The 125,463-nt window shown below is 37.3% G+C and overlaps 3 protein-coding genes across 4 annotated transcripts; 1 reads left to right on the top strand and 2 right to left on the bottom strand.

Annotated features, from left to right (window-relative positions):
- Window positions 1-22,346: 22,346 nt before the first annotated feature.
- Window positions 22,347-33,512, bottom strand: NGB (neuroglobin). Its single transcript, XM_051973483.1, has 4 exons — window positions 32,742-33,512; window positions 26,912-27,023; window positions 25,182-25,301; window positions 22,347-22,650 (listed from the first exon to the last, which is right to left on the bottom strand). The coding sequence occupies exons 1-4, from the start codon at window positions 32,843-32,845 to the stop codon at window positions 22,516-22,518; spliced, it is 471 nt and encodes a 156-aa protein (XP_051829443.1). The 5' UTR covers window positions 32,846-33,512; the 3' UTR covers window positions 22,347-22,515.
- A 17,447-nt stretch (window positions 33,513-50,959) lies between these two features.
- POMT2 (protein O-mannosyltransferase 2) lies at window positions 50,960-94,921 on the bottom strand. The gene is made up of 21 exons (XM_051977518.1): window positions 94,426-94,921; window positions 93,176-93,260; window positions 86,699-86,803; window positions 84,935-85,043; window positions 82,132-82,240; window positions 80,983-81,142; window positions 80,672-80,778; window positions 80,158-80,240; window positions 78,662-78,771; window positions 67,110-67,176; window positions 64,438-64,507; window positions 63,620-63,698; window positions 62,280-62,431; window positions 61,754-61,845; window positions 59,334-59,410; window positions 56,488-56,559; window positions 56,134-56,193; window positions 55,938-56,043; window positions 55,129-55,269; window positions 54,715-54,829; window positions 50,960-54,332 (listed from the first exon to the last, which is right to left on the bottom strand). The coding sequence occupies exons 1-21, from the start codon at window positions 94,683-94,685 to the stop codon at window positions 54,227-54,229; spliced, it is 2,265 nt and encodes a 754-aa protein (XP_051833478.1). The 5' UTR covers window positions 94,686-94,921; the 3' UTR covers window positions 50,960-54,226.
- A 102-nt stretch (window positions 94,922-95,023) lies between these two features.
- On the top strand, window positions 95,024-116,327 carry GSTZ1 (glutathione S-transferase zeta 1). 2 transcript variants are annotated; one of them, XM_051977520.1, is made up of 9 exons: window positions 95,024-95,130; window positions 99,700-99,751; window positions 104,361-104,428; window positions 105,996-106,076; window positions 106,505-106,633; window positions 113,092-113,170; window positions 113,808-113,860; window positions 114,392-114,441; window positions 115,953-116,327. In XM_051977520.1, exons 1-9 carry the CDS (start codon window positions 95,116-95,118, stop codon window positions 116,077-116,079), a joined length of 654 nt encoding a protein of 217 aa, XP_051833480.1. In that variant the 5' UTR covers window positions 95,024-95,115; the 3' UTR covers window positions 116,080-116,327. The 2 variants fall into 2 exon arrangements, with proteins under 2 accessions (XP_051833480.1, XP_051833479.1); XM_051977519.1 differs by lacking the exon at window positions 95,024-95,130 and adding an exon at window positions 98,474-98,516.
- The last annotated feature ends 9,136 nt before the right edge of the window (window positions 116,328-125,463 follow it).

Below are 125,463 nucleotides of genomic sequence, written 5' to 3'. Positions count from 1 at the left end.
TGGTACTTGTCCAGAGAAGGAAATTATCTCTAAGAATCAGTCCCACCAGCAGCGAGAGCCCTTTCCTCTAGCAGAGAAAATTTTACCTTCTCTAGACATCAGAGGTAACTTGTAACTCCTATTCCTAGGGAACTGGAAAGCATACAAATCCATTAGATTAACTTCAGCTCGGGTCTCTGCAGTTCTCTGCCTAAGAAAATAAAAATGATAATAACAATTCATATTTACATAGTTATTCTGTAGTTTGCAAAGACTTTTTCTCAACTCTGTGAGGAACAACAAGCTTATGAGGTAGCTGATGCAAATACTATTATTCCTTTTTTGAGAGATAGGAAACAAAAACTCAAAGGAATAAATGATTTACAGTTAGAGAACCCCCATTTTCTGAGGCTGAGAACAAGTTTCTTGTCACTACAACAGCTATATCCTGTAATCACATATTGCCTAAAGTTATTTATGAATATTTTGCAAACATTTATTATATATTTGTATGTTATATGTTTTTATGAATACAATTGATGACTTAGACAAGGAGTATATGGAAGTGTATAAGCAAAGGGGTCTGCTAATTTCTAAAGAGAAATGAGAAGGGGAAAGACTCCTTCCTTAGCTATCTTCAAGTCTGTAATCTTGAGGTCACAGGGACTTGGAATGAATCATGATTCAGAATCCAAAACTAGAATGAATGAAATTTGTTAGCCTGTCACTTGTCCAGCAGGGGCTAGGCCATTTGGCAAGGGCATACCTGCTCCCCCAGAGTGCCCTGTGATCCAGGGCTGGGTGGGTCCTGCTAAGTGACCCCTCCTACCCCAGCAGGGTGTTTAACTGTCAGCGTCTGCTCCCTCCCGTCGCCACTAATGCCTCTGAAGAGCTCAGCCACTGACATGATGTCTGACATCCAGCTGGCCTCCGGTTCACACACTTAGCTTTGGGTGTCAGTTCTTTGCTGGTGCCTTTGCAACATCTTGCAAATCAGAGAATGTCAAATGATCTCATCCTAGCTGCTGTCTGAAGGAGAGTGACCAAGTGAAGGAGAATGACCAAAACAGTAAACAGGACAATATTTCCTGAGGTGCCCGAAAGAGAGACAGCTCCAAAAACCTGAATTCAGTTCCATCCACCCACCTTCTCCAGGGCCTGACAACTCCCAACTACACATTTCAAATGAACAATTACTTATTAATTAAAAATTAAATAATTATTATTAAATTAAAATTAACTACTTATTAAAAATACCTCACAGAGTTGTTGTCAGAATCAAATGAGATAATATTTATAAAGCGCTTAGTGTAGTGCTGAGCACATGGTAGGCACTATATAAATGCTTATGTCCCTATTCCCTCCCTAGAATTAGGCGGGTACTTAGCACAGTGGAGAGAGTGCTGGACTCAAAGACCTGAGCCCAAATCTGGCTTCAAATACTGAGTGACTCATTTAACTTCTGCCTGCCTTAGTCTCCTTAAATGAAAAATGAGGATAATAATAGCATCTACCTCCTAGGGTTATTGTGATGATTAAATCAATTAGTATTTGTAAAATTCTTAACACACTGCCTAGCATATAGTAAGTGCTTAATAAATGCTTATCCCCTTCTCTGTTGTGTATTTAATCCTAGGCTAAAGCAGTCCCTGCTTTCATAGAGCTTGCAATATTAACAAGGGGAGACAAAAACATGCACATAATTTTAAAACATGAAATAGAACATGACAAATGCATGTAAGTGAGAACAAAATGTTTGTCAAAGTCCAAAGAAAGGAAGATGTTGAACACCCCTAAGGATGTTTGTTCTATGGTCCAGTAGGTTACTTGTGAGTGCTGACCCGGAATCAGGTGTTTAGGTCCTTATCCCAGCTTTGCTGCTTATTTGCTAAAGGAAGACTCATCTTCCTGAATTCAGATTCCACTTCAGACACTTAGTAGCTGTGGGATCCTGGACAAGTCACTTCATCCTGTTTGCCTCAGTTTCCTAATCTGTGAAATGAGCTGGAAAAGGAAATCATTCCAGTATCTCTGCTAAGAAAACCCCAAGCAACTGAACAACCAGCCCAATTTGCTTTGTAAAATGGAAATTGTGCCTGTCCTGTAAACTTCACAGGGTTGTTGCACAAGTGAGATAATTCAGACTAAAGAGCTTTGATAAGTATAAAGCCTTGTGTAAATTAACAGACTATTATTATTAATTATTTCTCAGGGAGTGAGTTCACAGAATGGGTGATGGTGCTCAAGCTCTTCCTAGAAACTCTGCCTCATGGCTTGACTCCCCCCTCCCCTGAATTGTGAAAAGAAAGTCAAATTTGAAATTAGGAAAACCTCAGTTATAGTACCAGTTTTTCCACTAACTCATTATGTAAAGGGCAAGAGTCCTCTGGCCCTTTATTCCATTATGTTTTAAATAATGGAATCAGATAAAATAATTTCTAAGACCCCTTCCAGTTTTAAGATTCTATCTCTCTGTACCTTTTCCTATTTCACCTTAGGAACATGGATCAACCTCCAGATCTCAGACACTGAAGCCCCTAAAAAAGCCATTGAAATGTAGACCCTATCTTTATTTTCCAGCCAAATTGTCCTCATCTTCTCCTCTCCCACTTCAGCTTTTTGTTAACTATTCCTTATACTTGAAATGTACTCTTTCTGAATTTTCCAATCTCCATCAGTTGAAATCCTTCTTTTCCTTCAAGACTCAATTCAGAGTTATTAATAACGAATAACATGAAACTTATTCAATATTCTCCCTTCTCCCAGATGAAAATGAGCTCTTCCTCCTCAAATATCTAGTAGCACTTTATCCAGACTTTTCCTTTGCACTTATCATAAACTGCTTTATATTATTATTTCTGTCCATGTCTTTCCCTCCAGCCCATTAGATTAAGGACATCTATCATCTATCTATCTTATATATCTGTAAATCTATTGCCTGACAAAATGCCTAGATGTTTAATAAATGCTTGCTTACATTTACCTTGTTCATTGAAAGAAGCAGTAAATGTGACAGCATTGATATCCTCTCAAATTCAGAACCAGAATATTGGTAAAAAGGAGTCAAAGAGAGACACCAACCTTGAATAGTACTAAAATAATTTCTTTTTTTTTTGAAGAACAATGATATTTATTTAAATAGTATTTTAATTTTTCAAATACATGTAAAGATAGTTTTTTTATTTAAAGCTTTTTCTTTTCAAAATATATGCATAGTTTTCAATATTCATCCTTGCAAAACCTTGCATTGCAACTTTTTTCTCCCTTCCTTCCCCCCACTCTCTACCCCAGACAACAAGTAATTCAATGTGTGTTAAACATGTGCAATAGAAAAACTCTTCACATGAAGATAAGAAAAAATAACCAATCGGTCCTCTTCCCTCCTGGGGTCCCATTTCTCATAAATGCTTCCTTGAGTATCCCATGCAGTGAAGGGAATGAACCTGGAACCCAGCCTGTGTAAAACAGGCAGGCTAGAATTTGAAAGAAAAGTTGAAATATGTGGGATTAAATATGGTGGGACTAAAGTTGTGGCAGTACTAAAATGTTGAGAAGGGGGTTACTTCTTCCTTTGGCTGCTGTTCCTGGCCTTCATTCTCCATTTCAACAAGAATGATGCAAGATGAGAAGATCAGCCAGTTCACTCAGAGGGCAAAGGGGGACAGACAGATGGAGACAGAGTGGCAGATGAATATCTATGAGAGTGGCCCCTAACTGCTAGAAATTCTACAAGTTCTTATGTTTAGCCTTATCTGAACCACACAATATTTTAAAAATGATTTTGTTTTCACATCACTTGAATGTCTCAATATATCTTTCCACCCCTACCCATTAAGTCTCTCTTGTAGCAAAGAAAAAAACAAAAAATCGAAAAGTGCTGCAAAAACCAAGATATAAAACAACTCTGACAGAATATGCAATATTACGTATCCAAAGGCTCCATCTCTGCAGAGAAGATAGCTACATTTTCTCACCTCTTCTCTGAGGCTGATCTTGCTAACCTACTTAAAAGTGGTGCTTTTGTAAGACATTATTTTCTTTATCTAATTTAGTATTAAAGGACAAAGCCTGTAGGATTTGTGGTAATTAGGCTACATCTGATTAGTCATCCTTCTGAAGACAATTATGTTTTATATATACATACACATTATATATATATATGAATATATATATATATATAAACATGCACATCTATATACATATACCCTCTGCATGTGTGTATATTGTATAGATAAAGATGGTGGCCAGAAATAATCACATTTCATAGTATCTTCCTGAATAAGCTATTTCCAATGGTGCATATGTTATTTAATAAACCTTGTAATTTAAAGTAAATATGACTGTGTTTGTTGCTTCACATCCTGAATTTAACATAGGAATACACTAAAATTCAGCTGAACTGGGGCTTGGGGTGCCCTCTGCTCCTTGATGCCCATTGAGAAGGGGTTTGACTTTGCCATGACTGACTGAACTTTCAACCAGCAGAGCTGGGAATAGAGTATGGAGAACAACACTCATTGTTGGTGAAATTTTTGCTATTATTATTTTATGTGTGATGTTATAAAATTCAGTTTCAACAAACATTTATTATTAAATGGATACTCTGGATCAAAAGATATATAAACCTATAAGATGGGTAGCTAGTTGGTGCAGTGGATAGAACATCAGGTTTGGAGTCAAGAAGACCCAAGTACAAATCCAGCCTCAGACACTGTGATCCTGGACAAGTCACTTAACTCTCTTTGCCTTAGTCTCTTCATCTGTAAGATGCTCTAGAGAAGAAAATGGCAAATCACTCCAGTATCTCTACCCAAAAAAATAAAATTCAAATGGGATCATGACATGAGTCAGATACAACTGAAAACAACTCAACTGCAAAAATCTGTAAGAAACTTTCCTAACAGGTGAAGGGGTGACATTAGCAGGACAAGCCAATTAGATCCTTGATTCAATGTTTGTTACAAAGGAAGGTTTTTATTTGGAAGGGGGGAGATTTGGTGGGGGGAGGAGTGAAGGAGTAAGGAGATAGTAATAGCAACTGCAAAAAAAGAAGAAAGAATCAATGAATTATTTTATTTTTAATAGTAGTTTTTTTTCAAAATATATGTAAAGATAGTTATCAAGATTCACTCTTGCAAAACCTTGTGTTCCAAATTTTTCTCCTTCCCTTCCTCCTACTCTCTCCCCCAGATAGCAAGTAATCCAACATATATTAAACATGTACAATTCTACTTTACATGTTTCTACATTTATCATGTTGCATAAGAAAAATCAGATCAAAAAGGGAAAAAATGAAAAGGAAAACAAAAAGCAAGCAAACAACAACAAAAAAAAAAAAAAGATGAAAATAACCATGTTGTAACCCACAATCAGTCCCAACAGTTTTCTCTCTGGATGCAGATGGCTCTCTCCATCACAAGACCATTGGAATTGCCCTGAATCACCTCAGTTAATGAATTATTTTAAAAACAGGAAGGAGAGGAAGCGATAATTTTTTTTAATTTACAAGTTATGTGTATGGGTAATTTTACAGCATTGACAATTGCCAAACCTTTGGTTCCAATTTTTCCCCTCCTTCCCCCTACCCCCTCCCCTAGATGGCAGGATGACCAGTAGATGTTAAATATATTAAAGTATAAATTAGATACACAATAAGTATACATGACCAAATCATTATTTTGCTGTACAAAAAGAATCAGAGGAAGTGATAATTTTTATGGGGGGCAGGAATAAAAGGGATGGTAGGGCAATATTGATACTGTGACATTAAATAGTTTAATGTATATTAAAAGAAACAAGTTGTATGCAACGACTTTGTAGTTTCAGGTACAACTTCTATTTTCTGACTTTTTTAGTGTAAAGGAAATGTGTATGTTCACTGATGATTTTCTAATTCATAGTTGTTGTTTTTAATGATTTGAAGCCCCTGAGATGTTCAGGTTACCCAGAACCAATTGAACTAGATGGCAACTATTCCCATGACTTCATTTCTCTGAACCAGGACAGAGCTGAACCCAGGCAGTAAAGTGGGACAAACATGTCTTGTGCCTTTCTTAGATGTGTATATCCACCAAATCAATTTTTATATGATTAGTAAATCCCATAGTTAGTTCAGTATTCTGATGTTTTTTACTTAAAACTCGAGTTCAAATCCAGCCTCATTAGTTGTCTGAACCTGCATAAGTTACTTAATTTCATTTTGCCTCATTTTCCTTGTCAGATGAGGATAATAAAAGGACCCACTTGCTAGGTCAATGTAAGGATAAGATAAGATATTTTTAAAGCACTTTTCAAATCTTAAAGTCCCATATTTGTATTTAAAACAAATAAATTATTTATTTATTATTTTATTAGCTATATATTATTATTATTACTATTATTATTTCCCATACCACATAGACAAATCTTACTCTGTTGACTTGGGGTCTGAAAATCATTTAATAATAACAATATCTTACATCAGCAGAAAACTTTGTTCCTTTCAAAGTGGTCTTTCAATTGAGATTTCAAAGCATCTTCAACACTAGTCTGGGAGGAAGATTGGGCAGGAATAACTTCCAATCAGAGTAGCTTAGAATAGCTAAGTGAGCTGTCACATAGCGAACAAGTAACAGTCTTTCTCAATCTATGATATGATGGGGCACACAAATTACCAGACTTGGAGGGAGTTGTATCTGAATCTCAGTTAATTCTATGATTCTGGGCAAGCCACTGAACCTCACTCTTACTACTTATAAAATGGGGATTACAATACTTGCCCAATTCACAGCATTGTTATGAGAAAATTTTATAAACTCTAAGCCACTATATAGGGAGTCTCAAAAATCTTAGTGTAGCTTTAAGCCTTGATAATTATAAGCTTTTTGAATTTTTTTTGCTTTTTAAATAAATTTTTAAAGTGATCATTTAAAACTACACAAAGACTTTTAAGACTGTTCAAATATGAACTACCATCATTCCATTATATTATACTTCTATGTAATAATCAGAAAATGCTGAAGGAGATAGACATAAAATAGGCTGAAGTAGTCTCCTTTGGGAATCAGATGGGAGGGCTGGTTAAAAAAAAAAAAGAAAGAAAGAAAAAGAAAAAACCTTCCTCATTGAATGCAATGAGCATGGGAAGTGGGAGGTGGGAAGAACACAGGTATTACATATTTTCAAACTTTCTGAAATGTAACAGTTATGCTGATTTTTTTCCCCTCTACAAACAAAACTACGGTTTGTCATATAGAATGGCTCTCAGGGAAGGGGAATACTTAGAAAGTGATGGGATGTTATAGAGATGTAAGAAATAGAAAACAACAATAAAAATTATTTGTATAAAAATAACTTATTATGCACAAGGAAGACACTGTACAGTGCTGGGCTCTGGGAATAAAAAAGATAGACATGAGGTTATAAACTCTTTGACAATAGGGTCTTTCTAAAGGGGGAAACAACTTGTACATAAATAATTACTACACAAGAAATAAGGACATCAGTGCACAGGAAGGGTCTAAACAAATGCTATGAGAAATTTAAAAAAAATTAGAGAAAATACAAAATTTTTGATAATTACATTTAATCATTTAAAATATCAAATGATTGTAATCTTGGTTTTTTAAAGTTGCAGTTTTTTCAAATGCATTATTCTACTTTATTTACTGAAATGAATGACATTGAAAAATTTAATAAGCATATTTTTAACTTTCATGTAAAGATTGTATTAAAATTGAGTTTATGTGCTTCATGTTTAAATTTAGGAAGTATTATCCTGACTCAGCTCATGTGTATCTACTGAGTCTACTCTGATTGATAATTGATGGCAGATTATTCCCAGGTTGAGATTTGATATGCGCCAATTTAAATTTGATCTCATTTGCATGTACCATATCAAATAATTATTGCAATATGTTCATTGATGAAATTTGATGCTATGTTAGTTTCACTTTTGTTGACTTGAATTTGAACTTTCTTTTCATTGGAAAAATAGTGAATATACTTAAATTGTAGTTTTGCTTTTTAAAAATCCAATAATTTTTGCCACTGTTTTTTGCTTTCCCCAGTCCTCAAAGGCTTTATACTACCCTCCCATCCTCAATATCCCATAGTTTGTAAAAATTCTGATCTAGTTTTTGTTGTTCAGTTGTGTTCATTTTTTCATGACTCCATTTATGGTTTTCTTGGCAAAACAGTTAGGATGTGTTAAGTGTCTGAGGACAGATTTGAACTCAGGTCCTCCTGAATTTAGGGCTGTTGCATCCATGTAGTTTTTGAGAGGTTCTCAGTTATTGATGGAAAGGAAGTACTAGTTTTGCTTTAACTTCAGAGGGGACATAAAACCTCGTCAAATGAAAAGACATTTTGAAAGTTTACATTTAGAATATGTTGGTAAGACAAATTTTTTCCTAGAGGAAAATGAGATGCTTTGAGTAGGCAGAAAGGATTTTTTCAAAATCCAAATCTATGACATTAAAAGGACAGCTTGCATTGAAAAGGTTGTTTTCAGAATTGCTAAGTGTAAAAGGCCTCATTCAGTGAATGAAACATTAGTGCTACTTGTAGCAATTGATAAGTTTGAAGTGATACTGATGCTGATGAGTCCTATACAAAGCAGTTTCAAATGATTCAATTCACTGATGACATGGTAGGAAGGACAACTGCCTATATATTTGAATACCTTTTCAATTGAGAAATTGAAAGACTAAAATCTTTCTACTTTGCACTGCAAGTAAATAAAGCAACAGATGTAAAGGTGGTTATTTGATTACTATATGCATTATGTGGTTGAAAATGAAGAAAAATAAACAGGTTATTTTGCAAACTTTTATAAATAGCAATGCCACGTCAAAATAAATTATTATAGTTAATACATTGTTTTAAAATGAAAATGATGTGATGTGGGAGAATATTTGACAAGGACAAAATACAGCTCTGGAAGCTCTAGATTAAAATGTGACTTCCTTGTGAAATTTGTATGTGCTTCTCAATCTATCACTTGAGAGAGGGAAGGGAGAAAGAGAGGAAGGAAGGGAAGAAGGGAGGAAAGGAGGGAGAAAAAAAGGGAAGCAGAGAGCAGGGAGGTCTCAACAACCCTGAGATGTAGGTGTTACACAGAGTTCTTCAGTTTGTTATAAAAAAAATTAATTTTAAAAAAACACAATTCTTTGAAAGACTTTTCCAATATTGTATAACAATAGATGGGGAAAACATAGCACACATATATTATTGCTGATTTTCTCATGCCAAAGTACTTTAAAGGGGCTTAGGCTAAAAATAATAATAATATAAAATAAATAAATTGACATTTTCCTAGCAGAAATGATCATCATTTCATTTTTAAAAATTTCTGTATGTTGTCTATTTGGTGGATGCTGAATGAGTAAAGAAATCAAAGTGTAAAGCTCTCAGAAATATTCTCATTCAGAAAGTTAAAATGATTATATTTAAGAAAAATTAAAGCTATAGATAATAAATTCACAAAATAATATTTTGATGTTTCCCAATTTAAAAATATTTTCCCTAGATGGAAAAAAAATTATAGACCTTATTTCAATCATTTGGTCTACAGAGCCAATCCTGTTTTCCTTTAAAGATCTGGGTATTCTAATACTTTATACCAAGATAAGTTGAAATGAGTTCATGATTTAGACATAAAGGTTGATACTATAAGCAAATTAGGAGAACGAGGGATAGTCTACCTTTCAGATCTCCAGAGAAGGAAGGAATTTATGGCCAAAGAAGAACTAGAGAACATTATGAAATACAAAATGGATAATTTTGATTATATTAAATTAAAAAGGTTTTATACAAATAAAGCTAATGTAGACAAGACTAGAAGAGAAGCAAAAAATTAGGGAGAGGGGGATTTTACACCCAAGAGTTCTGATAAAGCCCTCATTTCTAAAATATATTGAGAATTGACTCAGATTTGTAAGAATTCAAGCCATTGTCCAGTTGATAATGCCTACTACAAAGAATATGAACAATTTTCAGACAAAGAAATTAAAATCATTTCTAGTCATATGAAAAAAAATGCTTTAAATCATTATTGATCAAAGAAATGCAAATTAAGACAACTCTGAAGTACTATTACACACCTCTCAGATTGACTAAGATGACAGGAAAATATAATAATAACTGTTAAGAGGATATGGGAAAAGTGGGACACTAATATATTGTGGTAGAATTGTGAAATGATCCAACCATTCTGGAGTACAACTTGGAATTATTCCCAAAGGGTTATCAAACTATGCATACCCTTTGATCCAGCAATATCTCTATTGTATCTGTGTCCCAAAGAGAGGATAAAAAGGGAAAAGGACCCACATGTGCAAAAGTGTTTGTGGCAGCCCTTTTTGTAATTGTAAGAAACTGGATGGCCATCAGTTGGAGAATGGTTAAATAAGTTATGGTATATGAATGTTATGGAATATTATTGTTCTATAAGAAAAAATCAACAGGCTAATTTCAAAAAGGCCTGAAGAGATTTATGTGAACTGATGCTAAATGAAGAAAGTAGAACCAAGAGAACATTGTAAGTTGCAACAAAATTATGTGATGATCAACTCTGAAGGACATGGATCTTTTCAATAATGAGATGATTCAGAACAATTCCAATAGACTTGTGAGGGAGAGAGCCATCTGCTTCCAGGAAGAGAATTGTGGGGACTGAATATGGATCACAACATAGTATTTTCACCTTTTTATTGTTTTTTGCTTGCTTTTTTCTTTCTCCTTTTTTTTTCCTTTTTGAGCTTTCTTGTGCAGCATGACAAATGTCAAAATATGTGTAGAAGAATTGCACATGTTTAATATATATTGGAATACTGGCTTCTAGTGGAGTGGTAAGAGGAAGAAAAATTTGGAACACAAGGTTTTGCAAAGGTGAATGTTCAAAGTTATCTTTGCATATATATTTATATATATATATATATATATTGGCTAAGGCAATTGGGGTTAAGTGACTTGCCCAGGGTCACACATCTAGGAAGTGTTAAAGTGTCTGAGACCAGATTTGATTTCAGGTCCTTCTGACTTCAGGGGTGGTACTCTATCCACTGCCCTAACTAGCTGTCCCACTTTGCATATATTTTGAAAATAAAAAGCTATTATTTAAAAAAACATAAAAATAAAGATCTAGGTATTTCAAAATAAAGAAACGTATTTGCCTTCAGCAATTATGCTATATTACTCCACCTAAACAAGAAAAATTAACACATTTATTTTCTGAAAATACACTGAAATAAATGATTGAACCTGAAATCTTACCATTCCTTAGATAAAAGTAATAAGTTCTCTGAGTTATCAAAGTAATACAAATTTTACTACTATTCCTAACATCTTGTTTCTATTTTTCTGATATACTGTGAAAAGACAAAAAATATTGATCTTAATTACTGGTTGAAAAGGAATTATGAGTAACAATATCAGCAGTGTCCTATTTTGAAAAATTGTCCTGGAAAAAAACCTACCAATTTCATTAATAAAATTATTGTTATAGTCAACAAGCATTTATAAAGCATTTGCGATGTGTCAGACACTATACTAAGTGCTAAGTGGGGCAAAAATAGTCCCTGCCTTCAAGAAACTAAGTCTTTGGGGTACAACATGTAAATAAATAAGCACATAGAAGGTTTATTCAAATCAGATGGAAGGAAATCTCAGAAGGGAAGGCAGAAGCATAGGAACTGGATAATAAGTTTAAATATGAAACTAAGCCACTATTGTTGGATTCTATCATCAAAGTCCCAAATGAACTTAATAAGGCATTTACCTCTACATCATTTACTATCTATTTCCTTAATAAGGAGATAGACATGGCATTTAAGAAAATCACAATGGGAAAAGTAATCAGATTGGACCAAATGTATACAGAAGAAATCCATACTTGAGGTGACATTATGAGAAGGCATCAAGGTATATGAAGGGAACATTGGTAAAGATACAAAACAATCCCCAAAACTAAGACCTTATTGATACTTTTTAAGGGAAAGAGGGGGTGACCAAGAGAAAAGCTAATGATCTACATGCCTACTTGCCCATCTTTGTAAAAGTCATCTATACAATAATTAAGAGTAACTCAAATTAGGGTATTAGTAAAGAACAATCATCTTTTCAAGCAATATTCAATAGCAAATAAAGTCTTTATTGTTTTGCAATGGACTAAAAGATTTTTTTAAAATAACTTTTTATTGATAGAACCCATGCCAGGGTAATTTTTTACAACATTATCCCTTGCATTCACTTCTGTTCCGATTTTTCCCCTCCCTCTCTCCACCCTCTCCCCAAGATGGCAAGCAGTCCTTTACATGTTGAATAGGTTACAGTATATCCTAGACACAATATATGTGTGTAGAACCGAACAGTTTTCTTGTTGCACAGGGAGAATTGAATTCAGAAGATATAAATAACCTGGGAAGAAAAACAAAAATGCAAGCAGTTTATATTAATCTCCCAGTGTTCTTTCTTTGGGTGTAGCTGCTTCTGTCCATCTTTGATCAATTGAAACTGAATTAGCTCTCTTTATCAAAGAGATCCACTTCCATCAGAATACATCCTCAAACAGTATCATTGTTGAGGTATATAATGACCTCCTGGTTCTGCTCATTTCACTTAGCATGGACTAAAAGATGTAAAGAATATAAGATCCCATCATGCTTACTGTTCAGTAGGTAAGAAAAATCATTTGATTAGGTAGAATGAATCACTGCCTTAAAGGTTGTCTTCCAAATAGAATCTCTTATACAGAAATTAAACAATAGAAATAATTATTCAGTGGCCCTCTAATCATAAATACAAGATGGGGCTTAAAACAGGCAGATGTATGCTTGGCAAAAGTGTTCACAACTATAATAGCAGAGATACAATGTAGAGTTCAAGTTGGAGAGATTCCCTATAGATGAAATGCTCCACAGGCAGTTGTTTGATATCATTGCAGTCTCCTGAAAGAGATCCATAACCATCCCAAAGAGTATGGGTTGACCATCTACATAAGAAACACCAAGTGCATCAAAAAAGTTATTGCCCAGAGTGTAACATGTCTATAGAGCTTGTTTATCATCATGAATTTCCAGGAGAGATAGATGAATTAATTGTGCCTAGAGTTGAACTCAGAAAGGAAAATAGGTTTGAATCCTTACAATGACATATTCTGCAAGTGGTCATTGAAGCTGTGCTTCTTATTCTAAGGAGGCAGAAATCATTAGCCCTTATAGACAGTTCAAACAATTATCTTTTATGTATCTCTAATTCTCAGTTACAAAGCTCCTTAAATGATCCCAAGCTTCCCATGGAAACAAAAGTCTACCTTTTTAACATCAATTTTATACCATTTTGCTGTATAAAACTGAGGCAAAAAAAATCTCCAATGAACTAAAAATAAAGGTCACACAGAAGATAATAGAGAGGTACATGGTATGAATGAGCAAGTGACAATATATAACCAATGAAGAATTTCAAAGAATAGAAATAAAAGATGTCATTAGGGAAATTTATTATGGGAAATTAAAGTGGAGTGGTCATGATGTGGCTTGTGTAAGATATGGCAAATGGATAAAGTCTGTCACTGCCTTCCTTCTAATGACAGAAACCCTGTGGGTGGATCTCTTTTGTCAAATTTATTGGAAGGCATGAACAAGTGTCAAACAGGATGGGCAAAATGGACAAGACTGTCATTGTTGTTATTGTTCGTTCTTCATTCTAAAAGAAGACCATGACATCAGAGACCAGGACATGCAAGTGAATTGGATTTAAGTGAGGGAGGGCTGAGCAAGGTCACTTGCCTCACTTTCTCTCCTAAGTGAGGGGATTTAAGTGAGGGAGGACTGACTGTCTGGGTCCAGTAGCCAGATACAGATCAGGATGACTGAGGATGGCTCCAGATGCAGTGGGAGACCTCAGTTTTTTTAAGCTAAGGTTTTTTTAACAGGTTTCAGTTTGAATGAACCAATGCCCAATCAAAAAATCAAGGCTAGGTAGCAATCAAGATAAAGAATTGTTTCTTTCAGTTAGTCAAAAATTTAAGGTTTCTGGTCAAAACAAAAATGATTGCTATTTATGTTCACTCTAAGTCAATCAGTACCCAAATGACCAATTAGCAGTTGGCCTGGGACCTATTATTGGCCAATCAATGAGAGTCACAGATATCCTAAAAAGGATGAGATGCATGGGTTTCATTTCACTATGAAAGACTTAATAACTCTGATCTACAATACTAATAGGCGTATGATGAAAAATGTCATTCACTTCCAGATAGATAACTGATCAAATCTAAGTGCAGATTGAAGCATATTTTTTCTCTTTATTTTCCTTTTTTTCTTATAACATGACTAATGTAAAAATATGTTCTGCATGACTTAATATGTATAATAAGATATATTTCTTGCCTTCCTAACGGACAGGGGCAGGAATGAAAGAAGTGAAAGAATTTGGAACTGAAAATAAAAATTCAGAAAAGTACAATGAAAGGATACATATTAAAAATGCTTTAAATTACTACTAATAAGGGAAATGCAGATCTAAAAACATTGAGATTTTAGAGTATAAATGTTAAAATTGTGAGTTTTTATCAATAAGTATTATTGTTTGTTGTATGTTTAAAATTTGCCTCTACTTTACAAATTATTTGAGGTTCTTAATTTTTTTCATCTCTCCAGAATTTTCCTATGTCACAGCTGCCATCTCACATTTAAGGCTCACTCTGCTCTGGTGGACTCTTTCTTCTGCCTGGTCACTTTCTCCCAGAGCCATTTTTAAAGAAAATGTCAGTTTAATAAATGCTTGTTGACTTGAATAAAAATATGAGCTAAGAAAATTGTGTAGACTGCCTTACAAAAAGTAAATTGAACACAATGTTTTTATTTTTTAAAATGGGGGAACTTTACTAATACTGTTTGTAAACCATATAATTAGTTTCAGAAAAAAAATCTCTACAAGCTATAAAACCCTCTAATCCATATTTTCTGTCCTCACAACCATCTGGCTTTTTCCCCTTCTGACACATTATTCCCACTGGGTGCTAGAAAAGAATAGTTGGAAGAAATCTCTGTTCAATCTTGTGCCTTCCATCAGTCACCTGGTTTTATAAGGCTCTTGCCAGTTTCCATGGAAATGTTGGGTTCCAAACCCCTCCTCTCTGTCCCTGGGTCCCTGTTCTGTTTGTGCTGCCAACACAGGTCCTCACAATGTCTCAGAAACATAACATTTCAGTGTCACAAGAGACCTTAGCTGCTGGTAGTCCAATCCATACCCAAAAGAAAGATATACTAGATAGCACAGTGGATAAAGTGCCAAGTCTGAAGTCAGGAACACTCATCTTCCTGAGTTCAAATATGATCTCAGACACTTCCTAGCTGTGTGACCCTGGGCAAATCACTTCACCCAGTTTGCCTCAGTTTCCTCAATCTGTAAAATGAGTTGGAGAAGAAAATGGCAAACTACTCCAGTATTTTTGCCCTCAAAACTCCAAATGGGGTCATGAAAACAACAACAAAAAAATAGTTCTTTTAAATGGAATTTTTATTGCTATCTTTTGTTTTTATATCATCCCTGTTTCCCAATATATTCTTTTCCTTCTCCCCATCAGAGAATCATATAATCATAGATCTAGAGCTGACAGGTCCCTAGAGTCATCTAATCCAATCCCCTCATTTTTTTAGATGAGTGAACTGAGACTCAGAAAGATTAAATAAATTGACCTTAGGTAACCCCATGGATAGTCAGCATCAGAAATGAGAGATGCTTAGAAAATATATAACTCTGGAAATAAGTGCAACAATAAATAAAACATTCAGCAAAACTAACCAATACATCAATCAAGTCCAATAGAATAGTCAGTGTTCCACATCCTTAATTCCCTATTTTTGCTTTTTTTTTCAGGCAATCAAGGTTAGTGATTACTTAGGGTCACACAGCTAAGAAGGGTTAAGTGTCTGAAGCTAGATTTGAATTCAGGTCCTTCTGGTTCCAGGCCAATGTTCTATCCACTGCACCATCTAGCTGCCCTAGTCCTCATATCTCTTGGGGAGGGGATAGGGAACAGGGTCAGATTTGGTCATTATAATTGTACAATGTACAATGTTAAATTTTTGTTATGTCCTTATTGCTCTTTCTATTTACATTGCATAGTCATCACATATTGTTTCCCTGAATCTACTTATTTTATTTTGCACCAGTTTATATGTCTTTCCACATTTCTGAATTATTCATTTCTTGTTGTAAAATAATATTTGATCACATTCATATATTATAGTCCATTTATCCATTCCACAATTGATAGACATCTATTCTGTTTTCAATTCTTCTGCTATTATATAGAAGTGCTACTTTAATATTTTACTCTATAGAGAACCTTTCTATCTTTGACCTCCAAAGGGATAGCTGTCTAGCCAAAGGTTTTCTGGATCAAAGTATATGAACATTTCATCTACTTTCTTAAATCAATTCCAAATGGCTATCCAGAATGGTTAGACCAAGTCACAGCTCCCCCAATAATTCATTAATGTGTTTGTCTTTCCATGGTTCCTTTGATATTGATGATTCCCATCTTTTTGTCATCTTTATCAATTTGGTGATTCTGAGATAAAACCACAATGTTCTTTTGGTTTGCATTTCCCTTATTCTTAGCAATTTGAAGCTAATTTTAATATGTACTCCCTGGTTGTAATTTTCTTTTAAAATTTTTATTTTTATTTTCTGTTCCACTTCCTCCCTTATCTGCTGAGAAGGCAAAAAATACAATCCTTTATAACTATATATATATATATATGTCAACTTATGCAAAACATGTTTCTACAGTTGCCATTTTATGAGAAAAAAAGCACAAGAAAAATATGCTTCAATCTGCACTCAATTCCATCAGTTATCTATCTAAAAATGGATAGCATTTTTCATCATAAGCCCAATGAAATTGTTGCAGATCCTTGTATTAATTAGAGTTGCTAAGTCTTTCTTAGTTGATTGTCATTTCAATATTGCTGTTACTTGTGGACATTGTTCTCACCCTGTTCACTTAAATTTGCATCAGCTCTCCTAAATCTTATCAGTTCTTTCTGAAATTAATCTCTATATCATTTCTTATAGAACGGTAGTATTCCATCACATTGATATGTGATAACTTCTTCTGTCGTTCCTCAATTGATAGACAGTCTCTTAGTTTTCAATTCTTTTCCACCACCAAAAAAGAGCTGGTACATATAAAACTTTTTCATTTTCCTTTTTGCTTTTGGGGAGTATAGACTTAGTAACAGTATTGCTGGGTCAAAGAGTACACACGGCTCTTTGGGCTTAGTTCCAAATTGTTGTCCAGAGTGGTTGGACTAGGAGCAGTTAGGTATTGCAGGAGATAGAACCTGAATTCAAATCTGGCCTCAGAAACTTGACACTTGCAAACTGTATAATCCTAGGCAAGTGTTTCTCTGGAATTTATCTTTTTTTCCTTTTCTGACATTTTAGCCAATTTGACAGGTATGAGGTGGTTTTAATTTGCACTTCTCCAATTTTTATATGAATATCAATAAATTTGATTTCTTTTTTCTGAAAACTATTCATATCCTTTCACCATTTATTGATTGGGAATTGATGCTTATTTTTATAAATTTAGTTCCATTCTTTATTTATATACCTGGGCAAGATCTGAAATAACTGAAGAAACAAAGTTGTAAGCTTTTAAAAATATCAATTTATAAAGCTAATACATGCCAACTGAATAACAACTAGAAACCAGCCTCCTCAGCTTAGCTATGGAACCTGAATATAGGGGATGACACATTTTTAATGCATTAAAAAGAAACAATTAATAGTACATAAACCAGGATACAAGATAACATAATCTGATTTCCAATTGGAGGAAAGATTAGACGCTTTCCTTGAAATCAGAAAAAGAGATGCCCCACTTCCTCCCCCACCCCACTCCTCCCAGGTATCTGTATTCAATCAAAGGAATAAAAAAACAGTAGAGGCCAATTTTCAGATATGACATATAGCTTGCTTGAGATGTATAATTGTGGGGGGAAAAAACTCCTTGAATCAGTCTTTGGATCTGGATGGATTTCTGGTCAGCATAGTTTGGCCCTTAATTAAGGTTTTCTAAAGTAGAGATAGTTCAGCATCCCAGACACACAGGAATAAGTTTAAACGAATTAAAAAGGTTTTCACAATTCCCACAACAGAATGTGTGTGTGTGTGTGTGTATGTGTGTGTGTGGGCACATGCATATATACATATATATATATGAAGTTTTCTCACAAGACAGAAATTGGATTAGACCCATAATTGAAAAGAATTGAGTCACAAGATAGAGGCAGTGGCAGAATTCTCACACTTGACAAATAAGACTTTTATCTTAGAAACTTGCTATTAAAATGTGGTAGGACTCCTTTTTATTATGTTTTCAAGCAGCTTTATACAGTATTGGAATTCATTGTTTAAATATTTGGCAAAAATGTGCTTGTAAATCATTCTGGTCCTGAGTTTTTTTTTCCCTTATGGAGCTCATTTCTAGCTTGTTCAATTTTTTTTTTCTTAAGATAGGGTTATGTACCTATTCTATTTCTTCTTCTGTTAAATTGAAAATTTATATGCTTGTAATTATTCATCCATGTCATTTAAATTGAGTCTTATTGGCATGAAGTTGGGCAAAATTGCTTTAATTTTCTTATATTATATAAATGCCTTATTGCTTTAATTTCATCTTCAAATTATTTCTTCTTAATCTATTTTCCAGGTCAGTTGCTTTTCCAGAGATGTTTCATATCTTCTTCTATTTTTTTATTCTTTTAATTTTGTTATATTGTTCTTGATATCTCACAAAGTCATTAGTGTCCAGCTGATCATTCCTAATTTTTATTCAGCTGTTTTCTTCCATGAGATCTTATGTTTCTTATATCACTCAGCCCATCCTGATTTTTAATGAATTATTTTTTCAGTAATTTTTGTGTCTCTTTTACCAAGTTATTAATTCTCTTTTATATACTGTGCTTACATGGCTCTCATTTGTTGTTTAAATTTTTCCTCTTATCTGATCTTTAAAAAACCATTTTTATTCTTTTTTTTTTTTTAAGCTCTTTGACTCTTCTAGGAATGCTTGTTGGACTTGGGTCCAATCTGCATGTTTCTTTTAGATTTTGCTTACAGATATTTTCAAGTCATTGTCAACTGAGTTTTTATCTTGAGCTTTCCTGTTGCTATACTAGCTTTTTATGTCAAATTCTTTATTGTTATTGTTGTTCTATGTACATTTTTTCAGACTAAATGTTAGACTTTATGTTGGAATTGAGGATGAATGGTCTGAATTTCTGGCATTTACCTCCTTCTGCTTTCACATTTCAATTTGGGGTCCTGTTCTAACATGGTATGATTTGGGGAGAGGTCTGCCCTTCTAATCTATACTCGGCTTTCCCATGACTACAACCATCTTTACCCAGGAGATGCAACATAGAACTGAGTAATATATAACAGAGCTGCTAAGTAATATTTGTTCCTGCTCCCAGTGCTAGTTCGGGGGTCCCCTGGGATCTCTTTCTAATCAAGTGTTCAGTCCTCTTATCATTTCTGGGCTCTACTACTGCCTCAAAGTTCATAAACTATGCTACTTCTACAGCATGCAGCTTCTGCTGCCCTTCCCCACATTAGTGTCCATAGACTTCTTTTTCTGTCTTCCTAAGTTGCTCTGGGCTGGAAAAATTATTTCTTGTGATTTTTTTCTTAACTCTCCTGCTTAGAATTTTATTTAGTGTTTCCTATGATCATTTTTGTCAGAAAAAGTTTGGAAACAATTTGGCATTTGTGACCTTTTTACTCTACTATCTCAATTCTGTTGTACATATCCTATATACTTTCACTTGTACCTGTACTATTAAGTATTTATTCAAGTAAGTTTCTTGAACTTACAGAGTTGATTTTTTAAGCCAAAGTGTAAGATTTTACATTCATCTCTATTGTAGTTCATCTTATTAGAATCAGTCTATTATCCTAGTCTGTTAAGATCTTTTTTGATTGGGTTGATGACACAGCATATTAGCTATCTATCCCAGCTTTGACTCATCTACAAAATTGATTAACATTCCTATCTATGCTTTTATGCTAATTACTGATGGAAATTATAAACAATGAAGGTCCAGCCACAGATCCCGGTGTATCCCATCAGAAACCTGCTAAGTTAATATTGAAACAGTAAATCTTTGAGTCCAGCTCTTCAACCAGTTCCAAATTCCCTATTTCTCCATTCTCCCCCCACTCCCTGTTAAAGATAACATGTCATATTTATTAAATGCTTCTCTAATAGCTAGATAAACCAAAAATTTATCATTTTTACCATCTGCCAGTTTAATAAACCTGTCAAAAAAGGGAAATAATATTAGTCTGGCATAAATTATCTTTGATGACACCATGCTGGCTTTGTAGTCACTGCTTTATTTGCCAGGTATTTGTTCACCAATCAGCTCTTTAATGACCATTCTAAAAATTTCCCAAGAACTGAAATCAACCTACTGGCTTACGGTTTGTAGACCATTCTATTCCTACTGGTATCTGAATGGGAAAACACAGAATAGCTCAGCCTCCCCAACTCTTGATTAATTAAATTGGTCCCTTCTCTCTCTTCCCAGATACCACTTCCACAGAATGGTCTCAGATTTTATGGTGGATTCTTGATCTGAAGATAGTGACCAATACCTGGGTCTCATAAATTAATGTTTCAATGTCTTTAATATCAATGTCTCCCTCTTTCAACTTTTTCTCACTCTCTACTCCTCAGACTCAGAAAAGTATGCAGGAGATACTCAAACCTCAAAGAGAGAGAGACAGACAGATAGACAGACAGACAGAGAGGAAGAGGAGGAGGAGAGGGAGAGAATAAGAGAGAGACATAGAGAGAGACAGACAGATTATAGATCAGCTGCCCCAATTGCTTACCTGGTTTGTGAATCTCTGTCTCACTTTAACCTCTAGTGTTCTAGTGCTTCTTGATTTGATTACTCCACCTGACTTCCAAACCCTACATCTCTATTCTGATTCCTTACTTCTAAAAACTTCCTAAGTCTAGTATCCCTTTATTTTCCTCTTAGCATTGTCTTCATTTCCCTAGTTCTGGCTTTTCTTTTCATCTGCAAAATATATTGCTGTCCACAGTACTTGCATCTCCCACACATCCAAGAAATAATAAATTCAGGGAAATCAAAGAGTTGCACAGGGAACTGATTTATTTCTTATGAGGTTTACATAACCACAGCACAGAGAAGAGGCTGTAGAACTATTTCATTAGTAGAATAAGTGGATAAGGACAAAAAGATGGAGACACCCATCAAGTTACAAGGCACAGCTAGGCTAGAGAGGGACAAAATAACTGGAAAGCTATAGCTTCTCTAATTGCTGTTTGCACAAATGAGCAAAGATCAAGGTGGGGGAAGTCTATGTAGTAGCTGGGAGCAAAGCCAAGAACACGTGCAAGAGGGTATCAGAAACTGGCCTATTTCATGTTCATTATTCTATGGTAGGACCATAGTTCTGAAATCAGGCTTGTAGATTTGAGAAAAGGACAAAAGTGGAAGAGGGGAGGAAGTTGAGAAAGTAAGTATCAGGGAGACAGAGAGAAGGAGGAAAGAAAAGGGGAAAGAGGGAACTAGAAAAGCCATCTCTCTTGAGAAACCACCACCCTGCCTAAAATTCTACTGGAAAGCCATTCTTTGAATGAACATTGCCTTCCTTCTGCCTCTGAGAGGAAAAAATACCACAATGTGAGCCGATATAGCAGATCACAATCCTCTCTCAGACAAGAGAATAGGAAAGAGCTACTGTTTAAGTAGTTGGTTGTAAGAATAGAAGACAAGTGGTTTGGTACACAGAAAGTATGTGTTTGGAAGATTTAGGGCACATAAAAGGGTGAGGGAAAGAGCTAGACATAAAGTTTGTCAACTGCTCAGTTGATTGAGACCTGACATTCTCTGGAAGATGAACAATCATAAGGAAAGGCAACAGACAGGGATGGATGGAAGCAGGGAACACTGGGATCTGCCTTAGCATGTAGCTGCTAAAGCCCTACCTTCTATCCCTTTCTAACAATCTTTACTGAAGGGGTAGAGAGTGGGGCAGGGGAGGGGCATATCCATGGGAAAAAGTCCCTTCTGTTCTCTGTTGGTAGAAGTAAGGAAGGGAGGACAGACTGGGGATGGGGTAGTAGTCCCACTGCCACCTCTCTTAGGTTCTCAGAGAAATATACAGGAGATACTCAAATCTCAAAGTGAGAGAGACAGACAGATAGACAGAAAGACAGAGAGGAAGAGGAAGAGAAGAGGGAGAGAATCAGAGAGAGAGAGAGAGACAGGCAGAGAGAGAAAGAGAAAGAAAGAGAGAGAGAGAGAGAGAGAGAGAGAGAGAGAGAGAGAGAGAGAGAGAGAGAAACATAGACAGAGATAGAGTGAGAGTGAGAGAAGGAGGAGGAGGAAGGGGAGATCAGGAGACTGGAAAATCAAGCAACATGAGAGAGAGCATGTTGACCAGCAGGAAGGGGAGATGGATTCATAATGTAGAGAATGGGCTTGGAAAGTGTGAGGACTTCTACTCCCCATTCCAGCCACGGCTCATGGCCTGTACCACGGCCCCATAGAGTTGCGTCCATGCCTCCTTCATGGCCACATTGAAGGTGGAGCCCAAGCACTGCTCCAGCATGTAGAGTAAGGACTCACCCACTGTCTGCAAAAGAAAATTTTAAAATAGCATTTAGAACATTGAAAACACATTCTTTAGAAACCACCTTCTTCACAAGCCTGTGAGATAAGCAGGGGCAGAGATTATCTCCATTTGACAGATGGAGAAACCAAGGTCCCATTAATTATGGAGTGGTGGATATCTTCAGAGTTTTATCTCCTAACCTCACTCATTATTCTTGAGCATCTATATATGTCTCTTCCTGTCTCCTTTTTCCACAATATAAACAGTAAGTTTAAAGGTAAGTCCCATTCATTCATATGGTAGCTGGCGTTGCAATGAAAATCAGGAAGATCTGAGTTCAAATTCAGTTTCAGACACTAAATAGCAGTGTCACTCTGGGCAATTCACTTAATCTCCATTTGCCCCAATATTCTCAATCTTAAAATGGGGGAAATAATAATTTGCAGAGTTGTGAGGATCAAATGGGATAATAAATTGCAAAAATGATTAGTATAGTTCTTGGCACACAGTAGTCACTCTATAAATGTTTATTCCCTTTTCCTCCCTTCCCCATAATATCATACATGATGGTCATCACAGAGACAAGTCTTTAAGAGTAATAAAACAAGAATTGAGAATATTCATTCATTTCAACAAATACTTTTGACCTGTTATATGCTGTACATTGTATCTCCTACAGAAGTTACCTTTTTGGAATATATCTCATCTCAGGATTTTCCCCTTGGAATACTTATTTTATAGGGTAGCCTTAATCATTTGCTGGAAAATGCCATAGCTTCATAGGGCAGAACAAAAGAAAAGTAAATTCTTTATATGAGCCTACAGAGTATTGTGAGGACAGTTTAGCAACTTTTCAGGCCCTCTGTGTAGGAATAATGCCTCATACTATTAAGGACAGTGTGGTGGATAGAGCATTGGGTCTAATCAGGATTCAAATCCAGCCTCAGATACTTATAAGCTGGTGGACCCAGGGCAAGTCAGTTAGGCTCTGTTTGTCTCAGTTTCCTTATCTCTGTAATTGGGATAATAATAGCACCTACCTCCCAGAGTTGCTATGAGGATCAAATAAGATAATAATTATAAAGTACTTAGAATAGTGCCTGGCACATAAGTTCTACATAAATGTTAGTTGTTGTTGTTCAAATGTTATCAATTGAATGAGGTCTTCACTGATCGTTCCGTGACTTCCATTTGCCTGCTCTCACCAAAATTACCTTTTACATATTTATGTGTCTACCTGTTTTCTCACTCTGTAGAATATAAGGTCCATGAGAACAGGAACTATTTTATTTTTTCTCTTAAATAATCAGAATAGATTATGCAAGGATCAATGTTATCAAATTATCCATGTGCGTGTTTTGAAAATGAAAAGCTTTATTTAAAAAAAAGAAAGAAAGAAAAAAATAACCAGAGTGCCCAGTTCAAAGTAGGGGTTTTAGGAGTTGCCCAATTACCACCTTGAGGAAACAACCAGTGGAAGGAAGGGAACTAGAAGGGGACACAAAATTAAAAGAGATCTAAGCTACCACTACACACTGATCATATTGGCTAATTTGCCAGAAAAGGAAAATGACAGATGTTGGGAGGGGGCGGGGAAGGGAAGGAGAGGAGAAATGTGGGGAAATTAAAACACTAATTCAGTATTGGTAGAGTTGTGGACTGATCCAACCACTCTGGAGAGCAATTTGGAATTATGCCCAAGGAGTCAGAAAACCATTCATACTTGACCCAGCAGTGCCAGTGCTAGGAAAAGACCCTATATATATAATAATATTTATAGCAGCTCTTTCTGTGGTAGCAAAGAATTGGAAACTAAGGAGATGTTGATCAATTGGGGAATGGCAAACAAGTTGTTGTATATGAATGTAATGGAATACTATTGTGTTATAAGAAATGATGAGCTCTCAGAAAAGCCTGAGAAGATTTACATGAACTGATGCAAAGTAAAATGAACAGAACCAGAAGTCTGTACACAGTAAGAGCAAGACAAAGAACTGTGAGTGACTTAACTATTCCCAGCAACACAATGATCCAAGACAATTCTGAAGGACTTGGGATAAAAGGTTTAAATTCTTCCACATCCCTTCCAATCTTTGTCATTTTCCTTTGCTATCATATTAACCAATCTGACAGGTATGTGGGGATAGCTCAGAGCTGTTTTAATTTTGTATCCACTGCCAGTTTTCTTCCTTCCATCAGTTATTTCACAGAGCTGGTAATCAGGCAGTTCCTACATTAGAGAAAGAACTGGTGGAGTCTGAACGCAAATTGAAGATGTTTTTTCTTAACTTTCTTTGTATTTCTTGGTCTGTGTTTTCTTTTACAGCATGATTTACATGGAAATATGTTTTTCATGACTACACAAAGTATAGTACAAATTGCTTGCCTTTTCAATGGGGAGAGGGAAAGATTTTGAATTCAAAATTTAAAAAAACTTAAAATTGTTGTTACATATAATTGGGAAAAAATAAAATTTCAAATTTAAAAAAAGAAGGGGTACAAAAGGTTCTGAGGTTGGGCCTGAATGCCCAGAGGATAAGCAACTGCCTTACCGAGAAGGAGCTGAGCTTTACACCAACTGCCTTGTGCTTCTTGCCCAGGTTGGTGAGATACTCCTCCAAGGAGGACAAGTTCTCCACATGGGTCACTGCAGCATCAATCACCAACATTACCTGCCCAAGGACCAGGGGAGAAAGATCTACACTTAGGAGAGCAAAGACAAACATTCTCTTAACTGTCAACATAGATGAGATACTTCTCTGGGAGAGAGGAAAGGGAAAATATACCCCAAAACTCTTCTTTTTTAGCAGCAGAAGCCCTCAAATATAAGTAATGCAATAAATAAATGTTGCACCTGAGGTGAGAAAGTTCAAAGTTCATCTCAAAATTTTTCTAGTTTCTGTTTCCCCAACTATAAAATGGGGAGCATAATGGCAATGACTTCTCAAGATTGCTGTGAGAATCAAATTCAATATTTGAAAAGCATTTGGCACAGAGTCTGGCACACAGTAGGTGCTAAATAAATGTCTGTTTCCTTCCTTTCTTCAAGCCTTGAGCCTGTGAAGAAATACTGAAATACAGATATGTCCACTCTGGACCTTCAGATGATAAAACAACTTAGAAACTACACCCACTATTCCCGAAGACTTCTAGTGCATATTGCACAGAGGTCCTGAAAGGATTTGTCCGGTTGGGATATTTGACTGAACTTGTACAGTTATCAGAGGTTCAGCTTTCACCAAGGTGGCTGGACTGACACTTTGTAGCCAGATTTTAAGTCTGAAGCTGATTGAGTTTGTTAGTAATAATGTAATAATGGAAGCTCCAACATGTCTAACTTGTATCAGATTACTTGCTGTCTTGGAGAGAGGGAAGGAAGAGGGAGAAAAATTTGGAACACAAGGTTTTTCAAAGATGAATGTTGAAAACTATCTTTGCATGTATCTGGAAAAATAAAATACTACTGAAAAAATAATAGTGGAAGCTCAAGGCCTCTGCCTGGAATTCTTTTCATCACAATCACCTGCTGGGAAAATCCCAAAGCTGTCCTAAAGCAAAGACAAGGGTGTCTCATCCTAAATGCATCCTTATGCTTTGTGGAGTTTCTTAGATGCTTGATGAAAGGCAGGTGCCAGGTGAAGGTAGCAAGAAAGTCTCCATTCCAATAAAGTCCTGTAGCTCTAAATAAACCCTCCAGGGACAAAGATAGTAAGTGACATAAGAGAATACAAATCAAGGACATGCTTCTTCTCTGAAAATCTCAAAGCATTCGATAATGCTCCTCTGACAATTATCTCCCCACACTGAGTAAAGTAAAGGGAAATTGAGGCTCAGTGAGATGGACCGCTTTGCCCTAGTCCCCCAAAATAATTTGTTGAGTTCTATCAACTACACCACATAAAGAGTTGGTTATTCACTAGGATCGCTGGTTGATTGTATCAGTGGGACTAGGAAAGTAGAAACTCACTTGCCAAGTGTTTGGGAGGAGATTGCTGGCTTTCAAAAGAGAAAGATTAAACTTCTTTCTTATAATGCCGCAAGGAGAGTGGAAAAAACACCTAAAGGTAACTGGTGAGCCCAGCCAGGCCTCTGCTTCTGGAGCTAGAGAATCTTTTTTAGAGCATGAGAGAAAATGTCCCTCCTCCCACATCCCTAGTTCTCCCTGGGGGGAATGACACAGCTACTCTCTAGGGTCTCAAGTTTCCATAGAATTCTCTTCATCCCCAGTGAGGCTAACAAGACTTCCATTCCCAACCCCCTATTTCTTTCCTTTGCCTCTTACTTTTCGGATGTGATCCAGGAACTCAGGAGAAGAGAGGCAGTCCTGGGGGCTGGAAAATTGCCGACAGTTATACTGAAAGAGGGGCAGTAGGTCTGGCTCCAAGTCGAACAACCTGCAACAAATAAGGATCACAGCTCTGTAACTTCTCTGTGCCACATTTTCTGTATCTGTGGAATGGAGATAATTTTACTTCCCATCACATGGGGTTAATAAAATCACATATTTAGAGCTGGAAGGGACAGGATTAACTGGCCCACACCTTCATGATATCCCAAAAGATAGAAAAACAGAAGTAGAGATGAATTAATTTACCCAGTCATATAATTAAATTAGTAAATAGCAAAGAAGGGATTTGAATCCAGGATCTCTGACTCCAAATCCAGAGCTTGTTCAATATTCCACATGCTGTATAAAACAGCATGTTTTTTTTGTTTGTTTGTTTTTTTGTTGCTGAGGCAATTGGGGTTAAGTGATTTGCCCAGGGTCACACAGCTAGGAAGTGTTAAGTGTCTAAGATCAAATTTGAACTCAGGTCCTCCTGATTTCAAGGCTGGTGCTCTATCTACTGCAGCACCTAGTTGCCCCTAAGATTGACAGTTATCATGTTTCCATAATATCTATTTCAAATGCAATATCAATTATAGTTCAAAAATCAGAAGGCAAAATTCTAATAAAGACATTCACAAGCTCAAAAATACTTCTGATAATGTTGAAAAGTTGTTGGTAGAATGAAATCAGAGAATGGATGTGGAAAATCTGTTTGCATAAAATAATATATAAATTGTAAAGGTAAACAATGATTACAGAATCTCTCCTCAGAGAACTTATTAGTCGTGTATGTCACTTCCTCTCTCTCAGATGGCTCAGTTTTCTGATCTGTAAAATAAGGATAATAATAGCACCTACCTCATGAGATCATTGTAAGGATCAAATAAGATGATATATGTATCATGTTTTGCCAGCTCTAAAGCTCTATTAGAAATATTAAAATATTATAATAAAATGTGAATATCATAATTATGTATTTTATTATAATTATAATACAGTTTATTTTGTTTATAATATTATAAAATATTAGAATAATAAAATATCTATGATGGTCATGGTCATGATAATAATAATGTCATCATCAGTTGGATGGGTTGTGGGTTGGGCAAGGAAGGAGAAGGTAGAGATTCAGAATACACGAAAGTCTAGATGTTTTTTTTATGCCTCAGGTTTAACCACCCCTGCTCATTAGGGTTATGGAGGACATCAGCAATGGCAAAGGAGATTCCATCAGCTTCTCATTAAATCTGCTCAGGATGGAACAGTATTTTCAAGTTGGAAATGCTTTCTTGTCTCAATCCTTTCCTCATTATCCAGATCTCTTGGTCCCATTCTCACTGGCACTTTTCTGAGAAAAATGTCTGCTTCTTTCTCTTAATCTAGCTGGGGACTGTCATTGTCGATCGTTTTAATCATCTCTGACTCTCCAAGAGCCCTTTTGGAGTTTTCTTGATAAAGATACTGAAGGAATTCAGTCCATTTTACAGATGAGGAACTGAAGCAAACATGGTTAAATGACTTGCCCAGGGTTATACAGCTAGAGTCTGAGGCTGGATTTAAACTCAGCTCCTCCTGATTCCAGATTGGATGGGATATCATCACACTGGGCCATTTAGCACTGTGTTCATCAGGGGGGAAACTAATATCATCTCATTTCTTATCTCAGGTTCTCCCTTTTTCTAAGAATGTTTTATTAATGTATTTTTATGCCTCATTTACTTCCCAATCATCACACACACACACACACACACACACACCCCTCTTTATTACAGTGTAGTGAAGAGGGTACCAGTCTTGGGTTCAGAAAAGACCTGAATTCAAATCTTCCCTATGTGATCCCTGAGCAGATTAGGTACCTTCTCTGAATTTCAGTTTTCTCTTTTGTAAAATGAGGAGACTGGACTGGATGGCCTCTAAGGTCCCTTCTAGCTCCAAAGCTAAGGTCTTATAATCTCTACAGCTTTGTCCTTTGAATTCTGGCTGTTAACAGAATCCTCAAATAAGATATCTCCACATACCCAAATAATGTCTTCAGGAATCATCACTCTTCTGATTGAGTTCATAAACCACTTGTTGGCTAAGTACTCCTCACTTCTTATATAAAAGGATTCATTCATTTGAAGGGAGAAATGATGACACAATCCTGAGGTTCCTCCAGTGCTAACATCTCTGTGTTCCCTCTTAGACTCTCTGAGATCAAACCATAATTATGTCTCTAAGGTTCTCAAAGCACTCAAGATTCATCTAATGAAAAGTGCTTTTTCTGCCTATAATAAAGGGACAATGATAACTAACAAGAGGAAATTGTTTGCCCCCCAAATCACACCACTTAGATCTACTTTAGGTCCCCTCTTCTAAATTCCTTTTAGTAGCTCTTAGAGGGTTACTTCAACCCTGCATTTTCCCCTCCTCATGCATCCTCCCTTCCCCATCTAGTTGACAGAGAGGGTCCTATGAGACATGTGACAAGAAGGAACAACACCTAAGACTTCTCTCTACATTGGCAGAGTCCCTAAAGTTCTAAGTCCTTTGCAGAAATGGGGAGGCAGAGACAATGCCGCTCATTACAGTATCTTGGATTCTGAAATGGCTTGGGACCAAACTACCATCACCAAAAGCTGATGGTTTTTCCTTCAATGTGAAGGTGTAAGAAGGAGTCACTACCTAAAATACCCAGTTAACCTTTGATCCAGCAGTGCCATAACTGAGTCTGTATTCCAAAGAGATCATAAAAGAGGGAAAATGCATATATAAAATTATTTATAGCAGTTCTTTTTATAGGGGCAAAGATTTGGAAATTAAGTGGATGCATCAATTGGGGAATGGCTAAATAAGCTGATATATGTATATAATAGAATATTATTGTTCTATAAGAAATGATGAGCAGAATGATTTCACAAAAGCTTGGAAAGACTAACATAAACTGATGCTGAGTGAAGTGAACAGAACTAGGAGAACATTGTACATAGTAACAGCAACATTGTATGATGATCAAATATGATCCACTTAGCTCTTCTCAGCAATTCAGTGATCCAGGACAATTCCGTTAGATTTAAGATGAAAAATGCCATCTGCATACAAAGAGAGAACTATGGAAAATGAATGTGGATCAAAATATAATATTTTCACCTTTTTGTTGTCGTTTGCTTCTCTTTCTCATTTTTTCTCTCTAGTTTTTCCCTTTTGTTCTCATTTTTCTTTCACAACACTACTAATATGGAAATATATTTAAAATGATTGTTCATATATAACTTATATCAGATTTCTTGCTGTCTTGGGAAGGGAGAAGGTAAGGGGAAAAAGGAGAAAAAAAATTGGAACTCAAAATCTTACAAAAGTGAATACTGAAAACTATCTTTACATGTAATTGGAAAAATAAAAAACTATTGAGGAAAAAAAATAAGATGCCCAGTTAAGAATTTTCATCTTCCCAGCCTTCTCTCACCCTGTCCTGAAAAATAATAGATCTTATCTGAATTAAGATCAGCAAATCAGGACCCTTGAACTAGAGATGATAAGGTATGGTAAAAAAAAAAAAAAGAGAAACTTAAGGCTTTTAACACCTGTGACATCTTTGGCTTAAAAGGATCTCTCTAGAGAACCAAGATTTATATAATCATTATTATCATTTTTATCTAACATTCCTTAAAACTCAAAAAGTTTTATATATGATATTTCATTTGATTTTTAGAACCAGTCTGTTAAGGCAAGAAATACATTGTTATCCTCATTTTATAGATGAGGAACTTGAAGTTAAGAAATTAAGTGACTTGTCCAATGTCACACAGGTAACTAGTTAACAGCTGAATGGACTTGAACTGATGTCATCAAATTGCAGTCCAATGTTCTGTTTACTTTACTGAAGAAGCAGTTGCAACAAAATTCAGAAGGCATCATTCTGTAAAGCAAAACCACCTCCCAGGGACAGGTTCTTTTTTAGGAAAATACTTCCTGTCTTCTTCATTGAAGTTTACCCCTTCCTTTCAGAGCAGAGACCTAAAGAAATTAAGAGGGGAAAATGCTCTTCCCCAGTTCCATCCAAAAATGTCATCAGTTTTCTTTCCAAACTACAAAGAAATCCTCTTCTCTGACAAAATAGAGGCAGCCAAGCTTTTGTATAATTGTAGTTTCCAATCTCAGAAACTCATTGAGCAGCTGATCCATCTCTTTTCAGGAAGAGCTGGATATAGTGAGAGCTAGGTTGAGCCTTGGACCTAGAGGCATGCATTGGGGGTAGGGAAAAAAGAGAGTGCATAGGGGCAATGGCCTCCAGGTTATGTCTTTTTTTCAAAGAATTTGATTTTGCAGAAGAATACAGGAATTGGAAATGTGGAAAGGACTTTAAATTTGTTCATTTTCAATCTTCTTCCCCCACCTTAGAGGGAAGAAAGTTCATTTTCCCTAAATCCCTTATATAAGAGAAGAGGAATTCTCTTGTAGAGAGGGGGAAACACTGGATTTGGAGTCAAAACCCCTGGATTTGAACCTTGGGCTATCTGTCTTGAACCTGGGCTATCCACCAGCTCTGTAATCTTGGATAAGTCTTGCCACTTCTAGTGCCTCAGTTTCCTAACTTGTAAAGTGATAGACTTAAACTAGATGATCCCTAAGGACTCTTTCCAGTTTTGGATTAAAAGATATTCCAGTGGATTAGCCTCATTTCCCTAGAGATGTACACCAGCTGTTTTCCTGCCAACAACAAAATGTTAGGCAATTGAAATGTCCAGTAAAACTCCTGCCCAACTATCAGTAAACAACCTTACCCCAAACTTTACTTCTCACTCTTCTCTTTGCCTCTTCCTGCAATTCCATTCTCACCCACCTCCCACTCCCCATCCCAAACATACACTTATCCTGTCCCCTCCTCTACCTCACCCTACTATATGATAAGGAAGATTTGAATCCTGAGATTTTACCTTCCCTCTGGGCTCCAGAGGGAACTAAATTCTCACTGGACTGGAGGACTCTGGACAGCAGCAGCTCCTGGCTTTCTGTTCCTTAGCCCCTCAGAGTTCAGCCCTATTCATTAACTCTGAAAAGTCCTTCTCTGGCCTTTGGCAGAACCGAGTCAGTGACTTGGTGGGGAGGGGTCAGTTGATCTTCTGGGCCCTATTTCCTCTGTCCAGGGACGGGAGGTAATAAAATGATCTTCTCCCCTGGGCCAAGGTTTAGCCGGCAAGAAGGCTGCCATGTCATGGACAATTAAGGCGAGATTCAGATTAAAATGGGCAGAGCAGATGATGGGGTTGGGGGGGTGGGGAAGAGGAGGAGAGAGAAGAGAACTATCAGCCAGAACATTGCTGGAAAGACAGGCAGGGAAAGGGAGCCTGGAGAAAACACCCCCACTCACTGTTACCGTGCCAGACACAGCTGCATCCTCTGCTACCCACAGGTAGCACCTGTTAGTAAAGTTACCCCAATGAAGGTGACACTACTAAGTTGAGAGGCAAATCAGTGCTACATTTTCTCCCCTCCACAGGAGAAATACATTATGACCAAAAGGAGAAAAAATAAATCATCAGAGAGACCAAAGAACCTATTGCTCCACAGAACAGGATCCCACATGGTGAAGGAGGAGGCTGGCCATTCTCTCCCTCCCAGCCCCATCCCGAGAAAATGGAAAGACATTGCAGAGCTGAGATTAGCAGCTGGGGAGATGCATCATAGATTTGTGTCCATCGTTATTCTTGATTTCTCCTCCACATCTGGAGGAGCTCCCCCACCAACCCCGAGACCAGAGGCCACTGACCCGGGCCCCCAGAGGCTTCGATCAGTTCCTCACCTGGTAAATAAGATCATCCCGTGCTGTAGGGGATTACTGTTCACTTTCTGCCAGCTCTCTCGAATCAGCTCCTGCTCTGGGCCCGATAGTCTCCGAGTCTCCATGGTCTGGTATCCGAAAGCTGCGAGTAGGAGCGACCAAAGACCCCTTCTCTCTGGGCGTGGAAAGGGACGAAGACAGTTCCTTGGCAGTCTCCAGGCACTGGAGAGATCTCCAAGCGCTCTGAGAGCTGCTTGGATCTTCCCCGCCCCAGGTGACCACCACTCGCCTCTGCCGGGTGAGCCTGGACACTTTCGCAGCACGTGCAATCCCACCCCCTGCCAGAGCTCGCAGGATCCTGCCTCCTGGCTTCACTTGGGGGGGTTAAATAGCCCAGCTTCCCGAGCCTGAGTTCCTGGAGGCCAAAGGAGAGTGAGATTGACGCTCCATCCCGCACCTAGCCGGATGCGCTCGGGAATGAGGGGCTGCCTCCCCACTTCTAACAACTGTCCCCTGTTATTGGCTGGAGATGACTTCCTGTCTCCCTCTGGGGCTCTGCCCCCAGCAGCTCCCTGACTCTGCTGACCCCCTGGTCCTGCCTTCCTTGATGCCCACCGCCCACATCAGGCACTGCAGGGGACACCTGCGGCTGTTCTCCCTTCACTTTCCCTGGAGGCAGTCTCTGCGCTGAACAGCTTCCAGTAGCATCCCCCCCACCTCAATTTGGTGCTCTTAAAGCCACAGCGTTCCCCTTTTCATTTCCATCAGGGTTCTTAAAGGGACAGTTTTTAAACTCTCCTAATTCTCTCTACACTTTTTTTCCCCACCCACCTTGGCCTAGCTGGATAGGACAGTGCGCAGGACATTTTTTTAGGGTGCCTTGAGGATAGGAGTTGGTTAAACAACGGAACTCTAATTTATTTCATGCGCCTCTACTACAGCCTAGTGTCGATCTATTTTTTTGGAGACCTGAGTAAACGGAGCACCTCCTTGATCTCTTAGGAGTACAGCGTCTCCAATCAACCATTCTGGGGAGCAAATTGGAACTATGCCCAAAGGGTTATCAAATTGTACATACCCTTTGATCCAGCAGTGTTTCTACTGGGTCTATATCCCAGAAATCATAAAAAAGGGGAAAGGACCCACATATACAAAAATGTTTGTAGAAGCCCTTTTTGTAGTAGCAAGGAATTGGAAACTGAGTGGATGCGCACCAGTTGGAAAATGGATAAATAAGTTATGATATATGTATGATATGGAATATTATTGCTCCATAAGAAATGACCAGCAGGTTAATTTGAGAAAGGTTTGGAGAGATTTACATGAACTGAAACTAAGTGAAGTGAGTAGAACCAGGAGAACATTGTACACAGCAACAAGATGCTGTGATGATCAACTGAAATGGACTTGGCTCTTTTCAACAATGAGGTGGTTCAGGCCAATTCCAATAGACTTTCTGCATCCAGAAAGAGGAGTATGGGAACTAAATGTGGATCAAAACATAATATTTTCTTTTTTTTAATAAGTTTTTATTGACAGAACCCATGCCAGGGTAATTTTTTACAACATTATCCCTTGTACTCACTTCTGTTCCGATTTTTCCCCTCCCTCCCTCCACCCTCTCCCCCAGATGGCAAGCAGTCCTATACATATTAAATAGGTTACAGTATATCCTAGATAAAATATATGTGTGCAGAACCGAACAGTTCTCTTACAACATAATATTTTCACCGTTGTTATTGTTTGCTTGCTTGTTATTTTTCTTTCTCATTTTTTCCTCCTTTTTGATCTGATTTTTCTTGTACAACATGATCAATGTAGAAATATATTTAGAAGGAAAAACAAAGGAATACAATGTCTTCCTCAACCTTGGAAAAGTTCCCTGTGGTCCAGATAATGATCTCCCTTCATGTTATAATTTCAGGGTCAAAGGAACATTGCACTACCTAGAGTAACAAAATCAAATCATAAAGTTTTGCTCTGTTTTATCCTGATTTAGATTAATTACATCCTAGGTTACTGAATCAGAGTTTATTGAATTTCATGAATTGAAATTAAAATACATAGAATTGGAAGTAATTCAGAAGTGTCAACTAATCAGACCCCTTGCCTAATGGAATGGGTCTCCTTTACAATAGGTCCAACAAATAATAAAACCTCTGTCTGAACACATCCAGCAACAGTGAATATGAAGTCAAGAATTCAATATGGCATACCACTTGGTTGTCATACAGTTAAAGAATCATTAGGAATTTTGTATCTATATTTTCCACATCTGTCTCATTATATCTTCCACTTATTGAAAGTATTCTCCTTTGGAGTCATAGAAAATAAATCTAATCCTTAAAAAAAAATGAGATCATTCTTTTCTCTAAGATAAACATTCCTAGGTCCTTCAAAAGTTCCTCCTATGTAATTTTGAGTTCTCCTATCTAGCTTCTCCTGACATGTCACATCTTATTTATTTTTCTGAATGTGAACTATTTGATTTTTGATTTTCTTCCCGAGTTATTTTTACCTTCTGAATCTAATTCTCCTGTGCAACAGGAGAACTGTTCGGTTCTGCAAATATGTATTGTATCTAGGATATACTGCAACATATTTAATATATATAGGACTGCTTGCCATCTTGGGGGAGGGGGGGTGGAGGAAGGTAGGGGAAAGGACGAAACATAAGCGAGTGCAAGGGATAATGTTGTAAAAGATTACCCTGGCATGGATTCTGTCAATACAAAGTTATTATTAAATAAAATTAAATTTTAAAAAAAAAATCTTATTTATTTTTCTCCTAAAATGTGCCACCAGGAGGCAAACACAACATTCTAGATGCATGTTCTGACCATTGCTGAATATACTGAATACAATTTCACTGGCAAGCTGGGTCCTTAGAAAGGCTATTGCTATGAACCAAGTTTGTTGGAATAATTGCATGGATAGCTATCTTTCTAATACTATGGTTCACAAGACCCTACCAGCATGCTTTCCTTTAACAATTAGTCAGCAGATTCAATTCTTCGCAAAGTCATTTACTCAAATAGCATATGTTCCTGCTAACGTAGTTCCTGATAACCTGAGGCATGTTCCTGCAGTCTGTGAGAAGAAAAGAAGTCACATACTCAGTATCATGGCAATGGGGCATAGATGTAGGGAACTTTGGCTTTGGTTTTATTTCTTTCTCTGGCAGATTCCCCATGAGGTCCGCTGCCAGGAGTGTCATTGGTGATAGTCAATCTGACACTCATCTGGGACAGCTGCTTGAAGGACAGGGCATCTCATCTGGATGGGTCAATCTCCTGCTAGTGTCAAGTTGAACTAGACTAGTCATTCCCCGCCCCCCACCCGGGATGCTGCCAGACTAAACTGGGCAGTTTCTAAATTGCTGGACTCTTGGCAGGTGTAGCTGGAAAAAGTTGATCCGGTGTACTCTCTGGCCTGGCTTTTCAATGGGCATCTACAATTTTTACCATCTCCAGCCTCTGGCTCAGCTGAGTATTACATGACCCTTTTCAACAAGAGCAATGATCCTCAGGCCCCATTGGCAGAAGCTACTATTCAAGTTTTAAACACTTTCTAAGGTGTGAAATGTTTCTTTTGCATCTTAAAAGGTTTTTCTTACCCTTTTTCACTTTCAAACTTGTTGAAGTCTAATTGGGGCATACCCTTACATCATCATTTAACAATCCTTCTAAAATCAGAATGCTTATTACCACCTTATCGCTTTTCCACCATTCTGGAAATGTCACTGCAGGGTGACAGGGTGACAGGACTGGGGGCCATTTGGTATTTTCCTTTGTTTCATGGGTTTCAAAGACTAAATAATTCATCATCTATTAGCCTACTCTTAATTAGACTGGTCCTCAGAAAGCAAGATATATCCAGAATAGAGGACTAAATAGATTAAAGAGAATAGGTTGAGTTTCACTTGGGGAATTGTGAAGCAATTTCTATGACCACAAAATTCTCCATGAAATAAGATCCCATCTTTTTAACACTAACATTCTTCTGGTCAAGTTAATATTGATAAATAAAGAGAATACCACAGGCTCCAAGAAATAAAAATTATGGCTGACTCAAAACACAATGGAGAGATGCATAATGGCTTTAAATGAACTGCAGCATTTCATGAAAGATTGAGTACATGACAATATAAAAGATATTACAGAAATTAATAACCAAAGAAAGAGAAGGGCTGATCCAGTAGTAGGAAGGAAAGATAACAGAAAACAACTTGAGTACTATGTTGACATGATATTCCAGAATTTTAGAGTTGAAAGTGACCCCAATAATTATCTAGTCTAACCCATATGCTAACTGGAATCTCTACAGCATATTCAAGAGGTGGTTATCTAATGTTTACTTGGAGACATCCAACTAAAGGCACTTCTCCATTATACTTATGGATATTTCTAATTATTAGAGAACTTGATATTAATCATAATGGATCTTTGCAATTACCACCCATTATTAATTTTAAATTTTATTTTATTTTTAATTTATGGAATAAAACAAGAATTTCCATAACAATAAAAAAGATGATTGCACATAAAAATGCACAACTGGATATTTCTTTCAAATATACAACAAAATTCTCATGTAAATTTCTGTTTTTCCTCTTTTTCTTCCCTCCCTCTTGTTCCCACCTTAGAGAATGCTACCATTAGACACACACACATATACACATACATATATATACAAATATTTGTAAATTTATTCTATATATACTTCTATTTATTTTTTCTTTCTCTGGATACAGATGGCATTTTTCTTTATATTTCCTTTACAATTAATTTGAGTATTTATAAAATAACTTATTCACTCAAAGTCATTATTAAAACAATTTTGCTGTTACTATATATGATGTTCTCTTGGTTAGACTCATTTCACTCTTCATTATTTCATACAAATCTTTCCATGTTTTTTCTAAACCCATTGAGTTCATCTTTCTTATGGCACAGTAGAATTCTATCACAATCATATACCCCAACTTGTTCAGCCATTCCTCAATTGATAGGCATCCCTGCAGTTTCCAGTTCTTTGCCATCACAAAGAAAACTGCAATAAACATTTTAAAAGATACAGGTTCTTTCCCTTTTTCACTTTGGAAATGGACAAATTATTGATTTGCTGGGTCCACAATGATTGAATCAGTTCACACTTGCATCCACAATAAATGTGTCCCAATTTTTCCATAACCTCTCCAACATTTGTCACCTTCCCTTTCTATCATTTTAGTCAATCTGATAGGTGTTCCTGGTTGTGTTTTGTCCTGAGACTAACTAGAGTCTTCTCCTTCTTCCCAGTGCCAGCTCTTTGGATACTTGTATATGTCTGTTGCAAAACATACTTATGTTTTGTGCAAAACATGCTTAGTTCGGCCACTTCTCATATGAAATAGATTCAAGGTCTTCATCATCCTGGTTTGTCACCCTGTGGATGCTCTACCACAGATCCATGGGACTCTTCATTAGACACCTCTTGTGGGATCAACTAGAGGAAAGTTTCTATCATGTTGGACAAACTCCATGTAGAAGACTTATAAGAATGTTGTTTTGCACCATTTTAAGGAGTATCACTGATAATAAAGATGTATTAGAATACCCAATTTTTCTTAACCATCTTGAGCTTAAAGTTCACTAAAATATTAAATCCTTAACAAATTAACTAGTCATCTCACTCATGCTGTCATGCTTTTAATTTTTAATCTAAATACAGAACTAGACATATCTAAAAGCATTTTCATCTTGTTGGATAAAAATTGATCTAGCTACATTTCGAATTGAGATCTCCATAGATTTTAGTGCCAGAAAACTTTGGACTGAATATGAACTGAACCCATATGCACACAGGAAACCTTAATAACAATCCCAGCAAAGGATGATCCAGCCAGCCTTCACAGGAGGACATCCAGAAAGAAGAATCTAATAACTTCTAGAGGCAGCCCATTCTACTTTTGGATGCCTTTAATTTTTAAGACTTTATATATTAGACCTAAAACTGCCTTTCTGTAATTTCACTGGATCTTATATTTCATGTTGGAAAGGGCCTTAGAAGACAACTATTCCAACCTATTTGTTTTATGAAGATGAGAAGTAAAGTCCAGGCAGATTAAATAACTTTCCTGGAACTACAGAGGCGTTGGGATTAGAACACATTCAGTCTAATTCTAAATCAAATGTTCTCCAGTTTATAAGCCTCCTACCTAAAATAGGCTACCCAGAAGTGATCTTGGTCTGACTAGGACAGAATGTCACGGGAACAGCCCTATTCTAGATACCATTCCTCATTTACTTCAGTCTTTTCTCCCCCAGCCTAAATGCCCACAGCTTATTCAACAGATTCTTTCATGGCAAGGTTTCCATTCTTCTCATTGTCCTGGTCATATTCCTTTAGATGTTTGTCAAGCTGTTGACACCCTTTTTAAAATGTGTGTTCTAACCACAAATCTTTGTCTAACCAAAGTACAGTATAGGGAGATTATTATGTCACTCCTTTTATTCTAGGCATAGATATTATTTTTATTTTTTATTTATTCTCTTTATTGTAGTAAGTTTATTTATTTTTAATATGCATTACTTTATGAATAATATTGTGAGAGAAAAATCAGAACAAAAGTGAAAAATCATGGAGAAATTTTAAAAAACAGAAAAAATAAATGAACATAGCATGTGCCGATTTACATTCAGATTCCTTAATTCTTTTTCTGGATGCAGTTGACATTTTCTGTCCAAAGTCTATTGGGATTGCTTTGGATCACTGAACTATTGAGAAAAACCAAGCCTTCTACATATGATCATTGAACATTCTAGCTGTTATTGTGTACAGTACATTCCTGATTCTGCTTGTTTTGCTCAGCATCAGTTCATGTAAATCTTTCCAGGCCTTTCATTATTTTTTAAGGAACAATAATATTCCATTACTTTCATGTACCACAACTTGTTTAATCATCCCCCAAGTGATAGGCATTCATTCCTTTTCCAATTCTTTGCTATCACAAAAAGAGCTGCTACAAATATTTTTGCACATGAGGATCCTTTTCCCTCATTTATGATTTCCATGGGATACAGACCCAGTAATGGCACTACTGGGCCAAAGGATATACAGTTTTATAGCTCTTTGGGTGTAGTTCCAAATTGCTCTCCAGAATGGTTGGATCATTTCATAGCTCCACCAACAATGTATCAGTGTTTCAGTTTTCCCACATCCCCTCCAACATTTATCATTTATCTTTTCCTGTCACCTTAACCAATCTGAGCAGCGTGAGGTGGTATCTCAGGGTTGGTTTAATTTGCATTTTTCTAATTAATAGTGATTTAGAGCATTTTTTCATATAACTATAAATGGCCTTAATTTCTAGACACAGATATTCGATGTTTATGAATGCTGTCAAAGGCAACATAAATTTCTCTGGCTACCCATGGTACTTTTGACTAATTTTACATGGTTAGTTCATTAAAAATCCCAGATAATTTTTTTCAAAATGAATTGTCTAGCTATACTTTCCCTATCTTATTCTTAAAGTTTATTTTTTGGAACACAAGAACAAGATTTTTTATATTTATTCTTTATTTATTTATTATTATTTATATTTATTATATATTAACATTAGGGAGACAGCAAGGTACAGTGGAAAAGATCCCTTGATTCTGAATCAGAAAATTTGTTTGCAATTCCACTCTTCCATTTAATTCTTGAAGAGGTCTTTGCTTTCTGAGCCTCAATATTCTTCTCTGTAGAATGGGAGAAATTAAGCTAGATGGCTTCAGTTCCTCCCAGAACTAAATCTATGATCTTATGATCCAATTAGATTCAATCCATTATTGTGTAGTAAGGATATTTTTAGATATAGATTCTGCCATCCAAGGTGCTAACTATCCTTCCTATGATCATGTCCAAAGGGCTATAAAACTGAGCATATTCTTTGCTCCAACAGTATCACTACTGAGTCTGTATCCCAAAGACATCATAAAAGAGAGGGATGTTTGTAGCAGCCCTTTTTGTAATGCAAAAGAATTGGAAAACTGACTGGATGCCCATCAGTTGGGGAATGGCTGAATAAGTTATGGTATATGAATGTTATGGAATATTATTGTTCTGTAAGAGATGATGATCAGGCTGATTTCAGAAAAGCCTGGGGAAGATTTACATGAACTGATGCTGAGTGAAGTGAGCAGAACCAAGATAACATTGTACAGAGTAACAGCAGCGTTGTATGATCAACTGTTATGAATTTGGTTCTTTTCAAGGCAATTTCAATAAGCTTGGTAGGAAAATGCCATCCACTTAGAGAGAGTGAACTTTTGAGACTGGATGTGGATCAAAGCATAGTATTTTCATCTTTTTTATGTTGTTGTTTGCTTGGTTTTTTTCTTTCTCATATTTTTTTTCTCATTTGATCTGATTTTTCTTACACAACATGACTAAAATGGAAATATGTTTAAAAGAGTTGTACATAATTAACCTATATCAGATTTCTTACTGTCTTGGGAAGGGGGAGATAAGGGCAAGAGGGAGAAAAATCTGGAATAAAATACTATTGGGAAAAAAGTATCCTTCTTACATTTGTATCATTCATAAAGTTGATAAGCATGATATCTGTTCAACAAACTCAGTAGTAAAAATGATAGGACAGAGCCCTGTTGCAGCTTGCTACGTCAACCAATCAACAATCTTTGCATCCATTAATCCATTAAGTTATGAATCTCCATAAGCCAGACAAGTGCAGTTGGTCCAAATATATACTGTAAGAGACTCAAATGGTTTCCTTAAAGCAAAGCAGTCTTTTTAGAGGGAACTCAGATCATCTTGTCCAATTCTCTTAATTTACAGATGAGGAAACTGAGGCCAACAAATTTGTAAGTGTCCAAGGTCAGAAAGTAATAAATAGCAGAGGTGGGATTCCTAAGTCATTTGATTCTAAACACAGAGCTCTTTTCACTCTTAATATGTCAGCAGTCAAAAACCATCCAAAAAAAGAAAATGTGTTTAGTCTGACATGAGTTGTTCTTAGTGAAATTATTATGATTCCTAGTAACCACCATTTCCCTACATCCTTAAAAAATCATCTTTTAATAATCTGTTCTAGAATTTTTATAACATTGGAAATTGAGTTAACCCTCCTCATTTTAAAAAATCTAGACAAAATCTGATGAATCTAATCCTGTGGTATTTTTCCTGGTCCCTGTAATTCCCTAAAGATAATTATAGTGGTTCATCAATCACAACTTCAAGTTTTGCAAGATCACAAAACTGGAAAAGGGAAAGAGTCAGACATGACTCAAAAGACTGAACCATTACAAATCCAGAAAAACCTCTTGTTCAGGAGGAAGCATTTAACTAAGCCTTTAAGGAAGCTAGGGTTCAAGCCAGAGGCAGAAGGACACTTTATTTATTAATCTAGCTATCTAGAATATATATTTATGAAGGCAAAGAGTTAAACGACTTTTCCAGGATCACACAATATTTAAAGTGCTCTAGATTTGAACTCCAGGGCTGGTAAGTATTATATCCACTGTGCCTCTCAAAATTTTAATAGGATATTAATTAATAGGACAATATAAGGAAAGGGATGAAGGTGGACAACTGAATATTGTATGTGGGGAACAACAAATGAGACAGTTTGAAAGGACCACAGAGTGCACAAAGTGCTAGGGTAGCACAGTGGATAGAAGCCCAAAGTAGAAATTGGGAACTCTTGAATTCAGGTTCTACCTCTCTTGGGCAACTCACTTACCTTCCTTCCACCTCATTATTGGTTTTGTTCAATCGTGTTCCATTTTTCATGATCCTATTTGAGGTTTTCTTGGCAAAAAATACTAGAGTGGTTTGCCATTCCCTTCTCCAGCTCATTTTACAGGTGAGGAAACTGAGGCAAACAGCATTAAAAAGGATTTGTCCAGGATCACACAACTAGCAAACATCTGAAGATAGATTTAAACTCTGGTCCTCCTAACTCTAGTCTGGGCACTCTATCCACTGTGTCACCAAGCTGTACCCACCACACTCACCTCAATATCCTCACCTGTAAAATGGGGATAATAACAGCACCTACCTCTTTAGTTTTTGTGAAGATTGGGTGAGACGATAGATACAAAACCTTTTACAAACCTTAAAGCATTATATAAATGCTTGCTCTTCTCATAGTAGAGATGAGAGATCAATCTGCAGAAAATAGTTTGGAACTAGAAGGGCTTTAAATGCCAAACAGAGTTTTTTTATCCTAAAGGCTCAGCCACTGCTGCTTTTTGAGTGAATGATTAATGTGGTCAGACTTGTACTTTAAGAATATCAATCTGGTAGCTAAAATGCACTGGAGAGGGTCAACATGGGTGTCAGGGAGACCAATTAGGAAGCTATTACTGCAATATTCCAGCGGAGAAGTTATGAGGCTCTGAACTAGGGTGATGGTCACATAAAATGGGAAATGACAAAAACCTTGGGGGAAAGGGACTCAGTCTCAGTCTGAGACTTTAAAACAGCAGATTTTAAAGAGGTTAGAGAAAAAGACAGAAAGAATCCTGTGATGATTCTGGCCTCTGTCTTTAGCCCTTGGTAAACCATTTTGTTGCTGCTGTTGTTGATTTATAAAATAAAATTAGGGGCAGCTAGATGGCACAGTGGATAGAGCACTAACTCTGAAGTCAGGAGGACCTGAGTTCAAATCTAGTCTCAGACACTTAACTCTTCCTGGCTGTGTGACCCTGAGCAAGTCACTTAAACCCAATTGCCTTAGCAAAAATAAAAAAAAATTTTTAATACATATATATATATGTTTTTTTCTTAAGATATTCAATTGGTCGGGCCAGAATGTAAATTCAGGTCTTCTTTTTAATATTAAGTTCAGTTGTCCTTATGAACTTAAAAAGGGATTTTTGTTTTTCTGTTTTCATGGAGACTCTTTCCTTATTGAACTTGGAGTCACAAGGTCTGAGTTCCTGTCCCACCTCTATGGACACATAACAACTTCCCTCAGTTTCCTCATCTGTAAAATGATACAATTGCACTAAAGTCTCTATCAGCCCTCTCTCTATGATCTATACTTCTATTGTTTACTCAAAGCCCAATGCAGATTAGTCTCCACTCCAACCCCATCCCCCTCCTATATACCAGATTCTCATACTGAGCATCTAAAGGACATCATTGTGGTTGAACTTTATGAAATGCTAAGCACTCATAGTACAGATTATCTATAAATTGATAAGGGCCTTGGGTACTTTTTGTAATTATTCATAAATAACTGCTTAGGAATGGAGGGTAGAAACAAGCATTTATTAAATGTGCATTATATGTCAGGCACTTTGCTAAGAGCTTTCCAAACATCTCATTTGATCCTCAAAACAACACTGTGATGTAGGTGCTATAATTATCCCTAATTTTACAGTTGAGGAAAAATGAGGCAAACAGAGGCTAAGTGAGGTCACCCAGCTCGTATCTGAGGCTAGATTTGAATCCAGGTCTTCCTAACTCCCCACCAGTACTCTCTCCGCTTTGCCTCCTAATTGCTTCCAGAGAATGGAATGGGAAGGTAACATGGATAGACTCACAGATACAGGAAAGAGAGCTTGTTTTAGTTGAAACACTGCTCTGCTCCTATGAAGAGCTGAAATAGGTCACATATACATCTCTTCCCACTCAGATCACGTTCTACACCCTCCTTCTCTCCCAGATTTTGGCATTCTATACTTAGAGAGAAAAGAGAGGGGCGGGCAGAAGGATGGGGAAGGAAAGGAAGGTGCCAGGACTTCTTCCCACTTAGAAAGGAAGGAGCAGATTCCCCACAAAGTTCTCAAGTATAAGAAGAAATGATAGAAGGAAAGGCATGGTGCTGCTAGAGATGTCAAGAGAGAGAAATCTAATGGAGCACGACTGGATCCTGCTTCTGCCTGCACTAACCCTCTCTGAGACCGTTTTCTCTTCTCTAAGGCATGAGGGTTCAAAGATACGATCTCCAAGGCCCCAGCTGTACATTCGATGATTCTGTGAGGAGGAGAAAAACTGACTGGAGGGATCATATGCCCTCTGGTAAGGGGCATAAAGCTGGCCAGTCCAGAACAGAGGGTGATCTGCAACCAAAACCCTGTGGAAATCCAGCTGTTAAACTTCCCAAAGGTGGCAATGAACTTAAGAGACCTGATCAATGGTGCGAATAGGAAAGGAACTGGTCTGAGTGGCAGATCTTGGCTTCCACCTTTTATAATGAAAGGGCATCTACTCCTTGCCTCTCATTTCCATCATTTAGAGAAGCCAGAAGAAAATCAAGGAGGCTTTCACTCATTGCTTAAAAACAAGGAGTATTACCTTCGCAGCCAGGTGGGGCATGATAAGGTAGGAGAGAGCAGGCTCAGGACAAAACAAATACATCCTCATCTTGGTCCACATCTGTTCCTGCACCAGGACCAACCTTTGATGACTTTCCCTCCAAAACACCCACATGTTTAGTGTCATCCTTTATGCACGTGGATGTTCAGAGAACCACCTAGCCCTGCCCTTCTTAGTAATATCAATGTTCTCAACCTCTCTCCCCTTCTTTTTCCAGTTCTCCCTTCACCTGATCTGTATCAGAAAAGCCCTCCTTTCAGTCTATTAGAAAAGATTTAAGAAATTAATTCATACAAAATCTTAATGACCAATAATGATTTTTTAAATTTTATTTTTAATTTATGGAATAAAGCAAGCATTTTCATAACTGTACAATAAAAATGACAAATGTACATGAAACTTCAAATCTACTCTTATTCACAACTTGTTGTTCCTTTCAAATATACAACAAAATTAACATGTAAACTTTTTTTCATGCTTAAGTATATAACTACTGTTCACAGGGACAAATAAATTCTTAAGAGAAGATAATTATTTAACATAAAGGAATTAATAATGGAAATTAGGTCTCTGCAGCAGGTTAATGGGGAATATTTGGGAATCAGGATCTTCCCAATGCATCTTAAAGTCCCAGTCTCAGTGTTTGCCCCCTCCAGACCTGCTGCAGCATTGGCACAGGTCCCCTTTTTTTCTCATAGCCAACCACCTGGCTCTGTACTCGGTCATCTGTCTTTTCTCAATACCAGATTTGGCCTAAGGTTAAAAATAAATCCTTTTAACTTTATAGTGTGATTTGTACAGGATAAGGTTAGTTTTAACAGTAACTATGTATCTCCTCCATTATTCTTCTATAAGAAACAAGCAGTAGGATTTCAGAGAGGCTTAGAGAGACTTACATGAACTGATGTTGAGTGAAATGAGCAGAACCAGGAGATCATTATACAAGGCAACAACATATTATATGATGATCAATTCTGACAGACATGGCTCTCTTCAACAATGAGATGATTCAAACCAGTTCCACTTGTTCAGTGATGAAGACAGACATCTACACCCAGAGAGAGAGAACCATGGGAACTGAGGATAAACCACAACGTAGCATTCTCACTCTTTTTGTTGTTGTTCACTTGCATTTTGTTTTCTTTCTCATTTTTTTCCTCTTTGATCAGATTTTTCCTGTGCAGCATGATATTCATAGAAATATGTATATAGGAACTGCCCATGTTTAACACAATATTGGATCATTTGCCAACTTAGGGAGGGAATGTGGGGGGAGGGAGGGAAAAAATTACAAGACAGGGTTTTTTGGAGGCAAATGTCAAAAATTATTCATGTATATATTTTGAAAATAAAAATCTATAATTAAAAAAGGATATGACTAATACTCTTAATTAGTCAATATAAATATGTTTAAAATGATTGTACATGTATTCCATTGATATATAAATAGATTGTACATATATTAGATTGCTGTCTTGGGAAGAGGGATCAAAGAAAAACTTAGAATTCAAAATCTTATAAACCTATCTTTACATGCAATTTAAAAAAATAAAATACTACTAATTAAAAAGCCATTAAAAAATAAAAAGTGATAGTTAAAAAAAAAAAAAAAACTTTGGATTCCATAAGTCAGAGACTCACAGAATGTTACCACTGGAAGAAACTTCACTAATACTTTGGTGCAAGGCTTATATGTAGAAGGGTCAGCTAGATGCCACAGTGGATAGGAAATTGACCCTGGAGTGTTCTCAATTCTGGGTTCAGATACTTAATAATTCCTAGCTGTGTGATCCTGGTCAAGTCATTTAACCCAAGTGCCTCAGCCAAAGACTTATTTGTAGACAAAGAAACTGAGGTTTGGAAAGATAAAGTATCTTCTCCAGGATTAACTGTTCTCTTTAAATCTTCTTCAATTCATCTTCCACACGGTTAACAATAAAATATTCCTAAAATAGAGTTAGACCTCATCACTTCTCTGCTCAAAAAAAAATCCTGAGTGGTTCTCTATTGTCTCTTGGAAAATATCCAAATTACTTTCCCTGATATGCAAAGTCCTCCACAATGTGACACTTAGCTTTCCAGAATTTTTTGCACCCACCTTGCACCCCTTTCCATGCTCTACATTCCAGCCAAACCAGCTTACTAGTTTGCCCCTGAACTCAAAACGCCCATCACTGTGGTTTTGTACAGGATGCCCCACACCTGGAGTGTCATCTCTCCTTTCCTTTGCTTCTTACAATCCTAAACATCTTTCAGGATTTTCCTAATCCCAATCCCCTTTCTCTCTTCCCTCCATCATTAATCATGCTCACTCGCTCCTCAAATTTTCTCATATTTATTTATCTAGGCATATATTTTACTCCTGACCACATCCCCAATGAACTGCATGTTCTTTGAGATATATTTTTGGTTTTGTATCTCTAGAAATTGGCGCAATGCCTTACACACAGTAGGCATTTAATGTTTATTGAACTGAACTAGTCATAGAATGATGTTGGTCTTCAGACTTTCAGCCTGTTACAACTTTTAGGATCTTCAACAGAACCACGCATAGGTCCCACCTCTTTCCCATTTGTACCCTGGATGTCAAAGGGTTACTTGAACTCCCATGATAAATACCCATCAATTTACCTGCTAAGGACATAGCCCTAATCTCCAGGAAAGTAGAATATGTCTTTTGCTAGGTCATTTGAGATGATGGTGTCACCAGCACAATTCAAGAAATAGTCATGTGAAAAACCAGTCATGATCCCATGAAACACTGGCCCTTTCAGTGTCAGCAGCTCGGATATCAAAATCAGCCTTGTCTCTCCCAATCCTGACCTCGATATAGAATGACGCTGTCCTGGATTATGCTGCCTCTTTGTACAGAGGATATAGGCGCTAAAATAACTTGTGCTTTATACTCTACATCCTACTTTCTTAAGCAGTGTCTGGAATCCCTTTGGGGATTGGGGGATGAAAATTTATGATTTATTATCAGCTTATGTCTGATTTGTGTACACTTATTTTTTATACCTATATGCCTGCAAAAATTTCTCAGACGTTGCAAATGGAAAAAGTTTACAAAGCCCTGCTATAGATTAAATCACGAGTGAGTCTGTGCCATGGGCTTTGACCAAACTGCTTCCTCCACTTGTGCCTCTCTCCTAAGAGGCAACAGAAAACTAGTCTGCATTTATGACAGTCTGGACCCACTATGTCTCCCTCAAGTCAGCGATGTAGTAGGGGAACCACGACTATGTGAGGGAGTGCCACGGAGAGAACCTTTTACTGTTCTCTGCCCAAGTTTCATTCCTTTAACTTCTCATAAATTAATTCCTCTGTTATTCTAATTACTTGGGATTTGTCAGAGTTTCCTCCAAATTGTCTGCAAATTGATAGGGCCCTAAACCCAACCCAATATATATTGCTATCCAGTAGGAGGAATATAGCAAGACAAGTCAGAGGTGTAATTATGACCATACCACCATGTGCTCTACTAGTCAATCTCAAAACCACATCACTCCTCTCTTCCCCTCATGGCAGGGGTAAAGCATGATGGTACTCAATGGCACTCCTGTAGATGGAAGGCATTACTTCAGCAAAATTTTTGAAATTCTTCAGGAAGCTTACCTGGAAGGTCATCAGGACATAAAGGACTACCTTGTCAATCCCCAAATAGACTCAAGTCCCTGGACCATCAGCAACTGGTGAAATCTGAAGTTCAAGAATTTGAGGGCCGTTCCAAAACTCCAGAGGCCTTTTAGAGGGGACTTGGTTGAAGCTGGTTGTTTTGTTTCTGTGCTGATCCATTTCCTTTTCCTTTGAGTTCTGTGTAAGGACTTAGTCCTGGCAAAACAGAATACTCCAGAGCAGCAGTTGGAAATTTGTAATCCACTGAAATGTCTTTTTTGCATTCAGCCCAATTTAAGAATGATCATTACATTTTAAACTAAAGTTTTATTCTTTTTAAAAATAAAAACTTTACTTGAGGGCCATGCAAAAACAGACAGGCAGTGGCATTTGGCCCCTGGGCAGTAGTTTGGTGGACCTTCCTCTAGAAAACCAAATTTTTTTCTCTCTTTTCTCATCTCCTTGGTCTCACCAGTTTTTATTCCTCTCATTTCAAAATGTCCTCTTATAAGTCTTTATAGTTTTCTAGAGCTAGCTCCCTAGTGTGGGTCAAAGATAATTTTTTTACTGAATTCCCTTCTCTATTACTCTACGACTGAGGTAGATTATTTTCCACCTAAAGATCAAGAGGAGGACTACATTTTAATTCTTATTATTGCTCTTCTACTCCTACTCCTGAGAAGAGACTAAGGGCCAATATTCAATTAATAATATCGATGTCCTCAAAACAAGAATTTACAGAGTAATTCTAAACATCAAGGATTAGGACAACAGATGCTGAAATCTATCTCCCTACTCCCACCTCTGGCCCGGCGTACTAGCACTGAAGAGGATACTTTAACACTTATAGCTTCTCTGAGATAAACCAGCCCAACCCAAAGCAGTATAGATTTAGGTGATCTTGCTATAGAGAAGCAAGAGGTAGGAATGAGAAGTCAGAGGGACATTTCTGTGAGCTAAAAAGAATAAATATTAAACATAATCAACATGGAAAATTTTGTGTCTAACACATTGATGGTAGAGTTGTAAAATTCTGGAGAACAATTTGGAACTATGCCCAAAAGACTATAAAACAGTGGTCTAACAGTGTCACTCTTTGGTCTAACAGTGTCACTACTGGATCTATGTCCCAAAGACATCATGTAAGAGGGAAAAGGACTCACATGTACAAAAAAGTTTGTATAAACTCTGTGTGGTGGTGAGAAATTGGAAATTGAATGTATATCCATTAACTGGGGAATGGCTGAATAAGTTATGGTATATGAATGTAATGGAATATTATTGCTCTATAAGAAACAATAAGTAGGCTGATTTCAGAAAAGCCTGGAAAGGCTTACATGAACTAATGCTGAGTGAAATAAGCAGAACTAGAACATTATTCACAATTACAGCAAGATTATGTGATCAACTATGATAGACTTAGCTCCTCTCAGCAAAACAGTGATTCAAGACAATTCCAATGGACTTAAGATGGAATATGTCATCTGCATCCAGAGAAAGAACTATGGTGATTAAATGTGGATCGAAACATATGATTTTCCCATTCTTTCTTTTTTTCTCTCTCTCGCATGGTTTTTCCCTTTGTTCTAATCTTTCTTTCACAACATGACTAATATGGAAATGTTTAAAGTGACTGTATATGTATAACCTACATCACATTGCTTGCTGTCTTGGGGAGGAGGGAATTAAGAAAGGAGGGAGAAAAACTCAAAATTTTACCAAAATGAATATTAAAAACTATCTTTACATGCAACTGGAAAAATAAGATGCTATAAGTTGAAAAAATAAATAATAATAAAATAATAAAAATAAAAAAATAAAATAATTTCTGTGTCTATAGCTCAAGTACCTTTCATCTAGGAGTCTAACATTGCCAGTTTTCAGCAAGAGGTGGCTTTGTGGATACGAAAAGGAAAGGAGACTAAGTGGGTAATCAAAGATTGGCCTAGTGACTCATAAGAGTTACCTGTACTTCTTAAAACTTTCCGGGATTAAAGAGAGGAAAATGTTGTGCCTCTAGAAAAAATTGTAAACTATTTCTTATTTCCTTCCTTGTCTTATTCTTCAGAAAGTGCAAAAAAAACCAAAGTACTCAACAATGTCCAAATAACTTCCCTCTAAGGTGAATTCAATTCACATCCTGAGCCTTCAGTGAGATGTGTCAAATCCCTGAGTAATGGCAGAGATCACATTTTAAGCTTGAGATAGACAACAAAATGGAACTGGCTATGATAATACATTTTTCTATCAGGAATATTTCCTGAAGTCAAGAGAACAAGCTTGACAGAAAGAAGTACAGTGGAATAACATAGTATTCAAAACAGTTTTGTTTTTATTTATAAAATCAAATGACCAAATTTTTGTTTATTACAAAATTAAATGGCCAAATTAGCCACTGGTGCTTTCTTAGAAGCCTTTTTACAAAATATGTTATCAAACCTAAGGAAATTCTCAAGAGTTTGACTGAAAGGGAGCCAACTCCCTAGTTCCCCTCAAATTTAAGGAGAATAGATATTTGTTGCTATTATCTTAAAAAGAAAAATTAGGTAAACTGTTCCAGATTCAAATACAGAGAGACAGACACTTTCAAGTCCAACCCAAGTAGCAAGACTTTATTCCTCAAGGCTATGTCTTCTCACAGGAATCTAGAGAATGAAGAAGATGAGTAGGAACTTTGCAATTCTTGCCTTTGGAAAGCAAGATTTGTGGCAGAGGCATGTTTTCTTCTCAGTAGCAATAAATAGGAAAGAAAAGACAAACAAAATGCTCTCTCCATGATCACTCATAGATACAGATCACATGTAATTATACTTATGTTTTCACACTGAACACTCCTAGGAACAAAACATTCTGAGAAATTGAGAATGGAAACAAAACCTTAAGAAACAAACCTGGGGCTTGGAGTGAATCAGTTTTTAAAAGAGACTCTGAATCTATGGAGCACACAGCAACTCAGTCATTATCCTATTAATGTGGATATAACACATATCTGGACACTCTGGGTTTATCAATGCCCCTGCTGTTCTTCTCAAATATTGAGAAACTTATGTTGGGCCAGTACTTTATTATGCACACTTGAAAAGACAAGAAGTGGGTAAGAGAAAAGAAAAGTATTCTACTTTCAATCAGATGCAGCTATCATTTCCAAAGAGGCCCAAGTCCTATTAGGAGTATAAAACTCACTGAAATCCATGGAAAATCAGGAGCAGAAAAGAGAAGCAAAGCATATTGTTCAGACTATTTCTAGTCTGTTCATTTATTTTCAAATTAGAAATGACTGCTTCATGCCAAGTGAGACCTTATCCCCCAAGCCCTTCTAGACTACAGAGCTGTCAGGTCGGTGAATACCTTCTTATTGGCCAGTAACATCCTTTTTCATGAACCCAAGGACTAGAGGACCCCTCCCTCTCTCTGCCTCCAAATAAGAGGCACAGTGGATACCGTTACAAGGCTCACAAGAAATCAGGCTTTCCTGGGGTGGTGGTACGCTGAGTCTCTCCATCTCTCTTCTCCTTCCCTTCAACAAATGCAATTAAGAAAGCAGCCCAGGCTCAGGGCACACACGCAGCGCTTCCTGCTGGGGGAAGTATGGCGAGCCGAAGCCACTCAGAGGGAGAGGTTATCAGGCACCAGATCTAATTAGCCAACCTGCCTCGATTTTGACATTGCTGCATTTCCTCTATTAGCATTAATGACAGTCAGGCTGAACCACCAAGAGGCCCTGCATGGCCCACCCTCACCCCCCTCCGTCCCCCAGGCCGTTCAGCCAGTCCCTAGGACCTATTTCTATTTCCATGGCAACCTACTCCCAATGATGTTCCAAAGAGCCCATGACCCCATCAGTCAGTGGAATTGCCTGGGGAGAGGGGGGGAGGCAGCAATGGAGTGTGGCAGAGGCTCATGTTTAAACATGGAGGCATTAAACTGTGCCCAAAATTAAAGGGAGGCATATTGAGTAATGCTTGGGAAGAGCAGAATCTAATAGACAGAGATCCTGGGGACTGGTTTGGATTGGTATTAGCCCAGGGCTTGTTCTGTTCTCTCTCACTGGGGAAAACCAGGCAGTGGCAGGGCAAGCAGGGGGACGAGGAGGAGGAGAACCACACAGTTTGCTCTGGATCATCAAGTCAGGGACAAAGAAAAGTGTCACAGATCTCTGGGGGAAAACCGCCTTCTGGATCACAAAAGATAGAAGTACTCTCGGCTTTTTGGGGAATGGAAAATAGTGACAGAAAGAAAGCATCCAGGTTCTGTGTGGAAAAATACTATGAAGATGCCAAGACAAGGAAAAAGCAGCAGGTGATGGGAACACGGACCCAGCACTCCACTTACTCCCCATATACTCGGCTGGAGTATGTCCAAGGTTTCTCTGGTTCAGATTTCAAATAAAGTTCTCCCTCCCACCTCTCCTGACTACACAGTTAACAAGAAGGAGATTGACTCAACTGTGAGAAGAGTATGACTTCTATCCTTGCCTTCCATTTGCCAGACATTCTGTAGTGGGGAAAGGATGGGCAGATGGAAGTGGCCTTCAGCCAAAAGGACCTTGGGGCGACGTGCAAAGACAGGACTCGGCATCTCTTGCTGATCTGGAAATGCTTGAGAGTCTCAAAGGGCCAGAGATCAGGGGCTAAAATAGCAGAGAGCAAGCATACAGCCCCCTCATTCCCCAGGCCCACTGAGCTCATGTCACTTTTCCAGACAAGAAATCAAGGACCCAGCTGCCACTGAAGACTTTCCAAATGGAAGACCGATTCCAGTTAGGATTGATAGCAGTGCAACTAGGATGGAGGAAGAGATCTAGGGATTCTTGTTTCTTAACTGGTTTGTGGGAACAAGGTTAATACAACTTTGACAATCCCCATCTTTTCTGTCTGAGCCATGCCAAAAGTTGGGGCAGAGATGTTGAATCACAGAAACTCTTTCTCTGGTTGGCAACCTTTTTAAGAACTGCCTAGGTTCCAGTAATAGATCATACCCAGAATCATCTTTTTTTCCAATAGGGAAAAAAAAAATCCAGTGTGGGGAAAAAAATGAGAATAGGCAACTAACTGAACTATTTTTGTTCCTAAATGTTTACGACATTGAACTGTCCAATCACCTAGGCTGGGTCCATAGTATAAAGACAAATGCATCACATCTGCTCCCCTAAAATATATATATGTGGTACATACACACATACACACACACGCACACGAGCATCTACCCCTACTTTTCTTTTGTCCTCACTCTTTGTTCCCTTGTAGCACAAATCCCAGACAAATGGGGCTAAAAGGAGATCTGATATATTGCTTAAGTATCTCCAACCAAAAAGTGCTGATGGCAAAAGCTACTGAAATTGAAAATGGAGCCTCTGACCCAAACCAAAAAGGCTGAAAAACCAAAAGGCCAAAAGGCTGAAATTATTCCAAGGGCTCATCTTTTTGGGTAGCTTCCTCCTGGATATCTGCAGTAATCTTTTTGGGATCTTCTGAAGTAGCTGCTTCCATAGCTGCTGTCCCACAAGAAAGAAGTAGTTCCATTTGATCATCCCTGCACACAGTTCCTGGATCCTTTGGGGCTGGCATTCTCTGGCTCTAAAACTCCCATGTTTCTAACCACTTTAGTCCTGCCATTGGACTTTGAGGGTCCTGAGCCAGGGGACCAACCATTCCATAAGACAGAGGATGGAAGAGGTAGAAGCTAAGCAAGGAGATTCAGGAAAAAAAAAAAAAAAAGAGTATGAGTCAGAAAAATAACCCAGAATTATAGAAGTGACACTGTTCAAAAGAATACCCTTTCAAAATTTTTAATCAAATTCCTAATATCCAGTGGTCTTTAAATTTTCTTATCTCACCTTGTGATTACCACATTTTTCTATAAGTGTTATTTAAGCCACAGTATTTCCTAGGGTCAAGCTGAATTAATAAAGGAGAAGAACTATCATAAAGCCCAGGGAAGGGGTTAAGAGGAAACCGAAGTAAAAGTCAAGAATAAAACACATCAAACTAGAACTTAAGTTTCTTAGTACTTTTTCTTAGAGAAAAATGATTCTCATTCCCCAGCATCAAGGTCCAAGACTCACCTATAGGCAATTCCCAGAATCAGAAGAGAGATCCCAAATATATGCACCCAGTTAGCCAGAGGAAAAGGTGACACATAGCAGGCAAAGAACCTGAGGATTGTGTCCCACAGAATCCCTAAAGAAGTAGGGAAAAAAAAAAAACTAACAATTTACCATCAAGAGAGACTCACCTTTTCTCTAACTAAAGCCAATATCCTACAGCTTACATCAGGGAAACAAGAAATAAAATTCTTTTTTTCCTTCTCCCTACTGCACCCTTTCCACTTCTCAACACCCCCCTCTATTACCTTTTCCTGTGATAATCCCACCCCACTCAAGCACAGCTTTATTTTTTTTTAATTGCTATGCCTTCCCTGACATCTCCTGGATCAGTCCAGGAGAACTCTCTGCCCTGCTAAGTCTTTCAATACATACCTGTTAACATGCTGGAGAATAGCATGGCTGGAAAATAGTGATGAAAATAAAGTACCCGGCCCATCATGAAGAAAGGGAAATAATGGAGTAGCCAGCCCAGCAAGACCTGACCTCCTCCACGCAGCAGGACCTGGCAGAGACCTTGGGAAACAAGTATCACAGCTCATATAAGAAGTTCTGGTTCTACTTTTTGACTTGGAGGAATCAGGCCAATTCCTGAGTAAGAAGAGAATCTAGCAGAAACCACAGATCTTTAGCACTAAAGAACTTTGAGGTGGCTTGCCCTTAGATATTTGGAGTGGTTCCTTCTTTGCTTTCCCAAATTAATTCCAATGTAGTTGGATTTCTCCTAAAAAATCCACAGTCCTGTAAAGCCAGAATCTAGAAACACTCTCATTCTTCTCCCCCTCTGCAGTGCCCTGAACGACAGATAATTCCTTGCAACCACACTGAAATAGACAATTGGGTCTCTCCCTAGAATGGGAAGCTAAAGTGCTACTGGGAATAGAGGAAATCTAAGGAGAATGAAAGGAAGCCTATACCTGGATGCTCAGCTTTGTTTTATTACACAAACTGCATGTCTACAATGTCAGGTGGCAGCACAACAATTGGAAAATAGAACCTGCCATAGCAACTCTTTCCATCCCACCAGTGGGATGGAGCGGGAGGATGGAGCCGGAGGATGGAGCCAAGAGCATATGAAGATTGTAAAGAAGGCAGAAGATGTACCTGCCAGGGAAATCCTGATTTTGGTAATTGGCACACAGCCTTCTGCCAAGTTATTATAGGAAATGCTTGGAGAACCTGACCTTTCACTTCTGCCGTGAGTTGAATTCCTCTTTGCATAGACACAGTAGTGAGGCTTCCCAGGAGAAGGTAAAGGCCAATGCTCCCCAGATTCAACCACCAGATGATCTGTATGGAAATATGAGAAAAAAAGGATGAAAGAAAGGCAATGACCCAGAAGCAAATATCAAAGAGCAAAACCCAAAGGAAAGCCCTTACTGGATTTCCAAGCAAATAGACCCGAAAGTCAGTCTCATTGACTCCTGAGAAACGTAGGCCCTGCATGGATAAAAAGCAAAGTGATTATGCACGACTGTAGTGGAAAGGAGCTGTCAGAATTTTCCACAGATGACCTCAATCGTCCTCTAAACTATACAGAAATCTGTTTTGTGATTTAGAGAATCCTAAGACGAGAGAGTGTCCAAATTCCACATTCACTCCTTTGAATAGTGGGGAAGAGAAGTCAGTCCTCTAGCTACCCAGCCCTCCCTCAGGCCCCATCTATTAACAATTCCATCTGAGTTTCCGCTTTGGTTCTAATTCCCAAATGTTCACCCGGATTCATCTCTTTACCTGATAGTTGATAGGCCAATGCCAAGGCTTTGAAGTGACTTCATTTTCCTTGGGTTTGAGACCACTATTCCCCTGCAGGAAAGTGGCAACATAAAAAAACAGTTAAGGGCAGAGACAGGAGAAGCTGATGGGCAATGGCAGTCCAAGATCTCGTGAACATGTAGGCTATGCATGTCTAGAGTCTGATCTTATCTGTTTATGCAGAAAAGGCTGAGTCTTTCTTCCATAGCCTGCTGACAATTTTCCATTTATTATTCTCATATAAGCTGTTCATCAATTACTTTCATTCAAAATCTGTGTACCCTAAGAAAAGGGGAACCAAGAAAACTGGAAGGCATATTCCTTGTGGGTTTGTGCACATTTATCTTTACTAGGGGAATTCTAGGCTAAGAGCATTGAGATGAGGGAGTCAATGGAGTAAGGGAAAAATCACTTCTCAGTTTTCCTTGGAGGCCAACATCAAACAACCTCAACTACAGAACAGGAGGATATTTACTTAGTTGTAGGCTTCCCTCTTCTCTGAATAGGTTACATAGCCTGAAAGACCCAAAGTCTTTCCATTCTGAGGCCAAGAATGTTTAACAGCCATACCTTTATGAGGAGAAATTATGGACATAACACGGGCATCTAGAGCAAGCAACAAGGACAGCCGTCTATTAGCTAAATTCATCAATATTAAGTTCACCTCTAATTTCCAAGATATAGTAAGGTGCTTCAGTTTAAGCTATTCCTGAGACTTTTCTTCCAGTAGGAGGGAAAGTAACCAAGATTTACACATTAGACTCCAGAAAAACACAATGCTATTGAGCAACAAGAAGTAGAATGAAACAGTATCAGCCACAACCCTCAGCACATATCAGGGCTCCAATTCATTCCTAAGTACCTGGTTTATATCTGTCCAAACCAGGGAGATGCTGGTGTATTTGTTGCAGGGCTCATTTTTTATCATCCCCCAGAAGTCTGGAATGGTTATCCAGAATAGTTACCAAATGACCAACACTTTCCCCTCAAATTCACTGTTAAGTGTCTAAAGAAGAACAACCCAGTATGGGGCCCCTGGAGCCATTGATGGCAAAAGCTAATACCCTCTGATTCCTCTAGTCCAGGCCTAAACTTGTAGATTTTTGTCAAAAATCGATCAGTCCCAGATATTCTGCAAGCTTAAGGGATTTTCAGCAATATATACTTCATTTTACCTCTTGTTAAAAACCTAAATTATTTTAATGAGTTTCATCCATGTGACAAGAAAAGAAAAATGTCCATTCTGATTATAGCTACATATATTTGTAGATTCCTTCTTCATGCTTAAAGTCTAGTATGAACTAACTCTATATTCACTCTCATGAACTAAGCCTGTCTCTACTAATCTAGTGGCAGAACTTTCACTCAACTTTACTATTGTGGGTAGGAGAGCCATTTCTGGAATTCCTCTTATATAAAACATCCCCCTTTGGAATCTAATTCCTTCACTCTACCTCACTGCAAATTTCAGCTGGGAAAAAAAAATCTCTTTTCTTCCTTGCCTCTACCCCTTGGATACTGACAGAAGGAGAAAGAAATTAGCTTTGTAGACTTAATCTTAAAATTCTCCAAAGATATGAAATGATGCATTGAATGAAAGACTCCTCAAGCAGAGATGGATGACAGAGTCCTGTCACAGGGATAGATAGAAGCAAAGATTCTGACTAGAAATCACTCATGGATCTCACAAGGTCATCTTGGCCAACACCCAACATGGATCAATGACAGCATTATATTTTTTTTGAAACTTGAGCCAAGCCAATCTACGATGTTTATTGAGACTGAGCATTGATTGCAAAATCTTTTCCAGGAAAATCCATTAAGCAAATGATTCTCCAAGGAAAGTAACTCTTCCCACCCATTCCCCAAGTCAGTGAGTTTCATAGCAATCCTATATTTGTGATGAGATGCTAGGAAAGAGCCCTACAAATAATAACTCTGCTTTACATACTTATACAACACAAGTTACAAAGTACTTTCCACAAATGATTTGCTTTATCTGAACAATCTTCTTAAGTATGAAGAGGAGGTATTATTAACTCCCTTTTGTAGATGACAAAACAGGCTCAGAGACACTTAGACTCAGACAGTAAAGGGCAAAAGCAAAAATAAAACTCAAGACTTCTAAATAAGTCTAGTGTTCTTTCTAGACCACTATGTTGCTTAAGGGTTACTTCTTTAAAGAAGTTCATACTTCTTTAAAGTATGCTTTAAAATTTTTCCTTTAACAACAATGCAAGGGATTTCCAATAGACTTGTGATGGAAATAGCCATTCATATCCAGAGACTATAGAGACTGAATTTGGATCAAAACATAGTATTTTCACCTTTTTGTTATTGTTTGCTTTGTTTTTTTTCCCTCATGTTTTTTTTCCCTTTTGATCTGACTTTTCTTGCACAGAATGATGAATATGAAAATATGTTTAGAAGAACTGCACATGCTTAACCTATATTGGATTGCTTGCTGTCTAAGAGAGAGGAAAGGAAGAAAGGGAAGGAAAAAAATTGGAACACAAGGTTTTGGAAAGGTTAATGTTGAAAACTATCTTTGCATGTATTTTGGAAAAATAGAAAGCTATTATTAAAAAAGAAAAAGAAAAAAGAGAAAGTAGACACAGTACTTTTTATAGTGACTGCCATCCTGGCAATACTCTAATAGTTGCTACATCACAAGATTAAAATGTGGGAATTTCCATTAAAAAAAAATTCTTTAAAAGGGAAGCAGGTATCTTTACTATCCTCCCTAATGAAAAACCCAAATTTATTTACTCCCCAAAATCTTGGATAGGCCACATGGGATGCCACCTAGAACTGGGTCACCTTACCCGGATCATAACCATGTGGGACTCCAGTAGGATCTCCACAAAACTGGGCTTCAGGACATCCAAGTTGATGTTTGGCACTGAACAAAGAGAACAAAGGGCAGAAGAAAAACACTTTAAGTTCTATTTCCCTTTCCACATTCACATTGTTCATTGCAAACACATTTCTACCAGGAAGGTCTGGTTACAACCTGAGATATTACGAGGGGCTAGGGTTAATGATAGATAGAACACAGAGCTGAGGATTCTAAAGGCCTAAGAACTAAAAAACACTATCAAACAGCTAGTCTCATTCCTTGAACATTTCTTACCCTGAAATTAGGCAAAAGACTTTACTTTTCTTCATTAATTCAAGCAGCATTTAATGAACACTTAGTTTTTACAAAGCACTTTATTGGTTTCTATGGGAAACACTAAGAAAATGGATGCAATTCACTGGGATAAGGTCCCTGTCCTCAAAAAGTTTATAATCTAGTTGAAAAGAAAAAAAATTTTAAAAGCAACAGGAAAAAAGTGAAATTAAATGTTATTTAGTTTCAGTGACCAGGTTGGATCCCAAAGAAGAGTCAGTATGGTAGAGTGGTCAGGGGGCCAAATCTGAAGATAGGAAGAGCTGGGTTAAAGTTCTGCCTCACTGGCTAAGTGACTGGGAGAGTGACTCAGCCCCTCTGGGCATGTTTCTTCATTTGTAAGATGAGTGAGTAGGACTCAGTGATCTTAAAGATTCCTTCAAAATTAAAACCAAAGATCCTATGATAGGATTTATAAGGGAATGCAGCTCTCTCCTTTTTTGCAGATGGGGGACTCAAGGTATGGAACACTGCATGTACTATCAGACTTAGGTAATGTGGAGACAGATTTGCTAAACTACATTTTCCCCGCTTTATTACTACTTATCACAAGGGATGTTTTCCTCAGTAAAAGAAAGGGAGGGAATATTTTCAAAAATGAAAGCAATTTAGTATTAACCAAAGATATCAACCAAAATGTAATTTTTTTGGCAAGGCAATTGGGATTAAGTGACTTGCCCAGAGTCACACAGCTAGTAAGTGTTAAGTGTCTGTGGCCCAATTTGAACTCAGGTTCTCTTGATTTCGGGGTCGATGCTCTATCCCCTGCACCATCTAGCTGTCCCAATTTTTTTTTTAAAAGATAAATAACAATGCAAGTGGAAAATCAAGACAAGGCTACATATAAGCAAATGTACATTATTAAAATATTTATGCTGATAGAACTTTTAAAAAGGGAAATGATCACTTGAGATAGGGTTAGACAGAAAAGTCTTAATGAGAGAAGCTTATTCTTGAGTTAGGTTCCTCAAAAAAGGATAAAATGTAGAATAGGAAAGAGGGAGAGAGAACAAAAGTCCAAGAGTAGGAAGAACAACATGAAGAAAGAGGGAAATAAAGAGAAGGGGATTTGTGTCAAAGAGCAAAGATAGATGAATCTATGGCAAGTTTAGAATGTGAGGCTAAGGAGTATGGGTTCATGTATAAACCTGGGCCTGAGCACCATAGTGATATGGTGAACATAAGCTGAAAGAAAATCAATCTGAATGTGTTATATTGAATGAATAGGAGAAAAGAGCCTATAGGTAGGATGAGCATAAAGGAAGCTACTAAACTAAACTAGTAATGAGTTGGTAAAAGTATGGATCAAGACAGTGACTAAGGAAAGCTGTAGGAAAAAATCAACAAACCATGAGCACTGAATAACATGGTTGTGAAAGAGTAAGAAGTAAAACAATAGAAGTACAAAAGTCATTTCAAAGAATACAGGCTCAGGATAATCTGATGAGGCTGTGAGAAGAAATGGGGGAGCTGGAAAGGGGTGCTAGTTTAGGGGAGAAAATAAGTTTCATTTTAGAAACAATGAGTTTGAGATGACATCAGGACTTCTAATTGGAAAGATGTAAACAGACTAGAGAGAATCACGTGTGGAAAATTGAGATTTGTGAATGAATGACAGAGTAACAATAAAAGGACCTAGTTTTGAGTCTTGAAAGATACTTTGTCATCAAAAACAGAAACAAGTTAAGATGTCAGAGACAAAATGTCAGAAAGCAGGATACACAAGGGAGTATACTTCAGAAAACTAGGTGACCAGTAGTATAAATCCGAAAAGGTCAAAAATGATGAAAAAAGATCATTAGATTTGGCAGGCAAGTCATTGGTAGATTCAGAGAAAATACTTCAATTTGATAATAGGGATGGAAAACAAACTCATAAGGTGCACATGGGGTCGTCGATATGTTCTATGTGTCTAAAAAGTTGAACTGGGAGAAGGAAAGAGCAATAAGATAGTACTCTGAATAAACAGTATAGGGTCTGGTCAAGGTTTGTGTTTGCTCTGTTTTATTTTTTTTTCCTCAGGAAAAGGGGAAACAAGCATATCACAGTCAGCCATGAGGAGCTTTCACTCACATTTGGGATTGATATGGTCCTCCACATTCCAGACAGAATTAGGAGTCTCCTTCAAGTATGGAGTGCAGGTCACTTCCAGCTGTTCCCAGCCCCTGTGAAAGATGCTTAGTAATATTTCATTGAACATCAAGATCCACATCTATTGCAAAGTCCTTCTGCAGTTATCTACTGATCTTTACGATCTCCTTCTTTAATCTAGGGTTGTTCCCCCTAATCTCATAAAATTATATCCTATAACTATCCTATGAGGGCCACATTACTATTTCAGAGAGAGAATAAAATATGTAGAAGCCAATCGGAATACTGGGGAGCCTTTAAAGCTTCCAGGCCACAGCAACTCCTGGCCAATAAGCTTTGCACTCCTTAATCAGATACCAGCTTTTCACTTCCATCCATCATTGAAGAAAACAACATAGAGTTGAGTAATGCACTAGAAGCAAACAAGTAAAAGTGCTTCCCACACGATGAGGTAAGAAAATAAAAGAATAAGAATTAGATGAGAAAAGTCAGGATCCCAAATACTTACCATTTAGGTAATGTCTTCCCTGAGGAACCCAGGACACAGCCCGTGGCCAGATGAATGAGTCGAATCTGACTCCTCAGGACCTTGATCCGATTCTCAGATTTCCTATTCATCACCTCAATCCTCCAGAAATCATTTGAATCCCCTGTCCCGTTCTGCCACATGAAGCAAGAAAAAAAAACACATAGGAAGCTAAAAGACTATAAAGAAAGGAACAACAGAAGGGGATGATGAAAATAGATACCACTTAATCACTATCATGGTATTAAGACAAAAAGTGAAGTAAATTGGCATTAGTCATTTGAAATCTGGAGTAGAAGAGGGAAGGAATGCCATTTCATCTAGTCAATGACTGACAGAACAAACCCAGCACACAGTATTACAATCAAGCAAAATTGTTTAGTTCCTTGAACCTAGGAATCTAATTTCCTCATTTCAAAGAACTATGGTCTAGACTCTAGATATATGATGTTACCTTCAAGCCACCAACCTCGATACTATACCCTAAGCCAGCAGGAACTGATCTGGGCCATTTAAATCCATTACTTTAGCCATCTGGCTGCTCATTGCTCTGAGCCAGAAAGGGTACAAGATGAAAAAAAAAAGGCCTGGAGTAAATATGGCTATTTAGGAATTAAGATTTCTAACTAATTTTGCTCAAGGGAAACCCAAAAGATTGAGAAAACTACAATGATTCTCATTCTTTGGTGACTTCAAACACTTTAAAATCTAGTAGGTTTTCCACTGGTAAAAGAAAATACAGATTGAATAAGACACTTGGTCATCCATGAAAAATTCGGTACTCTTGAGATCTCTGAAACCTTGGCAGTAACTTGTTGTAACATTTACCTTCAAGTTACTGAAAATAATCCTAAAAGATTTAGATGGCCCTTCATTTTAAAGATCATAAAAGTCAGTCAATGTATATTTGGGAAATACCAAAAGGATTATGGATAATGTACATTCACCTACACGTGTACTTATAAAGAGGAAAACTAAAGACTTTCCTTCACTTTAGGCCCTTGGTTTCTAGGTCAAATTTGATTCATAATGGTCTATGGAATCCAATTAATATCTTTTGACATTTATTAAACATCAGTACAAAATGGAACATATAAATATTATGATAGGGTTGGGACAGGGACAGATAGGTTTTTATAAACTTGCCTTTCCCACAATAAGCAAAGCCAAAAAATCTTCCAAATGTTAAATGAGCCTTAACTCAGTCCCCAAAGCCTTAGGGATATGCTGAGATTCTGAGGATGACATGTCCTGCCAACGTGGCAACAAGCCAGTCCCCACTACTTTTTACAGTCTGCACATCACTTTGGCCATTTACTTACTACACCATAGCCAGTGACCTGATAATGTTTCCGGGTCATTGGGGCCTCATGCTGATGACTATGTAGGTTTCGAGAAGTCCTAGAATTCAAAGGAATGAAGTGTTTGCATCATCTAAAGGAAGACAGGCAATACCTATATCAGTTATTAATTATATTCCTATGGGGAGCTTATGGGAAGACACAAATAAAAATCACTCAGAATAGGCAGGCATAGTTGGGCTGTGACCCACAACACTGGAGGAATAGCTACACTGATAAGGTCCTTTTGCATACTTATTTTGGGTATATTTAGAGAACGAATATGAAGCCATGTTAAAAATTCTACTGGCTCTACTAATAAGGTATATTAAATGGTCCTCTTACAGGACCACTTATCTTATCTGACCACAAGATGAAACTCTTCCACTGCCTCAAAAAACAAAAACATTCCAAATACAGGCTCTGACACAAATATGAATTCCTTTCCCATTAGAGCCCTTCCCTTCAACCCCATCCCCAACTCCTGCCCCATCCCCAGGACTGGCCCAAGCATGTTTCCAAAGAAAGATATTTGAGGCAGAAAATGTTGGTAACTTTATCTGACTCTAAAAAATTAACTATATGTATTAAACAAGGCATTTCCTTACTTTCCTACTCTGACTCCAAATCCAATCTAATTAGAAAAAGGCTTGAGTAGCTATTCCATGAAGCCTTTTCATCACCTATTTCTCCCATTTACCAGATCTTTATACAAATATCTCTTTTGGTTAAGTCTAGCTAACCAAAAACAAGATCGAATCCTGTTCCTCATGCACCCTTTTACTTCTGAACATCCTTACTCTTTATGTTCCAGCCGAATGATATCTCCATGTTTCACAAACTCCACTGGGAAAGAAGGATCCAGAGGATCTGTCAAATAAAGAAAAACCATGAATTAGAAATAAAAATGAATACTTTCCTTTTTAAAAATCAGGTTCATACACATAATTAAGAGTTCAGTTCTTATGCTGAAAAAGTTATCAAACCGTGCATACCCTTTGATCCAGCAGTGTTTCTACTGGGCTTATACCCCAAAGAGATACTAAAGAAGGGAAAGGGACCTGTATGTGCCAAAATGTTTGTGGCAGCCCTGTTTGTAGTGGCTAGAAGCTGGAAAATGAATGGATGCCCATCAATGGGAGAATGGTTGAGTAAATTGTGGTATATGAATGTTATGGAATATTATTGTTCTGTAAGGAATGACCAGCAGGATGAATACAGAGAGGCTTGAAGAGACTTAAATGAACTGATGCTGAGTGAAATGAGCAGAACCATATCATTATATACCTCAACAACGATACTGTTTGAGGATGTATTCTGATGGAAGTGGATCTCTTCGATAAAGAGAGCCTTAATTGATCAAAGATGGACAGAAGCAGCTACACCCAGAGAAAGAACACTGGGAAATGAATATAAAATGAATATAAACTGCTTGCATTTTTGTTTTTCTTCTCGGGTTATTTATACCTTCTGAATCCAATTCTCCCTGTGCAACAAGAGAACTGTTTGGTTCTGCACACATATATTGTATCTAGGATGTACTGTAACCTATTTAACATGTATAGGACTGCTTGTCTTCTCGGGGAGGGGGTGGAGGGAGGGAAGGGAAAAATCAGAACAGAAGAGATTGCAAGGGATAATGTTGTTAAAAATTACCCTGGCATGGGTTCTGTCAATAAAATGTTATTAAAAAAAAAAAAGTTCAGTTCTTCTTTCCAAAGCAAAACAGCAGACTGTGAAATTTTTACCAGTAAATATCTGATCTCTGGCATCCCATTTCCTAGGAGGGAGCCCAAAAAGATGAGAATGAAAGCCAATTTTTGTTATAATTTGAGATGATAGCCAGTCATGATCTAGATAGGTGAGAGTATAGAAAAGGAATTTACAATGGTCACAGAGATGCAGAATGGACCTTTAAAAGTTTCTTTACCAAGAAATGAAGAGCTAGGAATACTCTGGAAATGCTAATGCTTTGGAAACAGACCAAGTTCAGACTAAGAAATAAATCTATTGACTAAAAATAGTCATATAAAACATACACAAATCTCTAGAGAATGTCAGAAAGCCCAGTCCCAGAGATTTTCATACCTATAAATTCTTTCTACAAATCAGAAGAATCATTATGACAAATTACATAGTTAAATAGTTTATTTTAAAAGAAAATTTTTATTTTTATCTATTTTTGTTAGCAAGTCAGGAAGAACACAAAGGCATGGTAGGATACCCAGCTCTCTCGCCAAGTAGGCCCAGAGCTTTCTGCTAATACCTAGGTACTCCTGTTATTTCAGCTGATGTACTAATAGTTGAGCCTGAACAGTCAAGGACTAATATCATCCAATTAATCATACCAAAGCAAATTTTGAGGGACTCAGTTTGTATTTTCCCTTTACCTCATCCTACAAACAAAACTTTAAGATCTATCCAACTTAAATGTCATTCATATTATCCCATTAGTTCAAAATATGTTAAAAACAAAAGACTCAACTAAACTCAATTATGTGACTGGTCTCCCCTTAGGAAAGAAACTGACAAAGTTCCTGTACAATGGATTCAAAATTTGTTAGTGGGTAACAGAGAATCAGTCAGAATAATTCTACAAGTCATATTTTTACAAGAAATTGGGCTAGAAGCCATCATGAAAAGGGAGAAAGAAACAAACAAGTGAATTTAAATGAACAGCAGCAGCGTTGCCTGCAAAGAACTGATTAGTTTATCCAGGAGTAGACTGAGCCAGGTCACCTTAATCTGAAAAATTAAAGCAGACAGTAGAGCAAGACAACCAGCATAAAGCTAGGGAAGGTGAACAGGAGGTGCCCTTTGTCCTCCCTACCACGACAGCAGAAGGCACAACCTACAGGTAGCAATCTGTCTGTTCAGAGATAAGAAGATTTGGATGCAAGGTTTGTTAGAAACACCTGAGCCCCGTGTAATTCAGCCTCGGAGTAGGAGCCCATTTGCTTGGCTCACCGCAGGGAACAAAAGCACAAGGAGAGAAGCCAGAATGAAGCCCTAAGTTACAGGCCCTGCCAAATGCTATCATACTACGTGGTTGTCAGGCCCTCGGAATTGTAACTGACAGGCATATTCCAATTAAGAATGATGGCCATCTTGCTATGACACTTAAGGTGCACTGTACACCGGCATGGGCAAGTTTTAGTGAACTCCACAGAAGAAATGAAAGCAGCTGCTATCTGTTCAATGCTGGAGTCACCCCCACCTTCTTGGCTAAGGATCCAGAACCAAAATTGGAGAATAAGAGAAACGCATGGACTTAAACATATTCTAATATGTTTAATCTATGTCTTGCTCTTATTCTCCAATTTTATTTTTTTTTAATATTTATGCAGATTCAAACAAACCATGCCTATTGGGAATCTCTCCACACAGGTATGCCCACTGTTAGGGATGAGTGGGAAGTTAAATGACTCCGACAAGAATCAGTCCCCTGCCACTTCCCTCACTTTTTGCTTACCTGTATTGACATCATGTTTCTTCACAATCCACAAGTTGTTATAATCCTTGTGCTGATAGGCAGTTACCTAGGAGGAAAAAAATCCACATCATCCCTGTTGAATCAAGACCAGCACATATTGTAGTGGCTAGAAGCTGGAAAATGAAAGGATGTCCATCAATTGGAGAATGGTTGAGTAAATTGTGGTATATGAATGTTATGGAATATTATTGTTCTGTAAGGAATGACCAGCAGGATGAATACAGAGAGGCTTGGAGAGACCTACATGAACTGATGCTGAGTGAAATGAGCAGAACCAGGAGATCATTATATACCTCAATAACGATACTGTTTGAGGATGTATTCTGATGGAAGTGGATCTCTTCGATAAAGAGAGCTAATTCAGTTTCAATTGATCAAAGATGGACAGAAGCAGCTACACCCAAAGAAAGAACACTGGGAAATGAATATAAACTGCTTGCATTTTTTTTTCTTCCCGGGTTATTTATACCTTCTGAATTCAATTCTCCCTGTGCAACAAGAAAACTGTTCGGTTCTGCACATATATATTGTATCTAGGATATACTGCAACCCATTCAACATGTAAAGGACTGCTTGCCATCGGGGGGAGGAGGTGGAGGGAGGGAGGGGAAAAATCGGAACAGAAGTGAATGCAAGGGATAATGTTGTAAAAAATTACCCTGGCATGCGTTCTATCAATAAAAAGTTATTAAAAAAAAAAAAAAAGACCAGCACATAAAGAATATATCATCTCACATAGCAGGCCTCCAGGCCTGAAGTTGCTACATTTCAAGAACAAAAGCAGTCAATGGGAATAAGATACTCCTTCACCTTCTCTGGATTTTTTCCTGGAGCTATTTTGATTTATCTGCTTATATTCCTGCATCTCTGTGCCTATCTTATTTGGATTTTAAGCTTCTTAAGGGAGAAATCATGATTACTCATAAGTAATATAGTAACCAACATATTTGTCAAACCTGGCCACTAATATGCACACTTCTGATGATCACCTGGGCTCAAAAGATATCACCAAAAAGAATCTAAAAGCTTCTCTCAGAATAATGGAAGTCCCAGATAACAAATTAAATTCCTTAGAGGTACAGTTGGTTTCTTCATTACTGCTACTGACAGAAAGAATTTCAAAATAGAAAAAATGGCTATGTGATAGTTAAGGTGAAAGTATTAAAGAATGGAATCTGAATTTCTGAAAGAGGACTTATCATAAAGGAATAATGGCTTTTGGCCAGGGATGCAGTATATCAAATAAGAACTAGAAAAAGTATTGCCTAATCTATGTTGGTTCCAGAGGACAGATGATGGCATGCATTTTCCCCTTTTCAGTAGGGAGGCAGCAGGCTACTGTTAAGGAAGCCTACATACTCTGTCCAGTTGGGTCACTGCTTCTCTTGGTTTTGTGACCATGTTTTTCTGTTACAAAGGAGAGTTTATGCTGGGTAGGACAAAAGTAACTAGTATAAGATCAATAAAACATTAAGTATGTGTGTATGTGTGCCCATAAGAAAATAGAAAAAAAAAAAAAAAAAGGGCTACACAAAGCATTTGAAATCGATAGAACCAGAGTAGTGATTACTACTATGTATTTTTTTAAAGACAGTAGAACTTCACAAAACATCAGAATTATTTTTGTTTTGAGTATTTTAATTTCTTTTAGTTTTATTTTGATTAATGTTAAATGTTTATGCAACATATTATTCCTTATTTTATATATTAAATTGTGGGGACTTGTGGATTTAAGTAAGATAGCTTTAAAGTAAAAGTGGAATGAGGGGAGAGGAAGTAGGGAAAAAAAAAACCAATTAGACACAAATCTCCATTAAGTCAATACTACAAAGATTAGTAAAAATGAAAATATCATTGGAGTTGCCTAATAATTCACACAAGATAGAGGAGAAGCAATAATATTCATGATCTAAAGCATCTATATATAAGTACAAAAGATGAGTAGCAAACATTCTCAAAACAAAGAAATAAATGTGATTTATGACTCAAATACAGAAATAAAAGAAAATACCCTATTTCCAAAGGAACAGCTAAAAAGGAAAGTGGAGTACTATTAAATAGCTATAAGATTACTCCTACAGGTAATCAATGAATCATAGTTGGGAACCACAGCATGGTAAAGATCATTGAACAACAAAAGTAAAATAAAAGTGATATTGTGGCAGAAATATACCATAGAACTATCCAGCCAAAATAGTGGAGAAAATGGATACTGTGTATTACAAACAGATCACAAACCAAGCAAAAAAGCACAACATAGTAGTAATAGGAGACTTTAACTGTCCAGTCATCTTTGGGCAAAAAAAAAGGTGAAATCTTTACCTACTAAATTTAGGGCAGCTAATAATTTCCTAACATATCTTATATGATTTTTTTTTTTTGAGGCATTTGAGGTTAAGTGACTTTTCCAGGGTTACACTGCTAGTGTCTGAGGCCAAATTTGAATTCAGTTCCTCCTGATTTCAGGGCTAGTACTCAGTGCTCCATCTACTATGCCATCTAGCTGCCCCAAGAATGTAATTCTTTGAAAGATAGATGAAACAATTAAAAGAAAAATGACTATTCTAGACCTGATTCTAGTCAATAAATAAGCCTGATTAAGACCTGAACAAAACTTGGAGATGCAATGATCATACCACCTTAGTGTTTGTGAAAAATAAGGAAGGTACCACTGGCATAGATTAACAAACCAACCTAATTTCAGGAGAATGAATTTCAGGGAAAGGATCAGTAGAATCAGATAGCATAAAATTCTACAAGTAAAGCTATAAAGCTACCTTGAAAGGAATTAGATTGGGGAGGGAGGGAGAGGAGTGCAGCCAAGATGGCCAAGTATTCTTAGTTCAATTTTCCCTACTTTCTCCTCCAAACAACTTAAAAATAATGTGTCAAACTGATTCTGGAGCAGCATAGCCAATAAAAGGTCAGAGTGAGATATTTTTCCCTAGCCCATGACAACTTAAGAGGTCAGCAGGAGAGTCTGTGACACTGGAGTGGGGAGTGGCTTAGAGCAAAAGTAGCTATGACAGAAGCAGCAGCAGCAGCTTCAGGAGCTCTTCTCCCAGAGATAATAAGGGAATTGGTTTACTGGTCAGAAAGACATTATAAGAGACCCTGAGCTGACTAACTCCACTGCCCATCCACAGTTCTCACACAATTCCAGGGTGAAAAGGAATACTAATAGTAAGTCACAAGGGAGCAGAGGGCCTGCTTACATTTTCAGGGCTAAGAGGAACACTAACATTCGTAGATGCAGGAAATCAGGCACCCATCATGGGTAAAGACTAGAGAACAGAGAAAGAGAATAGTGACCACACTTCTCCAAGGAATACTCTATCTTGGAAGTATCAAAAACTTGCAGACCCCTTGAGTTAGCTCTGAAAATAGTAGTAAGAAAAGCCAAAATCTTGAGACATTGCTTCCCCACTCCCATGTAAAGAGTCCAACTTTAACATAAAGTTAAAAGTCAAGAAATAGGTTGGAAAATAAGCAATGAAAAAAGAACCTGAACATTAAAAAAAAAAAAATTACTATGGTGGCAGGAAGATCAAGACACAAAACAGAAGACAACTATGTGAAAACAGCTACAAACAAAGATTCAAAGAAAAATGCAAATTATACACAAGCCTGGCAAGAATTCCTGGAAGACAGATAAAAGTGGTAGGAGAAAAAATAAGAAAAGAAATGAGAATGATGCAAGAAAATTATGAAAATGAAATTACAAGTTTGGAAAAAGAGGCACAAAAAATACTGAAGAAAATAATACCTTAAAACAGAACTGATCAAATGATAAAAGAGAAACAAAAATTCACTAAAGATGAGAACTTCTTAAAAAGCAAAATTGGCCAAATGGAAAAATAGATTTAAAAGCTCACTGAAGAAAATAATTCCTTAAAAATTAGAATTGGGCAAGTAGAAGCTTATGACTCTTTTGAGACATCAAAAAACAATAAAAGAGTCAAAAGAATGAAAAATAGAAGAAATGTGAAATATCTCATCTGAAAAATAACTTACCTGGAAAAGAGATCACAGAGATATAATTTTAAAATTACTGGTCTATATATAAAAGCTATGATTTTAAAAAGGACCTAGATATCATATTTTGAGAAATTATTAGGGAAAACTACCTCAATATCTTAGATCCAAAAGATAAAATAGAAATTGAAAGAATCTATCAAGCACATCCTTAAAGAAATCCCAAAAAGAAAACTCCCAGGAATATTATAGTCAAATTCCAGATCTCCTAGATCAAGGAGAATATAATGCAAGCAGCCAGAAAGAAGCCATTCAAATGTCAAGAAGTCACAGACAGGCCCAAACAAGATTTAGCAGCTTCCTCTTTAAAGAAGTGAAGAGCTTGACATATGATATTCTAGAAGGCAAAGGAGCTCAGTTTACAATTAAAAAAAAAAAATCAACCCAGCAAAACTGAGTATAATTCCACAAAGGAAAAAATAAATATTTAATGAAAAAAGAGGACTGCCAAGCATTCCTGATGAAAAGATCAGAACTAAATAGAATTTCTGAATTCAAACATGACTCAAAAGAAGTATAAAAATGTAAATAAGAGCAATTACATGGGCCTTAAGAAGTCTAAACAATTTACATTTCTATAAAGAAAGATGCTACATGTGACTCCAAGTAATTTTTATCATAATTAGAATAATTAAAAGGAGTCTATATGGACAGAGGGTATAAGTTTGAATTGATTTATGAGGATCTCCAAAACAAACTGAAAAGGTAAGAAAGAGGGATGCACTGGGATAAGGGGGAATGAAAAAGATGATTAGAGAACATTATTTCACATAAAGGAGGCATCTAAAAAATTTAGAATTTTTACAATAGAGAGGAAAGGGGGAGGGTAGCAGGCAACATTTGAACTTCACTCTCATTGGAATTGGTTCAAAGAGGGAAATACACACACAATCATACACATACACATATACTCAATTGGGTATAGAAATCTTTCTTACATAACAGGGAAGCAGAAAGGAAAGGGGATTTTTAAAAAGACAGAGAGCTGGGGGGAGCGGAAAGGGTTATTAAATGAAAGACAGATTAAAGGGAGGCAGAAATCAGAAGCAAAAGGGACTCTTATGTAAAGGGATGGGGTAAAAAAGAGAGAGTAAAAAAAAGAGAAAAAAAATAGGATAGAGGGAAATACACAGTAAACATAACTGAATGTGAATGAGATGAAGCTGCCAATAAAACAGAAGGGGATAGCAGAATGGATTAAAAATCAGAATCCAACAATATGTTGTTTAAAAGAGACACACTTGAAACAGAAAGACAACTAAAATAAGGGGCTGCAGCAGAATCTATTAAGTTTCATAGAAGGTTAAAACATATAAAAAGGCAGGGACAGCAATCAGGATCTCAGACAAAACAAAAGCAAAACCAGACCTAATTAAAAGATATAATCAGGGTAACAACATTTTGCTAAGAAGTACAATGAAATAATATCAAAAAATTGAACAGCAAATTTCTCTGATAAAGTCCTTATTTCTCAAGTATGTGAAGAACTAAGTCAAATTTATGGAAAAACCATTCCTCAAATAATAAATGGTCAGAGAATATGAACAGGAAGTTTTCAGAAGAAGTAATCAAACTATTTATAGTCACATGAACAATTATCTAAATCACTAATAATTAGATAAGTACAAATTAAAACAATTCTGACATATCACCCCACACCTCTCAGATTGGCTAACATGACAGAAAAGGAAAATGACATGCTGAAGGGAATATAGGAAAATGGGATGTAGAAAAAAAATACTGATACACTGTTAGTGGAGCTATGAACTATTCCAATCACACTGGAGAATAATTTGGAACTATGCCCAAAAGGCTAAAGAACTGTGCATACTCTTTCATCCAATAATTACCAATACTAGATCTGTATCTCACAGACCCCAAAGAAAAAGGAAAAAACCTATATGTACAAAAATATTTATAGCAGCTCTTTTTTGTGGTAGCGAAGAATTGGAAATGGAAGGGATGCTCATCAATTGGGGAATGACTAAAAAAAGTTGTGGTATATGATTGTGATGGAATACTATGTGTTATAAGAAATTATGAAGGGGATGGTTTCAGAAAAACATGGGAAGAGCTATATGATTTGATGCAGAGTAAAGTGAGCAGAACCAAGTGATTACTGTATATGGTGACAACATACTGTAACAATGATTAACTACAAAAGACTTAGTTATTCTGATAAATACAATGATCTAAGACAATTCTAAAGGATTCATGATGAAAAATGTTATCTGCCTCCAGAAAGAAAACTGATGAACTCTTAAGTGCAAACTGAAGTATAATTTTTTCACTTTCTTTTTTTTGCAACATAGCTAATATGGAAATATATTTTATATGATTTCACATATATAATTGATATCATATTACTTGCCTTATCAATTGCTGGAGAAAGGGATGGAGCTAGAGGGAAAATTTATAATTCAAAAAATTTTAAGGCTATGTTAAGAATAAATTTTTTTCTGGAAAAAAGAATGGAATTACATTCTCTCAAGAATTAAGTTCTGGTGATGAAAGTACCAATGTTTCCTATGACACAGCAAAGGATAGATATCTAAAAAGACTAATTTGGATATACAGGGAATTCACCTACTAATTCAATTTATCATGTGCCAACTCTGAACCAGGTACTACTCTAGGCACTGGATTTAGGGTTTTTAATCTGATGTACATATTATACAAGCAAGAACTGATTAATGAAAATGAATACAAAAGAACTTCAAGATATTATAAGAATAAATGACATCAAGAATTCGATAAAGTCCAGATTAAACAGAAGTTTACAAGATCTTTTTTAATTAGGGGAAAAAGGAAAATACCAGACTGTGACTTAGGATAACTGGCAAAGCAATAAGAGATGACTAAATGAAGGAAGAGCTCGACTCAACTCTTACTTTGTTTCTGTTTTCTTTACCAAAGACAATGATATTCAGGTAGAAGGTATGGGAGAAATGGCTAGCAGGGAATTGGAAACTCAAAACAGTAAAAGGAAGAAGAGATGGTAAAATAACAAAGAGCTGAATGCAATGCATTCAAGTCACCAACCCAGATGAATTACATTTGGCATGTAGTAGAGATATTTATGAGGCAACGAGATGGTGCATCAGATAGAGCATCAGGCCTGAAGTCAGAAAGATCTGAATTTAAATCCAACTTCAGAAAGTTACTAGCTATGACTCTGAGCAAGTCACTTCACCCTATTTGCCTACATTCTTCATCTGTAAAATGAGGAAGCACTGGAAAAGGAAATGGCAAACCACTCCAGTATCTCTGACAAGAAATTCCCCTGGAAAAATTCAAGGGATCATGTGGCGTCAGATACAATTGCTCAACAAGATATATTTATATTGAGTTGCTATCAGTGATCTTTGAAAAATCAGAGAAAAAAGGAATGAGATGGCAAGACTAGAGATACACAAATGTTCCAACATGCAAAATAGAAGAAAAAAGGTCTATCATTCAAACTGTGAGGTCAGTAATCCTGATGTCAATTCCTGGCAGCATTCCCAAATGTATCATGAAAAGGATGATTTGTGACAATTTAAAAAGGGAAGTGATAATCACTAAGAGCTAACAATGTCATACAAAACATCATTTGCCTTTTTTTGAAAGGTTTCGTAAATCAGTGGAATAATACAGACATATCTGACAAAGTCTGGCACTCTACTTTTGTGGGTAATATGAAGAAATGTGGACCAAATAAGAAAATAGTTAGCTAGATTCACAACTGGTTAAATAACCAAACCTATTGTAATTAACGAACTGATATCAACTTAGAAAGAGGTTTACAGTTAAACATCCCAAAAATGGGTCCTTGATCATGTTGTTAAAAATTTTTATCAACGACTTGGACAAAAGCACAGAGATGATTATTAAATTTGTGAATAACAAAAGTACAAAGGATAATATGTATGTTTCTGTACAGAAAAATCTTTACATGTTTTAATGATAGACTGGGTCTAATGAGCTGAACTTTAGTAGAGGTAAATGTGAAGTCATATACTTGGGAATCTGAGAGATAGAGTTGTACACTATTTCATGAGAAAAAACATCTGGGGGTTTCAGTGAACCATGAATTCAATAGAAGACAATAATAGTGTGGCAGCTAAAAATGCAAATCCTTTCTTAGACTAGATTAAAATCTATCCAATACTCTATCCCCAGTGAGAGCAAATATGAAGCAATAAGTTCAATTCTAGGCACTGCATTTTAGAATAATATTTACAACTGAAAACATATGTAGAACATTACCATAAGATAATGGAGATTCATATGCATGCCATTTCAAGGTCAGTAAAAGCAATTTGGAATTTTTACTCTAGAATAAGACTTAAGAGTGGATATAAGAGTTGTTTTCAAGTATCCAGAGTGCTGTTATATGGGGGGGGAGGGGAAAGAATTTGATTCATTTTGCAAAATTAGATTTTGTTAGGACACAGAAAGCAAAGCTTTGAGTAGAAGTATTGGGTAGAAATTGCAAAAAGGCAGATTTTGATTCAACATGAGGAAAAACTTCCTAAGGATTAGAATTGTCCAAAAGATGGAAATTGATTGCCTTGGGAATTAGAGAAGTAGGAATAACTGTAAATCTTCAAGCATAAACTGGATGAATAATTAGGATGTTGAAAAGAATCCTATTCAAAAATAGGCTGAACAGATGACTTTTTCAGCTTCTTCCAATTTGTATTTTATGATCATGTAACAATGAGAGCTTAATAAAGATTTTAACAATAATAAAAAAAAAAAAAAGGAAGGAAATTTTCTAGCAGAAGATTAATGGCTAAAATTGTCTAGGTATAAAAGAAAGGAAGCAGAATCGAAGCTAGGAAATTCTAACACCTGAAAGAATGAAGTTTAAGTCTGCAGTCAGTTTAAGAACACTGAAATGTTATCTTTATTGAAAAAGATAGACACATAGTCAAGACATGTACCATTGAACTAGAAGGGCCTTTGATATCATCTAATCCAGTCCCCTTCTGAGAAAACAGAAGCCCAGAGACCTGAGGGACTTGTTCATTCACACTATGGACTGACAGTATGGTCTCAGCTCCCAATCCAGGGCCTAAATAAAAATAAATACCCTCTTATGTCTCTAAAAAGATTCAATAAGCATACAACATAGAGAATTAACTTTGTGGCCACTAGCAATTCCTTTCACAGCAAGGCCTTTCTTCCTTTGCACATTAAATAAGAATTATTTTCTGTGTCAAGAGTCAGACTCTATTATGTCATCTTTATGAAAAATTGAAGAAGAGGAGACTGATGGGACATTATCTACAAAGGAGAGGCTATGGCCTTGGAATCAGAAAGCAGAATTAAACAATACAACCTATCACCCTGATTGAAATAACTCTAGAAACTAAGAGAAAATAAGTACTAAAACATCATAAAGAAAAACTGAACAATTTAAGAATCTCAATATATTTTTAAGGTTATAATAATACTTACTTTACCCATAATGAAATCACGAAAGGAGACTGTGGAATCAGATTATAAAGGGGTTTTTACTGTAGTTACCCTAGGCTGACAAAATCCAATGTACTATAAGTACAGTAGCAACATCCCAATGTTAATGTGAGCAATATTGCAAAGCAAATGAGGAATTTTCACCAAGTCATGAATCCTGAGGCAGGCAGTAAGAGACAAGGGATGTAGGAAAAATGAAAACTCCAAAGTCATAGCATCATAGAATTTATATCTGTCAGGGATCTAAAACTCATCCTACCCCAGACACTTTATTATACAGATGAAGGGAAGTCGACAGAGACCAAATATCTTTTCCAAAGTCACACAGGTAGTAAATAGTTCAGGCAGGACCCCAAACTCACATCCACTGATTCCACATTCTTTCCCACACATACTTTCACATTCTGTCACACATATACATTTTTTTTTTTAGAAAAAAAGGCAAATTCTCCAGTTGATAAATGGTCAAAGGATATGAAGAATTTTCAGATGAAGAAATTAAAACCATTTCTAGGCCTATAAAAATGTTTTAAATCACTACTGATCAGAGAAATGCAAAAATTAAAACAACTCTGAGATACCACTATACACTTCTCAGATTGGCTAAGATGACAGGAAAAGATGATGATAAACTTTGGAGAGGATATGGGAAAACTAAGACACTAATACATTGTTGGTGGAGTTGTGAAATGATCCAACTTTTCTGGAGAGCAATATGGAATTATGCCCAAAAGGTTATCAAACTGTGCATAAAGCCTTTGATCCAGCATTGTTTCTACTAGGCCTATCCCAAAGAGATTATAAAAAAGGACCCACTCATGAAAAATTATTTATATTAGCTTTTTTTGAAATGGCAAGGAACTGGAAACTAAGTGGATATCCATCAGTTGGGAAATGGCTGAATAAGTTATGGTATATAAATGTTATAAACTATTAGTGTTCTATAAGAAATGATCAGCAGGATGATTTCAGGGAGGCCTGGAAAGACTTACATGAACTGATGCTAAGTGAAATGAGTAGAAGAACCAAGAGAACATTGTACACAAAAAGATTATGTGATGATCAATTCTGAAAGATGTGGCTCTTCAACAGTGAGGTGATTCAGGCCAATTCCAATTGATGGAAAGAACCATCTGCATCCTTAAAGAGAACTGTTGGAAGTGAATGTGGATCACAACATAGTTTTTTCACCTTTTTTGTTGTTGTTTGCTTGCTTTTTTTTCCTTTTTGATCTAATTTTTCTTGTGCAGCATGATAAAATGTGGAAATATATATAGAAGAATTTACATGTTCCACATATATTGGATTACTTGCTGTCTAAGAGAAGGGATGAAAGAAGAGAGGGAGAAAGATTTGGAACACAAGATTTGGCAAGGGTGAATGTTGAAAACTATTTCTGCATGTATTTTGAAAATAAAAAGCTATTATTTAAAAAAGAAAAAAGACAAGATGGACTTGAGTATCAACATTTTCATAGTTAAGATTAGGTCTAAAAGATTATTCTTATTTCTACCAAAACCTTTTTGAGTATAGAATCCCGTGGATTTTATGGTGAGTCCCTAATTGGATATTGTAGTGATCAGGAAAGGATGTAGTGGGAAGAAGATTGTTACTTGGGAAGAGATGAAATGTAAGAATCAGAACCTTGGATTTGCTTGCTACTTATAGGATCTTGAACAAGTACCTCAACCTTTGGGAACCTCAGTATCCTTATTTATAAGATGAAAAGGTTGAGCCAGATAACCTCTCATATTTTTTTCAGCTCTAAATTCTATAATCCTTTTAGAGAGACATTCTGAGATATCCAGAGTCACAGGGTCTATAATGAGTAACAGTACTAGTTAATATCCATTTTTTAGTTTCTAAACTCTAAAACATAATACCAGCTTCTAATAACTTTCATCCCTTTCTTTCCTGGGGCATGCCTGATCCTTAGATGTCCCAAATCTCCAAAATAAGAATAAGAGAAATAAGAAAAAAGAAGAGTCAACAGCAGTACTAACAGTGGAATCTATACTCAAGGGCTCACACACCTGCTGCTGACGTGCACCAACTCCTTCTGGATAAAGGTGACAATGTGAATGGAGGTATCCACTGGCCATTCGGAGATTCTTCACTGTAATCACAGATCCATATGCCAGATCTTAAAAAGTAGGGAGAAAGATGATATGTGAGTACATTTCTAATATATACAGAGTTTTTTTCCCAAACCACAAAAAAACTAGCTTTCCCTAGTAGGGAATTTCTTTTTGTTCTCATAACAATTTTCCCAATGTCATAACTTACTGGAAGCCAAGTAAATCACATATGTGCAACTTCACTAACAACAGAAAGATGACTAGTACAGTCTCACTTAATCCTCTATCCATGATGACTAAATGTGACTGACCTGATTTAAAAAAAAAAAAATTTACAATCTTCCTCTGGGCCAAGACATATGATAATCAAGTAGAGAAGACAAATGTATATGCAGAGAAGGCAAGTTTCACTATTAATTATACACCCATTTCAGTTCTAAATCTATGGTTCTAATCCTCAAGGAATTCATTTTGTAAAAAAAGAAGACAAGGCTTACTCAGATGGTAATTCTGAAGTTACTTTTGGTTTTGTTTCTTCTGAGTGTTATACTATACACACACACACACACACACACACACACACCAATATATAGAGGCTAGGAGAGCCTCTCAGGTAAAAATAAAAATTAAAAAAAAAGGCAAGATAAGAGAAATTTGATGAATCTGATACAACATGCTCTTTTCTGCCTTAAATTTACCTCACAAGATGAGAGAAAAAACAAACCTTAAAACCTATACATTTGAACTCATTCCTTTCTACTGTCCCCTCTACCTAATTTCTCTAATTTTCTCCTTTCTGACATCTTTACTAACTCTTTCCCTTTTTCTAAAGATAAATTCAGATCTCTACTAAGTCTAAAATCAAAACAGCCTTCACCTGCCCCTTGTTCTTCCTTCTACCTTTAATATTCCAGTTTGTTCCTGACAGCAAGATTCTGTCTAACAAAAACAGTCTATTCTGGCTGCCTCTATTTTCTTACCACTTATCTATGCCTTAAATTTCTGCAAGTCACATTCACTACTCCAGTGAAAGTGGTACCTTAAAGATCACCAAAGACTTATTTGCCTTGTCTCAATTTTCCCTTCTATCAGACTAACTGCAGTACACCAACATCTGACTCAACTGTTCATCCCCTCCACTGATTTGAAACTTACATTAATGACATTAAGGTTAGTGTGAGAAAGGAAAAGCCATTTTCTGGTCTGAAAAATCTTACCATTGAAGAAGTCTTATGAGTTTTCCTCTACTCCTCTACTCAACTTAATCCTTTAAATAATCAGAACCATCCTCTTTATCCACCCCCACCAAGATCCTTGAAATCTATGATAGGTAGGTCAATCTGACATAAAATAAACTTTTCCAGTCCAACTCCTAGGAATTTCCACCACTGACCTACTTGGACAGTGCATAGTTTGTGAGAAGGACTATTTAAGGACCAAAGCATGCTCACGTTCTGGAATGGAAGCATTGTGAAGGTTGTTCCCTAACAGCCGAGACTGGAAGGCAGAACTAAAAAAGCCATCACCAGGGCCACTGGAAGAAAAAAAAACAGAGATATAATTGCCTTAAGACATAAGGGGCTAGTGTTAGAGACTGATTTTTAATAGCACCAGAAATCATTCCACTTAGTTTAAAAGAAGTACATATAAGAGAGCTATGACTTTCCCTCCCTACTAAAAAAGACATCTGAGTCAGGTGAAAGGCCGTGTTGGTTTGTTTGTATACAAAGAGATCACCATTTCCCTTCTCACCACATTACTGACCTTTCTTGATCCCAGGGATAACACAGGGAACAAGACAGAAAAATCTACTTTGCTTCAGACCCCTCTTCCCATTCACACCAAGACACCCACCATACTGCTCTCTAACCAAAGGATCTTCTATCTCAAATAATAATAAAATCATGAATGAGGGCTTTAAAGACAAGTTTAGAGGCAAGAAAGAAAAGGGGCATTTGAAAGTACCTTTTATTCAATACAAGGAAGTGAACTGCAAATATGGCAGTATAGAGAATAAGAGGAAACACAATGAGGCACAAGATCCGAGCTGCCAAATGTTTTCCCAGTGTTACCTGCAAAACAAAGATCAATGTATTTGATGAAATCCACACCATGTAAAGAAAAACTCACCAAGATAAAATATACAGGTCATCCCAATATTCTCCTCAATATATCTAGGGGGTTAATGCAAGGAGTTAAATAGAAGGTGGTTCCTATAGGGGATTAGTTTTTTGGTTTTTTATGAAATTATGAAATTAACAACTATCTGTGCTCACCATTGTAAGATTAAGGTCTCCCAGCAGCTGCCAAAGGTCTGAAACTGTATTCAATCCTACATGGAGGACAATAAAGAGGCCAACAAATTTGACCCCTAAAGCACCAGCAAGACTGATTCCTGTCAAACTGAGCCAGAACCACCAAGAGACAGAGAAGGGCCTGAAAAACCAACAGAAATTGTTCCCTTATAGCAAAATATAATTGGGGGGGGGGGGTGGAGATACACAAGTTTCCTCCCCTATAACATAAGAGGTTAGACTTATTCAGTCATTTTTCAATTGTGACTAACTTCATGACCCTATTTGGGATTTTCTAGGCAAAAATACTGGAGCAATCTGTCTTTTCCTTCTCTAGCTCATTTTCTAAGTGAGGAAACTGAGGCAAACATGTCTAAGTGACTTACCTAGGGTCACCCACCTAGTAAGTGTCAGAGGCCATACTTGAACTCAGAAAGATGAATTTCCCTGACTCCGGGTCCAGCACTCTATCAAGTGTGCCACTTAGCTGTCCTAAGGGTTACATTGTTCCTTCTAGCTCTAAAAATCCTTTAATTTCTATAAAAATGCAGTATTTTCTGGAGCATAAAAAAGATAAACTATATTCTATGAGTTCAATTGAAATATATTTTTTATCAATGACCACTCAGAATCAAAAAGAAAATTCAGAAAAATCATCTGGAGACAGAATAACTGAAAAATTTAAAGAGACCAGAGCAGATTGACACAAATTTATTCAAAGTTGATTAGCTTTATTAGTTTGAAAGTGAGTGGAATAAAAATTGCTTCTTAATAATGAACCTAAAAACCTAGGTACTGATCTTTTTTTGTCCTGAATAAAATGGACAATTAGGCTCCTTCTGCTGTACTACATCTGAGAAGAATTTTAGATGAGTTCTAGAACTGTCCAAGCCCCTCAAGAATTTTTGCAATACTGTGAACATCTCAAGTGCAAACTACATTTACTGCATTGAATTAAATGTTCTCAAACATTTATCATGTGGTTTTCCTTTGGGATGGGAAAGGATCCAGCCACTAAGGACAGAGATGTAAAGCTTTCAACTCATGCATTTTTCTTGATGATGGAACTACCAAAGAATAAAATAGCCAAACATCTTATAACCCCATCCCTCCAAAGAGCAATTCACTTACCTATCTGCACAGGAGTTATACTTAACCATGCTCAGCATTGCAGCCATGATAAAGAACATGAGGATGGGATCCAGAAGTATGTACTGTGACAAAGTAAGGCATCCCGTATCTGAAAAAAAGTTCAACCCCTTCAGGAAAAGTAGATCAAATTCAGAGATGAGTCTGAGGGCCAAAACACCTGAATGCTGATTAGTCAATCAATAATAATTTATCAAGCATATACTATGTGTTAGGCTCTTTGCTGGGGACTGAGGATACAAAGACAAAAGTGAAAAAACCAGTGATGAGGCTGAAATTCCAGAAAATCCAACAGACAAGGCTATTTTCTTTAAATTAATTCACTTTGAGCTTAGGAACATTTGGAATGGAAAGACAAAAATAAGAGAAAGTAACTTTTATCCATGAAAGTTCTGTGAAGTGCAATTCTCACCACAAGCCTTGTGAAGTAGGTGCTATAAGCATCATTGTCTTCATTTTACAGCTGTGGAAATGGAGGCTCAGAAGTCACACAATCAGTAGGCATCCATCCAAACTAGAATTCGGTTCTTTTTGGTATATTCAGATGTCTCCTGGGACCAGTTCCAGTCCTAATACATGGTGCCTATCAGTGTGCCCCAGCGCCTCCCTACTCCACATGAAACCAGGGCCATAAGGTATAAAGCCTGAACACGCCCACTCTGTGGTCCAGGTACAATAAAAGATCTCATTTCAACAAATGGATGTTTCAGGCACTGGAAATACTCCATCACTTACTACCACTGAGTGCTCATTACCACTAAAAAAAATCTGCGATTTCCTTAAATTAAAAACAGAATTTTGCAGGGCCCTCCCAGCAGAGGCGTGAAGCATCTGACCTTCCCCTGCCCGCTCCAATCCATCTGCAGCTCAGTTGCCAAACGGTTTTTCCTAAAGCCCAGATATGACCATGTCAATCCCTCTCTATTCAATAAATTCCAACGGCTCCCTATTACTCTCAGGACCAAACATAACATCTTCTTTCTGATATTTAGTGACCTGGATCCTTACTACCTTTTCCTAGGCAGCTCAGTGGTCCAGTGGAGAGAACACATCAGGAAGACCTGAGTTCAAATCCAATCTCAGACATTCACTAGTAACATGACTAGGTAAGTTACTTAACCTCTGTCTGTCTCAGTTTCCTCAATTGTAAAATGGGGAAAATATCACGTACCTCTCAGGGTTGTAAGACTCAACGCTCCTAGAACAGAACAATCCAACTCTTGACGCCCCTATCATCTTGTACAAGCCAGCCCCCATTTTGGCCACATTCTCTCTCCTTGCCTCTGACTCCCAGGTCCCCTGGCTTCATTCAGGACTCAGCTCACTTCCTATCTTCTAGAAGTAGCCTTTGCCAATTCATCCCACCACAAGATCCTCCTATCTGAGATTACTGTCTATTTACTTGCATTTGTCTCCATCACTGGAATGGGAATTACTTGAGGACAAGGACTGTCATTTGCATTTCTTACATTTCCCATGGCATGAGAAGTACTTAATCAATGATTACTGACTGACTGACTTTGGGTCAAGAGAAAGCAACTGTTTTTTAACAAATAAAGGAGAAACTCACCATCTGTCTACTATGTCTACTATGAACCTGGGAAAAGCTGCTAGAATTAGAAGAGCATGAACAGATAAAGACCATTCTATTAAATAAATGTTATGATAAAAGTCTGACATAAGAAATTTATAGGAATTGATACAAATCTCTAAGATAATCCATCTCCTTATAGACATTTTGTCAAAAGATATGAATATTTTAAAACAGAAGAAACATGAACTACCATCTGAAAAATTATTGAAAATCATTAATAATCAGAAAAATTCAAAATCACAAAATAAGGAATACTTCAAGTCTAAAGTGTCATTTAATACTCGTTAAATTGTAAAGGATAGGAAAATTCAATATTGGAGGGACTGTGGAGAAATAAGCACACTGATTCATCACTGGTGGAGATGATGAAAGGTCCAACCATAATTTGGAATTATGTTCAAAAAAAAATGTATTAGGTGATTCATACCCTTTGACTTAGAAGTCCAATGATTGTTTTATACCTTCAATAAGGTTAACAAAAGCAAGAAAAGATATTACATACAAAAATTTTCACCGAAGTATCATTATAAGTAACTAGAAACAAAATATTACCCAATAATTGAAGCATATCAGAACAAACTTTGATATATTAAGAAAAAGGTACTATTTTTGTGGTATAAGGAACAATGAATATAAAAATAAAGAAACAGAGGCAGACTTGTATGAAGTGATAAAGGGGGAAGAAAGCAAAACCAAAAACCCAATACACATAATGACTACAATGATGTAAATAAATGCAACACTAAAAATAAATAAATAAATAAAAATATTTTTTTTTTAAAAAGACAACGCTAAAAGGTAAGAAAATGTAGTTCAAAGGCAACTATGTTGGTGTCAAATGATTAAAATTAAAAGAGATGTTTTTTCTTTATTTTTAACAAATCAATAAGCCACAAAAATGCAAATTGTATGCATATCATCACTGCAATTATTCTATTAGATAATTGTTTTCAAAAAATGTACTTTGTGGAAGGATTAAATGTTTGTTGGGTAGTATCTGTTATCCCAAAACAAAATGTCTAACAAATTTGCCATCTAGGAAAAAAATATTTATTTCTAATCTTATTCTAACACTCAGTAAAGCCACTTCAAAATATAATCAGCCAACGTGTTCTCATGGAAGAACAAACTGATCTTCATATTGGCAGGTCTACAAAAATACAGTCCTTTTAATTTGAAGGAGTAGCTTACCAAAGGTAAACAAGGCAGCAGTTAGCAAGGCTGCTGGCCGGGACTTAGATAGCTCTAGCACAGTGAGGTAGGCAAAGGGAATCAACCAGGAGCCCAGGAAAGCACACAACTGTAAGATGAGAGCAAAAGTGAGGAGAAATAAGGTATCAATTGCTAGTATAATATACAAAGTATTAATAACTAATATTATTTCCCCATAAAACATTGTGAGATAGGTACTCCAAGTATCACATACCACTTTTAGAGATGATGAGCCAGAGGGTCAAAGAAATAATTGTTCCAGGATCATATAATTGCTAAATATGGGGACTAATTCAAATCCATTTCTCAACTACACCACACTCCCTCTCACATTTGGTCTCTGATTTACGTCTTAGCAAAACTTCTCTGGTCAGCACCAGAAACTTTGGAGGTCTGCCTTCTTTTCCATCTGGACAAGAAGCAGGTCGTATAATAATGTAGTGAAGAGTAAAATCAGTAAATTAATAAATATTTACAGAGTACCTACTCTGGACACATCACTGTCCAATGAACTGAACCAAGGGTCAGAAGAGTCCAGTGGTGCTCTACTCCTGACTGGATGGGTTAAATGGGTTCCCAATTTTCCCATCAATGACTTGAGGATGTGTAGAGGTCATGATAGCATCTTTTCTGAGATCATAATGTCACAAGGTCTCAAAAAATTCATGACCCTCTCCCACTCCAAAAAAAAAAAAAAACTCAAAACCTTTCATTTCCAGTACACACATCAAAGTTTTAAAGCATTCACACTGGTTCTCTCACACCAGCCCAAAGGAGGGCACAGGCTTCAGAGAATGACTGCTTTAAATGTCTGCAAATGCATTTGGTTTCCACTTTTCTCCTCCCAAAATAACCATTTCTCTAAAGGAAAAGTCTATTTCAGAAGTCTATTTTCACTTTCAGTCTATTTTCACTTACTAGCTGGATGACCCTGGACAAATCACTTCATCCTGTGTGCCTCAGTTTCCTCATCTGTAAAATTAGCTGAAGAAGGAAACAGCAAAACCTTTCACTATCTTTGCCAAGGAAACTCTAAATGAGGTCACAGAATTAGACATGACTGAACAGTAACAAAATGCCTTCTATAGGGCTAAGTGCTAGAAATAAGTAAAAATATTTAGTATTCTTACAAGACACACTCTTCTCAGGTAAGGCCCAAATATAATTTTCTGTTCTGTGTGGCATTTAATTAACACAATACAGAAACTAAAAATAGGATTTTTAAAAAGATTCCCAAAGGCAAGGGATTGTCTCTGTTGTTTTATACAGTATATAAGATCACATATGTGAAAATTAGCCCAGAGCAAGGAAGACAAAAGAATTAAATACACTATTCAGTATCTCTAATGTGTTTTAAAATCCTCAAGGAAAAAGATTTTTATAAATGCAATTGAAGCACATACCCAGATTCAGAAAAAACCTTGCATGTCACTTAGCAAAGCCCTTTTTTGAAGCCTAAATCCCATCTACAATATTAATATTGTCATAGAGGCTCTATTTGTACTCTTCCAGAGTAGGGAACTCGCCATCTAAAGACAAGGCATTCCCTCTTTGGAAAATTCTAATTCTTAATACTTAGCCCAAATCTACCTTCTTCTCATTTTTACTCATTAGTTTTACTTCCATCATCTAGGACCATATAAAACAGCCTTCCATATCAAAGTTTTTCAAATATTTGAATATAGGTTTCAGAAACAGATGAAGCTTAAATCATTTGTACTTCATTAACCAACAAAACCTTACCCCTCTCATCCCAATATAATTATGATGTTTGTATTTGTCCCCAGGCTTCTGGAAAGGAAAGGTGCCATCATAACCACTCAGGTAACCAGCAAGTCCTATGAGCATCTGTTGAGGGAGAAAAAGTACAATTAAAAAGGAAAGAGAGAGATTTAAGGCAGCAAAATTCACTCTTGTCTTCCCAAGTCTTTCCCATCAAACTCCATTCCAGCTGCATCCACTGTTTTAGAGCTCCCTCTGCTCACAGATCTAATTAGTAATACCATCTTCTCATGCAGCTTTTGTAAAGCAAAGGGCTTTTTGTCTGGAAAGTACACTGCATGAAACAAAAATTCTCTGTGACTAGGAAATGGGAATGGGGCTGGGGTTTTCAAGTTGGATTGAGTTCTTAGGTTCTATAAAGACCACACATTTGAAAGATGAGAGAGGAAAATGAGAAATGAGAAAATGTGATGAGCAAAGATAATGAGTAGCTTTTCATTCAGCCTTAGTTCATTTGTTGTGAAATCAGGAATGATCACTGGGGGAAGACAACCTTCACATTCTATTTCTGCCTAAACATTCCTTCAGATTGGCCCTATGAGAGGGAAGAAGGATTCGGAAATATGGGGAGGAGTGGGGGGAAGAGGCAGAGAGAGAGAAGAAACTGAGGAAACTAGGTAGAAGAAGAAGAAAGAAGGTAAATGCAGAGGATACATGACAAAGGAAAAGAAAAGTAGCTCACTGAAAAGAAATACTTAATTCTTTGTTATAAGAGATCGCTCTCTAAGGAAAAAGATAAATTTGGAAAATAAGGTAATGGTAAAAAAAAAAAAAAAAAAAGCTATCAATTTAAAAAATATATTTAAGAAACTAATACCTAAACAAAAGCCCTCATAAATTCAATATTCCAAAATAATTATTCCTGAAAAATTAAAAAATTAAAAAAGATGACTTCTCAAACCTAAACAAATTAACTACAAATTGGAACTGGGAATTATAAATTCTTAAGAGATCAGAGAATCATAGAATTTACAGCTGAAAGAAATCAGAAATCATGTAATCTAAACCACTTTTATTAGAAATAAAGGAAATTGTATCCCCTCATGTTAAAAACAAGAAACTTGAGACCCAGAGAGCACAGGTAGACTAAAATAAACCAGGACTGAATCCAAGACCTCTGTCTACATGTCTAATCAGTGTCCCGCTTACCATACCACACTGTTTATTCTGTCTTAAGATTATAGGATTTAGAGTTGAAAAGGCCATTAGAGGTCATCAGCCTCTTCTACTGATTTTTACATCTCTGTAATGGATAATGTAAAATCCTCCTTTATAGACATATTCTTTGTGGAACTATCCAAAAAGCAGCTAAAATATCAGAACTTATCAGGAACATCTATAATAGACTCAAAAACAAAAAAAGCCACTGAACTATTCAGTCCAACAAAGTGTCTAGGGCACAAAACATTGGAAATAGAGTACAGAGTAATATTTAGCTGCTTTAAAAACAACTCCTTCAACCATACTGGAGAGCAATTTTGAACTATGCCACAGCTATAGGACTATTTATCCCTTTTATCCAGCTATATCAGTACTAGATCTGTATCCCTTAAATTTCATAAAAAGGAGAAAGGACCCACATGTACAAGAATATTTATTGCAAACTCTTTTTGTGATGGCAAAGAATTGGAAATGGAGAAGATGCCCATCAATAAGGGAATGGTTGAATAACTTGCAGGGGTCCTCAAACTTTTTAAATAGGGGGCCAGTTCACTGTCCCTCAGACTGTTGGAGGGCCGGACTATAGTGAAAACAAAAACTTTGTTGTGTGGGCTTTTAAATAAAGAAACTTCATAGCCCTGGATGAGGGGGATAATCGTCCTCAGCTGCCGCATCTGGCCCGTGGGTGTAGTTTGAGGACCCCTGACTTATATTACATGAATATAATGGAATAGTAGAGTTCTAAAAGAAATGATAAGCAGAGAGATTTCAGAAAAATCTGAAGAGATTTACATGAACTGATGGTGGGTGCAGTGACGAGAATGAGGAGAATATTGTACATAGCAACAGCAAGATTATGTGATCAACTATGACAGATTTAACCCTAGCCATAGTAATGCAATGATCCAAGACAATACAAAAGACTTGAGAAGAAAAATGCTATTCACAATAGGAGAAAGAATATAGTCTGAATGCAGACTGAAACATACTATTTTCATTTTGTTTTATTTTTTTTTCTTTCTTGTGATTTTCCCCTTTTATTCTGAGTCTTCTTTCACAATACAATTATGGAAATGTTTAATAGACTGTGTATGTATAATCTCTATCAGATTGCTTACTGTCTTGGGAACAGAGGATGGAAAAAAAGGAGAGAAATTTGGAGGTCAAAATCTTACAAAAATGGATGTTAAAAACTATCTTTACATATAATTGGAAAAAAGTAAAATGTTATTAAATGGAGGAAAAAAACAACTCCTGGAAATATTGCCAAAGTATATATTTCTCAGAATGTTTTAACCAGAACACAAGAATTCTTGTTTTTCAGAAGTAACTGTAAGAAGTTTGTCAGATTAATAGGCTAGTTGATCAGTGGAATAGGTTAGGTTCAAAGGACAAAATATTCAATAACTTTAATAATCTAATCTTTAACAAACCCAAAGACCCCAGCTTTTGGGATAAGAATTCACTGTTTGACAAAAACTGCTGGGAAAATTGGAAATTAGTATGGCAGAAACTAGGCATTGACCCACATCTAACACCATACACCAAGATAAGGTCAAAATGGGCTCATGACCTAGGCATAAAGAATGAGATTATAAATAAATTAGAATACCATAGGATAGTTTCTCTCTCAGACTTGTGGAGGAGGAAAGAATTATGACCAAAGAAGAACTAGAGATCATTATTGATCACAAAATAGAAAATTTTGATTATATCAAATTGAAAAGTTTTTGTACAAACAAAACTAATGCAGACAAGATTAGAAGGGAAGCAATAAACTGGGAAAACATTTTTACAATCAAAGGTTCTGAAAAAGGCCTCATTTTCAAAATATACAGAGAACTGACTCTAATTTATAAGAAATCAAGCCATTCTCCAATTGATAAATGGTTAAAGGATATGAACAGACAAAAGGTGCTCCAAGTCATTATTAATCAGAGAACTGCAAATTAAGACAACTCTGAGATACCACTACACACCTGTCAGATTGGCTAGAATGACAGGGAAAGACATGGAGGAGATGTGGGAAAACAAGGACACTGATACATTGTTGATGGAATTGTGAACACATCCAGCCATTCTGGAGAGCAATTTGGAACTATGCTCAAAAAATTATCTAACTGTGCATACCCTTTGATCCAGCAGTGTTACTACTGGGCTTATATCCCAAAGAGATCATAAAGGAGGGAAAGAGACCTGTATGTGCAAGAATGTTTGTGGCAGCCCTCTTTGTAGTGGTCAGAAACTGGAAATTGAATGGATGTCCATCAATTGGAGAATGGCTGAGTAAATTGTGGTATATGAATGTTATAGAATACTATAAAAAGGACCAGAGGGATGATTTCAGAAAGTCCTGGAGAGACTTGCATAAACTGATGCTGAGTGTAATGAGCAGGACCAGGAGATCATTATATACTTCAACAACAATACTATATGATGATCAATTCTGATGGATATGGCCCTCTTGAACAACAAAATGAACCAAATCAGTTCCAACAGAGCAGTAATGAACTGAATCAGCTGCACCCAGCGAAAGAACTCTGGGAGATGACTATGAACCATTACATAGAATTCCCAATCCCTTTATTTTTGTCCACCTGCATTTTTGATTTCCTTCACAGGCTAATTGTACCCTATTTCAAAGTCCGACTCTTTTTGTACAGCAAAATAACTGTATGGACATGTATACATATATTGTATTTAACTTATACTTTAATATATTTTACATGTATTGGTCTTACCTGCCATCTGAGGGAGAAGGTGGGGGGAAGAAGGGGAAAAATTGGAACAAAAGGTTTTGCAGTTGTCAGTGCTGAAAAATTACCCATGCATATATCTTGTAAATGAAAAGCTATAATTTTTTTAGAGGGGGGGGGGGGGGGGAAGAGAGAGAAGTTTGGCAGATGCTTGCCACAAAAGTATTATCCATTGTTACAAAGAAAATACAGGGAGAATGTAATAAAGGAGGAATTTCCTATAGGTGGCAAAGTATTCCACATGCTCCAGTTTACAAAAGACATTTTTCTGACTGCAGCAAGTCCTAGGACATTTCAAAGCCTTCTAAATGTTGATCCGTTCAAAAAGGCAAAACCCAACAACCAACAAAAGAAAAAAAAGAATGGAAGAGAAATGCCTACTGTCCACCCTGATATGCAACTGGATGGATTGCTCGTCATACATTGATCCTTCAGGGATCTTATATATCAAGACAATGAAATGAGGCCAGGATTGACTGGAGGAAAAGTGTCGGCTAGATTGCATTTATAATCTTATATAGCACCCCTAGTGTCTCCAAGCATCTTCCTAAAATAAACACACATCCTTTTAATACCATTAAGTTTTAGTGAAGCTTTAGTGTTTTAGTGAAGTTTTAGTGAAGCAAATCATGAAATAGTACAATCTCCAAAGAATAAAAATGGTGGGCTGACCAAAGAGCAATGGAAAGACATGTAATAGGAGATCACATTATATTACCATTGACAAAATTCATACAAAAAAAACTATAAAATCATTAGTGAAATGCATGACCAGAAAATGGACATGGGCCGGTCATAAAGCAAGAGCAAGATAAGACTGATGAAGAGTCTATGTGTTATATGGATACTCAAATAATGTCAAGGGATCTTTAGGAAGGTCATAAGACACTAAATAGATACCACTGCCACCCTCCAACCAAAGGATTTATGGGACCAGAAAAGATTACATAATATGGGAAGGTACGGATAAGAGAAACACAAAACATTGGGAATGCTCATGGATTCATTGAAGTTAAATCTGAACAGAAAAAAAAAAAACAACTTTGAAGAAGTATTTAGGTCTAAATAACAGTTTAACGGCTAAGATACTATCTCAATCTGAAAGATTTTGCAGCAAGAGATTCCAAGGTGCAATAAATTCAGTATTTACTTCATATCCAGGTGTGTCCATTCCTCTGCTAAGTGCTACAGGGGATTTAAAAGAAATATAGGTGGAATAGTTTACGTTCCTATTGTTGCATTACAAAAGTTTCTAACAAAATCAGGAACTATGAATTTATTATTTCTCTAGAAACAGTGTCCTAAACAGTAGCTGCCTGAATTCTAGGTCCCTGGGAATAGAATACGAGAAAAAAAAAATTTCTTGTCTTCTCCCTTCTTAGAAGTAATTACAGATAGCTATAATTACCAAGAATTTTTGAGCTTGATGCAAACTCTCAAAATCATATCTTCAGTTGAGTGTATCATAATCTATGACTTCTCTAGGGTTAGGAGAAGTCAAGGGAAGAGCACACCCCAAGTCTGCCACCACCTGGCAATTTTCTATTTTATTCTAAATGGTCATCGTAGTTTCTTGCAGCAGTCGGAAGTGCAAGCAGATAAGCTAGCCCCACTCTAATTATAGTCCTGTTTAAAACAAAATTTTTAAAGTATGTCTTTGACAATATCCCACTTCCTATAGCCTTCTACTTTCAGGCTTACACCACCACTACCATGTTCCTCTTATGCCCTTCATCAAATGAGATACTACTTATAACAAGTTTAGCACCATACCTGGTACACAGTAGATGCTTAATAAATGTTTGTTCCCTTTCCTCTTAGTCCTCTCCCATGCTGTTCTAAAGTCTACACTGTATACTATATTTAATTTTGCCATAATCCTAATGCAAAGTAGTACAGTTATTCAAATTTACCTTCCCTTTCCCTCTACCCAAATCAAAACTTCCATTATTTCAATACAGGCTAGCTACTGGGAAAAGAAAATCTGACAACTAATTTACACAAATATGTAAATAACAGGTAAACCCTTAGCCTAAATCCTTAACCCTCACATACTTGTTTGCAATTTTATAAACCGACTTGAAAACTGAATGATTCTCTAGATGCCAAAATTTTAGGGTAGTAAGACAAAGTGAATGAAGAAAAAATACCAGGGTTTTATGAGGGGAATATATTTTGAGTAGGAAGAGTACTATCTTGGCAAGTTAGCCTTGATTCAAGGTCCAACCCCAAATCAAGCTGAAGTATTTCACAATTTTTTTTTCCTTTTTCTACTTTAAAAAGCAGGAAAAGAAAACCAAACCCACAGATTCTCAGAAAGAAAATTTTGCTTGATATAATGCCTGGGAATTACAGATCAGGGTGGCAGTAAGGGCATGGAGATGACAAGAGGGCTTTTCTAGTTCACTATAATTTGAAGGCTACCATATGTGACACAGTACCTACCCCAGATAGCCAACCAACCATGCAATTAATTGAAGAGACTTCACAGCCCACACAGCAAAAAATCAGAGTTCCTCACCTTTCCCAGAGGTGGGTGAATATCAAAGAAAAAGGTACGATTGATATAGTAACTTCCCATTTTTCCAAAATGAGTTTCATCCCAACTGAAGCAAAAAGAAAAGAAAAAGGTGACTTAGTAGTAATAGCAAACTATCCAACTCCTGCAATTATACCTTTAAATGAGTTATGTATAAATCATGTCACTGATGAAAGTATGGATGGTTCTACTTGTCAGCTCTCTTACTTCCTCTCTTCTCCCCTTAAGTTCAAGAAAAGGTGATAATGGTGGTAGTGGTATGAGATGGCTTTCTAATTATTTTCCATTACTAATTCAGTTTCTGTAAGCATAAAGTTACCCACAACCCACACATATGCTATAAAATGTGTTTTTATTTGTCATAGAACATGAGCATTCCAGGTTGCAAACATCATTAGGATTCAAGACTGCATTACAAATTATTATATCTTTAAGCAAATGAACAAATGGGTATTCCCAAACCTATAATGATAGATTGGTTCATTAATGCTATTTTTTGCCTAAATTACCCTTTCCTGCTTCATTTTTCACATTACACATTAGTTACAAAACCAAGAAGCAATTTGATTCATTTGTCATTTAAAAGTTGCATTAACGTCTAACTGAAGCCCATTTTTTTAACCTTCTGTAAAAGTAGATTAGAGATTTCTAAGCCTCCTCAGTTTAATCCCCTCAACTGAATATTTAAACAGAGAACCAAACACAATCTGTTCCTAGAAGGCAATTCCAGAACTTATTTCCCAGAAATCTTGATATGGGAACAAGGGCAAAAAAATCTCTTTGCTGAAGCTGCATAAAAATTTAGGATATTACCTGGTGAAAACAGGTGACTCAATGCCTTTCTCAAAATCACTAAACTAAATTTACTGCACATGGAAAACTGTGGGGGGGAAAAACCCTAAATGCATTAAATAATTTATGTAATGATAGTTAATAAATAGGGGAGGGGAATCTCAAATCACTGTTTTAAAATATTCCAGCAACACAGAAAATATATGTTCTCTTTTTCTAGGTAAGAAATTTTACACAGATGGAGAAGCCGAATAGAATGCTGGTGTCTCAGCCCTTAAAAGTTCATTCATTCAACAGGTGAAAAGTTTTTGTAGAATAAGGCGGAACCATCCTTTCATTGGCAAGCCTCTCCTCCAATCACGGCCCGCCCCCTTGACCTGCTCAGCCAATCATACGGCTACTCATCCCCTCCCCGTTGCCATGGTGTCCCGGCCTCTCACCAGACGTGCGCCGGCTCGTGCAACCGGTGGAAGCGAGTGGCGAAGGCCAGCGTGGTGACTGCGGCCAGCAGGACCCACCCCATGACCTGCTCGGGAATCTTTGGTTTCGATTGTGGAGTCAGCTTAGGGCATAGGCCGCCATCCCCGGCAGCAAGCTCCGGCCCTGACACTGCAGTCCCGGGAGCCTTCATCCTGCCTCGGCCCCGACGGAGGCGAAGCCCGGACTCAGCCGGGCCTACTCCCACCGCCGCCGGACTCATATTTCCTCGGTTCTGTCCAGGCCCAAAGAGAGCCCCTCTCTCTTCTCCCGCCTCAGCACGAGGCAGCTTGGGAAATGTAGTTCTCCTTTTGCTAGCTCCTCCCCCTGGCCCAATCAAAGTCGAAAGCGTGGGGCATTGTGGGAATAGTAGTTCTTAGCAGGCACCCCGGAAGTCTTGAGTAAGGCACGGGACACTATGGGAAAGGTAGTTTTATGTTCTGTCATATTAGGAAGGAGAAAATGAGAGGAAAAAGTAGGGAGAACTACCACTCCCAAGAGCACAAGAAAACCCCTAAAATATAAAAGGAATTTAATCCAACATTGTTTAAAGGGGTTGGATTAAAAAAACAGTTCCAGACAAGTTAAGTGGCTTGCACTTGCTGTCCGGTGAATCCCACGCGTGAAGTTTCTTGAGCACAGAGGGGTCCAAGATGCAGGCAGGAAAGGTCTGTGCACAACTGGGAGGGCTTAACGGAGAGGCCTAGGTGCCTGGGGCTCGGGGAAGAATGGTGGCTTTCTCTCTTCTGGCTCTCTCCCTCCCATCTTGCTCCTCTCCCAACCTCCCGTCTTCCCCAGAACTAGCGCTAGCCACAAAAAAGCGCCTTTTGTCCCTCCGAAGTAGAATAGCGATTTCGACACACTCTATGGTAGCCCCAAGTGCATCCTGGGAAATGTAGTTTCGAGGACTCCCACCCTTAAAAAAACAAACTATCTAGCTGCGAATACACGGAGTCTCATCCCAGCACCCTCCGCTGGTAGGGAACATTGAGACCCAGAAAAAGACGATTACTTACAAGGACAAAAGAAAAGAATCAACCACAAAATCAGAACTAATTATAATCATTTCTATAGCGCTTTACAATTTGCAAACTCGTGACAAACATATCATTTTATCCTTTCAAAACCTGGGAAACAAGCAGGATTATTATACCTATTTTGCAGATGAAGAAACTGAGGCACAAGAGAAGTTAATAGACTTGCCCACGATCTCACAGCTAGCACAGAACAGACACAGGATTTTAACCAAGGCTTTTATCAAGGATTTATCCAATTGGCTGCTTCAAAACCTAGTAATTAGGTTTCCTGATTCTCAGCCAAGGACATAGAGATATTGTCTCTCCTTACAAAGGCCTCTCTATTCTTTGATTTATTTAGATTTTTTTTTTTTTTTGACTAGGTGAGAGGCCTCAATTGCTACCTAGCCTTAATCACTTGAATGGGTGTTGCCTCAAAACCTTAGTTTAAAAAGGCCAAGCTCTCCCACTGCACCCTGGGCCATCTCCAGTCATCTTGATCCTATATCTGGCCTCTGGACCCAATTTGGCTCTGGAAGGGAGAGTGAGGCAGGTGACCTTGGCAGCCCTCTCTCACATAAATAGATTTCATTTGCACACAGTGATATCACCTCCCAGATGTCGTGGTCCTCTTCCAGAATGAAGGATAAACAATTTGGAGTACATTTTTCCCTGTATGAATGAGGGTGGTAGAATGGTTAGTGAGCCAGCTTTGGAACTAAGAGGACCTGGTTTCAAACTCTAACTTTAATGCATATCGGCTGTGTGATCTTGGCCAAGTAAGTCCTGAGAAGGGGAGCTGACCTGCATTCGTAGTTTTCTGTACTGCTGAAATCACTTTCCCTGTCTTTATCCTGTCTCCACTTATCTGCTCCATTAGAATGTAAGTTCCCAGAGGACAAGACTCTCACACTTTTGTTTTTGTATTTCTGGAGCCTAACACATAGTAGCAATAAGTGCTCCTTAAGCCCCAGTTTCTTCATCTGTAAAATGCAAATATTTCTATTATGTAACACAACTTTGTTGTAAAAATGCATTATTAAAAAATTTATCAAAGTGAAATACAAGTGAGTTATTAGAGAGCATGAAGTGTTACTTCATGAGAATAACTCTACTGGTGACGTTTCAGGTGGTAAAGATATTTAGGGATTGCCTCTTCAATCTCCACTCTAATAGCAAATTACAGCAAGATTGGAATGGCCTGGCAAAGTAAAAGTTACATCCCCCAAAGAGGAGAATAGGTCCATGTGACCTAATTTGAGGAAATCAACATTATCTCTCTCCCCCAAAATATCTCTTTCATTGTCATGTGAAGTTTTATTTAAAAGCAAACCCTCCAGTGATTCCTGGGAGACTCCCTACCCAAAAACATTTCCCACCCTATGCCTCAGATTGGGCCCCTATCAAATTCATTCCTTGTTGTTCTTGTTACATTTTAAAAAGTAATCCCTTGTGTCAAAAACTTAAATATCAGATCATCTGTTTGGCTTTTAAAGCACTTCACAGAATGCCATGGCTCCTTTCCTACCTTTCCAGTCTTCTTATACTTTTCTCCATTTACTTACTCTACTATCCAAGACCCTAATCTAACGGTTCCTCAAACAAAGCACATCTTAGCATAATGTCTGGGACGTAGTATGAGCTTAGTAAATGTTGTTGACATAAGGGACTCTGTTCTATTCTGAGAGTTTTTCTCAGAATTCACTGGTCACAGAATTCAGGAAAGTTGGGAAAATATAGTCCTATCTAATATACCCTTCAGGCAGTTTGGTGACTCAGTGGAGAGATTGCTGGGCCTGAATTCAGCTCCAACTTCAGATGCTATCTCTATGACCCTAGTAAGTCACTAACTGCTGTTTGCTTTAATTCACTGGAGAAAGAAATGGCAAAGTACTCTGTTATCTCTGCCAAGGAAAACACCATACAGAGTCACAAAGAATCATCACTATCCCCTTCAGACCAACTCCCCATTTGCAAACATGCATTCATACTATACTAAAGTTTATTCAAAGGAGAATAACGGAATAGAAATCATAGAATGAATGACCATTTATCCCAAAGTTGTATGTAAATCCCAAGGGTCATTTACAGTCAGTCTCAAATATAGGAGTTCTGGCTACAGAACTTCCCTACAGGGTCATGTCCAGCTGCTTCTGTCAGTGAAAAAGGATTTTTTTTCTTCCTTTTTTCCCTGGCATTCCTAATGACTCCATAGCTTGGATACTGTGTCATCAATTTTTCAAACCAGGCCAGTAAGTCTCCATAGAGTCCTAATTACTCTATTTCATTTCCCCGGTGCAAAATAATTGCAAAAATATTCCCTGATGCTGCAGGATTTTTTTCTTGGAGGCAATAATGGTTAAGTGATTGACCCAGAGTCACACAACTAGCAAGTGTCTGAAGCTGGATTTGAACTCAAGTCCTTCTATATTCTAATCTAATCAACCAGTTGATAAATCAGCATTTATTAAATTGGTTCTGTGTACCAGGGACCATTTTTGTTCTCTCCACACAAACTCCTTTTACTGTTACAGGCTGCACATATCCTATTTCCCTCAGTTGCTCCAAAGAAAATCAGAAGGAAAGGAGACAAATATCCCAGAATTCCCTTACATGCAGTCACTGTTTCTTTCCTAGGATTTAGTTTTAAAATATAAATGCTCTAACAGTGGAGAGAATTTATCTGATGGTTTAGAAGTCAAAAAGGACTGAGGATCTGGGAGAAAAGGTACTGAAAGGCCATAATAAGGAAGGGGATGCTAAAAAGACCCATTGCTTCATAGTTGTGCCTTCAGCTGACTCACTTTGTACAGGAAATGGATTCAGCAATCCAATGAGAATGTTGGGAAAAGGAAACCCCACTAAAGCTGAGACCTTGGATGTCCTTCTTTCTCAGACCCAAAGGCCAATCACAGCATGGTCTCCATTGGCTCCTGCACCCCCCCACCCTCTTATTAGCTCCTCCCCTCACTAAGCAAATTTTGAGGGAAATTCCTCTGTTCAAGGGTCACTGGAACAGAATGGCAGTTCCTGAGAAGGTAAGGTCCCAGCAAGATACAGGCTCTTTAGTTCTCAGCAAAGACAGTCTTTACTGTCTTCAGAAACATATTCCTTCCTCTTCTCTCTCTACCCCAAAATAGAGTGGATTGATTTCACTGAAGTCACAGTCCCCAAAAGGAGGAAACAGAGCCTTGTGGCCTAATTGGAGGAACGCTGTAGCCAATACCTCTTCCCCAAAATATCTCCTTTATTGCTTTGTGAAGTTCTCAGCAGCAAATCCTCCAAGTCTCCCTGGAGACTTTCCTGACCCCAAAATATCTCCCACCCTGCAGTCTCAAACTGGACCATTACCAAATTCATTTTTTTGAATTCTACTTACTCTATTTCATTGTGTGTGTGTGTGTGTGTGTTGCTTTATTCTTATTTCTGTAGTATTTGAAGATTTACAAATTGCTTTCCATAGATTATCCCCTAGAACCTCTTTATCTCCATTTTACAATTAAGGAAGTGGGAAGGAATGAAATAATTTTCAAATGGTCACCCACAGCTAGTACGGGTGGAGGAAGGAAAGGAACAATGATCATATGTAAGTGAGTCCTGGGATATTTGCCTCCTCTCCTTCTGATTCTCTTTGGAACATCTGAGGAAAATAAGGATATAAGTGTGGCTTTTAACAGCGAGTAAAAGGAGTTTGTGTGGAGGGAACAAAGAATGGTATCTGGTACACAAGACCAATTTAATAAATGCTGATTTATCAACTGATTGATTAGAAGACTGGGGGACAGTTAGAAAGTATAGTGGGTAAAGTCCTGGAATTAGGAGGACCTGAGTTTAAAAAAAAAAAAGTGACCTTTTTTTTCCATGTTATCTTGTATTAGAAACTTGACAAATATCAAGTCATCTGTTTGGCTGTTAAAGCCCTAGATAAAGTGCCAATGGCTCCTTTTCTTGCCTTTCTAATTTTCTTATGCTTTTCTCCATTTACTTAGTCCCCATTTTGCTCCTTTTGTCATCTGTCTTAAAGATCTGAGTGTGCTTTAGGAAGCTGTCTTTACTCCTCTAAGATTTTCAATGACCTCTCTCAAAGCAGTACAGTTCTCCTGTTCTTCAGACCCACTCCCTACCTGGAGAGGAAGCAAGCTGACTCTGCTCACCCCAGAAAAAGCTGTGTGACAAAGACCAGAAAACCCCAATTAAACTTCTCCACCTTTCTCTTCTCAGCCGGTCCTCTATTCTTATTTCCGAAGCTCTTGTTCCTGGAGAGTTCGAATAGGTAAGAATGATCTCTGTCCATTCCCATATTCCTGGAGAAACTACAAGTGGGGAGGGAGAGTAAATGAGGGAAATCTGGCAAAGGAGAGGAAGACAGGTTTTGCAAGAGTTAATGTCGAAGAATGATCCGTGCACACATTTTCAAAAATAAAAAGCTTTAATAAAAAATTAAATTAAATTTTTAAAAAAGAGAGAAAGATAGAGTTCATGTGCACTGCTTTGGGGCAGAGGCAACAGCCCAGCTCTCCTAGAGCCCCTTCAATCTGCCAATCCTTAGATGGGTTCCCACAGAAAAACAGAAAGGGGGTAGGGATGGGGAAAAGAAGGCATTCTCTTTCTGTAGTAATTGATTCTTCTCCTCATCCTCCTCTCCAGAGCCCCTTAGTAATGTTACACCGATTCTAGGAGAACTAGCCATCCTACCAGCTCCATCCTTGCTGGGGGCCAGGAAAAGAGCCTGGCTTTTATCGTTATTGCTTTCCTTGCCAGGCTCTTATCTTACTTGATTTTGCTAACTAATCAAACTAGGCAGGTCAGTGTCCTGCAGAGAGAGCTCTTTATATTCCCTCAGAGCCTGTTGGAAAAAAAAGAGCGAGTTCAGTAAAAGGAGCCACTATTAAACTGTGAACTGGAAGTGGGAGCAAGGGCAAGGATGGGGACCAGGGAGAGCTGAGTAGTGCACTGGGCTGAGCTAGCCAGACGTTGCTTCAGTATTTTATTGTCTCCTTGTGCCATGTTGTCTTCTGCTGGGCTTGAAGTCAGCAGGGGGTGTGTTCTCATCTCATTTCTCACACTTACTAGCTGTGGGTGACCATTCGCAAATTATTTCATCCCTTCCCACTACCTTACCTGTAAAATGGGCTTAAAGAGGTTCTAGGAAATAATCTATGGAAATAAATTTGTAAATCTTCAAGTACCATTTGACACTAAAGCAGCATACACACCCTCCTCCCCCCAAATAAAGAGCAGCCCAATAACAACTTTTTAAGCCTAATAGCAATCCCCTTCTGTTTTATAGGTAGAATCTAGGAATTATGAAATCTTAGAAGCCCAGCCCCCCTCTTTATTCAGTATTCTCTTTTGCAACATCCCTGTTGGGTGTTATACCAGCTTTGCTTGAACATTACCAGTATCAGGGAGTTCATTGTTTCAGAAGAAAGACTTTTATTTTTCCAAAAGCTAAAAGTGATAAGAAGTTTTTCCTTATTCTAAATGGAAATCATTTTCCCTGGAACTTTCCATTTCCTGGTCCTGGGGGAAACCAGGAGTCCTTATATGGAAATGGCTGCAGGCCACATGTTGACTTAGTTTTAAAATGTAATACCATCTACATTTTATTGTATTTTTATTTATTTGGTTAAACATTTCCCAGTTATATTTTAATCTGGCTTGGATCACACAGAGGCCTGTGTTTGGCACCTCTACTCTAGAATAGGAGTTCTTAATCTTTATAGTGTCATGGATCTCTTTGGCAGTCTGGTGAAGCTTATAGACCTCTTTTCAGAATAAATGCATTTTTTTAAAATGCATAAAATACATAGAAATGAAAAGTAAACCATATAGTTATTTAAAAAAAATTTTTTTTTACAAGTTCCTGACCCCAGGTTAAGAAACCTGCTCCAAAATAATACAGAATAGCTTTCATTTCTCTTCCACATAATAACCCTTCAGATTTTTGAAGAATAATAATCAAGGGAATTGTTGGTTATGGGTTTCCCCATCCCACCAGTTCTTTAAAAAAAAAAAATTCAAAAAGAAATTATATATCATATGTAGAACTAATCCACAGGACAAAAAAGAACAAATTCTGACAAGATAAATTAATACCAGAGAAAATTAATCCTTAAATGCAGAGGCATTCTGGGCAGGGACAAACTGATCACAGTGTCTGGTACATGATATGCTAATTGACTGATAAGCCTCCAAATTCTGGACCTCTGTACCTCGGACCCATATTTGAGTCTTCCTCATCTATTGCAGAGATTTTGCTGGTGCTTCACACCCTGCCCTACCTTCACTCTGAAACAAACAGAATTGGATTATTCTTCATCAGTGATGGGAGTTTGTGCTGATTTGGGGAGTTCCTATACCCCAGACCCAGGAGAATGCAAAGATTCTGTGTGGAACACTTTCCCACCCTCACCCAACCCTGAAAAATGTGGCAGATGCTAATTCAATTCAGCCAAAAAAGGAAAGGAGAAAGGGGTCTGTCATGAGTGGCTGTATCACCCCTGAAAGAAAGGAAACTAAAACCCAAGTAGGGCCAGTCTTTCCCATCAGATACTACCTAGGGCAGGGGCTACAGCCAATGAACTATAAATCTTTCAATGCAGGAAGAAGGATGCTGCTTTGCAACTCTACCATCAGAACATAATCACTCAAGTAAAAAGGAAACCAGTCAGAAAGTGAGTGATGGGGAAAGATAAGGAAGTGGGGAAAGGCTGAAACACCAAAGATTTCAAGAGATAAATCAATACAGAGCAGTCTTAATCCAAAGGGAAACAATGAATACTAAATCTTCAAAGATAATACAAAGAAAACTTGACAAATATTACCCCCAAAAAATCCCTAATACCTAATGAAACACAGAATCCTATACAATTTCAAGAGGGCATGGAACTACATTAAGAAACTCCAGCATAGTTCCAAAGAAAAATGAGAAGAAATTAAGAATATTTTGGAAGTTACAGTTCTCAATGCAGCAATTTTTTAAAAATTCAATTAGCAGATTAGAAAAGAACTGAATCCAATTCCTAATCCTGCAACTACTGACTTCAACTTAATATACCAGTGGTTCAGAATTTAATTAATCTTCTGAGACATCAGTGAACCATTTGGGACACATGTGGAAACGATGAATATTAATCTCCCTCTCCCAGTTTCCCTCAACCAACCATCCTACCACAATTACATTCCCATATATTCAAAACATCGATATTCCATTTCCCAAACCCTTGTCAGCCATTCTCTTTTCTTTCTATTTAAGGTGAGGTGTTCAGCATTCTCCTCAAAAATAGGCAAAAGCAGGAAACACAAGTTTCTGGATACAATAAAAATATCTCAAGCTATTTGGGAGACTTTACTAGGATAGACTAGTGAGAAAATGGGTAGAATTTCCCCCAATGACTTGATTTTTTTCCTTTTAATATTGATTTATGGGTTCTGAGCAAATTACCCTAATCAGAGAAAGACTTTGAGAAATACTACATTCTAAGATGAGATGAAATACTGCCATTTTAAAAGCACCTTCCCTAGAGTGGTTGGTAACACTTCTTAAGCTGCTTTAGAAAGCAACAGGTTTATAGTTAACAGAATTAAGTTTAAATGTCTATATCAAATGGGGAAATCACTTTAACCCGTTGGAGCTTCAATTTCTTCATCTGTCAGATGAAGAGGACTAGGCTAGATGGTAGCCTGATCCCTTCCAATTCTATGAATCTATACAATACTCTATTTCCTCTTTGTTGCTAAGGGGATGAAAAAAGAGGGATCATTTGTTCTCTTGATTTTTGGTGCTCTAGTTAGCTTCCTCCCCATTATCCCCAGTTATCCCTCCTAACCTGGAAGGCTTAGGATTCCAGGATTTAGATTCCTTGCTAGGAAACAACCATACCCATCCCCTTCATTCAGCACCTAATTTTGGGGCATCTAATTCAGGCCAGAGCTTCTTAACCGCAGGGATATAGGTATATAAAATAGGTATTCAATCAAACATTTATTAATAATAACTCATAATTTTGGGACCTCCACATTCAGGTAATCCTATATAGGGTTATGTGAACCATAGTTTAAGAAGCTGAGTTCTAGGCAATGCACTATTCCAAGCCAAATGAAAAGATGGACAAGAATGAATAAAATAAATTATTGTCCTTGCCCTCAGGGAGGTTATGATCTAGGGAGAAGTAAGAGATGCAAATAGAGCTGCCATATAGTATTGCACAAAATAAGTTCTGAGTGAATGGTAATAGAAACAGCTAATATTCATGTGGGATACAAGACTGATAATGGAGGCAGCATTGAACATTGGGTCTGGAATTAGATGGATCTAAGTTCAAATCCAGCTCACACACTTAGTATGACTGGAAGTCACTTAACTCTCCATTGGAGAAGGACATAGCAAACCACTTCAGTATCTTTGTCAAGAAGACCTCATGGACAATTTGGCATGCTATGGTCCACAACTCTATGACGACATTTATATAGCACTTGAAGGTTTGCAAAATTCTTTGCCAACATTATCTTTTATCCTCTTAACAGCCCTAGGAGATTGGTGCTATTATTCTCCCAATTTTACAGATAAGGCAACTGAAGATAATTGATTTGCCCAGGGTCACTCAGGTAATATCTGAGGTGAGATTATAAACTTAGGTCTTCCTGACTTCAGGTTCAGTACTCTTATGCACTTTATGGCACTGGTCTGAACAATAAATAACTTAATCGAAAAGAGAGAGAGAGAGAGCACTCTGTGCTGTGGTGAGCTTGGAAGATTTCCTGAAGGTGGTGGACCTAATCGCTTAAGGGAAAAACTCTAAAAAATTCTGCAGGAGTCTCTTTCCTAGTCATCACAAAGCTGCTTTCTCTTTGTATGTATCTTGTTTTCTCTTCTGCAGCTCTGGCTCTCAAGGGGATTGACTATGATATCCTTCCCATTAGCCTCATAAAAGATGGGGGGCAGCAGGTAAGAAAGAGTACAATAACATGGAATTGATTGAAGTGCTGAGATTTTTAAATTTTTTTCAATAGTTGTATTTATCAAATACATGTAAAGATAGTTTTCAATATTAGTTTTTGTAAGACTTTGTGTTTCAAATTTTTCTCTCTCCCTCTCTTACCTCCCCTCCCCCCATGACAGCAAGTAATCTGATCTAGGTTAAATATGTGTAGTTCTTTTAAACATATTTCCATTTTTGTCATGTTGTGCAAGAAAAATCAGACCAAAAGAGAAAAAATCATGAAAAAGAAAACAAAAAAGTGAAAATACCATGCTTTGATCCACATTCAGTCTCCATAGTTCTCTTTCTGGATGCAGATGGCATTTTCCATCCCAAGTCTATTGGAATTACCTTGAATCACTGCATTTTTGAGATTTTTGAAGGAGATAGAAATAGGGTTTTGTCAGGGTAAGATTCTCAAAAAAAGCATTGAGTTTTGAGCTAGACTTTGAAGGATGAGTCAGATTTAACTGTACACATCAATTGGAGAATGGCTGAATAAATTGTGGCATATGAATATTATGGAATATTATTGTTCTGTAAGAAATGACCAACAGGATGATTTCAGAAAGGCCTAAAGAGACCTACCCAAACTGATGCTGAGTGAAACAAGCAGGGCCAAGAGATCCTTATATACTTCAACAACAATACTATATGATGACCAATTCTGATGGACCTGGCCATCGTCAGCAATGAGATGAACCAAATCAGTTCCAATGGAGCAGTAATGAACTGAATCAGCTATGCCCAATGAAAGAACTCTGGGAGATGACTAAAAACCATTACATTGAATTCCCAATCCCTATATTTTTGCCTGCCTGCATTTTGGATTTCCTTCACAGGCTAATTGTACAATATTTCAGAGTGTGATTCTTTTTGTACAGCAAAATAACAGTTTGATCATGTATATTTATTGTGTATCTAATTTATACTTTAATATATTTAACATCTACTGGTCATCCTGCCATCTAGGGGGAAGGAGGGGGAAAATTGGAACAAAAGGTTTGGCAATTGTCAATGCTATAAAATTACCCATACATATAACCTGTAAATAAAAGGCTATTAAAAAAAAAAAAAAAGATTTAACTGGACAAAGATAGTAGGGAAGGCTCACTCAAGGCATAGAGATGAGAAAATATAGGGCATGTTTGGGAAATGGGGAGTAGTCTAGTTTGTCTATAGGATCCAACATCAACTGAGAGCATCAGTAATAATAACAGCAAATAAATAAAAACAACAGGTTTTGAAAGTGCTTTACAGATAATATTCTAATTTCGCAATAGCCTTACTTAAGGCCCAGGGTTGGGGCCACAAATATCAAATATCTACCCCCAGCTCAAAAAGGGAGAGAGGACTCTTTCACTACTGGACTGTGGGAAGTATATGCCAGATTGTGGAAAACCTTGAATGACAGATTAATGAGGTTGGCTTTTATTTGGTAGAAAGGCGGGCCAGACCAGGGTGCAGAGCTATGTCCCTCCCCACCAACCTAAGCCAGGTTTTCCCTTTCCCTTTGGGATGTTGTCTTCACAGTTTACGAAGGAATTTAAGACGCTGAACCCTATGAGTCAAGTGCCAGCCCTGAAGATTGATGGCATTATCCTTACCCAGTCGGTGAGTGCTGTGTCCAGCCTGTCCAGCCCTAGTTCCAGCAGGAGCCAGTCCCCTTACTTTCTGCTCCTTCTCCTCCCCCACATACACACAGGCCCAGTGAATCAGGTATCTGAGTGAGGATCATACTGCCTTCTTTCTCCTTCAAAGACACTTGAAACTAGGCCATTTTGGCCAGAATTATGGGAAATCTTTAAGGGTTCTTTCTGCAGATACATATAGGAAGCCTATAGAGAGGTAGACCAGGACCCTCAACTGTCCCAGGACTTCAAATAAACCCAGACTTGGCAGGGGAAGGAAGCAGGGAGAGGGGGATGGAGGAGAGGTAGGGAACAGGCAGGAAAAGGAAAAACAGTTATCTTCACTCCCCAGGGATCAAGTCCCTTCTCCTTCCTGCCTTGTTTCTCATCCCTGCCCCTTGTGCATTGCAGCTGGCCATCATTGAGTATCTGGAAGAGACACGGCCGACACCGGTCAGGCTCCTGCCGCAGGACCCCAAGAAAAGAGCCCATGTTCGCATGATCTCGGATCTCATTGCTAGTGGAATTCAGCCTCTGCAGGTACAGATCTTTAAAGACACCCAGAGGCCCATGATCCCATCATGGTACTTGCCCATGGCCCAAGGAAAGACCCAGGGCAACAGGGAGAGGAGCCCCAGGTTCAAACCTCCTCATGGAATCATGACATTTTTAGAGAAACTTGTGACTTGATATAATCCAGTCCTGTCCAGTCCAATCCTTTATTAAACACCTGCTCTCTACAAGCCACTGTGATACCCAAGGAAACAAAGACCAGATTATGGGCAGTCCCTGCCCTCAAGGACCAGACATTCTGTTGTGGAGGTAAAAGATGTAAACAGATAAGTATATCCCTAGTAACTGGAAGAGGAGAGAAATTAAGCTAACATCTAGTAGAATGAAAAGTTTGTCCACAGGAGTCAGCGCACAAACTGAGCCTTGACAAAGCTATAGAGGCCACAGAGAAGTGGTTTGTTCTGAGTTTTATGCAGGATCTTAGAATTCCAGGCTAGGAGTCAGGGGCTCTGACTCCAAGAGTCCAAGGCTTTTTTCTACATCCCAGTACTTCACTTTAGTGGGCACAGGTAGGAATGAATCACTCATTCAGTGACTGATCGTGCTCCTTGATGTAGGTGATGGTGAACAGAAAACTTCAAAGAAGTCTCCCTGACTTTTCCTTCTCCTTGCAATTGTCTCTAAGTAAGACTCAACCTAACTAGTTATTCCTGAGCTCAGAGTAGGATTACATATTACTTTATAAGCTTTTTCCTGATTATGAATTTAAGAAACATCAACTCAACTATTTCCTTATACAAAGAAAAACAAGAAGCCTGCATATGAAGCTATAGTCTCCATTATACACAACTTGATTATACTATTTATTTATTTTAAAGCTTAAAACTGCTCTAAGGCTTTTAGAACACTCTTTATTTCCAATTTAACACAGCATTCTTCCCTTTTTGTGTATTAATATCATTACCCTCTCACTCACTCTCCAATTTGCCGCTCCACCAAAACAAAAGAGAAACCTCCCTTGTAACAAAGAAGTAGAGAGCTAAGTGATTCAGTGAATACAGTATTGAACCTAGTCAGGGAAATCTGAGTTCAAACTCTGCCTCAGTCACATCTCTTTGGGGGTATAAGCCCAGTAGTGTTATTTCTGGGTCAAAGGGTCATAGTTTAATAGCTTTTAGAAATATAACACTAACTTTATTTTCAAAATGGTTGGACTTCAAAGATCCAACAGTACATTAGTTCACCTGTCTTCCTACCCAACAATTATCATTTTTTTGGTCATCTTGGCTAGTCTGATGGATGTGAGGCAGAACTTCAGAGTGATTTTAATTCTAATTTCTCTATTAATGATTTGGAGGGGTTTTTTTCATAAGATTGCTGCTAACTTAGACTTCTCTTAAGAACAACTTGTTCATACACTTTGGCCATTTATCACCTTTTGTTCAGATTTGTATCAGTTTTCTCTATATGTTGGACCTGAGAATTTTATTGGGAAAATTTGCCACAATAATTTTTTCCATTTAATTGTTTACTTTCTATTTCTAACTGCATTGATTTTGTTTGTGCTAAAACCTTATATTTTATGCAATTAAAATTGTTCCTCTTATCTCCTGTGATCCTCTTTATCCTTTGTTTGATCAAGAATTCTAAGCCATTTATATTAGTTAATAGCTTATTCTCTGTTTCTCTAATTGTTTTCTGATAAGACTTTTTATAGCTAACTCATGTATCCATTTGAAACTTATTATGGTGTGTGGTATAAGATATTGGTTTAAACCCAATTTCTGTCAATTTTTCTAGCAATTTTTGTTGACTAATGAGTCCTAATTTCAGTAGCTCAAAGCCTTGGTCTTGTTGAAGAGTCTACTACTAAATTTGTTTCTTGGTCTTCTGTAGGTAATCTGCTTTGCTAATCATCACTTCTCTTTTTAATTGGTACCAAATAGTGTTGATAATTACTGCTTTGTGTTATAGTGTGAGAGCTAATAATACTTAAATTAAGCTCCTGCTTTTTCCCATTTTTTTCATTTCTTCCCTTAATATTCTTGACTTTTTTTTTTTTTGGTCCTCCTGATAAATTTTTTGTTTTGTTTTATAAAAACAAACATCTGATAGTTTAACTGGAACAATATTGAATCTGTAAATATGCTTAAGTAGGATATTATTATTTTTAATATACTGGAGTGATGTAGAAGATAATCTCTCTCCAATTATTTAGGACTGTATTTTTGTAAATAGTGTTTTTCATTGTATTTGCATAATTTCTGTGTTTGTTTTAGTTTCTAAATTCCCAGATATTTTATACATTCTCTAATTCTTTTAAATGAATTTTTTTCTTCCATCTCTTCTTGCTGGGTTTTGTTTGTAGTATATAGAAAGACATGATCTTTCTGGGTTTATTTTTATATATTACTATTTTACTGAAGTTATTGATTGTTGCTCATAATTTTTAGTTGACTCTTATGAGTTTTCTGCAAAAAGCAATAGTTTTATCTGTAAAAAAGAGTGACAACTTTGTTTCCCCTTTGCTTATACATATTTCTTTAATATTTTTATCTTGTCTTATTGGTAGCATTTTATCAAGTAATAGTAATGATAGTGGACATCTTTACTTTGGCCTGTTCTTATTGGAAGGGCTGCTAGCATTTCTCTATTAAAGATGATGCTAGGCTCTTGGTTTTAGGTATTATTTATCTTCTTAAGATGCACTCCATTAATTTCTAATTTTTTTTTACTATTTTTAGCACAAAGAAATATTTTATTTTGTCAAAAACTTTCTCTCTGATACAATCCTGTAACTTCTGTTTATTATTTTTGTAGTAAATCAATCCTGCTACCCTGGTATAAATCCAAACTAATCATAGCATATGATTTTTTAAAAATTAATGTAGCCTCTTTGTTATAGCCTCTTTGCTATTATTTTGCTCAAGATTTTTTTCATCAATATTAATTTGAGATATTTAATATTGCCCTTCTTGTTTTAAGTATCAGGACCATGTCTGTATTTTACTAGGAGTTTGGTAGGATTCTTTTTGCCCCCATTTTTTCAGACAATTTATGTGACACTGGAATTATCTTTTGAATTCTTGATAAAATTTACTTGTTAATCCATCTAGTCCAAAGGGGATTTTTTTTGAAAGTTTCTTTATAGCTTGTTAAATGTCTTTTTCTGAAAGTAAGCTATTTCACTTCTCCATTTCTTGTCTATTCTGTTTTGGAATTGGACACATTCATTTATCGGGGTCCTCAAACTTTTTAAATAGGGGGCCAGTTCACTGTCCCTCAGACTGTTGGAGGGTCTGTAAAAACAAAACTTTGTTTTGTGCGCCTTTAAATAAAGAAACTTCATAGCCCTGGGTGAGGGGGATAAACATCCTCAGCTGCTGTGTCTGGACCACAGCCGTAGTTTGAGGATCCCTGATTTAAATTATTGGTTTTGATGGTATATTTTTAGGCAAAAATAGTTTTGAGTAATTTCCTTTATTCATTTGTTGTGATTTCTCTTTTTTTCATTTTTTTTCTTATTGGTATTATTCCTTTGTTGAGAAAACTCCAATTGGCTAAGGATTTATTGGTTGACTCTGATCTCTGGTTCTTCTACTTTTTTTTTAATCTTCCCTTTATAAATAACTTTCTGAAGCTGAAGTTTATTTTGCTCATGTCCACTCCCTTTACAATCCTACTCTCAATTCTTTATCCCATTTCCCCTTTTCTTGTTCTCATTTATTTGCCTATTGAATTTAATGTGTTTCTACGCCATACTCTGTGTTTGTGTCCCTATTATACAGTTCAGATATGAATTGAGTCAACATATTTACCCTCTCCCCACCCCTTCTTCCATGTTTAAATACTTTTCTCAGGTATCCTATTTACCAAAAAATATATATTCCTCCTTCTTTTTCCTCATTTGTTCCCTTGTATATTCCTTATCCCCTTCCTTTTTTTTTTACTTTTGAAAAACCAACAAAACAGAACATAACCATATGAAGGCCCCATATTTTTATCATTTAACTTCTTCTGGGGCCTTTGAAGACCTAGGATTCTAACAGGATACTTGTCTCTTCTCTATTAGAATGTAGGTACTTTTCTCATTATTTAGCCCCTTCTAGTAGCTTAAATATCTTTCTAGGCTTCTTTTAATCTTTTTGTTTCCATTTCAGAGTTTTTTCTCAGTGTTCTTTTCCTCAAAAATTGTCAGAATGTTTGTATTCTATTAAGGGACATTTTTGCTTCTATAGGATTATCTTCAATTTTGCAGAGAAAATTTGTTGTTGTAAAATCTTTAGCTTTTACTTTTGTAATATATTCCAAGATTTTCTCTCCTTTTAAGAAGCTGTAGCTAAGTGTAGTAGGACCTGTGGCTCCTTAGTACTTGAATGCTTTCTTTCTGGCTGCTTGCAGCATTTTTTTTTCTTTGACTGGAAGTTCTCTGTTACATTGCTTAGTGTTAAAGTTTAGGTTTTCCCTTGGAAGTGATTAGTGAATGTTACTTGGTACAATAGATCTGGGCAGTCCTTTTATTATTTCTTGAATTATGGTGTCAAGGTTTTTTGTTTGGTGCTCGATTTCAAGGAGTCTGAGTTTATAATTTATTTATGAAATTATTAAATAGGTACCGGCAGGACTAGTTCTTCAAATACTTGCTAGTAACATGACTGGCAAGGGGAAACAGGATGACAATCATACTTTAGCCATAGAGGTATGGGGGTAAACACCACAGCAGAGACAAGTGGCGAAAGAATATAGAAGCAGATAGCAGGAGAAAGAATGGTGAAGGGAGCCAGGTAGAAGGGAGAGGGGATAGGAATAGACTCAGTGTCATAGCCTTGATGGAGATGAAAGAATGCTTGGGAGGCAGGAGTTTGTGGTCTCATTTTTACAGGGGTTTTTGAGGGAAACTGACTTTCTCTTGTCTGTGTCACCTTGAAGTTAGTTCATTAACATATCCAAATTATGTCTGATTTATTAGTAAAACTTTAAAGTTAATATGTCCATCTCATCTCAAAATTATCGGCACCATTTGATGTTCTGTTGGTCTCAACTGTGGAAGTCTAGAATTTCATATCAAAGAACCCACAACTCTGACAGCAATGTCTAGATGGCATCTGCTAATTCAGCACATTTGACCAGCATGTGAGTTTCTGTTAATATATGATACAGTTTGTAAATTTTACTTCTTTGATTTTAGGATCAGCTTGTACATGACTTCCAGATTCCCATTTGCAATTTTATTTCCTACTATTGGCTTACAAATTTGCTTATCATACTGACTGGAAGGGGAGAGATGGTTGGGGAGACCAGAACAAGATACAATTTTAGCATAGAGTTCAGTGATTCTTAAGTTTTCATGGCCATTTGTTTTATGATACATACATTGTTATTTTTTCTGTCTTTGGACTTTGTTTTAAGGTTTCTTATCTCATGATATTATTCAGTTCTGTTTACTTCATTCTGTTTTTCAGAGAGTCTCCTATTTGGGTGAGGTTTTCTACATTCTGCTCTAAATTATGCATGTTCTTTTCTGCCTCTTCTTTGTCAACTCTAATATCATTTATAACTTCTTTTATTTTAATCATTCATTAATTTCTTCCAGTCTCTCTTTGTAGAACTTGTGGCTAAACATATCCCCCTCTACTTGTAGTAGTACTTGAGACTTAATCTCTTCTCTTTTGGGCTTCCCTTAACTCATAATATTTATTGTATTCAATGGGGATATTTTTCCTATTTCCTAATTTTTCACCTCAGCTCTTGTATTGAGATTTTGTGCTCAGACCAGTCCCTTCTGGCCCTGTGGATAGTTAGGCCTTTTATAGTCTTGCCTCCTCTGGAGTCTGGGTGCCACTGATGCTGATGATCTGAATGGAGTGACTGATATTAAGCTTATCTGCCTCAATGCCTGACTCTCATTAGTCTTCTATGGGTTCTTCAATATCCACCTTCTTTTTCTTGAACAGTCTTTAATTGGGAATTGTTCCATTCATCAGCTGTGGGCTCAGCAGACCTGTGGATAACATTCCACAAGCCATTTCTTTCCCCCATCATTTTGTGATGGTCCAGGGCTAAGATCTGGCTTCAGAGTACCAGTTACCAGAGTTGGCTTCTGCCCTCATCTCTATATAAAGTACAAGAACAACAATTCTGTAATCTCCCAGGGTGTATGCTACTTAGTCCCTCTTCTTCCTGGCCTTCGTCCTTAGTCCATGACTAGAGCCACACCTGCAAGAACACCCAGCCCTTGGCCTTTCTCTTCCCCTCCTGGTGGGTTGTGAGGGGCTTCTAGCCTCCAGCATTTTAGGCAGTCAGAAGAAGACCCAGGGACCAACATCTTCACTTATCCCCGAAACCTTGAGAAACCAGGCTCTTCACAGAGCAGACCTTCTCACCCTTATGGGGAATTGTGGATTGCTAAAGAAAGGGTTGGTGCTGAGTTGGCAGGATCAGCAAGGCTTCTAAACCTGACCAGTGAATTTCCTTTGGCTTATCAGAACCTCTCTGTCCTAAAGAAAGTGGGCCAAGAGACCCAGCTGGCGTGGGCACAAGCAGTCATCAACTCTGGCTTTGGAGGTGGGTTTCCATCTTTTTCTGCCCTCATTCCAAGTCGCTGATCCTGGAATTTCAGAAAACTGGCCCTGCTCCCCCAGTGCTGCTTTCACGAACTGTTACCATCACTTCCAGTTTCTGTAGTGATAATGGTACAATAGGCTGAGAGATGGAGGGACTGCGGGGCTAGCAGTTGGGAAAGAGATGGGCTGAACTAGTGACCAAATAGCTTAATGAGGACTATTAATCCCAAACCAGTGATCAAATCTCAGACCTTTGGTGTTGCTTGGTTTTCCCTTTATGGGCCACTTAAGTCTGTGGCTTTTCCTGAAAATTATATCTAAGAGATTGAAGTCAAAGCAAAGATTATAATAGAAGAATACTATCTTGTGCTTTACTCATTGCAAGTGGGAAAAATAGGAAACATCTTCCCTCTGATTTGTTCTGAAATCTCCAGTATCCTCTCCCTTACCTTTCCTCCAAAAAGCAGGTTCAAGCTTACCTACCTACCCCAAAAAATCCCATCTCAGGCACAGATGCTAATATCCCCACTTTGCAGAAGAAGCTGAGACCTAAGGGTAATGATGTTAAGCTTCCTTCTTCATTCTGTACATGGAATAAGGGCCAAAGAGTTCTTATTTTTATTTTCTTCTTTTCACAGCTCTAGAACATGTTCTGCAGAGTACAGCAGGGAAGTACTGCGTGGGAAATGAGGTAGGGACCATCATTCTTCGTTGCTACAACTAACTGGACTTCATGGAAGAATTAGCCAAGCCAATCAATGCTGAAAGCAATAGGCCCTTTATTGGCATTTTTAGAGAAAAGCCTAAAAGGAAAGGCTTTTGGTTTAACTGGTGACACCAAAAGTGGGAAGTGCAGGGCAAGGATGAAGGAAGGATACTAGTGAAGTCAAGTTAGCTCCTCACAATTCACCTGAGACTAACATCTTCAAATAGGGTAGCCAATCGAGCTTCCTAACTCTGCTCTTGGGACCAGTGTCTTCAAAGCAGGACAGTGGCAAGTAAAGAATCCCAACTAGAGATGTCAGTAAAAAGCCCTTGATTTATTAAGCCTTGGTGGCTACTATAGATAGAGGCTTTGGGGCAAAGAATGGGATTTTTCAGGCTTGAGAGAGAAAGAACACAATGCATGATTACTTTACTGAAGTTGCCAGAGATAGTCAGAACCCATTTAGTATGTGGTCAAGGATCCTGGACTGGGACCAAATCTGACCTTTCTCTGCAGATCTCCATGGCTGACTTATGCCTAGCACCTCAGGTGGCCAATGCTGAGAGGTAAGTGAGAACCCTTTCCTCTCTTCCACATATCATAGAGCAGTGGTTCTCAAAGTGTGGATCTGAAACCCTTTTAGAAGTTCTACAAATTGAAAATTAGTTGTTATTTCTAATATGGTAAATGCTATAAATGTAACCAACATAAACAAAAACTCTTTAGACAGATTCTCAATAATTTGTAATAGTATAAAGATATTGAGAACAAAAGTTGGGGAACCACTGCCATAGAGATCCTTCTCCATACATAAGCAACTACCTTTCCCCTACTCTCTTTTGTATAAGTCACACTGGTAGCATCTCATTTTATCTATTTCTATAATGGAACTCCACTTTCCCTTACCTGAAAGATCCAATGAAATGATCTCCCAATCACTGCAGAGTAACCCTTGGCTTCTGCTCATGGGAAAATGAGGATGCCCTCATCCTAACCCTCAACAGGAAAACTCACCAGCAAGTATTTGTAGACTTTCTACAGGTATTCATTATCAGCAAAGAGCCCCTTAATTATCTCCAGAAAACAGATAGACCAAGGCCCAGCCTTCCAGCCCCATGCATTCCTCTCCTGTTACCCCAATACAGCCAGTATCAATTGAGCTTCAGTTATATGCAGGGCTCCATTAGAGCAGAGTGGGAGGTGGGAGGAGGGATTTTTTTTCTGCCAAGGGTATTTAGATATTTATATCATTCATCTCAATGAATGATATAAGCAGTGGGAGGCAGTTGTCCCTACTTTTCCATTCTTCATCTCCCATGGTTGCCATGGCAAATTATTCCAGAAGCTAGATGTTCCCCACTCCTGACCTAAAGGAATACTAGACAGTTCCTGATCCCAAGGATCTTAGGTTTTATCTACAGCAGTGGTTCTAAACCTTTTTTGTATTGTGAACCCCTTTAGCAAATCAATAAAGTCAATGAAGCTCCTCAACATAATTTTTTAAAGCATAAAATGACAAGAAAAGCCAATTATATCAAAATAAAATTATTTTTAAAAAAATTTAAGTTCATTGCCCCAGGTTAAGAATCCCTAGTAAAAAGGTAAGATATCAAAAGATAACTCATAAAATCAGACAGGATGGACCAAATGACACTGCACTGATTCCCTATTGCTTTTGCAATTTCTACTTCTGTTTTTTGTTGTTTTTTAGTTATTTTCAGTCATGTCCAATTCTTTATTACCCCATTTGGGTTTTCTTTTCAAAGATACTAGAGTGATTTGCCATTTCCTTCTCCAGTTCATTTTACAGATGAAGAAACAGGCAAATAGGGTAAAGTGACAAGTTTCCAGGGTTATATATATGGTTAGTAAGGGTCTGAGGCTGGATTTGAACTCATGAAGATGAGTCTTTCTGGCACTTTAGCAATTGCATTATCCAGCTGCTTTCTTTTTACCTCATAGCAACTTCCCTGCCTAGTTAAATGAATATCCAAACTGGCCTCTCTATGCTTCTCAAGTTCACTGTTTCCTTGCTGAAAGCCCGGCCTCTGCTCAATGACTTACATTCATATTGCAGGTTTAAGGTGGACCTTTCCTCGTTCCCCACCATCAACCGCATCAACAAGACCTTGCTTACCATGGAGGCTTTCCAAGTGAGCCACCCTTCCCGGCAGCCTGACACCCCTCCAGAATTTCAGGCCTAAATCCCGGCATTTTCATATTAGGGATAACTGAGATGTGAGCTGCAATCATATTGTCTTCCACATCAATGATACGTCTGATTTTATAACCAATCATGTTGTTCTCTCCCCTTCTGTGACTCTGCCATCTATTTTTTTTTTTTTTTTTGGATGCTCCCTCTTTTGTCAGGAAAAATCACCTGTCTATCCTCATCCAGAGTTTTATGGTTTGCAGAGGAGCTAGCCTTACCAATAAATTGAATGTCCTCAGAGCTTTTTGCCTCAGTATAGCTTAATTTCAGTCAGGATAACCAGAAGTAGGAGGTAGGAACCGAGAACTTAGTAAACCTCAAGAACCTACAATATGGAATGCTACCTCATGGGTAAATTGGAAATTGGTAGAGCCAGTAATATGCTTTAACAACTGACTCTCTAAGGGGAAAATGTAAGCACAACACATTTAGGTTTAATTTGCATCATTAGCTATTTCTCTATCACTGAAGGCTAGGCAATCAACAAAATGAAAAACAAACCCTTGATTCCTAAGCATTTGCTGATTTCTGAGGCATGCATGTTCACACTAAATATTTCACAATTATATCTCCCAGTTTGGAGCTCTAAGCACACCCTTTGGTAAAGGCTACGCTTATAAAAGAGGGATGAGATGCTAGCACCTATCTGCATTTCTGATTTGCAAGAGTGGGGGAGAAGACCCTGGTAAAAGCTAACTGAAAATCCTAGGAGCGAACTAGTAATCTCAATGTACCCCCACACATGTGAGCATATATGGCCCTTGCTCATTGCTTCAAAGCCCTTGTTACAAGTTCTTCCAGCAAAGCTCCAGTCCCTACCATCTGATATCAGTCATTCCACCATGATGAGAAATTTCAAGTCTGGAATATCCAACCCCATCCCTGGTTTATGGTTCTCCCCTTAGTTCCAGCAGCCCTTTTTCTTTTAGCAGGAACACTGGTAAAAAAATTTTTTAGCCTAGGTTCAACTACTTTTCAAATATATGGGACTCCTAAGAAATCTCTTAAACATTCTGAGTTTCATCTTTCAATTTGGACAGCAAGTATCACTCCTACTTTATTACAAACACTTCTTATGCCTTTTCTTAAAAGTATCACCAAGTTTATGAGGATAGAGAGGGGACAAATTGAAGTAATAGGAACCATAATCTTTTCCTTTTTTCCAAAAATATCATTGAACATTTTATTTCCTGGCTTTACCTGTCAGAGACTGGTTTGGGGGCAGAGGATTCAGAGATTTGTGTTAAATGTTTATTTTCTCCTGGCGAGAGAGAGCATAACGTAGCAGATAGAGGGCCATCCTTGAAGAATGAAGGATCTGAGTTCAAAATCTGCTTCTGACACAGACTGTAGGGCAGTTATCTAAACCCTCATTCTTTTTTTTTTTAATTAAAGCTTTTTATTTTTGAAATATATGAAAAAAGAGGCACCTAGTTGGTGAAGTGAATAGAGCACCAGCCCTGAAGTCAGGAGGACCTGAGTTCAAATTTGACCATAGACACTTAACACTTCCTAGCTATGTGACCCTACAAGTCACTTAACTCCAATTGCCCCAGCAAAAAAAAATAATATATATGAAAAAAATTTTTTCAATATTCACCCTTGCAAAACCTTGTGTTCTAAATTTTTTCCCTCTCTTCTCCCATACAGCAAGTAATCCAATATATGTTAAACATGTGCAATTCTTCTATGCATATTTCTACAAATATGCTGCGCAATAAAAATCAACTCAAAAAGGAAAAAAATGAGAAAGAAAACAAAATGCAAGCAAATAACAACAAAAAGTGAAAATGTTATGTTGTGACCCATATTCATTTCCCACAATCCTCAATCATCTCATTGTTGAAGAGAGCCCTGTCCATCAGAATTCATCACCACATAATATTGCTGTTGCCATGTACAAAGTTCTCTTGTTCTAATTACTTCACTCACATCAGTTCATGTAAGTCTCTCCAGGCCTCTCTGAAATCCTCCTGCTGATCATTTCTTACACAACAATAATATTCCATAACATTCATATACCATAATTTATTTAGCCATTCTCCAACTGATGGGCATTCATTCAGTTTCCAGTTTCTTGCCAGTACAAACATTTTGGCACATACAGGTCCCTTTCCCTTCTTTAGTATCTCTTTGTGATATAAGTCCAGTACAAACACTACTGGATCAAAGGTAAACCCTCTTTTTTCCGGGTACCTCTCTGTGACTAGAAATTAAGATGCATTGTAGATCTGTTCTCTGAGTGGAAAGAGGGAGATTCTCATAGCAGTGGTGATGTGATGCAATCCTTAGGAAGGATGTAGCAATAACCCTAAGGCCATCTGGCCTTGGGAGTGATGTAGTAAGAAATAATATATTTCTTCCCCTGGGCTATCCTGCCTCAGTTTACACTATATGACTAGTATGCTGAGCCAGCAAATCTTGTTGGCTGTCATATAACAGCCTGTTGGTCAGAAATAACAGGGTTTCTGAGACTAATGAGCAACATAATGAATTGTTTAAAGTTTTTTGGTTTTTGTTTTTTTTGTTTTTAACTAAAGTTTTTTATTTTCAAAACCTATGCATGGATAATTTTCCAACATTCACCCTTATAAAAACCTTGCATTCCAAATGCAAAATCTTGTCTTCCAAAAGGAAGTGCTTAAAGGGGCTTAAAGTTGACACAAGCACAGAATAAAATTGGGTATCTGCCATTTGATCTGGGGACGTTTCAGGCCTAAAAACATATCTTCAAGAGGGCTGCCCAGAGAACTATGGGTACTGCACCTGTCTACAAAGTCAGATCCAGACTCCTCAACTCCATCTCTAAGCCATAAAATTAGCATATCAATGACATGAAGCACCTCATTTCTATAACTTTTTCCTACAAATTTATCTTCTTGCTCCTGGTTCTTTGCTAATTTCTTTTGGAACTTAGCTTTGGAGATGGGTCGGAGCCTGCAAGTTCTTTTGCAATACCTCACAATGCTGGTCTGGAGCCCTAATATTTTGGGAGTCCTCCTTGAACCTCAACAGTGGAATCACAGGACTAGAAACATCCCCTTCTTTTCTCCCTTCCTGTTCCCTCACTCCCAAACAAAACAAAACAAAGCAAAAACCATCCCTGGAGCCATTTATTAGGGTGCATAATCCTTAGTGCTTTAGAAAGTTAGACAAGAAGAGAAAGTCTAGCAAAATTGTTAAGGCAGAAGTTGGAGAATCTTATGGGTGGTTGGGGTGGAGGGTTTGATCAAAGGTCCTATCTCCTCCAGGGACCACAGAAAGGGGAAGTAAGCATGAGCTACCCTCCTAGGTAGGTTCTGACAGTCCTGTGCATAGAAAGTCCCTTTCTACCCTCATGATCTCGAAATAGATAGATGGGAAAAGGAAGAGAAATAAGAGATCAAAAGACTCTTTTGCTAACAGAAGAGTACAGTCATGTATCCCCAAACTGCCAGTTACAGTGGCAAACTGACCAAAAACTTTAATTTTCTTTGTGAAGGGAATTGGAATCAACAACTTTGCATCTTAGAAAATTGTCAAAAAAAATTGTCTCTGAAACTGAGGGGTTAAGTGATTTGTCCGTAGTCACATTCCCAGATTGGTGAGAGGGTGAAAGTCTTCCTGACTCAAAGTTCAGTTTTTAGTACCTAGGCCATATGCCTCTCAGTGCCTCTTTCAGATTTAAGGAGGTTTTAAAGTTTAAAAAGCGTTCTGTCCCCTGAATTCATTCTTTCATTCAATAAATGCTTATTAAGTATCAATTATGTGCCAGAACTGTGCTAAGCACTGAGGATACAAAAAGAGTCAAAAGGCAATGCTTCCCTCAAGGAGATTACAATGGGGGAGGAAGGGATGCATTGGAGAGGGGGAGGCTGGCAGTAGGGAGACAGCATGGAAATAAACATGCACATAAGCTATAGGATAAATAGGAAGTAATTATCAGAAGGAAAAAATAAGAGAATTGAGAGGTTGGGGAAGGCTTCCTGTAGAAGGTGGGATTTTAGCTGGGACTTAAAGGAAGCAGGGATGTCAGAAGTCAAAGTGGAGGAGGGGGGAGGAGGGGATTAGTGATAAATGGGAGAAAATCCCCAAATCCAAGAGGGGGAATATCCCGTTTGTGGATCAGCCAGTGGCACTGGATCCAAGAGTATGTATTGAGGAATAAGAAGATATTTGAAGAGTGGAAAGGTAGAAGAGGGATGAGTTATGAAGGGCTTTCAGTGACAAGAGTATTTTGTATTGGCTTCTGGAGTCAGGAAAAAGCCACCAGAGGTTTTTTTGGGAAGTGCTATAAGAGTGGAGTGGGGTTGACACAAACAACCCTAATTAGCTAGAGACAAGGAAATACATCCAGAGTCAGTGTTGGAGCCTTTATTAGATCTGTCACTCAGTGGTATTATACAGCCCACTCTATTGCTTCAGTACTTTGGACATCCATAAATATATATGGCTTTGGCAACACAGCAGAGTTCTTGGGGGAGGGGAGACCTATTGAACTTTTCAACGTATATACATAAGTATTATGTATATGTACATATGAATATATATACATGTATATACACATTTATATATGTATACATTCATACATATATTAACTGTTTCAATATAATTGGTTTCCTTCTTTTAAAATTTTATTTTTACTTTTAGTTCCAAATATTTTCCCTCCTTCCATCCCCTTCCCCATCCATTGGGAAGGCAAGAAATACAATAATTATTATGCAGAAAATCATTCAAAGTTATGGGATATGAATATTATGGAATATTATTGTTCTATAAGAAACAATCAACAGAATGATTTCAGAAAGGCCTGGAGAGACTTACATGAACTGATGCTAAGTGAAGTGAGCAGAACCAGGAGATCATTATACACGGCAACAAGAAGACTGTACTATGATCAATTCTGATGGAAGTGGCTCTCTTCAATATGAGATGATTCAGATCAGTTCCAATGGTCTTATGATAAAGAAAGTCATCTGCAACCAGAGAGAGGACTCTGGGGACTGAATGTGGATCACAACATAGCATTTTCACTTTTTTGTTGTTGTAGTTTGCTTGCATTTTGTTTTTTTTTTCCTTTTTGATTTGATTTTTCTTGTGCAGTATGATAATTATGGAAATATGTATAGAAGAATTGCACATATTTAACATATATTGGATTACATCTAGGAGATGTAGTCAGTTCCAATGGAGCAGTAATGAACTGAACCAGCTACACCCAGCAAAAGAACTCTGGGAGATGACTAAGAACCATTACATTGATTTCCCAATCCCTATATTTTTGCCCACTTGCACTTTTTGATTTTCTTCAAAGGCTAACTGTACAATGTTTCAGAGTCCAATTCTTTTTGTACAGCAAAATAATGGTTTGGACAGGTATACTTATTTTGTATTTAATTTATACTCTAATATATTTCACATGTATTGGTCATCCTGCCATCTAGGGGAGGGGATGGAGGGAAGAAGGGGAAAAATTGAAACAAAAGGTTGGCAACTGTCAATGCTATAAAATTATCCATGCATATAACTTGTAAATAAAAAGCTATTTAAAAATTTTAAAAAGAAAATTATCTATGCATGTATTTTGAGAATAAAAAGCTTTATTAAAAAAATAGTCATTCAAATCTTATTTCTGCATTAGCCATGTTCTGAGGAAACACAGAAAGATAAAGAAAAAAATATGCTTCAGTATACACTGAGTCCATCAGTTCTCTATCTGGACATGGATAATACTTTATATTATGAGCCCTTTGCAATTGTGATGGATTATTATATTCATAATTATTGCCTTTCATAGTTGATTGTTATAATATTGCTATTACCGTACAGATTGTTCTTTAGGTTCTGCTCATTTCACTTTGCATCAGTTCATATAAGTTCTTAGGTTCCTCTGAAGTCATCCCTTTCATCATTTCTTATACCACAAGAGCATTCCATCACATTGTTCAACCATTCCCCTATGGATGAGCATCCCCTCAATTTTTTGCTACCAAAAAAAGAGCTGTTATATTATATTTATATACATATATGAATCCTTTTTCTTTTTCTTTGATTTTCTTCAGGTATAGATCTAGTAGCAGAATTATTGCAAAAGTTTATAGCTCTTTGGGCACAGTCCCAAGATGCTTTTCAGAATGGCTGGACTAGTTCACAGGTCTACCAACGATACGTTAGTATTATTGTTTCCCCACATCCCCATCAACATTTGTCATTTTCCGTGTCTATCATCTTAGTCAATCTGATGGGTGTGAGATGGTAAATTGGCTTCCTACTATGTATTTAAGAACATTATTCTGAGAAAGGGTATTCATAAACTTCACCAGAAGTCAAAGAGGCTCATGACATAGCTAGGAGGGATAGCAGATAAGAGCACTAGACATAAAATTCAGAATTAAGACCTGTGTGAGCCACTTATTGGCTATGTTATCTTGAACAAATCACTTAATCTCTCAGTCCCAAGTTCCTTATCCATAAAATAGAGGTAAAAATAATAGCACCTACCTCACAAATTATGAGAATCAAATGAGACAAAATATGCAGAGTGCTTGCAATAAAAGCTAGCTGGTATTATTAAATTATTTTATTTTTAATTAATTTTTATTTTTATTTTTTAAAGCACTTTATTTCTGAAAGCTCCTACTGCTGGTACAGTTGCACAAAAGGTAGGGGAGAGGATAGAATATTCTCTATATAGTAGGAACTGTTATGCTCTGCACTTCAGTTGTTAGCCTCTTTTCACTTTATTTCCGTTCCCTTTTCCCATTTGTCTTATTGTTTCATTTTGAAACCTTGGACTGTATAAGGGTAAAGATATTTTCACCACTGATAGCTACAAGAAAGGACAGCTACCCCCACAAAGGCTCAAAAATAATTGACAAATTTTGAATAGTTAGACCTCTTCTATCCTTAGTCTTTAAGCAAACCTTCCTGTGGCACGGGCCATTTTTCTCAGCCATTTCCCATTAAGGGCTTCAGGGCCATAGTTTAGACAAATTTTCCAATATATAAAAGTCAGCAATTTATTTATTGAGAAAAGGGCTTTGGGGCAAGGGTAAAAAAAAGAGACTGATAATGAGTTCGTGGCTTGGGGATAAGATGTGCCATTTCATTTTGGTAGGGTATCAAGTATTTTGCAAGGATTAAAGTGCCAGGATGTGAAGTTTCAGAATTCTGAGAGGAACGTTATTGGAAATAAAGGCATTTCTGCCCCAAGAAACCTCACACTTCCAGGGAAGAAAGCACAGTCAGACATAAGACTGGGTCATCATGCATGTTCCTAAGAAAAGTGCTAGAAATAATAAAATTACTTTCAACTGCAAGTCAGAGGCCTGGTGTCCACTGACCCTTCAATGAAAAATAGTCTTCTCCTTAAGATTGTACTTGTGTTTCAATGGAGCTAAGGGCTTCAAGCAGTGAGTTTTAAGATCATGCGAAAATACTTCAAAAGATGTATCGTATCATTACATTGGTCTGGGAGTTCTGACAAGCTAAATCTTTATTGTTGCTTGGTAGCTTGGTTCAGTCATGTCTGATTCTCGGTGACCCCATTTGGGGTTTTCTTGGCAAAGACACTGAAGTGGTTTGCCATTTCCTTCTCCAGCTCATTTTACAGATGAAGAGGCTAGAGTCACACAGCTAATAAGTGTCTGAGGCCAGATTTGAATTCAGGAAAGATGTACTAGCTACCTGGTAGTTCGGTTATATTCCTTTAAATTATGATTAACTTCATTATCACATTCTCCCTTTAGTTTCCAGAATATCTTGAGAAAGGATGTCACCACATGATAAACATTAAAAAACTAGTAAAATCAAGGGAGAAAAAATTGGAATATATAAATTGTTTCAAGATATAGCTAAAATGCTTTATCTAATAGGAAACTATTCCTTATCCTTTCAGTCTTTAGCTCTATCTCCCTCCAAATTTTATTTACTTTGCATTTACTTATAGGTGAACATATTATATCCCCACAGTACAATGCTTAGCTCCTTGAGAGTAGGAACTGTCACATTTTCAGTCTTTTTATTCCCTGGGGCCTACCACAATTCCTCGAACATTGAATTTAATTATAAAAAGGTGTTTGTTTTGTTTTTTAAATAGCTCTGTAATTATATATCAGTGCTTTCTAGAGACAGAACAGGAATTTTAAAAGATGTCAGGGATACCAAAAGTCTTGTTTTTATGTAACACCCCCAATTCAGTACTTCTCAACTGCTACCAGCAATTTTAAGCAGGTTGTGGGGACTACTCTCTCCCTACCTCAGTTTTTTTTTCTAGTAAATTTATTTATTTTTAATACACATTGCTTTATGAATCATGTTGGGAAAGAAAAATCAGAGCAAAAGGGAAAAAGCATAGGAGAGATTAAAAGAAAAAAAGAAGTGAACATAGCATGTGTTGATTTACATTCACTCCCTTTAGTTCTTTTTCTAGATGCAGATGGCATTTTCTGTCCAAGTTCCCCACCTCAGATGATGAAATTACAGAAGATCCAATATATAATCATAAGGTATAGACTTGTGAATCAAGAAGGAAAATAACACAATTGGCAGGGGAAATAAATGAGTCATAGGGCTGAGAGTTCTCAATACCTAAGAACTGGATTTCAGAGTTTGAGGCAGTAGTGAAGAAAGAAGGAGAGGGTTGGACAGGAAGAGATGTCTCTCTCAACACTGACCAGTCATGATATCTAGCACCAGAGTAGGAGATACTTCAACCTTGAAATTGGAGTTGAAGATTTAGGGATGTAGCAAAGGCAGGAGCTGCCTATGGAGGACATACTTGCAAGAGGAGGGATGAAGAGGGGAGGAAAGGATTTCTCTCCCTTCCCATCTCTATCCTTGGCCATGAGGAGCTACTGACCAGTGGGAGACATTTCATGGAGTAGATACATGTTCCAGACAGGCTCAGACACAGAGAGATAGTTACCCAAAGAGAAGCAACTTCAAGGACTGTGACCTCTAGCAATTGAGAGTTGGGTTATGGAGAGCAGCCAACCTGGGAACTCCACATGAGAATTCTACAAAGAAAGGACTAGTGGGTCTGGCAGTACCTGGAATTGTGGGATGCCTTGGCCACATGTTTATCCTATATTTTTACCTTACTACCATGATACCATGCTTGAGCCCACTCTTGTGGATTTTGTATTTGTGGAAAATGTGTCCTGGAAAGTTTTACAACTACTAGGGCAGCTAGTAGTAGATAGAGCACTGGTCTATCCTACCTCAGGAAAATCTGACTTCAAATCTTGCCTCAGATACTTATTAGCTCTATGATCTCTGTCTCTGTTTTCTCATCTGTAAAATGGGATACCTGTGTAACAGCATCAACCTCCCAGGGTTGTTGTAAGGCTCAAATAAGTTAATGTTTGTAAAGCCCTTGGCACAAAATAGATACTAT

This window comes from Antechinus flavipes, chromosome 2 (assembly GCF_016432865.1).
Source record: "Antechinus flavipes isolate AdamAnt ecotype Samford, QLD, Australia chromosome 2, AdamAnt_v2, whole genome shotgun sequence".
Lineage (NCBI taxonomy): Eukaryota > Metazoa > Chordata > Mammalia > Dasyuromorphia > Dasyuridae > Antechinus > Antechinus flavipes.
The sequence above is the reverse complement of the archived record's forward strand: the minus strand, read 5'-3'. Positions and strand labels throughout refer to the sequence as shown.

Bases quoted from the DNA above. Each gene is read 5' to 3' on its own strand.
- POMT2 (XM_051977518.1), bottom strand. From the start codon at position 94,685: ATGAGTCCGGCGGCGGTGGGAGTAGGCCCGGCTGAGTCCGGGCTTCGC. The intron at 64,508-67,109 runs GTAAGCAAAAAG...TTTATTTGACAG, and splicing joins GAAACATGATGTCAATACAG to ATCCTCTGGATCCTTCTTTC. The intron at 56,194-56,487 runs GTAAAGAGATGA...TTATCCATGCAG, and splicing joins ATTGGCCTATCAACTATCAG to GGCCTACGTTTCTCAGGAGT.
- NGB (XM_051973483.1), bottom strand. From the start codon at position 32,845: ATGGAGACTCGGAGACTATCGGGCCCAGAGCAGGAGCTGATTCGAGAG. The intron at 25,302-26,911 runs GTAAGAGGCAAA...GTCCTTGGGCAG, and splicing joins TCCTGGATCACATCCGAAAA to GTAATGTTGGTGATTGATGC. The intron at 22,651-25,181 runs GTAAGGCAGTTG...TTTCTTTTGCAG, and splicing joins TAAAGCTCAGCTCCTTCTCG to ACAGTGGGTGAGTCCTTACT.
- GSTZ1 (XM_051977519.1), top strand. The intron at 106,634-113,091 runs GTACAGATCTTT...TTGGCTTATCAG, and splicing joins GTGGAATTCAGCCTCTGCAG to AACCTCTCTGTCCTAAAGAA. The intron at 113,171-113,807 runs GTGGGTTTCCAT...TTCTTTTCACAG, and splicing joins CATCAACTCTGGCTTTGGAG to CTCTAGAACATGTTCTGCAG.